The 135304-nt window shown below is 38.2% G+C and overlaps 2 protein-coding genes across 15 annotated transcripts; both read right to left on the bottom strand.

Annotated features, from left to right (window-relative positions):
- Positions 1–35393: 35393 nt before the first annotated feature.
- On the bottom strand, positions 35394–60642 carry camsap1a (calmodulin regulated spectrin-associated protein 1a). 14 transcript variants are annotated; one of them, XM_030148935.1, is made up of 21 exons: positions 60259–60642; positions 59550–59734; positions 52594–52856; positions 49169–49330; positions 49007–49087; positions 47971–48003; positions 47416–47475; positions 46280–46421; positions 45983–46122; positions 45785–45881; positions 45556–45682; positions 44953–45032; positions 44372–44456; positions 41978–44267; positions 40949–41085; positions 40652–40860; positions 39565–39627; positions 38365–38452; positions 38156–38289; positions 37919–38037; positions 35394–37065 (listed from the first exon to the last, which is right to left on the bottom strand). In XM_030148935.1, exons 2-21 carry the CDS (start codon positions 59731–59733, stop codon positions 36775–36777), a joined length of 4785 nt encoding a protein of 1594 aa, XP_030004795.1. In that variant the 5' UTR covers position 59734; positions 60259–60642; the 3' UTR covers positions 35394–36774. The 14 variants fall into 14 exon arrangements, with proteins under 14 accessions (XP_030004795.1, XP_030004796.1, XP_030004799.1 ...); XM_030148936.1 differs by having other exon boundaries at positions 38156–38277; XM_030148939.1 differs by lacking the exon at positions 39565–39627.
- A 9415-nt stretch (positions 60643–70057) lies between these two features.
- notch1a (notch receptor 1a) lies at positions 70058–101020 on the bottom strand. Its single transcript, XM_030149527.1, has 34 exons — positions 100722–101020; positions 99299–99380; positions 91418–91680; positions 90968–91306; positions 89225–89347; positions 88087–88320; positions 87838–87993; positions 87197–87382; positions 86913–87026; positions 86192–86305; positions 85858–86091; positions 85644–85754; positions 83924–84116; positions 83691–83836; positions 83463–83576; positions 82748–82867; positions 82498–82650; positions 82159–82387; positions 81849–82050; positions 81579–81732; positions 80693–80877; positions 80344–80476; positions 79989–80246; positions 79018–79130; positions 78334–78905; positions 77787–78227; positions 77530–77675; positions 76474–76684; positions 76274–76358; positions 75460–75622; positions 74286–74584; positions 74023–74170; positions 73806–73903; positions 70058–72567 (listed from the first exon to the last, which is right to left on the bottom strand). Exons 1-34 carry the CDS (start codon positions 100777–100779, stop codon positions 71332–71334), a joined length of 7413 nt encoding a protein of 2470 aa, XP_030005387.1. The 5' UTR covers positions 100780–101020; the 3' UTR covers positions 70058–71331.
- Positions 101021–135304: the final 34284 nt, after the last annotated feature.

Below are 135304 nucleotides of genomic sequence, written 5' to 3'. Positions count from 1 at the left end.
TTTTTTTTTCCAACTTTATTAATCAAATTCTGGCATTACATTCACAAGATTTCCATAGAGAAATACTGTTTTCCATACTGCGCATTTACAGCAAATTTGTATAGAACATTATATATATTAAAAAACAAAATAACTAAAAAAAAGTCAGGTCTAATCAGAGATCAGTACATTCCGATTGTCATAAACAATCATGGCTTGTTTGGTTTTGACAGTTCCTTATCTCATTCATATAAACAAAGAACAGTGGGTGGCTCTTCATGAACCTGCATCTGTAGATACTGTTTGACAATAGTAAGTAAGGTGTGATACATCATTTCCAGTCATTTGTTTTGCATTATAACCCCATATTTAATGCGTTTGTATTCCAGCTTTGGCGATTCAGTGTCCTTTTCAGATATCAAATTTATTTAGGTAGCGCCAAATCATAACAAAATTTATCTCATGGCATTTTACATATAGAGCCAGTCGAAACCAGACTCTAAGCCAATTTACAGAAACCAACAGAATCCTCCAGGAACAAACCTTTGTGACTGGTGACAGTGGAAGGAAAAACTTCCTTTAACAGCAGAAACCTGGAGCAGACCCAGACTCCTGGAGGATGGACGTCTGTCAGGACCAGTTGGGGTTAAAGATAGAGGGTAAAGGAGGCACAAAGAGAGACAGAAAGGGGGAGAAAGGGGGGGACACATGGATGCCACTGATGCGCAGATAACTGAACTTGAACTGTCAAAAAGTAGGTCAGCTGATGTTAGTATAATTACCAGTAACCAGAGTAAATGTCCATGACTGATAATACTACTACTGCTAGGACAAGTATTAACAGTGGATATATGACTACTACAACAGTTAGTGTAAATAGTAGCAGCCTCTATCACCTATGGAACTATATAATAAACCCTATCACAACTATATGGATCAGTGGGTGATGACGATGAAGGCAGGAGAGGGGCAGGACCACAGCAGCAGGTCTAGAGTTTGTCCATGGTAAACCCGCGATGATTCTTGGAAAATCTGAGAGGCGATAAAGCACAGAGACTCCGGGGAAGAAGTCAAGTTAGTAACGTATTTGCTGCACTGTAATAAATAATTCTGTGGTTATTTAGATTTTAATTAATGTATCTGGTAAAATATATTCAGTACAATTGTGTCTTTGGTTTTGTGGCAATTAATTAAATTTCGAATAAATATGTTTGAAATAAAATCTACTCATTTTAGTTAAATAAAACATCAGCATTCTGTTTATTTAATTTCAAACAGAATACTGAGTGAAATCAAATCAATGTAATCAGGGAGTTTTTAATTGAAAAGCCCTTCCTGCCAAACTGCTTTTCTTAATGAAGCAGGCTATCATCACATGACATTTGAAAAGAGTCCAGAATGCCCACCTTCTTCCCCATTGCTCATCTTGCACAGTTTGTGGTTGGCTAAAGTAAGGAAACATTTTGTTTTCACTGGGCTAGTACACTCTAAAAAATAACTCATGGCCTTAGTAAATATCACAATACTATCTTAATAAAATCTGTGAAAATCACTTAAGTTCTTATTTGAGTTGGACGCACCAAAATAAATGCTTAAAAATCCAACAGTTAATTTTGTCTTATATTTACATCTATTATTTACGTTCATTTCACAAAAAGAAATAAGTATTTGAGTAACAAATTATATTTAAGATATCCACTTATACCCATCAGTTTTAAGAACTTTATTACTCATTCTAACTCAATAGTCTTCATCTCCAACAATAACTTAAAAAAAGGGAGTAAGTTACATTACATAGAACATCATGATGTGAGCCACTGGCATATTATGGCATGTTTGCTGCATTGCATTGTGGGTATTGGGGATGTTGCTTGTTTATGTGTTGTTTTTCTGTGCAGAGGTTCAGCAGGGTTGTGGTGTTGGTGTGAATTTAGTGTTAATATGTGTATGGTAATGTTTATTGGCCTTTTTGTGATTGTTTTGTATTTTTGTTGAGTTGCACCATGAGTGAAAGCCATAGGCTGAAATATGCCTTAACAGTTCATCTACAATTGTTAAAAATTCAATCAGTGAATGTAATTGATTTCACAGCTGTCAAATTTACTCAATAAATGTAAGTGTAAATATATTTCTATCATCAAACTGAGTAGAGCATAATTAAATTTCTTAGAGTGCAGTCATTCCTAAGATAAAAGAATGTTTAGACCTAATTACTTGCTTTGAATTCAAATTAATGCACTGATCAATGTATACGATTATTGCTCAATTATACATCATTGAAATGTAAAATTAAAGAAATTTTTATTAGAACTATTTACACATCAAGAAGTTTATCTTTTTCGTATTAAATCAATATTTTTGTTTAGTTTTTAATTAATCCCATTTTGTTTAGCATTCGGATCTACTCATTAAGTGGATAACTATTAAGGGCTTCATTTAATTAACATTTATTCAATACCAAACAGAGTGAAATTTAATTAATAATATTGCTTGCAATGTGTTGCCTTAATTTTATTGAGTAGATAGGGGGCATCTTTTTTTACACTGTGGGGCGTAAATACAAGAGAAAGAATAGGAGAGAAAAGGAGGAGCAGAGAAGAGCTCAGTGTATCCTGATGAGTCTCCCAGCAGTCTAAGCCTATAGCAGCAGAACGAAGAGCAGTCTGAGCTGCCCTAACTATAGGATTCATCAAAAAGGAATATTTTTAACCTACTCTTAAGCATAGAGATGGTGTCTGCTTCCCAGACCAAGGCAGTGAGGTGGTTCCACAATAGTGGAGCTTGATAGCTGAAGGCTCTAGCTCCTGTCCTACTTCTGGAGATCCTAGGAACCCCCAGTGTACCTGCATGTTGACAGTGTAGTGCTCTAGATTAGGGGTCCCCAACCCCCAGTCCCATTTGGAAAGAAAAAAAAAAAATGTGGCTAATAATAAAGCAATTTTTTCCATTAGTATTGCGGAGATTTTATTTTGAAAACGACAGTTTCCACCCTCACCTCACAACCGCTCTTGACTCTGGTGCACCATTTCATGAAGCAGTTGTAACAAGCTAAAGAAATGAGCCAAAAACAAAATTCACTGGAGAACTTTTTTGGGAAGAAACAAGGAAACGATAGGGTTGCAGAAGGGTGACTGCCTGCAAACAGAAAGCTGCATTTAGAAGGTAATATCAGGATTCCTGCCTAAGTTACAGGTTCATCGCAAAAGGTGACAAAAGCACCTCAATCCATGTTTGAGACAACTTCAAACCTCTGTGCATTCTGGATTCAAGTCAAAGCAGAATATGCAGATATCGCCACAAAAGCTCTGAAAGTCCCTCTCCCGTTTCCAACCTCATATCTTTGTGGGGCTGGGTTTTCTGTGATGACAGTTACCAAAACAAGAATCCAGAGAAAACTGAATATACTTGGACTGTGTGTCTCCATCAGCTCCAGATAGGACTGTCTAGTTGCAGGGAAACAAGTCCAGGGTTCCGACTGATTCTGCAATAGGGTGAGTTGATATTCTACTGTAGAATCATTGGAATTGCCTGATATACAGTGAAAGTGTTTCAGATCACATGCTCTGAACTGACAATGGTTTTTGTTATTGGAACCCCTGCACCTCTACCCGGTCCGCGGAAAATTTTCATGCATGAAACCGATCCGTAGTACAAAATAGGTTGGGGACCACTGCTCTAGATGGATTGGATGGAACTAAGAGCTCTTTCAGATCAGTAGGTGGTAGAAGGTTAAAACCTGCTGAACCACTGACACTTTCAAAATAGACAGATGTGATACGTGAAGTCTACATTATGGAGAATATCACTTTCTTTGAGACTTTTTTTTAAAAATTTGAGAAATACTGGAAAAAACTAGAAATGGTTCCTGAATCAGAGTTGATAGTAAATGCATGTTTACATTCCTTTTTCCAGCTGTTTGCTGTATAATTTGAATCTGGTGAACTGTCAAGATGGACCCATTTTTTCATGTTTTAGTCAATCTGTTCTGCTGTATTATTGTATCTAAAATGAAAAAATGTCCAACAAATAGAATTTAAAAAAAAAAAAAAAAAAATAGAAATGGTGAGAGGTTGTCACTTGATGAGTTCAGTACAGTGGTCCTGAAGGGCAAACCACAAATTACAAACAAGAAAAAGGTCCTACTGCATTAGTATGACCTGCATCACATTAATAACCTCCGCCAAGGAGGTTATGTTTTTGCCAGGGTTTGTTTGTTTGTCTGTCCGTTAGTGTGCAACATAACTAAAAAAAGTTATGGACAGATTTTGATGAAATTTTCAGGGTTTGTTGGAAATGGGATAAGGAAGAAATGATTAAATTTTGGGGGTGATCGGGGGTGGGGGGGCCCACGGGGGGGCCCATTTCCAACAAACCCTGAAAATTTCATCAAAATCTGTCCATAACTTTTTGAGTTATGTTGCACACTAACGGACAGACAGACAGACAGACAGACAGACAAACAAACAAACAAACCCTGGCAAAAACATAACCTCCTTGGTGTGGGGGGGCCCACGGGGGGGGGGGCCCACTGATCAGCCTTGGTGGAGGTCTGCGCTCTCCGAGTGCTTCTAGTTCCTGATTATTTCTTCAGTGATAGCCATATTTAAATATAAACTTATGGTTTTCCCACCTGTCAGACAATCCAATCAGCATCCAGATCCTGGTCATGGCAGGTACCTAACTTTTCCAGTAGGACCTTTTTCTTGTTTGTGTGATTTTCTTTTTCTTGTGTTTTTTTTTTTCCTTCTCTCTTTTGGCCTTTCTTATTTTTGTTTGCTTTGTGATTCTCGTTGTGGTTTGCCCTTCAGGGCCACTGTAGTTCAGGGTGTGGCGGCACGAAAAACAAACTGTTACAACTCAACATTTTTTCATCCAATCAGCACCAAACTTAAGACAAAATAAGATAAGACCATATTTATCCCACCGTGGGGAAATTTCACAGTTAACAGCAGCAACAAACAATTGCAGATAAAAAAAGACAGACTCTGTGGTACAACAGCTGCACAGTGGCGGAGAAAAAAAAAAGCACTGTGGAGCATGTCTGTGGCTGCTGTCTTTCCTGCATTGAGGACCTTTACATCATCATGTGCAAGAAAAAAGCCCAAAGCATCATGGACAATACCACCCACCCTGCACATAGACTTTTCACATTTCTCCCATCAGACAGGAGGCTGCAGCACATTCAAGCACGGATTCAAGCACAAATATCAGTAATATAATGAGAGATAAATACATATATAATTAGTAGATCAACTTCACCTGTCGACCCATGAATCCACTGTCAAACTAAATTCAGATCCTGAATTCCAACCAGTTTCCATATTGATAATTTTGCTTTAAATGCTCAGTGACTGAAGGCTGATTGATATTGTTCTAAAGCTGCAGCGGTAACATCCAGTATCATGTTCATGCATTATAAATATAACAATACAACCAAGAAAACCAAACAAAAAAAAACAAAAAACACACAATCACAGTTTTCCACTTTATTTTTGGACGTTACTATGGCAGAATGCCAGTACAGTTTGATTCTAAAGCAAAACCATGTTCAAACTGTAAATAAAACCTTCCATTACTGTCACATTCTTTAAAAAAAAAAAAAAAATGCATCAAACACCAACATGTTTATATCACTGCAGATAACCATTACATGAGTAACATGTCATTTACCTGCTTCTATAATTAACATACATAAATTCATTTAGTCAAATTATAAATATTTCATGGATTTTTTTTGCCAAATTTTCACAGTGAAATACTGAGCTTATTCGTTTGGCCTGTGGTCACTTTTTAATCATTTTAGTTAACCCTGTAACTTGTGACATGTCTGTGGTGATTGTCCTGAACGTATGATTCATTTTAAATATTCATAATTCAACCGTTTGCTCAATAGTTAAAAATTTCCAAACGAGCTGATAGAGTAGACCTTGTTCTTTCCATAGACATCTGAGCATGCTCACTTCACCCCCCACCGCCTGTAGAATGGGGGGGGGGGGGGGGGTAAAATACAGCACAGTGAGTGAGACTCCAAACATGATGGGAACGTTCCTCAATAAACACCATGAGTGAATTGCATTTAGTCCCAGATCATTAGACTCTCCACCCAAATTCACAGCCTCTGGCCCATCGTTTCTCTCCATGAATCCATAATCAAAACTGAGTTCTTAAATTCAGCTCCTTCAATGTAACATGTTCCTTAAAGTATGCAAACAATAGCTTCAATTCGTACTGGGCCACCCATTCCCAAACATCATGCCTCACAACTGAGAAGTTATCAGTTGTGTGAAAATATAGGATGTCCCAAAAAAAAAAAAAAAAAAAAAAAAAAAGACATTTGAGATGTCCATACTGGACTGACAACATGGTCAGGAGAAATGATACTAAATAGGATTTATTTTGGACAAAATGTTTTATTTTACAAATCTCAAACAAAAAATTCTGGGGGATGGTAATTTTATAATGTTCCAAAGTTATTACAAATGTTCAGTGTGTGCGCCACTTGTGACGCAGAACACGTCAAGTCTGTAGTGGAGTTCCTGCCACACTCGCTGCAGCATGTCCTGTGTAACATTCTCCAGAGCCTCAGTGATTCTCCTCTTGAGTTCCTCGACACATGGGGGAAGTGGTGGGATTCACGCTGCGGATTCACTTTTGACTGAGTTTGGGCATACTTCAGTGCACAGATCGCCTTTTCTGTTGCAGTAAACGGCATGTCTATTCTTGAAAGCAGAACAATAAAAATGATTACACTTTGAGCAAAAAGGGCAAACAAATTGTAAAAAAAAAAATAAGGTGATGAAAGAATTTCAAATTTTTTGGGACACCCTGTATATCAGTGAATTAATAAGCATGAACTCTTCACACAAAAAAACATAAGAGATTACAAGCCATTTCTTGACAGCGAGCACTGTGGGTGTCTTTAGTGTGCAACACTATTTTGGGAGAATCTTTGGAGAATTCTGTTTGAAAGTCATTTTTTTTCAACTAAACAAAACCTGCAGCAGTACCTTGCACTGAAAGATTCCAGACCAAACAAGCTATGTAAGCCTAAATTTTGATAATTTGTATTAGGGCTGTGCAATTAATCGAAATTCAATTACGATTTCGATTATTACACACAACGATTACAAAAATTATGTAATCGAGAAAAAACGATTATTAATTTTGAGTTGTTTTAATTCACGCGCACGCAAGCTACCATGAGCTGCTCTGCCCCGCCCCCCTCTAAGCTACAGCTGCCAGCTAGCCGGCAGGTCCACCCCAAGAGGAAAGTTGTACCTAGCGGTCTGGAAAAATGGCAGGAGAATCACAGCAGAAGTGCTTGGTAAACAAAAAAGGCAAGTCAAATTCAATTGTATGGAATCACTTTGGGTTTGATGAAGAAGACGAAGAGCAAAAACACATCATGTGCAAAAAGTGTTTCGTAGTTGTGTCCGCACCGACCGGTGACACAACAAACCTTTTTAACCATCTAAAGTTTAACCACCGCCACCTTTATCATAATCTTTATCTTATGAAAAACTAAAACGCATAAAAACAACTTCGTCCGCAATGCAATCTTCAGTCTCCGAATCTCTTTACGCTGCAACTCCCGTATTAACTTAACCCTAACCCGTATAACCCTAACGTGCGTATTCTACAGGGTGTCCCATAAGTCTCCATACATAGGAAAAATAAACGTTTCTTGACATAAACCATTTTTATTTATATAATATGCTCTATATGACTGCCATTTTGTCGGGAACACATTTCAATGCGTGTCCTCCACTGCTGAAGAACTATAAAGAAGAAACATAAAGAAATACATGTTAGAACAATATGTATTATGTCTCCTATGTATGGAGACATATGGGACACCCTGTAGATGGCTCATGTATACAGAAGGCCTGAACTGAAACCTCACGGCACGCCACTGAATTTACTATGTTTCATACTACATTTAACATACTTGAATTTATAATTTGCACTTTACGTGACTTTTTTTTTTTATTGCTACAGTTCTATGGCAAGTCTATAGCAGTTTAATTACAGTGCACTCTTTGTTTACAAAAGGAAACATACTTGAATTTACAGTACACTTATTTGATTTCAAAGATTTTTTTGTTTCGTACAAAAGTGAAAATACTTTGTTTTAGTGGTTAAAAGCTTTATTTATGTTTAAAGAGTATATTTTACATTGTTTTGCAAGAAAAAAATAAACAACTTTAAGGTTAACAAATAATCGTTTTTAATAATCGTGATTTCAATTATTGCTAAAATAACTGTGATTATTTTTTTTTCTATAATCGAGCAGCCCTAATTTGTATTCTGAATTAAGAACTGTAAAAGGATTCTCAAACTCAACAAATCATGTTTCAACTTTCTTGCACATTTCAGTTTCTCTTTCATTACTAAATACATGCTTAATGACAGTTTCTTTAGCATGCTGCTGAATATCTTCAACAATCTCCTCCACTGAATTCACTACACTTTGGCCTACACCTGCTGCCATTAGGTCAGAAATTACAGCTGCACAACTATTTACACAGTCTGCTGAAGATAATACCAAATCAGCCTCTTAATTTTCAGGCACCACATCAACATCAGCACCATTACTTGTTGCCAAGAATACTGACTAGGTGAAAAGTCACCTTCTGCTGAACCAAATGTTGTAAATGGTTGTTTGCAGAAAAGTGAAAAACTTGGTCTGGGAGGAACTGTACGATGTACCAAAGACATAATCGGCCTTAAAGAGTTCATCAAATAGCTCCCACCAACCCTGTCACCTTACATGGAAGTGCATACTTGTCAGTCACAATGAAGAAGGTTTGAATGCTGCTTCTTGTCGGTCCCTGATCCAGAAAGTAAGGCTGCCTGCTTCGGGTGATGTTGTCTAGATGCTGCTGCACACTGGCTCCAGCCTACAAGAACACATTCAACAGCAGGATTTAGTGACCATCTTATGACTGCAGATCAGATCACTTCACTGTGCATTGAAAAGCAGGTGATGGAAAGAAAATTTTAAACAACTTTCCAACATACCTTTAGGAATTTTATGAGGTTATTGATAGCTTGAGATGTAGACATCTTTCCTGGTCTCTTCCGTCCTTGTGCAGATGGGGGGTAGCAAATGTAGTGGCAGCAAAATAGCAGACATGTCACTGTCCCAGCCTACAGACAAACACATCTGATTAACATTATGCCATAAATACACTGAACTGGCACCATTACCAATATAACCAACAATGAGGATTAAAACAGTCATACCATTCTCAACTTCAGCTGCAGACTCAGCATCGTACATTAACTCCAAGAGCTCTGTGGTGGCTTTCCTTGACAACTTTTGTTTTAAAAACTGGCGGGCTACCTCTCCAAGAATTTGTTGGCAGTGACCACACCAAACAGAAGTCTGAAGTCTTGTTCTATCTGTAATTCAAAAACAGTACATAGAAAGGAGTGATGAGTGACACTGCATGCCGCATGGAGGATTTCAGTGATTTAACAAATGAAGATGTCTTACCAGTCCTTGTGTGTCCAGAAACCATGGGAACACTGAGAAGATATCTGCTGTATTCGTTTCATCCTTGACCATTGAATGATGATTAATGAAGGTAGCTTTCATCTTCTAACGGATAGTCTCTTCATCAGCAGAATGTCTCAAAACAAATAGCTGCGTCCGCATCCTCATCTGATAACACCGTCAGCAGTGAGGGGTCTGGACTGACCATGGCCTGGCCCACCAATTAAAGAAGAAACACAATTTGTTGACTTCTGCCTACATTTTTTTTTTTCCATACAAATGCAGAACAGAAACTGACTAACCCATGTGGTCAATTTCACAGGAAACACTGCACATGCAATCACTTAATTTATGCAAAAAAAGTTAAATCTTATATGTAGTCAGTATTGTCAGTAGTGTAGTCTGTGCATGGATGAGTTAAAGTGATGGATGTGCAATTAAAGATATAGGTGAACAAACTAACAGGTGGTGCTGGTACAGTGAGGCTGTGAGCGAGAGCGCTGACTTCTGCCACACCCACAACCAGGAAGGGCAGGAAGAGCCCAAGCCACCTGACTGGTCACCTGTAAGGAGGAGGAAGTGGAGTGAGAGAACAGGTAAGAGAAAACCAGGAGTAAACCCAACACTGGGGTTGTCACACCCACTTTCTTAAGATGGTAGACCGGATGGGTTTGCCATACGAGTAAGTACACCAACCCCAGTCTAAACAATCTACAACAACATTACATCTGTCACATTATGTACAGTGAAATGCGCTGACACTTACCCAAACTATTTCCTAGTCCTCCGTAACCTGGTGCCAAGGGAAGCATATTTAAGGGAACTGGAGAACAGCAGGAAGGAGGGGGACAGCAACAACAGCACTATTGAGACAGAAGAGATGGAAAAGAAAAAAAAAAAAAAAAAAAAAAAAGAGCAAACACTTGGCGATAGACTGACTCCTGGAGGATGGTCATCTGCCTTGACCAGTTCGAGTTAAAGAGAAAAGGTTAAAGGAAGAGAAAGAGGCTATGTTCAGATGCAGGCAAATGTGGACCGATTTATTTTGTTCATATGTGACCTGTATCCGATCCATTAAAGACAGTTTGAACAGCACTAATCCAATTTTTTAAAATCTGACCCAGGCCACTTTCATATGTGGTCCTAAATCTGATCAATATCAGATATTTTGCTGTGTGACTTTAGTCTGAATGGCCAGGTTGCATTTTACTGACCTTGACATCATAGGGTTACACAACTCAACTTGTTGAAAGAAGCAAAAAAAAAAAAAAAAAAAACCCAAAAAAACTGAACAAAAAAATAAATAAATAAATAAAAACCCTCCCCAAAAAAAAAAAAAAAAAAAAAAAAAAAAAATTAAAAAAAAAAAAAAAAAAAAAATCACCCAACCCAGTGAGTAGAAGCTACGCTGCTATTTGAATAGGAGCATTGGAAATGTCTGAAATAATGGACTTTGAAAAAACATAAAATTTCATGCCTTGAACAGGTATATCAAGGCTGCACAATTTCTGGAGGTTACACCTAAACCCAGAAAACATACTGGGGATGAAACAAAGTAAACAGTTAGGGAGTAGAGGTACACAACTGGTGGGTCCAATAAGGCCGCCAAGAGCCGGTACAAGTAATATGAAGAACTGGAAACAAGAGAATACAGATTCACGTAAACTGTATTTTGGGACAATAAAAGGAGAAGCAGTGGAAGTTTGGAGGAAACTGGCTAAACAGACTGGGAAAGAGCATTAGAGGTGGAAGACAGTGGAGCAAAAGAGAAAAACATTATAGAATGCCGATCTGGAGGAAATTTATGGTGGTATAAAACCGACATACAGGTAGTGGACATAGTGGTATATGTAGTGGTAGACAGTGGTACATGTAGTGCTAGACAAAGTGGTAGACACAGTGGTACATGTAGTGCTAGACACAGTGGTACATGCAGTGCTAGACAAAGTGGTACATGTAGTGGTAGACAAAGTGGTAGACAAAGTGGTACATGTAGTGGTAGACAAAGTGGTACATGTAGAGGTAGACATAGTGCTAGACAAAGTGGTAGACAAAGTGGTACATGTAGTGGTAGACAAAGTGCTAGACAGTGGTAGACGTAGTGGTAGACGTAGTGGTAGACATAGTGGTAGACATAGTGGTAGACGTAGTGGTAGACATAGTGGTAGACGTAGTGGTAGACATAGTGGTAGACGTAGTGGTAGACAGTGATACACGTAGTGGTAGACAGTGATACACGTAGTGGTAGACAGTGATACACGTAGTGGTAGACAGTGATACACGTAGTGGTAGACAGTGATACACGTAGTGGTAGACAGTGATACACGTAGTGGTAGACAGTGATACACGTAGTGGTAGACAGTGATACACGTAGTGGTAGACAGTGATACACGTAGTGGTAGACAGTGATACACGTAGTGGTAGACAGTGATACACGTAGTGGTAGCCAAAGTGGTACACGTAGTGGTAGATAAAGTGGTACATGTAGTGCTAGACATAGTGGTAGACAAAGTGGTACATGTAGTGGTAGACAAAGTGGTAGACGTAGTGGTAGACATAGTGGTAGACGTAGTGGTACACGTAGTGGTAGACGTAGTGGTAGACATAGTGGTAGACAGTGATACACGTAGTGGTAGACATTGATACACGTAGTGGTAGACATTGATACACGTAGTGGTAGACAGTGATACACGTAGTGGTAGACAGTGATACACGTAGTAGTGATACACGTAGTGGTAGACAGTGATACACGTAGTGGTAGACAGTGATACACGTAGTGGTAGACAGTGATACACGTAGTGGTAGACAGTGATACACGTAGTGGTAGACAGTGATACACGTAGTGGTAGACAGTGATACACGTAGTGGTAGACAGTGATACACGTAGTGCTACACATAGTGGTAGACAAAGTGGTACATGTAGTGGTAGACAAAGTGGTAGACGTAGTGGTAGACGTAGTGGTAGACATAGTGGTAGACGTAGTGGTAGACAGTGATACACGTAGTGGTAGACATTGATACACGTAGTGGTAGACAGTGATACACGTAGTGGTAGACATTGATACACGTAGTGGTAGACAGTGATACACGTAGTGGTAGACAGTGATACACGTAGTGGTAGACAGTGATACACGTAGTGGTAGACAGTGATACACGTAGTGGTAGACAGTGATACACGTAGTGGTAGACATTGATACACGTAGTGGTAGACAGTGATACACGTAGTGGTAGACAGTGATACACGTAGTGGTAGACAGTGATACACGTAGTGGTAGACAGTGATACACGTAGTGGTAGCCAAAGTGGTACACGTAGTGGTAGATAAAGTGGTACATGTAGTGCTAGACATAGTGGTAGCCAAAGTGGTACATGTAGTGCTAGACATAGTGGTAGCCAAAGTGGTACATGTAGTGCTAGACATAGTGGTAGCCAAAGTGGTACATGTAGTGCTAGACATAGTGGTAGACAAAGTGGTACATGTAGTGGTAGACAAAGTGGTACATGTAGTGGTAGACAGTGGTAGACAAAGTGGTACATGTAGCAGTAGACAAATTGCTAGACAGTGGTACACGTAGTGGTAGACACAGTGATACACGTAGTGGTAGACACAGTGATACACGTAGTGGTAGACACAGTGATACACGTAGTGGTAGACAAAGTGATACACGTAGTGGTAGACAAAGTGATACACGTAGTGGTAGACAAAGTGATACACGTAGTGGTAGACACAGTGATACACGTAGTGGTAGACACAGTGATACACGTAGTGGTAGACACAGTGATACACGTAGTGGTAGACACAGTGATACACGTAGTGGTAGACACAGTGATACACGTAGTGGTAGACAAAGTGGTACACGTAGTGGTAGACAGTGCTAGACAAAGTGTTACATGTAGTGGTAGTGGTAGACAAAGTGGTACATGTAGTGGTAGACAAAGTGGTACATGTAGTGGTAGACAAAGTGGTACATGTAGTGGTAGACAAAGTGCTAGACAGTGGTAGACAGTGATACACGTAGTGGTAGACGTAGTGGTAGACAGTGATACACGTAGTGGTAGACGTAGTGGTAGACAGTGATACACGTAGTGGTAGACGTAGTGGTAGACAGTGATACACGTAGTGGTAGACGTAGTGGTAGACAGTGATACACGTAGTGGTAGACGTAGTGGTAGACAGTGATACACGTAGTGGTAGACATAGTGGTAGACAGTGATACACGTAGTGGTAGACATAGTGGTAGACAGTGATACACGTAGTGGTAGACAGTGGTAGACAAAGTGATACACGTAGTGGTAGACAGTGATACACGTAGTGGTAGACATAGTGGTAGACAGTGATGCACGTAGTGGTAGACATAGTGGTAGACAGTGATGCACGTAGTGGTAGACATAGTGGTAGACAGTGATACACGTAGTGGTAGACGTAGTGGTAGACAGTGATACACGTAGTGGTAGACGTAGTGGTAAACAGTGATACACGTAGTGGTAGACGTAGTGGTAGACAGTGATACACATAGTGGTAGACAGTGATACACGTAGTGGTAGACAGTGATACACGTAGTGGTAGACAGTGATACACGTAGTGGTAGACATAGTGGTAGACAGTGATACACGTAGTGGTAGACATAGTGGCAGACAGTGATACATGTAGTGGTAAACAGTGATACATGTAGTGGTAGCCAAAGTAGTACACGTAGTGGTAGATAAAGTGGTACATGTAGTGGTAGACAGTGCTAGACAAAGTGGTACATGTAGTGCTAGACATAGTGGTAGACAAAGTGGTACATGTAGTGCTAGACAAAGTGGTACACGTAGTGGTAGACAAAGTGATACACGTAGTGGTAGACAGTGCTAGACAAAGTGGTACATGTAGTGCTAGACAAAGTGGTACACGTAGTGGTAGACAGTGCTAGACAAAGTGGTACATGTAGTGCTAGACAAAGTGGTACATGTAGTGCTAGACAAAGTGGTACATGTAGTGCTAGACAAAGTGGTAGACAGTGCTAGACAAAGTGGTACACGTAGTGGTAGACAGTGCTAGACAAAGTGGTAGACAAAGTGCTAGACAAAGTGGTAGACAAAGTGATACACGTAGTGGTAGACAAAGTGATACACGTAGTGGTAGACAGTGATACACGTAGTGGTAGACAGTGATACACGTAGTGGTAGACAGTGATACACGTAGTGGTAGACAAAGTGGCACACGTCGTGGTAGACAGTGCTAGACAAAGTGGCACACGTCGTGGTAGACAGTGCTAGACAAAGTGGCACACGTCGTGGTAGACAAAGTGGCACATGTAGTGGTAGACATAGTGGTACATGTAGTGGTAGACGTAGTGGTAGACAGTGATACACGTAGTGGCAGACAGTGATACACGTAGTGGTAGACATAGTGGTAGACAGTGATACACGTAGTGGTAGACATAGTGGTAGACAGTGATACACGTAGTGGCAGACAGTGATACACGTAGTGGTAGACAGTGATACACGTCGTGGTAGACAGTGATACACGTCGTGGTAGACAGTGATACACGTCGTGGTAGACAGTGATACACGTCGTGGTAGACAGTGCTAGACAAAGTGGTAGACAGTGCTAGACAAAGTGGTACACGTCGTGGTAGACAAAGTGGTACACGTAGTGGTAGACAGTGATACACGTCGTGGTAGACAGTGATGCACGTCGTGGTAGACAGTGATGCACGTCGTGGTAGACAGTGATGCACGTCGTGGTAGACAGTGATACACGTCGTGGTAGACAAAGTGATACACGTCGTGGTAGACAAAGTGATACACGTAGTGGTAGACATAGTGGTAGACAAAGTGATACACGTAGTGGTAGACATAGTGGTAGACAAAGTGATACACGTAGTGGTAGACATAGTGGTAGACAAAGTGATACACGTAGTGGTAGACAAAGTGGTACACGTAGTGGTAGACAGTGATACACGTAGTGGTAGACATAGTGGTAGACAAAGTGATACACGTAGTGGTAGACATAGTGGTAGACAAAGTGATACACGTAGTGGTAGACATAGTGGTAGACAAAGTGGTATATGTAGTGCTAGACAAAGTGGTAGACAAAGTGGTACACGTAGTGGTAGACAGTGATACACGTAGTGGTAGACAGTGATACACATAGTGGTAGACAGTGATACACATAGTGGTAGACAAAGTGGTACACGTCGTGGTAGACAGTGCTAGACAAAGTGGCACACGTTGTGGTAGACAAAGTGGTACATGTAGTGGTAGATAGTGGTACATGTAGTGACAGACATAGTGGTAGACAGTGATACACGTAGTGGTAGACGTAGTGGTAGACAAAGTGATACACGTAGTGGTAGACATAGTGGTAGACAAAGTGATACACGTAGTGGTAGACATAGTGGCAGACAAAGGGATACACGTAGTGGTAGACATAGTGGCAGACAGTGATACATGTAGTGGTAGACAGTGATACATGTAGTGGTAGCCAAAGTGGTACACGTAGTGGTAGATAAAGTGGTACATGTAGTGCTAGACATAGTGCTAGACAAAGTGGTACACGTAGTGCTAGACATAGTGCTAGACAAAGTGGTACACGTAGTGGTAGACAGTGCTAGACAAAGTGGTACACGTAGTGGTAGACAGTGCTAGACAAAGTGGTACACGTAGTGGTAGACAAAGTGGTACACGTATGTGCTAGACAAAGTGGTACACGTATGTGCTAGACAAAGTGGTACACGTATGTGCTAGACAAAGTGGTACACGTAGTGGTAGACAGTGCTAGACAAAGTGGTACACGTAGTGGTAGACAGTGCTAGACAAAGTGGTACACGTAGTGGTAGACAGTGCTAGACGTAGTGGTAGACAGTGCTAGACAAAGTGGTACATGTAGTGCTAGACAAAGTGGTACATGTAGTGCTAGACAAAGTGGTACATGTAGTGCTAGACAAAGTGGTACATGTAGTGCTAGACAGTGCTAGACAAAGTGGTAGACAAAGTGGTAGACAAAGTGGTACATGTTGTGCTAGACAAAGTGCTAGACAAAGTGGTACGTGTAGTGCTAGAGAAAGTGGTAGACAGTGGTACACGTAGTGGTAGACAGTGGTAGACACAGTGACACACGTAGTGGTAGACAGTGATACACGTAGTGGTAGACAAAGTGGTACACATAGTGGTAGACAAAGTGGTACACATAGTGGTAGACAAAGTGGTACACATAGTGGTAGACAAAGTGGTACACATAGTGGTAGACAGAGTGGTACACATAGTGGTAGACAGAGTGGTACACGTCGTGGTAGACAGTGCTAGACAAAGTGGTACATGTAATGGATACACTGGTTACAGGTAGTGGACACCACGGTAGACATAGTGGTATAGGTCGTGGTGGTAGAGGTGGTGATGGTTGTTATGGCCCAAGATTCTAACATTTGCCAGAGGACACTAAAAGGATTTCAAGTTCTTCATTTTTAGTTGTTGGTTTTACTTTAATTAAATCCCTCCCATCCCCAAAAACAAAGAAACAACTAAAGTTTCAGAGAAAAGGACCAAGGTGAGCCGGCCAACTTAACAAAAGGGAGGTATGTGGGCCAGGCCAACCCTGTACAGGGTCGTAGGAGCTGACCACATACCGCTACCCCTACAGAACACAACAAGCAACTAAATCCTAAGAAAGAAAAAAGCCGAAAACATGACATCCGGACCCACCTGGTCAAACAAAAAGCAAAGGCTAACCAAAAAGAGCTAAGGAGCACCCAACATGACTCATTCCAGGAAGCAGCAGCGCAAAACCTGATACGCACATCCTGTGGTAGTGGTAGTGGATTAAGTGTTTAATATAAAAACGAACATGCTAGCTTTATGCTTTAAAGGAAAATAACTGGGGAAAAGTGGGATGAGATGCGTCCCAGGAGGAGAAGTGGGAAAAACATTTCTTTCTGTAAATAGTGTGTGCCTGCATGGTCACGTATTACGTCAGGACCTCTTTTGCATATGTGGGTCACTTCAGGGTCGCATTCAGTTCATACTGAAAACTGATAGAAGTCACATTTAATGTGCAATATGAATGAGCACACGACAATTAAAAAAAAAAAAAAAAAAAAAAAAGATTTCACCAAAGAATCTGAATTGATTTAAGACCTGCAGTCTGAACATAGCCAGAGAGAGAGACATTGATGCACAGCAAAATGAACTACAGAGTGTATTTAAAAAAAAAAAAAAAAAAAAAAAAAAAAGACACTATACATTTTGAAAAATTACCCCTAGTTTCACATTTGGTAGTTTTTGGAATTTTCTTTTATGGATGTCAGTAGGTAGGGGATTGGTGGATATTTGTCCAAATTTACAGACCAATAGATTAATGAGAGAAAAACAGCTGTACAATTAAGAACAGCATCATATAGAAGAATAAAAAAGCAAAATGACAAATACAATAGATTAAAAAGACATAAAAACAGCTGTACAATTAAAAACAGTGTTGTACAGAAGAATAAAAAAGTAAATTGACTAAAACACAATGGATTAAAAAAAACAACAGCTGTACAATTAAAAACAGCGTCATATAGAAGAATAAAAAGCAAAATGACAAATATAATAGATTAAAAAGACATCAAAACAGCTGTACAATTAAAAACTATTGTACAGAAGAACAAAAAAGTAAACTGACTAAAACAATGGATTAAAAAGACATAAAAACAGCTGTACAATTAAAAACAGTGTTGTACAGAAGAATAAAAAAGTAAATTGACTAAAACACAATGGATTAAAAAGACATAAAACAGCTGTACAATTAAAAACAGTGTTGTACAGAAGAACAAAGTAAATTGACTAAAACAATGGATTAAAAAGACATAAAAACAGCTGTACAATTAAAAACAGCGTCATATAAAAGAATAAAAAAGCAAAATGACATACAATAGATTAAAAAGACAAAAACAGCTGTACAATTAAAAACTGTTGTACAGAAGACTAAAAAAAAAAACAAAATATAGACTAATACAGATTTTAAAAAAACAGCTGTACAATTAAAAACAGTGTCATACAGAATAATAAAGCAAAATGACTAATACAATAGATTAAAATGACAAAAACAGCTGTACAACCCAAAACAGTGAAATAAAAATACCAAGTAAACAAAAAGAATTGCAACAAGGATCCAAAATCACCACGGGCATCATCACCATTGTGGCAGCACCGAGACAGACCCAAAACACCCAAAGTGCATGCACACACCACTACAACCAAGTTCCATACCAAAAAAAAGTTGGTGAAATAAATTGACACTAAAATAAGTTAATAAAATAACCAAATTAAAAAAAAAAAAAAATTAATTAAAAAAAATAGACACGCTCCTGGGTTTAAACCCAGGTAGGGTGGGAAGAGCCCAAGCCACCTGTCAGGAGGAGGAAAAAAGCGCGAGAGAGACATTGGGGGAGGGGGGAGAAATCGATGCGCAGCAAACTGAACAACAGGGTGTATTCAAAAAAATAAATAAATTAAAAGAAAAAAAGAAAAAAAAAAGAACTATATATTTTGAAAAATTACCCCCAGTTCCACATTTGATAATTTTTGGAGTTTTCTTTTGTGGACGTCAGTAGGTAGGGGATTGGTGGATATTTGTCCAAATTTACAGACCCAAGTTTCCATGCATGAGTGAGCAGGGGCAAGCTGTGCAATCCAAGTTAAAACTGGTTTACAGTAGTGGTGAGATTTAAATCCAATCCAAGGTCATGGGATGGGCCAATGGGCATCCATCTTGTTTTCCTCAAAATTGCCAGGTTATAACATTCAACTCATTTAGGCCTGAAAATGTCACACAGTTAACCCTAAACCTAACCCTAACCTGTCCTGTCCTCAGTGACATTTTCAGGCCTAAACAAGTTGAATTAACATTGAGAGGCAGGAACAGCTGCCAAGGGGAAAGAAATGAAACCAACATGGTGGTCAAAGTGTTAATGCTGTAACCTGGCACTTTGGTGGAAAACAAGATGGGTGCCCATAGGCCCCTCCCATGACCTTTGATTGGATTTAAATCCCACCACTACGTCACACAAACCAGTTTCAACTCTGATTGCGCAATTTGTCCCTGTTCACTCATGCATGAAAACCTAGGTCTGTAAATTTGGACAAATATCCACCAATCCCCTACCTACTGATGTCCATGAAATAAAATTCCAAAAGTTATCAAATGTGTAACTGGGGTAATTTTTAAAAATGTATAGTTTTTTTATACACCCTGTAGAACTGTTCAAAACTAACAGCTGGTGCAAATATAATTACTTTTTATGCATTTGGCAGATGCTTTTTTCCAAAGCAACTAACAAGGGAAAAAACAATATAAAAGAATACAATACAAGAATAAATTAGACAGAAAAACAGCTGTACAATTTAAAAACAGTGTCATACAGAATAAAAAAGCAAAATGATAGACTAAAATACATGAATAGATTAAAAATTCATAAAAACATCCGTACAATTAAAAACAGTGTTTGTACAGAAGAATAAAAAAATAAAAATAAAAATGATAGACTAAAATACATGAAGAGATTAAAAAGACATAAAAACAGTTGTACAATTAAAAACAGTGTCATACAAAATTAAAAAAAAACCACAATGATTGACTAATACAATAGATTAAAAAGACAAAAACAACTGTACGATCAAAAACAGTGTCGTATAGAAGAACAAAAAAAGCAAGATGACTAATAAAGAAATAAAGTACTGAGCACTTCATAAAAACTCGACAAACTGTCCATATTTACCAAACCCACCCCAGAACCTGGTCAGACAGTGCTGTTAGACCCACATTAAGGCAGACAGAGCCCCTGAGTGTCCCCCCTCAACTACCCAACCCAAAATCTAACTGAACTGAACCCTAGTCTTCACGTGGTTCTGCGGTGGGTCGATTAAGCAGGAAACCAGCGGGACGTGAAGCACCTTGCAAAACAAACTGCTCCACAGGCCCCACGGACTGCCCCCGAGATGGTTACCACTGCAACCAACACTAGCCGCTCCCCACGACACCACAAAACAAAAAAAAACAAAAAAAAAAGGTGACAAACCCAAAGGAGTAGGTTTCTAAACCTGACTGGAGAACACCCAGACAATGTGAGTCTGAACAGTAATTCACTGACCTTCCCATGGTGACAAACAAAACACAATTCAAACTAAATAAACCAACTTGGGACAGAGCCCCCATTTTGTCAAGACCTGCCCATAGAGCCTTGACAAAAACAAATGGGAGGATGTTGTAAAAAAAAAACTGAATTAGTTAATAGTGCTTGAATCGGGTTAATACCAACTGATGAAGTAAATCTTGTATGTAGTTTGTATTATCAGTGGCGTAGTGTGTGCATGGATGAGTGAAAGTGATGGATGTTTCAACTCCCACCCTCAAACCCCACACCCCTCCAATCAACCACACCCACCCGCATAAACACACCCACCTACGCACCCCTGCGAGATGTGATAACATGAAAATTCCACACCACAGCCCCCACAACAAAAATTACCACCACTGTGGCATCGCCAAGACAGACCCAAAACACCCCAAGTGCAAACGCACACACACACACCACTCCAACCAAGTTCCATAAAAAAAGTCAATAAAGTAAATGAATACACTGAAATAAGTTAACAAAATAATAAAATTAAATAAATAAAAAAAAAGAAACTTCAGAATTTAAATAAATAAAACAAACATGCTCCTGGGTTTGAATCCAGGTAGAGCAAGAAGAGCCCAAGCCACCTGTCAGGAGGACAAAAAGAGCGAGTGAGAGACACAGAAAAAATAAAAAATTAAAAAATTAAAAAAAAATTTAAAAAAAAGGAGACATTGGGGGAGTGAGGAGAAATAAGGGGAGACATCAATGTGCAGCAAACTGAACTACAGGATGTAGTATAAAAAACAAAAAACCTATACATTTTGAAAAATTACCCCCAGTTCCACATTTGATAATTTTTGGAATTTTCTTTTCTGGATACCAGTCGGTAGGTTGACTGGTGGATATTTGTCCAAATTTACAGACCCAGGTTTTCATGTATGAGTGAACAGGGGCAAACTGCGCAATCCAAGTTAAAACTGGTTTGCATGAAGTAGCGGTGAGATTTAAATCCAATCCAAGGTCATGGGAGGGGCCAATGGGCATCCATCTTGTTTTCCTTAAAATTGCCAGGTTACAACATTAACACTTTGGCCACCATGTCAACTTTCAACTCGTTTAGGCCTGAAAATGTCACTGAGAGTTAACCCTAAACCTAACCCTAACCCTAACCTGGCCTGTCCTCACTGATATTTTCAGGCCTAAACAATTTGAATTAACATTGAAAGGCAGGAACAGCTGCCAAGGGGAAAGAAATGAAACTGACATGGTGGTCAAAGTGTTAATGCTGTAACCTGGCACTTTGGTGGAAAACAAGATGGATGCCCATTGGCCCCTCCCATGTCCTTGGATTGGATTTAAATCCCACCACTACTACGCACAAACCAGTTTCAACTCAGATTGCGCAATTTGCCCCCGTCCACTCATGCATGAAAACCTGGGTCTGCAAATTTGGACAAATATCCACCAATCCCCTACCTACTGATGTCCATGACATAAAATTCCAAAAATTATCAAGTGTGTAACTGGGGGTAATTTTTCAAAATGTAAAGTTTTTGTTTTTTTTTTTTATACACCCTGTAAAACTGTTCAAAACTAACTGCTGGTGCTAATGTAATTACATTTACATTTTATGCATCTGGCAGACGATTTTTCCAAAGCGATTTACAAGAGAAAAAAAAATAATATGAAAGAATAAAATACAAGAATAAATTAAAGACAGAAAAACAGCTGTACAATTTATAAACGGTGTCGTACAAGAGAGAAAAAGCAAAATGATAGGCTAAAATACATGAATAGATTAAAAAAGACAAACAGTTGTATAATTAAAAACAGTGACATACAAAATAAAATTAAGAAAGCACAGCGATACACTAATACAATAGATTAAAAAGACGAACTGTACAATCAAAAACAGTGTCGTAAAGACGACTTAAAAAAAGCAAGATGACTAATAAAGAAATAAAGTTCTGAGCACTTCATAAAAACTCAACAAACTGTCCATATTTACCAAACCCGCCCCAGAACCAGGTCAGACAGTGCTGTTAGACCCACATTAAGGCAGACAGAGCCCCCGAGTGTCCCCCCTCAACTACCCAACCCAAAATCTAACTGAACTGAACCTTAGTCTTCACGTGGTTCTGCGGTGGGTCGATTAAGCAGGAAACCAGTGGGAAGTGAAGCACCTTGCAAAGCAAACTACTCCACAGACCCCACGGACTGCCCCCGAGATGGTTACCACGGCAACCAACACTAGCCGCTCCCCACGACACCACAAAACAAAAAAAGGTGACAAACCCAAAGGGGTAGGTCTCTAAACCTGACTGGAGAACACCCAGACAATGTGAGTCTGAACAGTATTTCACCGACCTTCCAATGGTGACAAACAAAACACGATTCAAACTAAATAAATCAACTTGGGACAGAGCCCCCATTTTGTCAAGACCGGCTCATAGAGCCTTGACAAAAACAAACGGGAGGATGTCGTAAAAAAATTAAATGTATTAGTTAATAGTGCTTGAATCGGGTTAATACCAAATAATTAAGTAAATACCATATGTAGTTTGTATTATCAGTAGTGTAGTGTGTGCATGGATGAGTGAAAGTGATGGATGTTTCAACTCCCACCCTCAAACCCCACACCCCCTCCACCTCCCATCACCCACACCCATAAAGCCATCCACACACCCCCACATAAACACACCCACCTATGCACCCCTGCAAGATGTGATGACATGAAAATTCCATGCTACAGCACCCACAACCAAAATCACCATGGCCATCACCACCACTGTGGCATCTGTGGAGACAGACCCAAAACACCCAAAGTGCACTCACACACACACACACACACACACACACACACCACTCCAACCAAGTTCCATACAAAAAAAAAAAAAAGGTCAATAAAATAAATGAATACACTAAAATAAGTTCACAAAATAATAAAATTAAATAAATAAAAAGACACACCAAAATTAAATAAAAGTAAATTAAAAAACAAACCAAACACGCTCCTCGGTTTAAATCCAGGTAGGGCGGGAAGAGCCAAGCCACCTGTCAGGAGGACAAAAAGAGAGAACGAGCAACAGAAAAAGAAATACATTTTGAAAAATTACCCCCAGTTCCACATTTGATAATTTTTGGAGTTTTCTTTTCTGGACACCAGTAGGTAGGGGATTGGTGGATATTTGTCCAAATTTACAGACCCAGGTTTTCATGTATGAGTGAACAGGGGCAAACTGCGCAATCCAAGTTAAAACTGGTTTGCATGAAGTAGCGGTGAGATTTAAACCCAATCCAAGGTCATGGGAGGGGCCAATGGGCATCGATCTAGTTTTCCTCAAAATTGCCAGGTTACAGCATTAACACTTTGGCCACCATGTCAAAATTCAACTCATTTAGGCCTGAAAATGTCACTGAGAGTTAACCCTAAACCTAACCCTAATCCTAACCTGTCCTGTCCTCACTGATATTTTCAGGCCTAAACAACTTGAATTAACATTGAAAGGCAGGAACAGCTGCCAAGGGTAAAGAAATGAAACTGACATGGTGGTCAAAGTGTAAACACTGTAACCTGGCACTCTGGTGTAAAACAAGATGGATGCCCATTGGCCCCTCCCATGACCTTGGATTGGATTTAAATCCCACCACTACTTTGCACAAACCAGTTTTAACTCAGATTGCGCAATTTGCCCCTGTTCACTTATGCATGAAAACCTGGGTCTGCAAATTTGGACAAATATCCACCAATCCCCAACCTACTGATGTCCACGAAATAAAATTCCAAAAATCATCAAATGTGTAACTGGGGGTAATTTTTCAAAATGTATAGTTTTTTATACACCCTGTAGAACTGTTCAAAAGAAACAGCTGGTGCCAATATAATTACATTTATATTTTATCCATTTGGCAGACGATTTTTCCCAAAGCAACTTACAAGGGAAAAAACAATATGAAAGAATAAAATACAAGAAATTAAAGACAGAAAAACAGCTGTACAATTTAAGAACGGTGTCGTACAAGAAAAAAAAAAGCAAAATTATAAGATAAAATACAAAAAGAGATTAGAAAAAGACAAATAGCTGTACAATTAAAAAACAGCTGTACAATTAAACAGCGTCATACAGAATAAAAAAGCAAAATGATACACTAAAATACAATAGATTAAGACAAAAACACCTGTACAGTGTTGTACAGAAGAATAAAAAAGCAAACTGATAGACTAAAATACATGAGTAGATTAAAAAAGACAAACAGTTGTATAATTAAAAACAGTGACATACAAAATAAATAAAAAAAAAAAAGAAAAGCACAGTGATAGACCAATACAATAGATTAAAAAGACGAACTGTACAAACAAAGACAGTGTCGTAAAGACGACTTAAAAAAAGCAAGATGACTAATAAAGATATAAAGTGCTGAGCACTTCATAAAAACTCGGCAAACTGTCCATATTTACCAAACCCACCCCAGAACCTGGTCAGACAGTGCTGTTAGACCCACATTAAGGCAGACAGAGCCCCTGAGTGTCCCCCCTCAACTACCCAACCCAAAATCTAACTGAACTGAACCCTAGTCTTCACGTGGTTCTGCGGTGGGTCGATTAAGCAGGAAACCAGTGGGAAGTGAAGCACCTTGCAAAGCAAACTACTCCACAGACCCCACGGACTGCCCCCGAGATGGTTACCACGGCAACCAACACTAGCCGCTCCCCACGACACCACAAAACAAAAAAAAGGTGACAAACCCAAAGGGGTAGGTCTCTAAACCTGACTGGAGAACACCCAGACAATGTGAGTCTGAACAGTAATTTACTGACCTTCCCATGGTGACAAACAAAACATGAAACTAAAACCAACTTGGGACAGAGCCCCCATTTTGTCAAGACCGGCCCATAGAGCCTTGACAAAAACAAACGGGAGGATGTCGTAAAAAAAATTAAAAATAAAAAAAAAATTTGACTTTATTAGTTAATAGTGCTTGAATCAGGTTAATACCAAATAATGAAGTAAATCCTATATGTACTTTGTATTATCAGTAGTGTGTGCATGGATGAGTGAAAGTGAAGGATGTTTCAACTCCCACCCTCAAACCCCACACCCCCTCCACCTCCAATCACCCACACCCATCCACCCGCATAAACACACCCACCTACGCACCCCTGTGAGATGTGATGACATGAAAATTCCACGCCACAGCACCCACAACCAAAATCACCACGGCCATCACCACCACTGTGGCATTGCCGAGACAGACCCAAAACACCCAACGTGCGCGCGCACACACACACCACTGCAACCAAGTTTTATTTTAAAAAAAACAAAAAAACTAAGAGTCAATATAAATCAATACACTAAAATAAGTTAACAAAATAATAAAATTAAATAAATAAAAAAGACACCAAAATTAAATAAAAAAAAAATTTAAATAAAACAAACATGCTCCTGGGTTTCAATCCAGGTAGGGCAGGAAGAGCCCAAGCCAACTGTCAGGAGGGGACGAAAAAAAAATAAAAATCGGACGGACGGACGGACGGACGGACGGACGGACAGACAGACAGACAGACAGACAGACAGACAGACAGACAGACAGACAGACAGACAGACAGACAGACAGACAGACAGACAGACAGACAGACAGACAGACAGACAGACAGACAGACAGACAGACAGACAGACAGACAGACAGACAGACAGACAGACAGACAGACAGACAGCAGACAGACAGACAGACAGACAGACAGACAGACAGACAGACAGACAGACAGACAGACAGACAGACAGACAGACAGACAGACAGACAGACAGACAGACAGACAGACAGACAGACAGACAGACAGACAGACAGACAGACAGACAGACAGACAGACAGACAGACAGACAGACAGACAGACAGACAGACAGACAGACAGACAGACAGACAGACAGACAGACAGACAGACAGACAGACAGACAGACAGACAGACAGACAGACAGACAGACAGACAGACAGACAGACAGACAGACAGACAGACAGAGAAATAAACATTTGATACTTTTTGGAATTTTCTTTTGTGGATGTCAGTAGGTAGGGGATTGGTGGATATTTGTCCAAATTTATAGACCCAGGTTTTCATGTATGAGTTAGCAGGGGTAAACTGCACAATCCAAGTTAAAAACTGGTTTGCATGAAGTAGCGGTGGGATTTAAATCCAATCAAAGGTCATGGGAGGGGTCAATGGGCATCCATCTTGTTTTCCACAAAATTGCCAGGTTACAACATTAACACTTTGGCCACCATGTCAACACTCAACTCGTTTAAGCCTGAAAATGTCAGAGTTAACCCTAAACCTAACCCTAACCTGACCTGTCCTCACTGATATTTTCAGGCCTAAACTTGAATTAACATTGAAAGGCAGGAACAGCTGCCAAGGGTAAAGAAATGAAACTGACATGGTGGTCAAAGTATTAATGCTGTAACCTGGCACTTTGGTGGAAAACAAGATGGGTGCCCATTTGCTCCTCCCATGACCTTGGATTGGATTTAAATCCCACTGCTACTTTGCACAAACCAGTTTATTAAAAAAAAAAAAAAACACTACAAGAATAAATTAAAGACAGAAAAACAGCTGTACAATTTAAAAAAAAGTATCATACAGAAGAACAAAAAGCAGCAAAATGATAGACTAAAATACAAGGGGAGAGAGAGAGATATTACACATCATTTATATTAAAAACCGGAGTAAATATAAAGTACAGAACATCACAGGATATTTACATCAGAGAAGGAAACCAGTCAGGGTTTTAAATATGTTTAATGGATTTAATACAAAAATACAATTTTCAATTTAATACAAAAAAGGAAAAAGACAAAGATTTGAAGTCATCAAGATACATGAGATTATGTTTAAAGTTTATAGAATGAATTCATGTTTAAAGTGTGATAGTGACCCTGGGATTTGTTCACGTTTTGAGGTTTCAGTTTGTATTTCCCGTTCGCTTTTAGTTCAGTATCTATTTAGTTACATGTTCGAAGTTATTTATGAAAGTCTAATCAGTTACAAAGAGTCGATATATTACAAACTAGAATAAGCATGTGTGTGAGTGTGTAGATAAATACAAAGGTCATTTTATCAAACTACAAAGGTAGGTCATTTATTAAACTACAAAAGGTGTAACTCCGCAAAGTCACACCCAACGGAGGACAAACAGTCCTGTCACCGACGACCAAAACCATCAATCTAGAGTCGCACAGGGAACTACATCCAGACCCAATCACAGAAACCAACGCAAATATGCCAAGGAATAACTTCAAGCCACACCACTTTGATTGAACAAACAACTGACAAACCAAGAGTTCAACTCCAATGAAACCCATCCAAACATCCTAACGGTCTTATGAATGTGAACATGTGTAAATGTCATGGCACAGCAGCCAACAAACCAGCAGAAGAAATTTTAAAAATAAAATAAATAAACACCCACCTGTTGTCGTTCACCTGAAAAAAAGAAATATCTTGGGTATGACTGATAAAATGGGCTCTGTTTATTTTTATTGTGTACTACTGTTAGGAAATGGACAGTTTGTAATGTGTACTAGTGTCATGAAATGGACAATTTTTAACATGTACAAGAATCTCAACTCAAAACTCAGAATCACCTTATCACAACCAATGAAAGAGTTGAAACGCCACAACACAAAACTTAACATAACGTAACTCCTCCCGTCCATGAGACAACAAGATTGATGATTTTGGTTCGTTAAGTTACACTGAGGAACGATATACAGCCCGAGTATCAAGTCCCACTAGGATCCAACAAACTGGCAAACCAAGAATTCAACTCCAATCAAACCCATCCAAACCAGTCATATGGACTAAATGCTGGAAAAACCAGTATACACACACACACACACACACACACACACACACACACACACACACACACACACAAGACCAACTCCATATGCACTGACAATCTGATCATCATAACCATCTTATGAATGTGCACATGTAAATGTGTCGATGTGATGGCACAGCGGCCAAAGAAAACTGCATCGGAAATAATAAACATGAATAAAGGGCATCGAATAACAGCGAATACACGTAAAAACAGCCATGTAAATGTGTTTGCATATGTTGACCAACTCCATATGCACAAACAATCAGAGCATCATAAGCATTTTATGGATGAACATGCAAAGGCGTAGATGTTATGGCATGGCGGCCAAAAAAAAAAAAAAAAAAAAAAAGGCATCGAAAATGATAAACATGAATAAAAGGGCGTCCATTAATAGCGAATACACATGTCAAAATATCCATGTAAATGTGTTTGTGTGCAGTTGAATATGAAGCTCAGTTTAACTAACAATACAAGGTGCAACTCCACAAATCTGAACCAGTACAATCAGTAAACTCCACCAATACAACCAGAGTCAACAAAAACTGACAAACCAAGAATTAAGCCACAGTCATATAGACTAAATGATGGAAACCAGTAAATATACTAGACCAACTCATCTAAGAACAAACTGAGCTTCATAAACATGTTAAAAATGTGAACGTGTAGATGTCATGGCACGGCAGCCAGTAAACCAGCAGAGGAAAGAATGAAAATGAAAAAAAGCAAGTAAACAAGTGTATATATGTAAATGTATGTGCGCAGATGAATATGAAGCTCATTTTAACACACAAGACAAGAAATCTGAACCAATACAACAGTCGCTATACCACAAGACAGTCTTGTTATTGATGACCAAAACCATCAATATTAAGTCACAATATCCAATCCCAAATCACAGAAATAGATTTAAATATGAAAGACTTCACACAAAACTAATTCAACCAGACAAACCAAGAGTTAAAATAATGAAACCACCATCATATTGATGAAATGATGGAAACCCAGTAAATATACTACACCAACTCATCTAAGAACAAACTGAACATCCTAGCCATCGTATGAATATGAACATGCGTAGATGGCATGGCAGCCAAAAAGAGAAGAAATTATAAAAATACCACATACCCATTTACCTGAAAAAAGAAATCTCAGATTATACTGTCATACAATAGACAGTTTGTTTTTGGTGTGTAATACCGTCATGAAATGGACAGTTTATTTTTGATGCGTACTACTGTTATGAAACAGTTTATTTTTGATGTATAATACTGTCATGAAATAGACAATTTATTTTTGATGCGTACAACTTATATGAAATAGTTTATTTTTTTTATGTGCATTTACTAGACCAACTGTCTGAACATCTTAAGAATGTGAACATGTGTAGATGTCATGGCACAATGGCCAGTAAACCGGGAAGAGAAATAATAAAAACACCACCCACCTGTTGTTGTCTACCTGAAAAAAAGATGAATTCAGTATACAAATACATGAAAAACCATCAATGTAAAAGCGTTAGTATGTGCAGCTGAATATGAGCCAATTTAAACACAAAGTATAAGGTGTAACTCCAAAAACTTCAACCAAATGGGCTAAAACATAGAAACCCAGTAAATATACTAGACCAATTCATCCAAGAACAATCTGAGCTTCATAAACATCTTATGAATGTGAACATGTGTGGATGTCATGGCATGGCGGCCAATAAACCAGCAAAAGAAATAATGTAAACAGCGCATACCTGTTGTTGTTTACCTGAAAGAAAGAGCTGTGTGTGAGTGTGTGTTGCTCATTTCAAAAGATAGAAAAATCACCACCAGTGTAAGAGTTGAAATGCCACCACACAGAATTTAGCACAGCAACAAATTGTCCTGCCATTGACAACCAAAACCATCCATATCACCATCACACTGGGAGCCAATTTCCAGTCACAATCACAGACAGACTCCATCAGTACCATCTGATTCTAACAAAACTGACAAACCAAGAATTAGACTTTCTACATCAAATGGAATTAAACATGGAAACCCAGTAAATATACTAGACCACCTCATCTAAGAACAAATTCTGCATTATAAAACCAGCAGAATAAACGGGCATCAATTAACAGCAAATACACATGTAAAAATCAGCCACGTAAATGTGTTTGCGTGTACTAGACTAACTCCATATGCACAGACAATCTGAGCATCATAAGCATCTTATGAATGTGAACATGTGAATGTGTAGATGTGATGGTGCAGTGGCCAAAAAGCATAGGACATAATAAATATGACTAAAGAGCATTGAATAAGAGCGAATGCACATGTAAAATCAGCCATGTAAATGTTGGTGTATACTAGACCAACTCCATATGCACAAACAAGCTGATCATCATAAGCATCTTATGAATGAACATGTGAAGGCGTAGATGTTATGGCATGGCGGCCAAAAAAAAAAAAAAAAAAAAAGCATCGAACATGAATAAAGAGCATCGAATAAAAGCGAATACACTTGTCAAAGCGTCCATGTAAATGTGTTTGTGTGCAGTTAAATATGAAGCTCAGTTTAACTAACAATACAAGGAGCAACTCCACAAATCTGACCCAATACAGTCAGTAAACTGCACCAATACAACCAGATTCAACAAAAACTGACAAACCAAGAATTAAACCACAGTCATACGGACTAAATGATGGAAACCCAGTAAATATACTAGACCAACTCCTCTAAAAAACTGAGCTTCATGTATGAATGTGTACATGTCATGGCGGCCAAAACACCAGCGGAGGAAATAAAAAAAAAAAAAGCTCCACTTACCCGTCGTTGTTTATCTGAAAAAAAGAAACATGAACTTCCTAAGACTCTCCTCAAATCACTAGAGCTGAAACTCCAACACCAACAACGACTTAAATACTCCTGACTCATAAAAATCAGCATTATGCCGACGCATGCGCATGGGCCCAGTGTGGAGACCCGGAGCGCGAGCCCACCACCCCAACCACCACCTCAATCAGCCCAAACCAGCTCCTTACTATGCGACGACTGCTGCGTTTTGACCGCGAAGGGTTCAACGTCGTCTCCCTGTCAAAATGGAGTCAGTTTAAAACACTTTATCCACATATTAATGTCGATTAAAACGCTATACAAGTGTTTCATTCATTACCTTTCCATCCGCGGCTCGTGCCTCCTCCTCTGTGGTTCCTCGTGCAGGTTGGAGTTCGGTTTGTTCGGTCAAACTCGGACCTTTATTTTTGTTTGTTTGTTTGTTTGTTTGTTTTTAAATGCATAGTAACTCTAGTCGTAAGCGTACTCTAGTGCCGACTCCCCGTGTCTATTTTCCGCACATCACGTTCATGTAGCAAGCATAAACCAACCTTTAGGGTTTTCGTCTTTTTCTGCTTCTTCTTGTGTTTTCCGGCAGAGTATCGTTTTTAAAAACAAACCGAACTCTTCTCTGAAGCGTCTCCTCTTCATAAAAGTCAACAAATAGGCGTACAAACGTTGATGAGCGGTTGACTTCACCTGCTCTCCCTTGCTAATGGTTCCGGCTTTTTAAAGGGTGTTGATTAGTGTCACCTGTGCAAATGACGTCAGTAGGATGCGCACGCATATGAAGACGTAAAGTAAATGATGATTTCAAAATTCAAGGATGTGGAAAACTCCTGTGTTTTTTGTGGACATACTGATGAAATTTTAAACAATTTGTTTTTGGAATGTAATATCACAAAACAGTTTTGGTCTAACCTTTGTTCTCATATCTTCACCCAAGTTAACATGTCATACTGTTTTTCTCTGAAAGATGTTACATGTTATTATGAAAATAAGGACAAATGTCTCCAATATTTAGTTAATTTTTTTTATTTTATTGGGTAAATATTTTATTCATAAACAAAAATTCTCAGCCTCCAAACCAACCTTTCCTCATTTTTTAATTGAATTTAATTCACTTCACAAATCATTAACCCTTGTTAATAATAATAATTTAAAAAAGACATTCCTTGATAGTTATAATAAGTTATTTAATGTTTCCTCTGACAGTTGATGAAATTTTAGATGAGAAATTATTTATGTATGTAGGTATGTATGTATGTATGTATTTATTTATTATTTATTTTTTGTATATGAATTATTGAAAATGTATTTCATGCATATATTGATTTTATGATTGTATTTTGTTTTTACATCTGTATTCTCTTGTATTGTATGTATGGTGTTATATGCTAAATGTTTGACAAAGTTTGTATATTAATATTTAAATAAAGTTTAAAAAAAAAAAAAAAAAGTAAAGTAAATGATAAAAAAAAATTTCCTTGGACTTCTTCTGCTCTTGCTCTTTTGAAGAAAAGAGAATAAGATTTTTTTTTTAAATAAATAAATAAAGCTGCAAGCAGCATTGGGCGGGACCTCGCACTGGGCGATCCGCCTCCCGTGCGTTCCGCCTCCCATGCGTTCCACTTCCCATACATTCCGCCTCCCGTTACTTCTGCGTCCCGTACGTTCTGCCTCCCGTGTGTTCTGCCTCCCAGACGTTCCACCTCCCATGAGTTCCGCCTCCCGTGGCCGTCGACACCTACGTTCCACTCACACCTCTCCATCCCAACACCAGCCCCCTCCCTTTTGCATCCATCCTTCTTTCATCCCTACAGAACGCTTGCGCCCCTCTGCTGAAACCATCACCTTTTAATGAGGCTTTTATTTTGAAAAGCCAACTGTGTGTGTATGCAAGTGTGTGTGTGACAGACCGAATCCGTTTGAGTGACTTGAAATTGTACAAACAGGTGAGCATAAAACTCATGCTTTACCATTTTTAATAAGGCTTTGATTTTGTAAAACTTTATTGTGTGTGCGTGTGTGTACCGTTCACATTTTTATCATGCCCTCAGTTTTTCATATATATATATATATATATATACACACACATATTATATATACATATATATATGTGTTTGTGTATATATATATATATATATATATATATATATATACACACACACACATATGTATATGTGTGTGTGTATATATGTGTGTATATATATATATATATATAAAATCAGAATCAGAATTGCTCTTTATTGTCATTTGACAGTACAAAGTACATCAAACGAAATTGGGTTTGATGATTAGGGACATCGGGCCGCTGCTCCTAGTACAGAGTACAACTAGAGCGCTGCCACAAAACCCTTTCTTCGAAAATTGCATTAAAGAACAGAAGATAATGCAAAGCACAAATATAAAGACATCATACAGATTACACACAGTACACGTGGACACATGCTGGAATTTTTTCATGGATTTGAAGGGAATCGGGGGACAGTGTGAATAATTAGACCGAGTGCAGACGTCAAGTGGGGGGTTGGGGGGGATGGGGGAATGGGAGATGCATGAGCTTTTCTGGAATGTATGTGCGTAGATATATATATATATATATATATATATATATATATATATATATATATATATATATATATATATATACATATGTATATCATTGCGTCCTCCTATATTTTTTGTAGTGCTCGTTGTAAGGAACGTTTTGGCATTGGTTTCATGTCTCTTGGACATTCCTGCTGGCCGCTAAGGTGGTTTCCATGTTTTTTGACATAGGTGGCGCTAGAGAGCCCATTTTGGCACCAACAGGGTTAAATATTTCATTTTTATAAAATTTTTCACCAGACCTGACATACATGCCAAATTTGGTGAGTTTTGGAGCATGTTTAGGGGGTCAAAATCCAGTTCAAAGTGGTGGCGGAAAAATAATAATAATAATAATAAAAAACAAATGAAGAACAATAGGGGCCTTGCCTTCTGGCAAGTCCCTCGGCTCGGTCCCTAAATAGACAAAAGTATTGGGACATGTTGAATTCAGGCGTTTCTTTTCTAACAGGGGTCTGGGATACAGAACAACAATGACAGATGTCATATAATATAGATTTATATTGTGATAAAATGTAGTTTACCACCACCAGAGTGAGAATGTGTGAGCGAATGAATAATGGATCAATAATGTAAAGTGCTTTGGGTGCCTTGGAAAGCACAATTGAAATCTAAACCATTATTATTATTATTATTATTATTATTATTATTATTATTATTATTAAATATTGCATTGCTTAGTTTGGTTTAAATTGTTCCAAAATGCCTTAGAGGTTGTTTTTTTTTACTTAATTGCTCTCAACATTGATTTTTTTTTTCCATTTATTTCAACTAACCATCTACTTTCTTCACATTTCACTTAGGAAGGAAAATGTCCTATTAAATATTAAGGAAATATTGATGCTTATAAACTATATCATGTCTACAGCTGTAAGATCTCCTGTTCATGTTGATTTAACATATAAACATTCATATTAATAATCAGTATGATATTTATCACAAAATTGTATTTTTCTGTATTTAATTCACTAATCATGTGGATGTTCATAAAAGCTCAGATTAAAGTTGAGGGTTATTGAATCAAAGACCGAGAAAACTGCATAAAGAGTGACTTTTTCTGTAAAATCTGTGTTTAACTGAATATAAACCAAGCATTTCCATTCACTGCCATTGATCCAACTCCCTGGGTTTCACTGGTAAATCAGTGTTGTAGAAGATGATGGTGTTTCCATGGTAACTACAGAGCCTCTGAACATCCAAGTGAGTCATATCTGATGACCATGAAAAGATGACAAACTGCATTTTACACCAATTATTTACATGTACTGATATAATTAGAGGATTAACAGAACTTAAACATTTACGTCAGTAGATGGTTTTAGTTGGTGGTGGATGTTTGGGTCTTTATGGGTTAAATTACAAAAAAACATGAATTCTTCCACAATATTCTAGTTTTTTTTTTGATGCATCTGTGCTTGTTTTGAGGATGGTGGGTATGATCATGTGTACATGTAAACCTGACAAATGTTAAAAAAAAAAAAGAGCTGAGAAATAGACCAAGATAGAATTACACGAGTAATAAGATACAAAATCAGAAAATGTACCTACTGGAATTTTATTATATCTCTTCAAAATAAATAAACATACAATAAAACACAGTGAAATTATAACGTAACATCTCTGAAAGCCTGTAACAGAATAAACCTCAAAATAGTGCCAGCTTTTTTTGTTTTTTAGTAAACATAAAGTGTACATTATGTACAAAAGATACTACTCAAAAATGTACAAAACGCAGCAAAGAAATAATCAAGTATTGTGCCTTTTCGTCCCATCTTAAACCAGCTGCTGATAGTCGGATGTTCCAGGATAATGACTAGTGGAGGCAGGCGGCTTGTTGAGCGCCACCGGCTACATTAAAATGTGTCTCAGCAGAAACCGGGGAGAAGTTAATGAGCAGCAAACAACCCAGCGGCATAGCTTTGTTTGTTTGGATTCAGCGAGATGAGCCGGTTACGGGTATTGGAGGGCTCATCCATGCTGTGGAATATAAAGTTAATATGATATAATGCACTAATGATAAGGTAGAATGTACACTAAAGCGCTTCCTGTCAGGGGTAAATACTTGTACAATTTCCCCTACTGTAACGACAACATCATTTTAAGTCTCACCTTTCACCATGACAACAGCCAACACCTGTCGAATGAAACGACAAAAAAAAAAAAAAATCAGTTTTGTTGCTTTGCTGTGTTGCATGTGTTAAGTTTTAAAGCATATATGAGAGTAAACACATTCAGAGCAGGATGTACACAGTGATGCACACAGCTCTCCCTTTCCCTAATACAAACACACACTTCCCCAAACACACTAAATATAAAGCAATACAGGAGGACGTACTGTCCATTCATGGTCCAGTCATTTAACACCAGTTTGTTCAAAGCCCCTCTTTATAAAAAGCACTGACCAGCGCTAGCAACTGGTGCTGTTTGTGGAGCCTGGCTAATCACAGCAGTAGGGAATTTTTTTTTTTTTTTTGCCGAGCTGTAATAGCAAACAATTTTAGTCAATATAAACAGAATATTCACCACTGCCTGACTGTAGTAGCACTTGTTCACAGTAGTAGGTTTACTACTGCAATTAGGTTCAGTGATAAACTCTTTGCTACATAAAAATCAGTCCTTCGTCGATAGTGCGTAAATATTGTAGGACGAACCTACAAAACTGAAACACAGAAGTGTGACATGCAGAGTAAAACACAAACAAAACAAAAAATTAAAAAAATAAACATTGGAGTGCATTCAGTGGGCAGGCGGGTAATAATTCTGCCGCACACTGACTTCTCTATTAATGGCGCCACCAGCAGATTACTGGAAGTCACATGATCACAAGTAGATCAAGCATCTCCAACGTCATTGGGTCCTGCCCAACATTATTACACAGAACACAAACTGTAATAAACGTCTGGTTTTCTTCTCGTCCTCTTCACTTCCTCCGTGCGCTGCCGGGCCTCTTGACCTGCCACAGGTGATTGTGGATGGTCAGGGCGTCCACGCTGACAGACACAGACTTGGCGGGGATGGCGGTGAACTGCTTGCGGTCCGAGCTGTACTTGTAGAGCTTGTCGATCATCTTTCGGTTGATGGTACGCGGCCCCGTGCCTGTGAACTTGATTATTTCCTCGGTGTCCGGCGAGTAGGAGTAAATGGCACGGAACTGGCATCCACCGTCACGGAACAGGATGATCAGGTGGTTGGACTCGCACTTTTCCAGCTCCTATAATGAGTGAAACGTGTGTTTTAATGAACGGAAACAATGTGGCCTCGTGCACAAATGTGATGAGAAAAAACATCTACTCCGTTTATTCACACGTCAATTCAGTAAATGTATTTAACCCATAAAGACCCAGAGCTACTTTTGTGTCAGTTCCCAAATGAGATTTTCACTATATTTCACCTTTCTTAAGTGATTTATCACCATTTATTATAATATTATCCACTGTATTTTGCATTTTATCAATATAAGTCTAGTATTTTTTTATTTTAATTCACTGATGATGGAGATGTTCATAAAAGCTCAGATTAAAGTTGAGGGTTATTGTATCAAAAAGATCCAGTGCTTCTTCTGCGTCAGTTCCCAAATTAATTTTTCTATTTAATCATTCTTAATTAATTTATCGGCCATTTATTATAATATTATCCTCTGTATTTTGTGTTTTTTTCAGTATGTCATGTATTTTCCTATATGATGTAGATGTTCATAAAGTCATGTTTTATTATATCAGAAACAGACAAAACTGCAGAAAAAGTGGCTTTTCAGTAAAATCTATCATTAACTGAATATACACCAAGCATTTCCATCCACTCTCTTTGATCCAACTCCATGGGTTTTACTGGTGACTCAATGTTGTAGAAGATGACGGTGTTTCCATGGTAACTACGGAGCCTCTGAACATCCAAATGGGTCATATCTGATGACCATGAGAAGATGACAAACTACTTTTTATACCAATTATTTACATGTATCGATAGAATTAGTGGATCAACAGGTATTAAACAGTTTAGATCAGTAGATGGTTTTGGTCGGTGATGGATGTTTGGGTCTTTATGGGTTAAAATATTGTACTGACCTCTAGTACCACATTCTTCTGGGTTTCATTAACTTTGCCAGCTAAGCAGCAGTGAGCGATGGCGTTGATGATGATTGGCTTGTTAGACTTGGAACTCGGCTCCTTGAATAGTTTAGGACCTGTTATGAAAGACATCAAAAATTTAAAGATGGTGCATTCAGTGTTAAAAGCAAAGAGCAAAGTCAGGGTGAGAGTCTTCGTCTTTGTCAGGTCTACTATCTACGTTTTTTCGCTCACCGTTGTACTCGGCTGAAGTGATGGAGGAGGCTATGGAGCCGTTCTCCCAGTCCCGGTCCATGTTCCTGCTGGACGCCCTGCTCAGTACAGGGAACGACTCCATGGAGCACACAGATCCAGCCCTGGAACATGCACTGGTAATGAACCAAAGGACTGGATGAATACAAAGACAAGGACAGATCCAAGCGCGTATGTGGAGGAGGTCTTACCGCTGTGACTCGGCTTCTCCTGAGATGACGCTGTCCGCCTCTGTGGCCAACGAGAGCGTGGACCCTCGATGACTGCTGCTCAGATCAGCTAAAGGTCGGAAAAACAAATACCAGTTAGTTAAATCAAACAAAGCTGAAATGATTTTTTGGACATTTTACACCATTTCTACCCAGACTGACACAGTAACGTTGAATCTAATACTGCCACCGTTTCACTGAGACCAGAGACAACGTCCATGTGATTTAAAACTTCTAAGTGTCTCACAAATCCAGACCTATGTCCACACTTAATTTCAGCATTGGAGAAATGTCTGGCTGATAGGGCTGTGTATTGGCAAGAATCTGGCAATACGATGCAAATCCCAATACTAGGATCACGATACGATATATCACGATATATCATAATACTGTTAAAAAGGCAAATTTTTGGTTTGTTTCTTTTTTTAAAAAATGATTTTAAATGAAATGATCGAAGAATGAATTGAAGAATTGAATTACACCAGAAATATGCACAAATACTAAACACATTTTTATTTGATCACAACGGGATCTAATGCTATAACACAAAATTTTCCTTTGTTAAAACTTAAATTATGTTTTACAGACATTACAGTTTCTCCTGATCCTGATGTTAGTTATCCTAGTTCATAACTACATTATTTTTGGGCAATCCCAACAAAGGAACTAACATTATTTCATAAGCGTGTTAAATAATAAATAAAATATAAACAAAAAAGAGAAACAAAAACGAACCTCCGCAATATCTGCATTTGAATAAATACCTAAAAATATTGATACAGTACTTTTTAATATCGCTACAGTACTGTGAAATGAAATATCGCGATATATTGCAGAAACTATATTTTCTTTCACCCCTACTGGCTGAACCTGTTAAATAAGAGGTGATAACGCCACTGCAAAGAGTACTGGGAGGGAACTTGTTTTGGGAAAAAAAAAAATCAAGAAGCCTTGTCTTGTTACATAATCTAAGTCTTTATCAAAACTTGCCATTTGTCGTATAGTTGCAAACTCTGAGGGTGGTATTGTTTCACATTGCAAGAGATACTTTGAAAAATGATCAAATGCAGATGTGCAGAATGCTGTCTTAAGTAGACCCAGTTATGGCCTAGTCCCTAACATGGAGCAGTTTTCTATGATGTGTCTGACATCACATCATGCAGAGCAGGTTAGAAGTTTCACCTCCCCTGCCGTTTGCTGCTTGGCCCTGGGCTTTGATCAGCATGGACACCTTCAGAGAATGACCTGCACAACACACATGCGCACAACTAAACATACAAAACATGTACACAGGTGTCTGCCACTAAAAATACATGCACACATTAGGGATGTAACGATATGAAAATTTCATATCACGGTTATTGTGACCAAAACTATCATGGTTATCATTATTATCGCGGTATTGTTGAAATTGTGCTCAAAATGTTCAAAAAGTACTTATATACACACACACTGAAATAATTTAATAAAGTTGTATTTTGAAAAAAATAAAAAATGAAAAAATAACATAACAGCACAATTTACTTTGTTGGCAGAAACATTCAAATATTACCATGTAAACATCAAACATACAAATGTGCATTAAAGATGACACCTTATGGCCATTGTTTGACCATTTTCCATATCAAGTTTGAGTTGTTTTAGTTTCTTTTTCATAGACAGATAGATAGAATGGGGGTCTCTCTCTCTCTTTCTCTTTCAAAGTGCGGTAATCAAACACGGTTATCATGATGATTAGAATTTAAACGGTAAAACTAACCACTGGGAATTTTACCATGGTTTATTATTATACCGATAATCGTTACATCCCTTGTCACAACTATGCAGAATACAATGCAGACATAGTACTACATGCACTCCTTTTAAATTCTTTCATGCTTGGACATTGCTTTAACTCTATATTAAATCTGTTCCACAGTCTCACCCTGCTGACTGAAACACAAAAACCCTTCCTAGTCGTGCATATTAAGTGAATTTTAAAGTTAATTTTCCCCCTTAAATTAGACAGACAGACAGACAGACAGACAGATAGATAGATAGAACGGAGGTCTCTCTCTCTCTCTCTCTTTCTCTTTCAAAGTGCGGTAATCAAACACAGTTATCATGATAATTACAATTTAAACGGTTATACTAACCACTGGGAATTTTACCGCGGTTTATCATTATACTGGTAATCGTTACATCCCTAGCACACATATTAGAAAATACAACAACACAACAACAATGAAAAGACAACATGGAGTACCAGATGGAGGCAGTGTTGTCTTACGTGTGGTCGACCCTTTGGACAGACTGTTGGACTCCTCTCTGTGCAGAGACTTGGGCCTGTTCCTGCGTGATTTCGTCCTGGGGCGTGGCCTGACCAGACCCTGCTCTTCCATCAGTGCTTGTTGCTTTCTTCGCAGGTACTCCTGCTTGATGAGCTCCCGTCTCGCCTTCTCCTCCTCCTTACGGACACGTTCCTCCTCTGCCTTGCGCCTTTGTGAGAGTTAAGACAGAAAGGTTTTCAGACTCCAGACAGTTTCTCATCCTTCTACACTGGGTATGTGAGTGTGTAAAACCGTACCTAGCCTCATCTCGTTTTAGCTCGCTCTCAGCTTCCTGCTGCTGTTTGCGTAGTCTCGCCTCTTCAGCTTTACGCTGCTGTTTGAGGAGGAACGCAGCTCGACGCTTCGCCATTTCATCCTCTGCTTTCTCGTCGTCCTACGAAATACCAAAGAATGATCACGTGTACAGCCAGACACCTGTGGTATTATGTAGCAATGTGCATTTACAGAAGTATTGCATTTAAATCTAATTTGACAGACAGTTTTTTTAGAAGAGCTACATTTCTCTTACATTTAGACTTGTTATTTTTAAAATAAAAAAACATGATAATAAGTGTATATAATAGAATGCTAAAATCCTAATCTACCCAGTTACGTGAACACTATCTTAAATTGACTCCACACTGATTAACTACAAAATTAAAATAATCTTACAGTATATCTGTGTCAGTGAAACTAAACTTTGAAATGTGCCATTCTGCAATAACAGTAACATTCTGAATTCAAGACTTTTACTTCTGATAAAGCATTTGTTCTCTCTGGTATGTCTGTTTCTACTTAAACTTCAACTTTCAACTTTATTTATCCTCAGAAAAGGAACTTCAGTGTGCTGCAGGGGTCATAGACACATGAACACATACACAAACACACATACACAGAAACAGCACCACCAGATACCGCCACAATAAAATTACACAGTACAGGACAACACACGATGGAGCTACTCCCTTCCCAACACAAATGACAAAGGTCCAGTAGGGCAGTACATGGGTTAATTGCCATAATGGCCATGAGCATTAAAAAATATATAAATAATTACATAATAAAAATTTGTAGATATCTGCCAAGTGGATTCAGATTCCTAATAGCCACAGGAATAAAGGAATCCCTAGCACGTCCAGTTCTCAATTGAGGAAGCCTAAAACGGCGGCCAGAGGGAAGCAAATTAAGCTAAGTAAAGGATCTGAAATTTGCAGCATCCTTCAGTTTTACGTCATAAACCATGTTAAATGTAAGACCACATACAAAGTAGAAATCCCTAAATTTACCTTAAAGAAGAAGCCCAACACATTCTTCTGCTCGCCCTCCGCTGTGTCTGTAGTGTCTGCACTGCCGTCCTCTGCTGGCTCCTTAAGCTCTGATAGGTCCACTTCAATCAGCTGACTCTTGATCCTTGTAGTCTCCTCTCCACCGGCGGCCTCTTTCCCTGAGCTAGTAACTTTGTTCTCATCCGGTCCTGCAGCCTCTGATGGAAATACGTGGCTGATGGAGATGACTGGTGTTTGAGGCTTGGCTGGGCTGGTGTCCTCTCTGGTGCTGCGTTGGTTCACATCATCACGGATTCTGAAGGTGCTATTTCTCATGATGCTTCTCTCGGTCCTACAGCTCTCAGCGCCTCCTTCTGTGTCTGCAGAAGCGCTGTCACTGCCGCCGAGGACTTCAATACTGGACGTGATGCTTGCGCTCTTACTGTTCTGTTTGTTCTGTTTCCGGTCCGAGGCTTTGCGTTGGCTGGAGCTGAGCTTCGGTGGACGGCGGGCCGGGGTGGAGTTGCTGCCGCTGATGTCTACGAAGTGAACAACTGCGTAAGATTTGGAGTCTGAGGTAGAGGATGTTGTCGGTGTTGTGCTGGAGCCTGATCCTCCAGATTCTGGAGGTGAGACCACATTCTGCTTAATCAGAAGGTCTTGTTGTAAGGAGAGCTGCATCATCTGCTGCTGAATTGAACTAATAGCTTCATTGAGGAGCTCTATAGAACGGGAACACTCAGTCAGGTCAGGTTCAGCTCCAGCATCCTGGGACCTGTTGTCTCTGGTTGTCTGTCCTCTTCCTGTTTGTCTTTCCCTAGCCTGGATCTTCAAAGCTTCCAGACATGAGTCATCCTTACACAACTGTGGTTTTACTTTGCTCTTATCGGCAGCTGATCCTTCTGAAGAATCTTGGGGACTTTTCAGTGGCAAGGGAAGTGTGTCACTCTTCCCTCCCCCTTTTTTGACGATGTTTAAGAATGCAGCTTTCCCTAGTTTCAGCCGCTGCCGTGCTGACAAAGTCTCCATCTTCTTCTTCTGAAACTCAATCGCACGTCTTTGCTCTTCCAGCTGCATGTGAAGCTGCAGCAGCTCTGAAGGCACTACTGGGGAACTCGACATCATATTTTTCCCCGAAACAGAACTTGGCTCTTTCCCTAACCAGCAGGATTCACTCCTCAGTTGCCAGGGAGGGCAGGGGGCTGTCTCCGAGCCATCTGGTGTGGTCTTTTGTGAGCTGCTGGTACTTGAAAAACCATCACGGAGGCCAAGTTTGAGCAGCTTTCTTTCTGCGAAGCTGGTCATCTTGACACTGGTGCTGCCTGAGGCGCTGCAGCTGCTCGCCCAGGATACGGTACTGAGGCAGGGACTGGAGCGCCCGCTGACATCCTCCTTATCGTCCCGCTCACTCACCTTCATGTCCTCTCTCAGTTTGGCGGACTCACCTTCCCCCTCTCCAAATTCAGTGACCCCACCGTCCCTTAAGCACTTTCCCCTGACCCTCTTTATCATGTCTTTAGCTAGCTCCATCTGATCTTCCTCCTCCTCATCTTCCTCAAGGTCTGCAATGTCGGAGTCAGAGTCTAGCCCCACCTCCTGTGAAGAGAAAGGACTGTGGTGGTTTGTCTCGCCTGAGGAATGAAGAAAAAAGCCATGTGTGTTCACAGCTGCTGACCCCTCTATCGGCGGCCTCAGGGAGCTAGTGACTGACTCTATGGGGGTAAAGGTATTTTTGTTTGATTCAGCCACATGTGTTTTCCTCTGCATGGTGCTAGGGGCACTGGTTTTCCTTGCTGCGAATCCTACTCGAGAGTGACTTTCACCGCTCTCCTCCTCCTTGTTCAGGTTGATGCTCTTCTCTTTGGCTGGTTTAGGGATGGCTGGCATTAGAGGCTCCAGATAGTAGCTGTCAGCCTGGTGGTCCGTAGAAAACGGGCCTGTGTCAAGGCGGGGAGAGCAACGTGTACTAGCAACCCTAGAGGTGGCGGCAGCATTCTGGACATCCAACTCATCCTGCTCTATGTCGCCTCCAAGTCGACGGCGAGAAAATGCAGAAGGATGGATCACAGCGACCAGCTCCTCCTCCTCTCTTTCTTCCTCCTCGTCCTCAATACGGATGTGACCGAGCAGGCTGTGGCCGCTCAGTCTGTGCTGAGGCAGGTGAGGGCCCGCCCCCAGCATGTGCTTCGGAGTTATGCTCAAGATGTTGGAGGCTAAACTGTCTTTGCTGATGGAGCGAGCAAGGCTGATGCTGTCTGCATCCTCCTCCAGGGGATAATGTAAAGCATAAGGTACTGGTTGGGATAAAGGTCTGGGTTGGACAAAGAAGATTGTGTATAAGGTTAGAAAACTAATTATCTAAAAAAGGAAGAAATGTCTGGGAAAGTTCTAGGTGCTGCTAATAAACGTCCTTACCTTTGCCTCCTCTCTGGCCATGCGTGTACTGGACCCTGATGCTGCCCATCCACACGTGTCACAGAGCTGGGCCTATTTCTCAGTTCTGTGAACAGAAAACAGTGTCCATCTTAGACACAATACAATCTTACTGTTAACTGATGACTCACTTAACAACCTAACCTTTAAATGGACAGCCATATAATCAATGTAAGACTAAAAAAGTACAAGAATACAGGAAAGTTAGTATTGTAAAAGTTGAAAAAGTAAACATTCTACTAAAGCCAGACTAAGACAGACCCACACGATTGCAAGTAGTTCATTATTTACTTACTATTTAAGAGTGTTAAGGTGGAAGCTAAAACAAAAATAATGTATTTGTGTCTCTCTGTTCTCTAATTTCAGGACTGATTGTAAATATGGTTAGAATCACGTTTATTGCCATGTAAATAAACAGGGTTCACATTACTAGGAATTTGCTTCAGTGGTTTGGTGCATACATAGAACATTAAGTAAGAGGCATGCAGTAAAAAAGTTAAAAAGTTATGTAACAATTGGGAAGTTTTGTGGCCAAGCAAAGATCATAACTGTTCATCCATTACCTGAAGTGTCCTGTTCAGCCACTCTCTGCTGTTTCTGTCTCAGTTGCAGTAAAGATGGACTCGATGAGCCTGGTTTAGAACTGTAAGAAAAAGACAGACGTGTGAGTTTTGAACTTCATCTGATTTCAGTTTAGCTACTGAAGCACTACAATATTATTAATTAGTAAAATTTCTGCTAATGCAATAACTTGAAATTTGCAGTTAGACCTTTACCATTATTCCATGATGTCTGAGTGCACTGATTGTGATATCTTTACATCTCTATGATATAAATTCCTTAAAGCTTCAATTGTTTATATTTTTTAAAACCGCTGGGCAAAAAATCCACAATAATATTTGAGCATTATATAATTCAAGTGCTATTAGAGAACACAAGACTTCTGCTCCCATTAGCTCTGTTTTCAGGCTTTAGGAAATATAGCCTGTGACAAAGAGACTTTTGTTTATTTTTTAAACTATGAATTGATAAATATGGCATATTTTAGATAAAGAAATTTGTGTGTTGCTAGAATTAGAAGAACAGATTAGACACGTAGATTAAGTACATTAATCATTAAATCAAGAACTGGAAAAAAGCAGTGTTTGGTGTTACTGAATCAGTACCTGAGATCTGGGCTCTTAGGTGGGGTCAGGGTTTCTGCAGAGCTTGATGAAGTCAGGAAGCTACGTTTGGTGGCGTTTGAGATGGGTACGTGGGATCGAGAACTCTTAGGCTGCAGCAACAACCTCACTACGGAAATAACAGGAACAGATCAAAACAATTAAAAGAAATCCTCTTTACCAGTGTTTAATGAAATGAAAACCTGCGATTAAAAGTAGTAAAATGCTCTACCATCTCTGATTTCCTGAAGGTCCCTGGGCTGAACAAAGTCTGGCTTCACAATCTCAAACCACCAGAAGAGCTCAGCAATGAAGACCATCACATTACTCTGTAAACAAACAAAAAATGTCGAAGGGGGAAGAGAAGCATATGAGAAAGAACTCAAGCAGATATTTCCTAAAAAAAACAAGAAAATGTTTTTTGGCTCACTTTCAGCACTGGTGGAGAATACAGCATGTCTTCAGACTGCAGGTAGAAGCATTTGTTCAAATATTCATCAGAAAACTCCTGCAGAAGCTGGATGTTGTATATACTGTCGGCTATGGAGGGGACCTCCTTCAGACAAATATCTGAACAACACAAGACCACAACAGTCAGTACTGTGTACTGTCACCATCTGGTGGTAAAACAAGACCATTTGAATGCATCGTAATATAAACTTTGGTATCACACTGGTTTATGGTAATGAAAAAAGACACTAATAGCATTCTTCAATGCATTTAGTACCTTCTAGTCGAATGACCTCTGGGCAGTAAAAGTGGATCACAGCCAGCAGTGCAGCACCGTCACACACATCCTTCAAAAGGTCATCCAAGAGGGGGAAGTGCTGAAGATTCCGACCTGACAGGTGATCTCTACGGTAACGGACCTATGCAGCAAGAGAGGAACAACTTTTAAAAAATATGCAAACGTATATTTAATAACAACACAATCTCATGCTCACTTGTCACACATAAACATGCTATTAATTGTATATAATATTCCATATTATTCTGACCTGTCATGAAGTGCATTACATGTGAAAATATACTTAAATAGGTGATCATACCATCACTCATAAGTGGAGGTAAAAGTGTGATTTCTTTCACAGACATTAAATACACCAATATGAATGAGAGGTGTAGATGGTAAATGATAGAAAAGATGGAAACAGATTGAGGATGAGGGTGAAACAGGGCTGTGTGATATGACATATGTATCATGTGATGATAGAAAAAGCTCAATTGTCTTCCTGTACTATTATTTTTGATTTGTGACTCAATCAAACTTTCAGCAATATTGTTGGACACTTATATTCTTCTCCATATGCAGGTAGGAGATGTGCATGACGGAGCTTTTAGCCTAAGAGAGGGCCCACTTCTGTAGCATGGATACAGGGTATGAAAAGTCTGACAGACAAGAAAGCTGGTCCCCAACAAAGAATGAAAAACTATTAGCTTCTTTTAGTACCTATGCTATGATGATATCAACCAGTATGGAGAGTTTACAGATGACAGCCATGGAAGTACAGTTGAGTACTTGAAAACCGTATTCCTTTTTAGGTCTCTGTTCATTTGGTTTGTTACTATACCTGCACAGTATCATCTATGCACCTTGGCCTATTTCATGTGCTAACATTTTATATTTCATTACATGTTTAATTGAAAATAAAAGTTTAAAAAAAAATACACACAATATAGAAAATATGTCAAGTTTGTGAGTCTAGATATAATTGGAAATTGTTCTTTCCATGTTGTAGTCTATTTACTCAATAAATTTACAGAACATGTCTTCTAACATGATATATATTGTTACATATATCAGATATATCACACAGCCACAGTGTGAAATAAAGAATAAGGGTTGAATGGTGAGTACATTACCACACGAGAGAACTCCACAGGCTCCAATAAGCAATGGGCCAGTGCATGCAATATATCTGGCTGGTGAAGGGAGAAAGAAATGATTGGGATCAAGTTAATGATGAACTCAGATAGGCAATATGTGTTTGAGCAGATGGGAGCCATGCACACACTGGGCTGCAGAATATGCAGATGTTTTAGAGGCGCCTGGTAGTTCACTCTAGCTTTGCTGGGTTTAACAGAAAGCAGAAGCAAAGGGTTTGACAGTGTGGCAGGTTTTAGAGGAAATAGGTGGTGAAGAGAGAGAGACTGGGTTGTATGCAAATGAAAAAGGAAGGTGTTGTTTCTTTCTTTTGCCACTAATAGGCACTGTTTCATCCTGAAGGTAAAAGTCCCTGTACTGAAGCACCGCTGCATTCGCTATAAAATGTATTTCAGTTCAGATTCTAGTTTTTTTATTTTCATCTTATCTCAAGGTGCTTTTCTTCTGTGCTGTCCTATCTGGCCACAATAGACACACACTCAAAGAGACATATACACAGTGGCACAGCAGATTGCTCTACTGGTTAAACTTACAGGTACAAGCTTCCAGTACCATTTGGAGGGAGACTAGTGTCCAAGAGGCAGAAGGGAAGGAATGTTTGGGGAGACATAAACAGGGAGAGCAGCAGACAGGTCAAGGGTCATATACAGAGACAAGGAATCAGATTACCCCATGTTATCATGGCACATCTGATTTTAAAGACAACTACAAGGACACTGTGAGAGACCATACCTCCACCAAGGCCCCACAATCCACAAATTCAACCAAATCCCATGTGAAAATGAAACCCCTTTATCTACAGTAGTTCTGCTTTAAAATATACTGGTTTCCTCCTTAGACTATGTACGACCCTTCCACCAAGTTTGATGAAAACTGATTAAGATGTTGATTAATTCTGCTGACAGGTGAACTAAAAACTAAGAAACCAACAGTAACACAGGATTAATCTCCTTGGCGGAGGTAACTACAGAGGAGTTAGACTAAGTGAGAATACAGAGAAGAAGCGAAGTAAGGGGACACTTAAGCCACAGACAAAAAAAAGACAGAAAAGCCACAGACTTTTTAGGTATATTGTAATTAATCATGCATGTGTGGGATATTATTCCACTACACACTGGATACAACTGTCCCAAAAATGGCTTTTTCTTATTGACTGACAGGAATTAGGAATCTTGTGTCCACATTTGAACTTTTAGCTAATTATCAACAAAACACGAAGAGCTTGACAAACGTAACAGCTGTGTTTTTCTTATCTAGCTCTCACAAACAAAGCGAATGAGCTCATTTCTCAAAAAGGCTAAGTATAGCTTTAATCACGTGAATTTGGATATTTGGGTAATCTGAGATGCTCATCAGGTCACACAGAAAACAAGATCCACTAATGAAACTTCAATACAGTAGACAATATACAAAGGCGGCAACATGACTAAAGAATTGACCGTCTTTACTAAAGAAAGACAGTATTCAACAGAGAGAACACTTTTTTCAGAAATGCTGACAGAAAAAGATGAATGAGGCAACTCAAGATGGAGGATGGAATCAACAAAGCAGCGCCCAACAGCACATTACCTTCTGGTGACTGGGTGACTCCAGCAGATGCTGCTTCATTTTCAGCTCTTTCTCTGTGATTTCCCTCATCTTCATGTTCACCTGAAGCCACAAAAAGAGTGAGAGAGCGCAAGTGAGGGTAGAGGAAAAAAGAACAAACAAAAACACAAGTAGAGGTCTAACCTTATTGATCCAAAAGACCATGGCATCTTCCAGGTCAAAAGGCAGCTCCTTGGAGGCACTGAAGTTCGAAAAGCGCTTGACACTGGACACCACCTTCTCAATGCTGAGCATCTCCACTGTGTAGGCCATCATCAGGGCATCAATAAGGTGGATGTGGGAGCTCTGGAGATGGACAACAAATGGAGCAAAACAAGGACAATTAATGAGACATAAAGAGATATTAATGGGGTCATATTCTGCTAAACCTATTTTTATTAGTCTTTGGTACATTTCTTTGTGTATCAGTTCAACAAGTTTGAATTTGAACCCTCCAGGTGCTGCAAAGCTGTCTGTTTATTCATTCCGGCAAAAATCGAGTGGATTTCTACACCCCGTTGTAATTCCTTCTTACTTTGTTACGTTTTACATCTAGTTACGTCACAACATTTGCACATATAAGGTCAAGACTTCCAATGACCACTTCTCAGAGTACGACATAATTGTTTGTCAGCAGCAGCAGTTGTAGTCCATACCGAAAATATTTCCTACCGTCGAGCCAATTACCAAAAATGTTCAGTTGTTGGTTGTATTAACGAACACAAGTAGCTGAACGGGACAGAAAGCACGGTCAACAACCTGGAGGGCGTGGGGCGTGAAGTGGCTCATTTGCATTTAAAGAGGCAGCGCTCAAAACGACCTTTCTCGTGTCATTAAGTCAGAAATAGGGTTGAAGATGGACCTGTGGAGTTTAATTAATGAAGAATTCAGACCCATGCACAGCATTTACAGTTTATGTAGACCACAGGGAAATGTTTTAAAATGCGTAATTCCATTTAAAAAAGCAAAATATGAGTGCTTTAAAAGAACATGTTTTAGTCTCTGTCATCTTATGTTACCTCTGTGTTAAAAAGTGCTTCTGATATACTTTATAACCATAAAGTAAGACTGACCTGTTTGCAAAATGTACAAAATGTCTGAATTTAAATAAAGTGTATTTTATTCTAAGGACAAAGAGATTTTGGACTCATCCTCTGCCCTCCCTTAGTTACCATGGAAACAAGCAGTGGTATAAAAGCAAAATCTTCACCTATTCATGACAGGGTGGCAAGGGTCCATTATGACTCATATTGTTATTATTTTAGAGCTCTTACAGTGTTTGTTTTGAAAAGGCCAGGGGTATTGGAGAGCTATAAAAAATGAAGAGTGTGTGCTTTGCTGCAAGGCAGGGATAAACACAGTAACATGTAACTGCAGAAAAAAATCAATTAATGGATGTCATGTCCCAGAATCTGTTCTATCTGAAGACTGACTCTGATAGTCTTAATGGACTCCAAAATTCATCTCTATGACTTAAAGGTCAAACTTGTACACTCATACAGCAGCACAGTCATAAAAACCACAGAGTTATCTACTCATTTGTTGTGTTTTGTATTATCACCCCCGTGGGACAGGACTATTGCAAAGATGGAGGTGATATACATTAAAAAATGCTCAACCTTCGGGTCACTTGTGCTTCATAAATATTTTAGTTAGACTTATTGCAAAACCTGAAAAACAGTCACATACCACTAATGCATTATTTATTCATCATTTACACTTAAGGCTCACAATTGGCTCTTAAAAGCAGAGTCACATCAGCTTACTTCCAGATGGCAAGTGTGGGTCCTCAGTTCACTGGGCTACACTGCAGCTAATGTACCCTAATTTATTAAGAAATATACATGGCACGTACTCATTTGACCTGTCAGACACTCAACGTTGCAGTCATTAGTCTGATCATGTGATTTTAAGCCAAGAAGGAAAAAAGGAAAGAAAGAAAAACACAGGAAAATGGCTAATGAATAAATAATAATTTTCATCTAACAAATTATTTTAAAACTGACTGTGAGAACATGACCAGACATCGTACACTAGCAACACTGTGGACTGAGGTGCTGAATACTAACAAGATCTTTGATCTTGACACGTTCACAAAGACAAAGCTCGCTAATAATAACTATAGGGATAATCCAGTATAGCATGTTAGTATACGGCCACAATTAGCATTCTCACATTTACTAGTCGACTTAAACGAGTACAGCTAAGGTGAGGTGAATGAATTTAGTTTTAAAGCTACTACGTGAAAACAGAAGAGCAAAAAAATCCATAGCACCTATTTTAAGATTTGTATACAGTATATAGGCAGCAATATTATTTGTCCAGGGTTTGAACAAGGTTACAGCCAATGTTTTGTGAAAGACTTCGGTAAACTGGTGGGGTTTCACATAATTTTGGACAATTATTTTGCCAACTCTGAGTACAAAAAGGGACTGAAAAGTCATTTAGTTTTGATGTTCTCCACAGTGACAATACTGATGTGGTGTCCTGAATGACTAAACCTTATAATAGTTTGGAAAACCTGTCAGTGTGAGGTCTATTTTTACATGTAGTACACAAAATATACACTGCACATATATGACCTGGCTATTTCCAACCTAAGTTATTTGAATTTTTTTATTCGTATAAACCTTTTTTTTTTTTAACTTAACAATGCCTTTCCCAAACTTAGGATTGTGACCTAAAATAAGTAATGAAATCTTTTTCTTTGGATGGCCAATTGACAGGGTGGTGTAATGTAGCTCAACTACTGCCCTTAAAGGGGCAAATTTGCCAAAATATTTGCACTTTAAGCTACTTTATACCTCTACTCTGCTACGTTTGATAGGGTAATATCTTTACTTCACTACATATATTTGATGCCTAATTACTCAAAACTTTTTATATAAATTTTGGGAACTTAGATATATCTGTCCAGGAGCTCTGCAAATATACTCTGTCCTAACAAGTATTACAGACAGGGTTTCTGCAGGTATCAGCTAATCTAATTTAATGCTTTTTAATGCCCTTTTTAATGCCACTTCAGACAAAATTAATGCCCATGCCCAACTGCAGATACAGTATACACACCGGTTTATCTTCCACAGGCTTTAACCAGGTTCTGAATAGTTCCTCCTCCAACCACTTCTGCTGGAACTTGCATTTTCCCATTTTTCCGACATTTGCTAATATTCCCTTCGGTGACTTTGTGCACCAGCCATAAACAATAGGCAATTTAAGCGTTCCACCTGTCAATCATCACACTATACTTCCATTCAAAATGATTAAATGTTTATATAATCAAAATAAATGTGAATAACAATGTTTTTTTGCATAAAGTGTGTTTAATATTTTAATGCCTCTGGACGTCGAATTTAATGCTTTTTAATGCCATTTAAGGGCTTAATTTTTGCAAAATCTAGACTTTTAATGGTTTTTAATGACCTGCAGAAACCTTGTACAGATGATATGTGAATGATAATGCAATGATAATGAAAATGAAATCGAATGTTATTTATATAGAGTCAAATTGTAGTAAAACTTATCTCATGACACTTTACACTCAACCAGGCCAGAACTACTCTACCCACCATCTTGATGGGAGCTGAGCTGAGGTCCAGATCAGACACAGGTGAGTTGTCAGTCTCCAGGACATAGATTCCCTTCCTAGACAGAGCCTGAATGACCGACAGGTGACTTTGGAGTGAGGCTGCGTGTTCGGCGTGAAGGATCAAGCCGCACACCCTGCAGTAGAGCTCTGCAGACAGCAGCAGGCGAATGATGGGTGGCTTGATGTGTTCCTGCTCGTACTGGTCTGTGTAGAAAGGGTCTCGCAGATCTGCAGGGATGTGATCTGGAAAGAAAGGTCAGACAGAGGGGCGTTTTGTCAGTGATTAGCAAAAATGGTGTTTTGTAATGTAAGTTTCATATTGGACAATTCATCCACACTGGCATTTAATGTCTGCACGCTAAGGCACGTTTTCACCAATGCCTCACTGTTACATAACAGAGAAGCTTCTAGGACTGTGACTGTCAAGGTATTAGACTGTCTAAGAAGAAACCAGCACAACAGGAAAGCACTGTCACAAAGTCAGTGGTTGAACAGCATGCCAGGTAGCATCTCTGAATGCTGATAGGTGAGCCAGAAGCTTTAAGCCAATGAGCTGAAAGGACTTAAGCTGATGGTATCTTCCCAGCTAGCCTTGTGTTTTCCTACTCACAGACACCGACATGAGACAGCTATTTTTATATGCATTGGGCATGTTAATCCAGGGTTAAGGCCTGAAGCACTTACAAAATATAGCTTCAGGTGCTCTCAGTTTATGTTCAGGCAGAAGGAAATCAGTGACAGTGTTGACTTATTTGTACTGAACGGTCTAAAGGCTATGCATGGGATGAGACTGAAGAGGAAATAGGAACAAAAAACGTTCAGGGTTAATTCTCAAATAGATATGATTAAACAGCAAAAAAACTCCTGCTTTTAAGAGGGGTCTGTCTTGATGTTTGGTTTCATTTCCTAATCATTAGTTGAGTAAACCGGTATTTGATGGCAATTTGTCTACAGTGTTGGGGAGAACTGAGATTCATCTAAATAAACACACACTTCATTTCTTATGCTGATACTTCAGCTACATTATCATTAGCATTGTGATCAACGGATTTGAAGTACATTTTCCTATTCTTTGTGTAGTTCAAAACTGAAAAAAATAAAATAAAATAAAACATCTACAGACCATGGGCCACAAAAGGAAAGCTATTTTGTTGTTGTTGTATTTTACTACTGCTTCTCCACTGTCATTGAACTCTTCTTGTCCAATCCCACCTTCTTTTCTTGACCCCAGACTAACAGACTGCAGTAACTACTCATATAACTTTTGTGTAGTGCATGTGATGAAGAGTACTAACATCATCACTGCAGCTCTCTCCACTCAGTCTTTGAGTACTTAGAAAAGCACTATATAAAACCGATGTATTATTATTATTATTATTATTATTATTATTATTATTATTATTATTATTATTATTATTATTCAGTCCAAATCAAGAAGTAAATAGTTATACAGATGAACCTGAGGTCATTTCATGTCATTATGAAAAGTGAAGCCACCTTTCCAAATGTCCACGTTGAGACACCAAGTAGATAAGTCACGTGACGTCCAGGTCACATTTGGCAGAATCTGAACAGTGATCAGTAATTTCAACTGCCAATCATGTGTTTAACCCTCCTACCTGTATGAAAGTGCCTGTGATAATTAAAAAACCTACGTCACAGAGTAGATTTTCTTCAGCCTGAAAAAAATAGGGAGATAGTAGCTGCAGAAGTCTACTGTCATCTCAGTCCACTTCAATTACAATATGATGAAAGGGAGTTATGGACTTTTTGCTGAAAACTATCAAGCACACGCAAGCAAACCTACTTGACAAATTTGAAACTTTGCATATAACTCAACTGAGTCATATTTTTTCTGCAATGCCAGTCTTTAACATAGATTTGGTTAATCAAACTACTTTTCTTTGCTGTAGTTCTTCCTGAACCAAGTATTTGGTAGTTTTCATGCTCTGACAGAAGTTTCCCCATCATTTTGTTTGCGCTCTATCTGATCTTTTCTGTCTGTTGTTCTTTCCATAATAAACTAGCTTGTAAACATTTACAAAGTATCTAAAGATTCCATCATAATTCATTATAAAATTTCAAAATATCATTAAAAATGTGAGGACCAAGCTCTAAAAGGCCGGCACACCTAGATCAGTATTCTTCCACCCTGCTGGCATCAAAGCAGAGATACCAATAGCATCTTCTCTCATTCTGTTTCCCATTACAGACCATGCTGACAGTGAGGAACAGATAAAATGAGACATCCATCAGTGGGAAAACACAACCATGCACACAGATTTAAGTGGCTGCTCATTGTGAAGAGCTCAGCTGCGTCTTTCAGTATAGACTGCTAACTTGGCACTGTCCACCGACAGCATGTGTCTCACTCTCTTCTGGGGTGCAGAGCTACCATATGGACATGAATTCCCCCCATATCATATGAAAACAGTACATTATACACCTCTACATGTCTGCCTTTATCTGCTGCATTTGGTTATCTCTCTAAAATCTTCCAAGTCTTCCTTCAGCCTCTTGTGTCTTTAGCCTGTCTCCTCCTCAGCCTCAGCTGTCCCCGGATGCCCCCCTCATCCTCCCTGGTTACCGTAGAGATGGTGATGGGGAATGCCAGCATTGGCAGGAGGTGGGGGCTGGGACCCTGTCCTATTCACTCACAAGGGCTGCTCATTGGATAGTTTTATGGCCCCCTTCATCAGGGGAATTGTGTATGTGTGAGTAGCAGGAAGAACTGAAGGGGAAAAGCACAAACTCCTCTATAATCATGGCTGGTAACACTCATAATATATTTATTATCCACCTGAACCAACTGCTAAAGCCCACCCTGGTGTGTGGGTGTGGGTGGGTGGGTGGATGTGGGTGTGTATATGTGTGGGTGGGTGGGAGAAAGCCTTTGTTCTTGTTTTTTAGACAGAATGTTAGATTGATCTGCAGGAGCCTTGCTGACAGTCAGTGCTCTGCAGTGGAAAGACACAACCAGCCTCCTCAATAAATGGTCTTAATGGAGACTACTGCAGAAGATAATGTGTTGGCAAAACATTGCTTTTAAGCCAGTGCACCCTGCAGACACAATGTCTGAACCTGCTACTAAAAATATGTTACAGTGGTTGAGAGTCAACCATTCTGAAATCATTTTATTTGAATGAAGCTCATACTTTTGACATGTGGCCTTATATATCCACAGACAATTAAAAGACATGTTTCCATCACGTAACAACACCATTTTGAGGACGTATATACTAAGATAAATGCTTGCATCACTTTTAAGTTTTACCTTTAAATTAATACTCAACTGCAATTCTATTAAAACCATTTAGAAAAGGATTCAGGTTTCCTCAGAGGCCATTAATGAAACTCTCATGGTTTTCTCTAAACAAACAGACTGTGTTGAAAAAAGAAACAAGCCTTCAGCTCCAATCCCATTAAACACTTACACATGTGACTCACTGTGCTGACTTTCACACTGCACAGACAGACAACACAGCCCTCCCAGTACAACTGTGGAGCTGATGTACACTCTAATCTTATAAGAAGGGTGATTTCCTTCTTCTGACCTCTGCACTCAGTGACCACCACAAACCATGGATTATAATGAAGGAAGCAAATAAAACTTGATGCACCAATCAAAATCTAATATTACTGTGAAATAAGATGTTTTCCAGACATATTAGTGGATAAACAGAAGCATTAAAATAGTCAAAAAGCTTTTTCACAGTGTTTCATTGAAAAAAAAAAAAAAACCTGAAATGTTAAAATACTTCAGTTCTTTTTTTTTTTGTTATATTCAGTATTGAAAGGGTAGCACTGGGTTTAAGAACCAGTCAATAAAGGACTAGAAACCAATAACTCAAATCAAACAGTCAAGGGTCAATCAATAGCTGGTCCATTTGAAATGGGAGGACACTGCATCCCAAACATGTATAACTCTCAGAGCCTGTAGCATTAAACCAGGTCAAAAGTGATAACTCTCATCACCAGCTGACTGCAGGACTGCCAGGGGCTGTATGACAGAAAGGACTGCATAGCTATTTGTTTAGTCTCTGCACACGAGGATTTGTTAGGTAATATAAAAACATTTTGAACTGCTATCATCACATTACATGCTCTGTAATGTTTTGCATGGAGTCATCAATACTCCTTTTATTTGCCTTTTCTGTATTGACTCAGGAGATTAAGTATGGCAAAATAGATAACTATCAGTGTCTATGTGTGAGTCCCATAGATGTACGCTTGATAAAAGGACTCCTGACTAACGGAGGCACACTGACGTCAGGAGCAGCCAATCAGATTAAGCTCAATAAGAGGAAAAGGTGATGGTTTGGTGTTATTATGTGCATTTGATCTCTGCAGTAGAATAGTACAGTTTTGGATAACATAGAGGAAGAGTTTTAAAGCTGCAGAGGGTGGCAATCAAGGGAAAAAACAACATGAAAAATGAAAATTCACATGTCCCTTTGACCTGATGCCCTATAGAAATGTGAAACCAAAATATGGTTATGCGAGCTGCCATGTTGCTTCTTCATACATTAGAGTCACTGCAGACAGAATCTTAATACTTTTGATCCCAGCACCTCTGTAAAAATACCGGTTATTGGACATCTGCACGATTAAAATCAACATGTCTTCTTCTGTGATCAGGTAGATTTTCTACAGCCTGTAAACAGATTCAAGAGGAGTTGCAGAAGTCTAGTTTCCTCTCCTCTGTAGGCTGAAGAGTATTTTTGCCCATTGATACCAAAGAAGTATTACATACTGAAGCCTTAAGCAGTAAAACAGAAGTCTAGAAATAACTGTTTTGTTTTTTGTTTTTTTTAAATGTATGCATGTATTTATTTTTGTGCTTTGTTTATCAATTTTAAGCCTGCATGCACAATTCAATGAAACACAATACCTCGCAATACTAGGGCAAAAAAAATCCCAGCATCTACTTACATTTTACAAATATGCTTAAAATTTAGTAAGCGTGTTTGACAATATAACCTCCTTTGTGCAATTTATTAAAACTGATTAGGTCTAAAGAGCAAGTTAATCGTATGCTAGCAATTACACTTCTGAATGTCAGATTTTGTCACTTTAAAAAGGTATACATTTATTTATTTTAAAGACTCACATTTTGGGGCAGAATAATGTATTTAGTGTTCATTTTTAACCAATAGTGCTTTTTTAAAGCTGTCAGTGGGAAAATGTAGGTGATTACTGTGATAATTAACGGTCTTCAACTCTTAGGAATAAGAAAACTTTTAACATGAACAACTAACTCAAAGCAACTCTTAATATGAAACTGTAAAGAATCTAGGTGTGGTAAGGTGCAATGTTCATTTTGACCTATTTTTTTCCTTCAAAGTCAGTAATTCCAATTAGGAAGCTTGATATTTACCATCAGCCACTACTGGAGCCAAGTTCTGTTGATACCAATAACTTGTAAATCATCCTATCAGAACCCAATTCATTGTCCAGACTGATTATACTGTCTGCCTCTAGTTAATTTGTATTCAGTTCACCCTGGCCTACAGATGCTGATCTCATCTAACACTGAAGGACTTAAATCCAACTTGAAAAAAGTTTAGGGGTTGTTCCTGCCACAAAGTCAATTTACTGAGTCATCCACTGCAACACAGAAGATAGCACTGCAGGGAAGGAAACACTCAAACTACGCCTGGCTCATAAAGCAGATATGATGACAAAGATTTTTTTCTCCCTTTACTGAATGACTCTGCTTCTCCCTCATAAACACCCCATTGTCCCACTGCTTATAAACACACTAGGACTGGTAGTCTTTCTTGAAAGACACAGCTGACCCCTTGGTAACACTCAGAAAGCAGAAAGCAGTCAGAGAGTGACACAAAAACCCACATTCGAGGAGTCATTTCCAGACATTTACTTACAGGCAACCAAATGTAGAGCAATCACTCTTAATTTTCAACAAGACATCATCAGAGCTGGCAAAGCTAGTGACCTGCATGTAAAAGACTGATCATGACACGTCAGCCTCAGTCTTCAGAAACACCACTGTCTGCACTGCAGTTATACTTTTGTGGTATATATATCCTTTTCCCCGTATGGTTGCTAAATTCTTGAGGGAGACAATGTTTGATAACACAACAGAGTAACTTTTAAGCCTGTCAATGTAAAAAGAGAGGTTGTCAATGGTCTTAGGGGAATAAATTTGCCCTCTTTCAGACACAACATCATAATGGATAATGTAAGTATTAGTAAAACAACCATACAGAGAGCAATTATTTTTTGGATTTTAATCTGCAGAATACACTGATCAAAAGTTGGGTTCTTGGTCAGAAAACTGTAAAACATCTCCAGCAAAGACTCCTCAGGTTACAACTTTGAATGTCTGGTTTTGTCTTAATAATAATCATTTCATTCACGCTGACAAACAAAACAAAACCACAATGTCATCACAGAGCCAGGAAATCTATACAATCACTGACTACACCCCTACAACGGATTAGACTATTTAAGTTTATATTGTGTAACTAATGTATATGTGATCAGAATTTGTAGCATAGACTGCACCGCCTAACAGTTGCATTACACACTGTATACTGTCTACTGTTCCAAGCCTGACAAATAAAAGCTGCTGCAAAAAGTTGGAAAAACAACTCAGGTTTCCCATAATCATTTAGCCGAAAGAAATAAGATATTTTACAATAGAGTTCATCCCTTTCATCCATGATGACAAAATGAAGCTCATTTTCAGTTTCACCTAGCTCATATAACAAAGAAAGTGAAAAGAATGAAACGGCATAAGGCTACAGCAAGTACAAAAGCTTTTTTTTTTTTTTTTTCAAAGAGTACATATTTTCTGATCAGTGAGGTGCATACATAAAAGGCTGTTGAAGCCAGGTGTAAATTCAAGAAACATAATAAACTACCCAAGAAAAATACATAATTTTAAGTGTAACAAAACAGAGAAAACCTTACCTATGCCATAAGCTTTGGCAAACAACCAGCGCAGATTTGCGGCTATTTTGGCTCTTGCAGAGTCGTAGAGCTCCAGGGGCACAACCTGGACCTCCATGCCCCCTCCATCACCTCCACCGGCATCCCCCGGTTGGCCTGCTCCCCTCCAGGTGCTGTCCCTGCCAGCATTCACCTCCACATCCATCCTGCACGGAGAGACTGGCACATTATTGCGGGCACATAGCATGACATCATCGGTGTAAAGAACAACAACCGGGGCCTGTTCACTGACAGCAGACAACACACCCACCTGCTCCGGTGATGAAATCAAACACCACACACAGACTCACCTTGTCCAACCTGCTGTCACTCACTAATGATGCGCCATTACTGACCTGCGCAATATTATCATAAATCACTGGCATATTGTTTGGAAAAAGCTAAATAAATATGTAAATATATGTACTAGACATTTGAGCTTCTATTGTGGTCATTACTAGCACTTGTTGGTTTAATGTCAGGCAGAATGTGACGCCTATTGTGCTGTTTTTTTCTTTTCTTTTTCTTTTCTTTTTAGCTCGGACAGTCCAGGTTGACCACTGACCTAACATTAACCTAGTAGCATTAGGTAAACTGGAAAAACGGTAGCTAGCTATAACACACACATACACACACACATACATACAAGCTAACTCCATATTGACCACGACAAAACATAACAATGAGTCACCTCTAAATGCGCGGTGGATCCCGTCCCCGGCTTTGTCAGATGGATGGTTTGTTAAAACGCCAACATTGCTGGCCTGGCTTCAGCTAACGGTGGAATAACGGTGGCAGACTCCTCCCCGCCCAGCAACACAAATCTCCGGCCTGTCAGGATAAAGCTGCGGCTCGCCGCTGATTTCCCGTAATCCAATAATAAAAAATGTGACTGGCAACCATCCGGAAGACTGTTTTCGAGGGAATTATGGGTGTGGAAAAGCTGGGCGTTCAATTATGATCGCTGCCATCGCCTCCAGCGGGAACACACCGGGCCGGGCAGCTCTTGTTATCGGAGCCTGTCTCTATGGGGACGGCTCTGCTCTGCACTTCATTCAGACCCGGTGGGATGCGCGTGCTCACCGGAAGGGGGCGCTGTGGGCGGGCTTTGTGTCCCACTGGAGCAGCAGACAGTGGTGGATTAAAGGGACACTCAAAATACATGACACGTGGACTTCACACAACAAACACATTTTTTTTAAAAAAACCTAAAGGCAGCAACTGTTGTGGCGAATTCTGCTCTCTGCCAAAAACTGTATCCCATCATGTAGTTTTTGGCAGTATTTTGATAGATAGATAGATAGATAGATAGATAGATAGATAGATAGATAGATAGATAGATAGATAGATAGATAGATAGATAGATAGATAGATAGATAGATAGGTAGGTAGGTAGGTAGATCAATAAATAGATAGATAGATAGATAGATAGATAGATAGATAGATAGATAGATAGATAGATAGATAGATAGATAGATAGATAGATAGATAGATAGATAGATAGATAGATAGATAGATAGATAGATAGATAGATAGATAGATAGATGGACGGACGGACGGACGGACGGACGGACGGACGGACGGACAGACAGACAGACAGACAGACAGACAGACAGACAGACAGATAGATAGATAGATAGATAGATAGATAGATAGATAGATAGATAGATAGATAGATAGATAGATAGATAGATAGGTAGGTAGGTAGGTAGATCAATAAATAGATAGATAGATAGATAGATAGATAGATAGATAGATAGATAGATAGATAGATAGATAGATAGATAGATAGATAGATAGATAGATAGATAGATAGATAGATAGATAGATAGATAGATAGATGGACGGACGGACGGACGGACGGACGGACAGACAGACAGACAGACAGATAGATAGATAGATAGATAGATAGATAGATAGATAGATAGATAGAAAGTCTTACAACTTTTTAGTGCCATTTTGGCTTCATGTGTCTTTTATGTCATTTAAATCGTTATTTTTTTTTTATGTCTTTTTCATATTTTATTTCTTGTTGTGTCATTACATCGTACCAGTAATACCAATAATATCATCTTAATTATGTGACCGTGTTTGTCATTTCCATAACCACCCATACAAATGGTTGGTAACAGTTAGGGATGTAACGATATGAAAATTTCATATCACAGTTATTGTGACCAAAATGATCATGGTTATCATTATTATTGCGCTATTGTTGAAATTGTGCTCAAAGTGTTCAAAAACTACTTATACACATGCTGAAATAATTTAATAAAGTTGTATTTTGAAAAAAACAAACAAATAAAATAACAGCACAATGTACTTTGTTGGCAGAAACATTCAAATATTACCATGTAAACATCAAACATACAAATGTGCATTAAAGATGACACCTTATGGCCATTGTTTGACCATTTTCCATATCAAGTTTGAGTTGTTTTAGTTTCTTTTTCAGAGATAGATAGATAGATAGATAGATAGATAGATAGATAGATAGATAGATAGATAGATAGATAGATAGATAGATAGATAGATAGATAGATAGATGGATGGATGGATGGATGGATGGATGGATGGATGGATGGATAGATAGATAGATAGATAGATAGATAGATAGATAGATAGATAGATAGATAGATAGATAGATAGATAGATAGATAGATAGATAGATAGATAGATAGATAGATAGATAGATAGATAGATAGATAGATAGATAGATAGATAGATAGATAGATAGATAGAATGGAGGTCTCTCTCTCTCTCTCTCTCTCTCTCTCTCTCTCTCTCTCTCTGAGTTTTCAAAGTACGGTAATCAAACACGGTTATCATGATAATGAAAATTTAAATGTCAATACTAACCACTGGGAATTTTACCGTGGTTTATCATTATACTGGTAATCGTTACATCCCTAGCCACAACTATGCAGAATAAAATACAGACATAGTACTACATGCACTTAAATATCATTTTCATCATACTGAGCATTACATTATTATTAATAATGATAATAATAATAATAATAATAATAATAATAATAATAATAATAATAATAATACATTTTATTTGTGTAGTGCTTTTCATGGAACTCAGAGACACTTTACATAAAGCAGATAACAACAGAAACCAAACACATTAACAACAGGTAAAAGCAAGTGCAAAAGGCAGGCATATGAATATGAAACAGTTAAACATTAAAAGCAATCTTAAATAAGTGAGTTTTTAAAAGGGATTTGAAGGTGTTGAGGTCAGAGCAGTGTCAGATGGTAGGTGGGAGGGAGTTCCAGAGGGTTGGGGCAGTAATAGTAAAAGTTCTGTCCCCCGATGTACTTAGCACCATATAGTTTATTTTTGCACATTACAATGAATTTTTTTTTAATGAATTTTTTGTTGTTATTATTATAATTATAACCTTTATTTAACCAGGAAAAAAAAGCTCATTGAGATTAATAATCTCTTTTTCAAGAGTGTCTTGGCCAAGACAGCAGCAGCAGAAGTTACACAAATGGAAATCCCAGCCATGCATCCATGCTAATATACATAATAAACACAATGAAAGTCAGTACTAAAAACAAACTTAAACCTGATAAGAACATACATATAAAACATCACCATTATTTTAAAAGGTACTAAAAGTATAACAACAATGTTCCTTAAAAGTGTCTCTTAATTGAACCCAATTCAGTCAATTAGAAAAACATCTACACCCACATTTGTCCTTTTGCCATTGATTTAAAATCACTTTGAATGCATTAAAAGAGACCAATTCCTTCAGTTTAATGTCATTCCAGGCAGTGGGAGCAGAATATTTAAAAGCTTTCTTTCCCAGCTGTTCTGACTTTTGGAACCCGTAAAGTTAACAGGTCCTGGGACTGGAGACTCTAATAATTCAAGTCCTATTCTTGAAATGATTGCGACAATGTGATTGATCCTTTATCGATAAAGTGTAACTGAGACTCAACTGTACTCAGCTGAAACTGTAATCACTGCACCTAGTCAAAGTTGACTACTAATGTGTTGAAATAGGAATAAAAGAGGGAGGAGGAATGTGTGTGAAAACATTCCAACTTTATGGGCAACAGTGTATATGGGATCGTGTGAACAGAGAAAAGGAAAAAAAGACCATAAAAGCCTCCGGGACTTTCTGGAGGTGTGTAATAAAACACAGTTATTTAAGAAAACATCCGGACGGACAACACAAGAGAGTTGAAGATTTACTGAATCCAAATGGTCCTGTGTGTGTGTGTGTGTGTGTGTGTGTGTGTGTGTTTCAAAAGTGTGCACATATTTCCTGCATGTTTTGTGTTAGAAATAGACACACCCCCACTACAAACCTGTAATAACAACAAAGCTAAAGGCCGCCTAAGACTTTTGCATACAATTATATGTCTAATCTGTTATATATATAGTACAAGGAAATATTTAATGAAAGTACTAAAGTACTAAAGCCTACTGCTAATCAATTAGAATACAAATGAATCCATTTCCTTTATCTGCTGTTCAATTGACTGTTTGTTTTCATACCCAATTAATTCTGTAAAGCCCTGTGAGGCAACCTTGTTATGATATTGGGCTCTAAAAATACAATTGAACTGAATTGAAATCACCAAATATTGGCTCCATATTAACTAACTTTAACCCTTTCATGCATAGTGGTCACTCCAGTGGACAGTTATTCTCCAGCTGTTCTCTTGTACAGGGTGGGGAAGCAAAATTTACAATATTTTGAGGCAGGGATTGAAAGACAGTGTATGACCAATTAGTTTATTGAAAGTCATGAGAATTTATTTGCCACAAGAAAATGTACATAATAGAAAATGTTTTTCTTCAATGTGTCCTCCTTCTTTCTCAATAACTGCCTTCACACGCTTCCTGAAACTTGCGCAAGTGTTCCTCAAATATTGGGGTGACAACTTCTCCCATTCTTCTTTAATAGTATCTTCCAGACTTTCTGGTAATAGTTTTGCTCATAGTCATTCTCTTCTTTACATTATAAACAGTCTTTATGGACACTCCAACTATTTTGAAACCTCCTTTGGTGTGACGAGTGCATTCAGCAAATCACACACTCTTTGACGTTTGCTTTCCTGATTACTCATATGGGCAAAAGTTTCTGAAAAGGTATGGATAATAGTGTTAGGTATGATTATGACATCAATATAGGTTTGGTTTCAAAACAATTGACGTAGTGCCTGCTGAGAAAAAACAACTAAATGTTCATTGTAAATTTTGCTACCCCACCCTGTATATTAGTGGATTTTGTTGTTTTAGTTCCATATCAGCCAACACAGTGGACACTTATGCAACACCCCATACATTACAATTCATACCATTACCGTTCCTGTTCTTGCTAAACCTGATCTGCAATAACATATTTGAGTCTGAATCAATTGCTAATTGTTATTAGACTGTAATTTACATTTCTTTTAAAACAAAAAGTTTTTTTTTTTTGTTTTTGTTGCATATTATCTGATTGAGTAATAACTAGTATTATTGTATGTTAAAATGTGAGGAAGCATCAGATTCACAGCATTACAAATGATTTTATTTCATAGTTTTCACACAGTATGTCAGTAAATACATGTTTCTTTGCTTCAAACATTAAATGCATGGTGTCCAGCTGGGGGGACATTTTTGCAACCCCATGAAAAATAGTTTCATAAAGAAATTTCAATCGCATTGTTTTTTTTTCATGCCTAAAGAGGAATAAAAACATTCAGGAAAAAAATCTTTATTTCGGCAATCATAATTCATGCATGAAAGGGTTAATATCAAAATACTCATACACACTATCATTAGAGATAAAACCAGAGTAACGATCTATTATAACAATATTAGACTTTGAAATGATTCATTTTACTTAATTCATGGCCTGCCTCTTTTGATCCTAAAAACTACATCAAATAATACTTGTAATATTTGTAATCAGTAGAATGACAAACCTTCACAGGTTGGCATGGGAGGATAGAATATGGGAGTCCACATACATATATTGTATTAATGGATTTAATAAAAATCCACAAAAATACTCAATACAGTATCCAGCTGATTTTACTGCGGAACAGGAACAAGACCGGTGTTAAGAAAAAAAAAAAAAAAAAAAAAGCAAATCTGTGCAGTTCTTTAAAAAGTACAAGTTTTAATAGCTAAATAAAAAAAATTAAAAAAAAACATAAGTTGAAGTTCTGCATTGTAAAATAATGCAATCAAATTTAAGATATGGAGGAGTAGAAGAATAAAACACTTTTAAATCACTTTCGGCTGCAGGGATCCTGTAGATCCACCCCTGCATGGAATACTGTATACTTTTGAATTTCTATTTTCACATGCATGAAAGATATTTGTTTCATATATGTCATTATTAAAAGTCATGCCAATACATAGATACAGAAGGACAAAAGTAAACTGAAAACAAACATACAAGTGTCAAGAATTTAGTGTGACCTCCCTTTGCACTTAACACATCATAAACTGTTCTGTTCAGACAATAGGAGATTTATTTCTACTGTTTCCAAAAGGTTTCTTTCAACATTTGTCAAACCTTTCTTATTGCTCAGCTTACTTTTTGTTTTTTTTTGGGAATAGAGATCACGCTATCCACAGTTCTGATTTTTGTCTGTGATTAATTACTTAATATATATTTCCTGTTTTTCCTGTTGCATCTTAATTTAACAATTGAGAACTCCACACACACACCCATTACCCATGCTGCACTTTGTTTTGTTTCATCATTATGAATACTCCTTTAAGTCTAGCTTGATTTTTTCTTGTTTTTCACACTTAAGCTAACATCCTCCTGTCACACACAATATCATATTATCATATATCATATCCAAACACCTTATGTAGTTAGAATACACCTACTTTTCAAACCACCATAGATCACTTAAATACTGTTTTAGTTTATATCACTGTGCCCTGAAATGTGTAAATACAGTCAGAAGTCTTTATTTACAGTATTGTACAGGAAGATTTTTTTAGAGGAAGTTCTATAGCAGTTTTTTTTTGGAGTATATATGCTAACCTTAATGCCAACCTGGTTACTAACCCACCTGTTTTGGTCTGTCTGCTTTTTGTCTTCTTGAGCTGTACGCAAAACTGTTGAATACTTGAATTTCCCTCTGGATTAATAAAGTATCTATCTATCTATCTATCTATCTATCTATCTATCTATCTATCTATCTATCTATCTATCTATCTATCTATCTATCTATCTATCTATCTATCTATCTATCTATCTATCTATCTATCTATCTATCTATCTATCTATCTATCTATCTATCTATCTATCTATCTATCTATCTATCTATCGTTCTATCATTCTATCGTTCTATCTATTGTTCTATCGTTCTATCGTTCTATCTATCGTTCTATCTATCGTTCTATCTATCGTTCTATCTATCGTTCTATCGTTCTATCTATCGTTCTATCGTTCTATCTATCGTTCTGTCGTTCTATCTATCTATCTATCTATCTATCTATCTATCTATCTATCTATCTATCTATCTATCTATCTATCTATCTATCTATCTATCTATCGTTCTATCATTCTATCTATCGTTCTATCGTTCTATCTATCGTTCTATCGTTCTATCGTTCTATCTATCTATCTATCTATCTATTGTTGTATCGTTCTATCGTTCTATCTATTGTTGTATCTATCGTTCTATCGTTCTATCTATTGTTCTATCTATCGTTCTATCTATCGTTCTATCTATCGTTCTATTGTTCTATCTATCGTTCTATCTATCATTCTATCGTTCTATCGTTCTGTCGTTCTATCTATCTATCTATCTATCTATCTATCTATCTATCTATCTATCTATCTATCTATCTATCTATCTATCTATCTATCTATCGTTCTATTGTTCTATCGTTCTATCGTTCTATCTATCCATCGTTTTATCTATCTATCTATCTATCTATCTATCTATCTATCTATCTATCTATCTATCTATCTATCTATCTATCTATCTATCTATCGTTCTATCTATCTTTCTATCTATCGTTCTATCTATCGTTCTATCGTTCTATCTATCGTTCTATCTATCGTTCTATCTATCTATCTATCTATCTATCTATCTATCTATCTATCTATCTATCTATCTATCTATCTATCTATCTATCTATCTATCTATCTATCTATCTATCTATCTATCTATCTATCTATCTATCTATCTATCTATCTATCTATCTATCTATCGTTCTATCTATCTATCGTTCTATCTATTGTTCTATCTATCATTCTATCTATCCATCGTTTTATCTATCTATCTATCTATCTATCTATCTATCTATCTATCTATCTATCTATCTATCTATCTATCTATCTATCTATCTATCTATCTATCTATCTATTACATCACTGCTTTTACAGTATTATCCTTTTTTTCTTTCTCTCTTCTTGTGCATGAGTCTGACTAGAATTATTGGAAGGAATTTTCCAACCTGTCGTCAGGCATTCAGTGATGATGTTTAGAGCCAATGCCAATCTAATTAAATGGACAGACTGTCTACATCTGTGTTCCTAAATGTAGGGTCAGGACCCCAAATGGGTCACGAAGCTGTTTTTATTGGTACACTTACAACAATAATAAGATATGTTACTTAATTTTTCATTAATTTCCTTTCAATAAAGCAGTTTAAGATTGTCAATGTCAAACAAAGCCATGTGAACCAAAGATAAGTGGCTACATTTGTAGAAGAGTCAAATAATATAACAAAATGCACCAACAGCAAAAAAAAAAAAAAAAGTAGAGGATGTTAAAATAACTGGTACGATGTAATGACACAACAAGAAATAAAATATGAAAAAGACATTAAAAATAAATAAATAAATAAAAGATTTAAAAGACATAAAAGACACATGAAGCCAAAATGGCACTAAAAAGAAACTTTCAGCCATTCCTTTGAAGTAAACTGATCATTTGTGATGCATTTTTGTAAATTTGGGTTCTGGGAGGAGGTGCCAAATGTTTCTTTGATAAACGGAGCTGGAAAAAATGTATGAACAGATGGTTGAGATGATGAAACAGTATAAACAGCCTGCCACTACTCATTTTGAAATATCAGTATTCACACTTTTGTTAAAAGTGAAACATTTGGCAGACAATTTAAACTGGTTACCTTGAAGTTCTCATGTTCATTGTGGATCGAATTATAGACACTAGATGGCGTCCAATACCTGTTCCTGAGAGGATGTAGTGAATCCACAACTCCCTGTATCTGCCTTTACCAAATTTAGGGTCCAGAGTCCAAAGAAGTCACTGGGCTGATTTTAATAGATTACCATTTGTCAGAAAAAAGTAAATGACAACAATACAAAATGTAAATTATTTTTCTTATTTAACCCTTTCATGCACAGTGGTCACTCCAGTGGACAGCTTTTCTACAGCTGTTCTCTTGTATATTCATGGGTTTTGTTGTTCTTTTCATTGTTTTTTTTGTTGTTGTTTTTTTTAACACATATCTTTACTAAAGTTTTAAGACACTACATATCTTTCCTGACATTAATTGATAACATTATGTAGATCTCTCCTAAGCATAAACCCCCAGAATCACAAGCCCTCTCCGTAGTTTTCACACAATTTATCAGTAAATACATGTTTCTGTGCGTAAAAAAATTAAACGTGTGGTGTCCAGCTGAGTGCACACTTTTACAGCTTCATGAAAAATAGGTTCATAAGAATTATTTTTTTATTATTATTATTTTTTGTGTGTGTTTTTTTTTTTTAATTTATTTAAATAATTTTTATTTTTTTATTTATTTTTCAGAAGAAAATTTTCAATCGCATCGTTTTTTTCATGCCTAAAGAGGAATAAAATCACTCAGGAACAAATTTTGATTAAGGTTCTCATAATTCGTGCACGAAAGGGTTAAAATAGACGAATAGTGTCCCCTGGATGAGTTATACAAATGAAACAGGAAGAAAATGATAGAGCAAGACAAAAATGGCACAAGAACAAAGACAAAATTAACATAAAAACACAACACATGACAAAAAATGTGCGAAGAATTATTTTAAGATTTGACAAAAATAACATAAAAGATGCTACATAATGAAAAGTAATGCTTGTAAAGTAAAAAAAAAAAAAAAAAAAAAAAAAAAAAAAAGACATAAGATAAAACTTGGATTTAACTGGAAGTAAACTGAGGAAATTTAGATGAGGTGTTTTATCAATCAATCAATCAAATTTTATGTATATAGCATCAAATCATAACAGAAGTTATCTCATGACAGTTTACACATAGAGCTGGTCGAAACTATACTGTCAAGCCAATTTACAGAAACCCAACAGAATCCTTCAGGTGCAAACACTTGTGACTGGTGACAGTGGTGAGGAAAAACTGCGTTTTAACAAACAGAAACCTGACTCCTGGAGGAGGGTCATCTGCCTTGACCAGTTGGGGTTATATACTGTACTGTTTATGTACTGTCAGTCATATATTAGTTCTGAAAAACCTAATAAAAAGGACAGAGGAAGACAAATGAAAGCTTAACAGTATCATTTATTGAATCAAGACAATTTTTACAAAACATTTTTAATCAGGAAATACTTCTTTGCAAACTACAACTTTGCATGAACATTGATTTTGAATTACATCTCTTCTTAAAATCATCTTTATCTCTGGATTAGTTTATAAAACATGACATTTAGACACCTTAAAATACACTCTTCACAAAGTGCAGGCGATGTCATTAAACACACAAAGGTCCCCGTTTCTTTTGCAAACATTCTCCACCTTGAAGATATTTTTTTTTAAAACAAGAAATCTCACAAATACATTGCTTTTCTTAGGAAAAACAAAAAAAAATCACACTGGCACTATTTTAAGCTGTGGCAAATGTAACATGTCATAACTCTACAACAGGTCTGCGATTTAACACACAACAGGTTAAACATGGTAACCATAATTAGTGATTTGAGATACAATATGAAACCATATCATAAATGATCACAAATCATTTAATCAGCACTGGCCCAGACCATTATTCGACAACAATAGGCTCAGGTAGATTTAGACACACATTTTTATAAAAGCATCTCTCGACTGATAAGGGATATTTACTGATAGTGTGCACTGTTTTGTGTTTTCAGGTCCCAGGTTTCCAACGTCAATCACTGTTTTACATTTCTGCGGGAGAGTACAGCGTAGCAAGCAACATGATGTAAGGTGATACTTGAAAATTATACTGAGATTTGATCATCATCTAACACAGACTCAGTGATAAGACTTGGTGAAATGAAGTTCAGTAACAAAACCTGTCTCATTTAAAAAGACAAAGGAGGTTAAAATATAATTAATTAATACTGAAATAATTCCAAAATATTCTATAAAAGTTGAAAAATTCTTTGTACAACATAATGCAAAGGCAAAAAAATTTACTTGTGAAGACTGATGGTCAAAAAATAAAATAAATCCAGTGAATAGCAACACAAGACACAAATAAATAGCAAGTGTACACATCTAGGAGGCTTTTTCTCTGATAAACACTCCCTTTAAAACTGCTTCTAATCTTTCCATACACAACAAATCAAAAAATAAAAAATAAAAAACATAAATATAAAAGCATCTTCTTTATATTTCAGATCAAAAAAGCACATAAATAAATACAAAATACTAAAACTGTTTTTATCGTTAGTATAAAAACTGATAACAAAAAAGAGCGTTGTGTGACAGGTTCATCACTCTCTTTCTGTATGGAGTTTGTATATATATATATTTTTTTAAATCACTAAGAGTCCTGTCCAGTTTACAAGTCTCTACTTAAACTGGTCTGGGATCAGATTCATCTGTGAGTGGATACTTGTAGGTGGGCTGGAGATGCCCTCCGACCAATCAGACATGTTGGAATGTGGGGAGGAGCTGGACCACTGATCGGGGGATCCGGGGGAGGGAGTTAGAAACGGGTGGTCGGGCACCTGCAGCTGGTGGTTAGGTGTGTTGTCCATGGGGCCGGAATAGCTGTGCTGGGAGGGAGGGGTGAGAAACTGGGTGCCGAGGATTTGCGTCTCCTGGGGCATCACTGTGTGGATGGGCATCGAGCGACCTGAGCTGTTGTTCTGCTGCATGTCAGAACCACTCAGCTCCACGCTGGGGAAGCTCTGGTTGAGCGGCTGTCCGGCTGTGGTGGAGTTGGAGTTCTGGTGCTGGAGCCGCGAGTGCGCCTGCTGCATCATGTGCGCAGACGAACCCAGGTGGCTGCTCTGGAGACCTTGGTAACCCATCATCTGAGACAGAGTGGCAGTGCTGACACCATGCAGAGCACCCAACATGCTGTGGGAGATGGGTGGGCCCTGGGCGAAGCTTCCCTGCTGGCCTACACCTGGGTGCATCCTGGAGACCCAGTCACACTGGCCTCCTCTGCTGCCCCCTATGGATGTAGAGCCCTGACTACTGGGGCTGGACACGGGCAGGTGGGAGAGACGTGGTGGGTTAGGGTCAAAAGACATGCTCATTTGACCGATATGGGAGTCTCCATTGCCCTGAAGGTGATTGAGTGACATGGGTGGGGACTGCTGGAAAGGTGATGTCATCGGAGGGGAAGCCACATCAGATAGGTAGCCATGAGGGGACTCGAGGGAGTCAACCGGGGACAGGACTGCTGACGTGTCCAACAAGTTGCCCTTCCCATCCAGTGACTTTTTCTTTTTAACCTTGTTATCTTTGTTTCCATCTTTACCTCCCTTACCGGAGCTAAGTTTACGAACCTTCTTGACAGAAAGTGCTGGCTTAAGGTTGCTTAGATAGTCATTGGGGGAGCAGAGAGGTGGGGAGAGGCTGGAGTTACTCAATGGGGCGTTGTGGAGCCCAGGACTCCTAACCACATTGTACTCATCCAGCAGGCGCACGATGTCGTGGTGCATGCGCTCATGTGCAATGTCTCTGGGCAGCTGATCGAGATGGTCGGTGATCTCGCGATTGGCGAAATGCTCCAGCAGGACCTTGGCTGTTTCAAAGCTTCCTTCACGGGCCGCAAGGAACAATGGCGTCTCTTCCTAAAAGTACAGAAACATGCACTGTTACTAGGGATGTAACGATTACTGGTATAATGATAAACTGTGGTAAAATTCCCAGTAGTTAGTATTACCGTTGAAATTCTAATTATCATGATAACTGTGTTTGATTACCGCACTTTGAAAACTCAGAGAGAGAGAGAGAGAGAGAGAGAGAGAGAGAGAGAGAGAGAGAGAGAGAGAGAGAGAGAGAGAGACCTCTGTTCTATCTATCTATCTACAAGCTGCAGCTACGCCTTGAAAACATATCTTTATGACAGTTGCCATTTTTATACTGCAGCTCACTTCCCCATGTGCAAATTTCCTTCAAAATGACTTCTCTCCTGTTTTGCAAAGACACTGTTGCTGCATCCAGACACTTTACAATGTAATTTCACTCTATTTCACTGCTATTTAACAAGGAACAGAAGCCATACTCAGGACATTGCACTACCCACTTTGCTTAAAAAGATTTAACATTATAGTCGTTACTGTCTCCTGTATTTTTTTTCCCTCCAAACTTTTTTTTATTGAATTTTTATATTGTAACAATCATAACTGTACAATTGAATGTACAGAAAATATAACAACACAGTCTGTCTATCTATCTATCTGTCTATCTATCTATCTATCTATCTATCTCTCTCTCTCTCTCTCTCTCTCTCTCTCTCTCTCTCTCTCTGAAAAATAAACTAAAACAACTCAAACTTGATATGGAAAATGGTCAAACAATGGCCATAAGGTGTCATCTTTAATGCACATTTGTAAGTTTGATGTTTACATGGTAATATTTGAATATTACTGCCAACAAAGTACATTGTGCTGTTATTTTATTTGTTTGTTTTTTGTATTTTTTTGTATTTTTTTTTTTTTTAAATACAACTTTATTTTAATATATTTCAGTGTGTGTATAAGTAGTTTTTGAACATTTTGAGCACAATTTCAACAATAGCGCAATAATAATGATAACCATGATTATTTTGGTCACAATAACTGTGATATGAAATTTTCATATTGTTACATCCCTGACTGTTACCAACCATTTATATGGGTGGTTATGGAAATGACAAACACGGTCACATAATTAAGCTGATATTATTATTAAACTAATTGTATTTTTTCAAATTATTGTCTGGAATTAAAAACTGGAGCAGAATTTCAATTGTAGGTATGTATCTCTATTTTGTTGTTTCTTTGACCTCTCAAGTATAAATAATTGTTGAATAAATGAATTCACATACTTTGTTATCTTGCATGTCTTTGTTGGCACCATTTTTTAGCAACACCAGAGCAGCCTCCACGTTGTTTACAGCTGCAGCCCAGTGAAGAGCAGATTTACCTGTGGAGAAAGGGAAAAGAAATTACAGGAGGCGGATTACATAACAACCAAACTCAGTCCAAGAAACATTTTGGACTTTGCGGATCCCAGGGATAATCATTTGATAAAATAATAGTTACCAGAATCATCAGTGGCATTGGCATCAGCGTGGCAGTTGATTAGCTCATCGACCATGCCTTCAACCGCCAAACGGGCAGCCAGAATCAGCGGAGTTGTTCCATCATGCATGCGGGCGTCGAGATCAGTGGCACGGTTGCGAATTAAAATCTGAAGGAACATAGTCTTGTTTAGTACAATACTTTAAATCTGCTTGGCAAACTTCATTATGAAGATTCCTGCAAAATTGTGCAAAAAAAAAAAAAAATAGTAAAAACATGTTTACCTGGAAGACTCCCTGTGCATCTGCAGCCACAGCAGCATGAAGTGGAGTGCGGCCCATGTTGTCCTGAACGTTAGCATCAGCGCTGGACTCCAGGAGGCGTTTGGCAGCATCCGAGCGGGCGTACCGAGCAGCCAAGTGGAGTGCAGTCTCACCTGTACGGTCAGTCTGGTTGTGGAGGTTGGCACCCTGGTAAATGAAGTCAGAGATGATTTCTGCTGAAGGATCCTCTTCTTCTTCACTGATACCGGTCTCGAGTCCTCCACCACTGCAGGAAGCGATCATCAGTGGAGTGAAACCATCTGAAAGAGGAAGGAGAGGAATGAGAGGAATGAGAGGAGTGAGTTACCAGTGATAGTGTTTGTGGCAGGTTACATCATCAGCAGATTATATCGATACCTACTGATCAGGGGACTCATTTTCTTTCAGGGGCTGCATACAGTCTAATTTGATCTCAAGTGGGCTGGACCAGTCAAATAATAGTATGATAGCCAATAAATAATGACAGCTCAACTTGAAAAAACTGAAATTTATTAAGAAAAATAAGTGCAATTTTAACAATATTATGTCTCAACTTATCATTTATACATGTGCATTACAGATTGGATCTACAAAGGCACAAAACATTTATTTACCATTATATATAAAAATTGCACTTAATTGTCTTTAGGCATTTCAGGTTGTTCATATTTGTTCAGGTTATTCACATTTCATTGTTTTATTTTTTATTGGACTGTCTTCTCTGTAGCACTTTGAGATTCTGCTGAATGAAAAGTGCTTCATAAATGTAATTATTTATTATTATTGATATTATCATTATTATTATTGATATTATCATTATTATCATTGTTAAACTATAGTTTGTAAATGTAAATATTTCTATAATTTCATGTTATTTTTTCACATTGACTCAAGAAGAAAATCTGAAGTCATTATTCATAAATATTATGTTGTTATTTTACATGAGATCACAATTAGCCTGTGTGTGGAAACTGAATTAAAATGAGCTCGGCACCCTTGACTGTTAATATCTTCAATGTAATTTTTGCACCTCGCAAATTCATCCCGCAAGCTGGATTAGAACCTTTGACGGGCCGGTTTTGACCCACGGAACACATGTTTGACACCCCTGCTATAGGTTATAAACTTTGTGATATAAAATAATGCTTGCACACACCTGGTCCTCTGACATTGACATCCATACAGTCATTCTCTATCTCTCCCTGAGGAGGAGTTGGAGCGATGGATGCGATACGTAGGTCAGCTGCATCCAGATGCTGCTGAGTCCATTTCCTGTGGTCTGTATGATCACTCAAGTCCAGCATGGCCTGCTCCTCAAACTGAAAGACACAGTCATTACACCATCAGCACACATGAGTAGGGCTGTGTATTGACAAGAATTTGGCAATACGATACAAATCACAATACTAGGGTCACGATACGATACATCGCAATGGCAATTTTTTGTTTATTTCTTTTTTTAAATTATTATTTCCTTGAAAATTTGATTTACACCAGAAATCTACACAAATACTAAACACATTTTCATTTGATCAGAACAGGATCCAATGCTATGTCACAAAATGTTCCTGTGTTCAAACTTAAATTCTGTTTTACAGACATTACAGTTTAAGATCCTGTTCAAATGTTCATATTTTATTAGTTCAGAACTAACATCAGAACAGCATTTTTTTGCAATCCCAACAAAGGAACTAACATTATTTAATAAAAGAGTGTTTAATAAGAATAAAGAAAATATAAACAATGAAGAAAATCAAAAAACAAAAATGAACCTCCACAATATCTGCATTTGAAAAAATACCTAAAAATATCGATACAGTACTTTTTAATACCGATACAGTATCGTGAAATGAAATATTACAATATATTGCACAACCGATATTTTCTTACACCCCTGCACGTGAGAATGGTTGAGAACAGCACAGTATATTGCATTACACTCCTAAAAAAAATTAAAATCCTCATCTTACCCTGAAACGCCTGCAGTCTGGATCCTCATCACCCCATTCATTTTGATTGTCATCCATAAGGTTAATGTCAGAGTTTTTCATAGGCCTGTTGAAAAGCGCCAGATTAGTTACAAGGCACCACATACACAACACAGTGCAATGCACACCACGAAACTTTAAACCGTCACCACTTTTATGCTGTAGTCTAAAGGCTGACTTACTTTAAGCCAACAGAATCCTCTCCAACCGGCTCCCTGCGTTTCTTTTTGGGTTCAGACACTTTGAATCCTTCGGGGAACCAAAGTTGGCCATGCTCACGTCGCCGTTTACGGGACACCAGGACACCAAGGCAGACGAAACCAAGAGCAGCCAGGCCCAGAAACACAACATACATGGGGTAGAGCTCCGAGCTGGGGGGACTGGGTCTCACACCTGAAACGACAGAGCAAGGTTATTATAGTTAAACTACGACCAAAACTACAGATGGCAGTAAAAAAAATAATAATTATGATAGTTAACTATACCAGACAATCCAAGCTAAAGGCCATACTTTCTTTCATCCTACTATTTTTGGTTTCTGTAGATGAAAGTTTTACTCATAATATCTGGAAAAAAACCTCGTTAACCAGCTGGAACACCACCCCAGTGGATATCAGGGAGAGCCCCACATATGCTGCTTTCAAAAGCCAGATTAAAGTATGGCTAAGAAACAACCAAACATGTGAACACTAGATCTTAAAAGAGATATCTGAATGTTTATTTTAATCTCTGACACGTAGGCATAAATGTCATTTTGTACTGTAACGTAAGGTATTGTACTGTATTGTCCTTTAAGTAGTAATGTTTATTTTAGTTCCTGACATGTACTATATTGTAGTGTATTGAACTGTACTGTTTTGCAATGTATTGCACTGTCTTGCTCTGTGCTGCACTTATTACACTGTATTGTTTTGTTTTGTTTTGTATTGCACGGATCTCTGCTATTTATTAAGTAGGGACTGCAGATGAAAATTAGCATTGGCGCTAACTCTGGCATATTTCTCTGTTTATACTGTATAAATGTGTTCATTAATGTGCACTGTCCCTCCTAAATAAAGATAAATACATACATACAATTCCTCAAAATGAAAATAAAACTACAGTTATGCACACATAAAACCATCTGAGAGTAAACTGAAAGGCAAAAAGAAAAAAACACTCATGAAAATTTCAAAGCTGCAATATCTTCGTCACTGAAATTCTAAAAATAATGGAGAGTCTAGATGTAAATTACATACTTGTAACAGCTTCAATATAGGGGACATTGAGATTCCCACTGGAGGCCAGCGCACCAAGGAATGCAGCTACATCAGTGGCACTCTGGAAGCATTCGGTCGACTGCTGATAACACTGACGGTTGTCAATCTCCAGGTACACTACAGAGCTACAAGAAGAGACGGGTTGCAAATATTAACACTCACATCATTAACCTAAGTAAGGCAGATATGTTCCTTAAATAACAATAGATTAGGATGTTTGTGTGAGTCGCACATACCCTTTGACTTGCAAAGGGTCCAGCTCTCTACGTATTCGTGGGCTGACCACAGAAGACACACTCTCCGTCACTTGATTCAGAACGTTAGCTGGCACTGAGGCCCACTCAGACCAGCCGTCTGTGGAGCGCTTCAGTACGTTGTGTTTAACCAGATCCTGTTCGTTACCATAATAAGGGAAGATCATCGGTTCTCCTTTGGCATCACGACGGAAGACCACATTAGTGTGGAGAACACTGCTGAGTTCTCTGAGGAAGGCTGAGGAGCGATTTTTAAGCTGTTCTGGGGGAATGTGGACCACCAGAACCAAGTGACCGTCGGCGAGTTTCTCCGGCATGTTGTTGGCACAGTCCAGACCGTCCCATTCACATTCTGCATTGTTGCAACCCTGATCACAGTGACCATCTGCATAGTGGTCTTTACAGTACTGGTCATACAGAGGGCTAGAGGAAAGGAAAAGGACTTTGTTAGGATTCAGATTTTTGAAAGAACTACCAAAATGCATTTCTTCTGTACACAATTCTATAATTATCTGTTCTCCAAACTTACTTGCATTGTCCTTCCTGTCCTTGGCAGTCAAAGCCGTCATAAAGACACCCTGGGCTGTTGCATTGACCATCACACTTCCCATCATTGAAGTAGCGCCAGCATTGCAAAGCCGCAGAGCAATTTTGCCAAGGATCATCAAAGTTGAGTGAGCAGTCTCCTCCGTCCCATCCGCAGGCGTGGTTGTTGCACAGCGAGTCGCAGATGTGGTTCCCTGCCCACTCGTCACACTGAGGAATCTCACAGCTCACCTCCACTTCCGGAGGAGGGGTAATGTCGCGGCCAAATCCTCCGGTGAAGGAGTAGTCCAGGATGTGACATAGCAGGCCGTTGAAATTACTGGGGCAGCTGCAGTGGAAGAAAGGTGCGTCTGAGGTGATCTGGCAAGTTCCACCATTGTAGCAGGGGTTGGAGATGCAGAGGCTGTCAGTGGGAGTCTGGCATTCAGGCCCAGTGAAGGCTGCCGGACACAAGCAGCGTGGGCCTAAATGACCGGACACACAGGTTCCTCCGTTCCTGCAGTTCAGACTCCCGCAAGAGCGAGAATCATACTCGCAAGATGATCCAGTGAAACCCTGGTGGGACAGAAAATGTACAGCGGTTATGATTTTGCAGTGCAATTTATGAAAAATAATGACAGGTATTTAAAAAAGTAGTAGTGTGAAGAGAGAACACAGATATACTTACAGGTGGGCATTTGCAGATGAAACCATGTGGTGTGTTACTTGCTACAGCACATGTCCCTCCGTTTCTGCAGGGTCGTCCTTTACATCCATCAAACACCTTATCACATCTCTGACCTGCAGCACACAAGCAGAACACATGTTGAGAATACAAGGTGCATCCTGTGACCATTTAAACACTACATCCTTGACACTCTTAACCATATGTAGGGATGTAACGATTATCGGTATAACGATAAACCGTGGTAAAATTACAGACGATTAGTTTAAATTCAAATTATCATGATAACCGTGTTTGATTACCGCACTTTTAGGGAAAAAAAAACCTATGTAAGGATCTGCTTTTATGTCAAATATTTGAGTATAGTTTTTATTTATTACAATTTTGATTTTATGTACCTAATATTTGGAACCAATATTCATTTTTAAAGTCCTTGGAAAGATGTTTGTGTTATTTATGCAATAAAGTATATACATTTTTCAAATCACATTTTATATTTTTGGGGGTTTTCTGGCCTTTTATGTTTTTATAGTAGGTTAAAGTGGAAAAAAAAAATAATAGCCAGATGATATAGATGAAGTTGCGCTGAAAAAAGATCCCAAACATGGGTATAGCAAACATTTCTTTATATAGCATATAAAGGCAAAATCAAAAGTACAGAAAAATGGCCAAAATAGGCTCAGACGCCTAAAGGTTAATATTTGAATGTTTCTGCCAACAGAAAGTACATTGTGCCTATTATTTTATTTTATTCTATGTTATTTTATTATTTTTTTATTTTATTTATTTATTTATTTTCAAAATACAACTTGGTTAAATTATTTCAATGTGCATATAAGTACGTTTTGAACATTTTAAGCACAATTTCAATAATATCGCGATAATAATGATAATCGTGATCATTTTGGTCACAATATGATATGAAATTTTCATATCGTTACATCCCTAACCGTATGTTAGATGCTTGTCTATACCTGTGTATCCAGTGCGGCATTCACATCGGTAGCTGTTGGTGAGCTGGATGCAGTTATATGACCCTCTGGGATCACAGGGGTCTGACAAACACTCATTGACATCTCCTTCACAGCGTTCGCCAACGTAGCCCGGGGGGCACATGCACTGATAGCCTCCAATGCGGTCCACACATTTGCCATTGTTGAAACATTTAGGCTCATTGGTCAATGGGTCAGTGGAGGGGTTACAGTCGTCCAAATTAATCTCACAGTGGACACCTACGGAAAACACAAAAGTTAGTTTAGTTTCTTTAGCAAAATATACTGTTTTTGTGATGATCTGTTTGTAAATGTGTCAAGCAGATACTGTACATACCTTGAGTTCCCCTAGGACAGGAGCATTTGTATGTGTTGATGAGGTCGATGCAGGTACCTCCATTCTGACAGGGCTGGGATTGGCATTCATTGATCTCTTTTGAGCAGTTTACACCATGGTAACCAGGGAGACACTAGGAGAAAATAATAATGATAATAATAAGTTACATTTATAAAGCACTTTTCATTCAGTAGTGCTAGAAAAGGACATAAATAACTGTAAAATCCACACTGAAATACATATTATTCTCATCAAGACTCATTAGTTGAGTCTGTGGGCTCAGAGAATTCACATTATCAATTACTTCTGACACCTGGTAGAAAATACAGTCACTTTGTATATCCCATACCTCACAGCTGTAGCCTCCTAGATAATCAGTGCATGTGGCTCCGTTCTGGCAGGGGTTGGGTGAGCACTCGTCCACTTGTTCCTGGCAGTAACTCCCAGTGTAGCCTGCCTGGCAGCGGCAGTAGTGTGTGTTCCCAGCATCCAGACACTGGCCTGAGTTCCGGCACAGTTGAGCCACCTCCACACCTGACATTAAGGATAGTGAAGAACTTAGAGTACATATTTCACAGGACTTATACCAGTGTTTTTCAACCTTGGGGTCGGGACCCCACGTGGGGTCACCTGGAATTCAAATGGGGTCGCCTGAAATTTCTAGTAATTGATAAAAATGAAAAAAAAAAACAAAAAAAAAACTTACTATTAAAAAATATGTGGTGAGTTGAGAGAGACAATCACAATACATAAAAGACATGACAAACTCTGAAGCTGAAACTGCAGCACTGTCGTTCTGTTTATCTGTCAAATGTTCATTGTGGTCGGTTTCAGATGCTGCAGCTCTTTCATAATTCATAGTTTCAGTTCTTGTTTGTTCAGCATTAATTGTCAGCCTTGTAAATCACAGCTGGACTGACTGTACATATCCTGACCAAGAAAAATAAAATTCTCCCTTTGTGCAGTAATCTACACCTGGCTTTTCTGCCTCTGTCCATAATACTATACATTATATAGACTAAAGGTTGTCTAAAATTAATGTTTATTTGCAACATAGTAAAGCAAACTATTACATGATCAAAAACAAATAAATTTTAGCAAAAAAAAAAGTATCTGTTTTGAATGTCTGGGGTCGCCAGAAATTTGTGTTGTTAAAATGGGGTCATGAGCCAAAAAAAGTTGGGAACCACTGCCTTGTACATAACAAACTACGTAGCTTTTGACTGGAAATCTACCTTGCTGTTTGGCGGCAACTTCACAAGACACACTCGGAATGTCACAGTAGAGGCCAGTCCATCCAGTCTGACACTGGCAGGTGTATGAGGCTCCTTGCTGCCAGCACGAGCCTCCATTTTTACATGGGGAGGAGTCACACCAGCGCACGAGATTCTAACAAGAAAACAGAAGAATATTAACTATGCATACGATAAAGAAGTAAAGCAAATGCATGCAACCAACACATCACAGTTTTTATTACAACTTTAAAAAACATGTTTTTTGTTCACCTGACAGTTGACTCCAGTGTAACCATGAGGGCAGGTGCACTTGTACGTCCCATAACTATCAAGGCAAGTGCCTCCATTCAAGCACGGTTTGGAGTCACACTCATTGATATCATACTGACAGTAGCTTCCGGTAAATCCAGGTAAACACAAGCAGGTAAAGGCATTGATTCCATCCACACAGGTGCCACCGTTGAAGCAAGAGCTAAAGAAAACAGAACATTTAAAAAATATTAAGTACTGTTATAATGTCTCTGGGTAATCATTAAGGAGAGTTTAACACAAATAACATTTTGACAGGGTGAGTCTGTACCTGTCAGTGCAGTCATTGGTGTTGATCTCACAGTTGATGCCACTGAAGCCGGGTGGGCAGGTGCAGGTATAGCTGTTGACACAATCTGTACAGTTGGCCCCGTTCTTACAGGGGTTACTCTCACACTCATTTATGTCTTGTTCACACCGGCCACCACGGAAACCAGGCAGACAGGTGCATGTGAAAGAGTTGATGCCATCACGGCACAGACCACCATTACTGCAGGGATCTGAAAGGCAAAAAAAGTAGAAATAAGATGAGAGAAGGAACCACAGGTTTCTAGTAATGTTTAAAAACACTGAAACCATGAGAACTTTCAAAACCACAGTGTTTCCTTACTTGGTTTACAGTCATCAATATCAGTTTCACACTTCTGGCCGGTGTAACCTGGCTGGCATTTGCACTGGTAACCACCCATGGTGTTATGGCACAGAGCACCATTGCGGCATGGGCTCTTCACACACTCGTTGATGTCAATCTCACATGTTTGACCTACATTGAAAGAGATGTGGTCAGTTTATACAGTGGATGGATGCTTATATTGATGGACAGTACTTGATAGATTAAACAGTGTCACATAGATGGTTACCTTGCCATCCTTCAGGGCAGATGCAGGAAAAGCTTTGGTAGTCTTCAGCCTCCTTACAAACTCCACCATTTTTGCAGGGTCTAGGGCTGCAGGGAGCCAGCAGGATCTCACAGTTATCACCTGGTGGTGGCGAGAGAGGAGAGAACGTCAGTGTTTAGCTTACATGCTAAGAGTGTCATATATTTTTACAAAAAGTTCCAAAATAAAAATATTACTCCCCAATGCTGTAAAACCAATAAAAAAAAATAAAGAGTGACGTCAGTTTTTCAATCCTAGTTTCCGCCCTACTTCCTTATCCATTTCCATGACGACTTGGCCAAACAGGAAGGCCCTTCCTGTTTCCTGCTATTGTGTGATCACAGACAGGAAACAGGACGTGGCGGAAGTGGGAATAAGGCTTGGAGCAGGCTCCAGCTCTCCTGCTTATATTAGCGACTATGGTATGTTATTCCAAAACACACACATACACACTGTTGTTATCCCTGCAAACAGAAAGGCTACTCTTTCCACACAGCGATGCCAAATACAGACAGTGCCATTAGCGGGCATTGGGCGATGTTTTCTAAAACAACACAGGATAGTTCATGATAAGACTTCTGTGTAGACACCAGAAGGCTTTGCTTTTTAGCTGCACAAACAGCAGAGTCAGCAGCTGCCCAGGAATAGGCCTACCCCCAAAACAATAATAAAACAATAAAGTAGCTACGCATCATACCAGTGTAGGGCAGCAAACAGTTGCACTTGTATCCAGCCACATCATCAATGCAGGTGCCTTGGTTGAGGCATGGGTTGGAGGCACACTCGTTGATGTTAGTTTGGCAGTTAGGTCCTACAGTGGTGGAATTAGGAAACACACCAGTGTTAGAAATGAATGAACTTAAGTCACACCCACTCTCAATGAGCAAAAGGAAATAAAAGAGAGGTTACAAAGAAGATAACTGACCAGTGAACCCTGCTCTGCATGTGCAGTGGTATCCGCTGGTCATGTCCTTGCAGGTTCCACCATTCATGCATGGGTTGGACTCGCACTCATTGTTATTGATGTCACAGTTTGGACCACTCCATCCAGAGTCACAGGTACATTTGTAGCTTTAATGCAAACAAAATCTTAGGTCAGTTTTTAAATATACCTTTTTAAAATTAATTTTCCGTCTTTGTTTTGTCTTGAACATTTACCCATTGATGAGATCCTGACACCGGCCGTGGATGCAGGGGTTGCTACCACATTCATCCACCTGCGACAAACAGGTGGCATCGTTGTAGCCTTCTGGGCAGAGGCAAGTGAAGCTGTTTATGCCATCAATACACGTGCCACCATTGTGACACGGATTGATGGCACAGTCGTCAATGTTGATGTTACACATTGCTCCTGTAGAAAAATGAGTCAGGAATTCAGTTTAATTGATCTTATAATATAAAGGAGTGCATTTATAAGTCACTGTGCCTCACAAGTTCTTAAAGTGCTCTACAATGTGTTACTCAGTCACTGATTCACACACAAGTAGAAGAGCTGACACTGGGCAGATTTCCATCCAAACTTATCACGAATTTCACAATCATGTTTTACTCCAGGACAGAATGAAATAGTAACTGTAAGAGCCCCCCAGCGCTGTCACAGACTTTGATAAATATATGTGGTGTAATGTTGACAAACATATAATGTGATTTTGAAAAATGCGGAGTAAAAATATCTTCACTGGCCATTATTAGGGGCCCACAGCTGGACCCTTTACTCTCTGGTGTGGCATCCTTTGAGTCTTTATGTGCTGCTAGCTGAGGTGCACTTTGTTGCTCTTGGACAATAGGCAGAGCTAACACTAAAGACTCCCTCAGCGTTCAGTCGACAGAGGCTTTAGCAGCTCCAATGTGTGCCTAGCCTGGCGGCCCCTGGAGGCCCTTTTGGTTCTCCTCTATTGATTGAATGGGGGCCTGTTGAATAGGCAGAAGGAGGGTTTCAGCTGGATCTGAGAGGGGGAGGTGAAGCCAGGAGAGGAGGTGTGTGCATGTATGGGTGGGGGGGTTGTAGCTGCTCACCCTTTTCACACACTCTTCCCCCCACCCCCCATCCAGGGAGAACTAACCTCACCCAGGGCTGTTTACAGGGACAGAAGGCCAGACCCATTTCACACACCGCCGAGTAACAATTAAACCCCCCTCTGATCCCCTAGCCAGCTCCCTCCTCTGCTCTTCATCAATCAGGAGGGGAGGGGCCCAACTGCCTGATCTTCATTTACAATAGTCCTCTGTCCCTCTGTGTCTCAGTCCCGCCATGCCCTCCACACTCACCCCATCAGCACAAAAAGATGGTGGGGAGGAGGAGGGATGCACAGCAGCATGCACACACACACTTATTCCTTCCTGCTCCCTCTTAGCATAATGACACTGCCACTACCGGTCAGAACCGGCTCTACTGGGCCATTAAGGGGAGGGAAAAAAGAGTGGACCACTTACAATATATTTGATCAAACTTTACCACCTTCAGTTTATACTTTGTATTGTTACAGGTAGACATGTGTCAGTAAAATAAGTGAAGTGAAACCAATTCAATCTGATATATGAGTAGGATTTGTCGCACAAATAAACATCAGATATGTGATTAAAGGGCAGACTCTTTTCCTTTTAAAGTATCACCTTACAGACTCTTTCCAGGCTCCACGTCACAAGTCTTTTCAAATGGCAAACAAAGTTAGCGCTTTGTGTGCATGTTTTTGTGTGTATCAGGTTGGGGACTGTGTTCCTTTCTGTTTCCGCCCCCCCTCACCTCCGCCCAATCCCACACAGGCCATCTGACACTATTGTTCTACAGGAGTGGACCCGCCAGCCACCTGTCTTACCTGCCCCTCCCTATTCTCTGGGGACCATCCCCTTGCACCTGTAAACTCCACCCAGCACTCACCTGTGTAGCCTGGCTCGCATGCACACTCATAGCCGTTGATTTTGTCAATGCACCTTCCGTAGTCACAGGGCTTGCTCTTGCAGTCATCAAGGTTCACCTCACAATTGAAACCTGTAGAGTGGGATATCAAAAAGTTTAAGAAACAAGTAAAATTCACATTTATCCTCTACAAGCCCATTTAAACCTTTAAAATAACTTCAGTCAGAGGACTGACCTGCAGTTCCTTTGGGACAGGAACAGATGTACGTGTTCTCTCTGTCCTGGCAGGTTCCACCATTCTTGCATGGTTGGCTTAGACACTCATTGATGTTGGTCTCACACAGGCGGCCAGTGTAGCCAGGACGGCAGTAGCATGTGAAGGAGGCCAGTCCATCTTTACAGGTGCCATAGTGGCAGGGATCAGAGTAGCACTCGTTTATGTCTATCTCACAGTGCTGCCCTGTATAGCCTGAACAAGAAGACAGAAAATATTAAACACTTGCAGAGTAAGTAAGAAGCAGAGGAAAAGAAGAAGACAAAAATCTGGAAGTATTGACTCTTTAGTGTACCTTCTGCACATTCACACGTGTATTTGTTGGGACCATCAGTGCATTTAGCTCCATTTTTGCAGGGTGTACTGGCACACTCATCAATGTCCACTTGACACAGATTACCAGAAAAACCTGGAGAATTAAACAAAACATTTAAAACACCTCCCAAACATATGTAAAGTCTTTCAAATCTTTCAAATAAATCATGCCTGCAGTGTGCAAAGGAATGTGAAAAATGGAGGGCAGAAAAACTAATTTGCATCTGAAGTAGTGGTCTGAGGTACACTGACTAACGAACCATTCCACTAAACTCCCCCACTGCACACCCCCCCCTCCCTTCTTCTGCTCTAACTGTGCACGAAAATCTTTCTTTCAAACCAAGCACAATAGGCTTCGGCTTACTGGCCATAAACCAATCCCTGCCCCCAGTTTTGGCGCTTTAAGCACTAACACAAACCCTCATGCCCGCCAAATATGTTAATGGTCTTGCAACCTAATCTGTTATGTCCTATTCATCTAACCTTAAATGGCACTATTAGAAGTAGTGAATCATTGACGTTCAGTCTGTGAACCGGAGAATGTTATGCTCAATGACAATAAGTTAATGATCCACTTATATAGCCTCTTCTCTGCTGCCCAATGCCTGACCAAAAAGTGGTTAGAAGAGGCACAAAGGGTGAAACGACAACTATTTCTGTCATTATTTTATCACCTCTCCCCTTTCTGAAGGTTTTCTCACCTTTGGGGCACTCGCAGTGAAAGGAGTTGATCTTGTCAACACACTTGCCATTGTTGAGACAAGGCTGGCTGGCACACTCATCTGTGTTGATGTGGCAGAACACACCTTCATATCCTAAAATTAGACAGGAGCGCAAGATAAAACAGTTATTAATAAATTAATACTTCTCATCTAGCACTGGTCACCACCCTGACAGGTTAAAGAGTTTAAACAAAAGCCTAGAGAACAGATTGATGCCTGTAACTTTACCCCTTGAACCTTTAAATAGAGGCGAAAGTTCTTACCTGGCATACAGATGCAATGGAAACCTCCAATCTGATCCAGGCAGGTGGCATCATTATGACAAGGATTAGACATACACTCATTGACATCCATCTCACAACGAGGTCCTTCATATCCCTGGAGACATTTACACTGGAAAGACCCTTTGGTGTTGAGGCAGCGGCCACCATGTTCGCAAGGATTGGCCCCTAAAATAATAATAATAATAATAATAATGGATTAGATTTACATAGCGCTTTTCTATGAACGCATACTCAAAGTGTGTACAGAGGATCCATTATTCATTCACTCTCACATTCTCCCTCTGGTGGTGGTAAACTACATTTGTAGCCACAGCTGCCCTGGGGCAGACTGACGGAAGTGTGGCTGCCAATTCACATCTACGGCCCCTCCAACCACCACCGAACATTCATACACCAGTGTGAGTAGCAACACTGTGGAGGCAAGGAGGGTGAAGTGTCTTGCCCAAGGACACAACAGCACATGGACAGAGCAGGATTCAAATCGCCATCCCTTCGGTTAATGGACGACCTGCTGAGCCATGACTGCCCCTAAAACATTCAAAGTGCACAATACATCACAAATTAGCTGTAACATACCCAGGAGAACAGCAGGTTTTCAAACAGAAGGTTTCTTGACTTACCGAGGGAGCACTCATCAATGTCCAAGTTGCAGGCTGATCCAGTGTAACCTGGGGGACAGGTACAGATAGCCTTGCCATTGACTGGGTTGGTGTCACAGTTGGATCCCTTTTGACACGGGTTGCTGATGCAGGCGTCGTCAAGGTGGCACAGCAAACCTGCGAACATGACAACAACAGGTGTTTGTCGAATTATATCACTGCATTGAACTGCATTGCGCAATATGTATAGTATGTCTCACTTAATCGTACCTGTGCGTCCATGTGGACACTCGCAGAAGAATGAGGCGACACGGTCATGGCAGGTAGCACCATGATAACAAGCCGCACTGGCGCAGTCATCGATGTTCTCGCTGCAGTCATCTCCCGTCCAGCCGTTGACACAGACGCAGTGATAGCTACCATGAGTGTCATGGCAGGTCCCACCATTCTGACAAGCATTGGGCATCAGTTCACATTCGTCCACATTTTCTGTGCAGTATTGACCTAAAAGGAGCAGAAGTACTGTGTGAGTACAGGTTTCATACACTTTAGAACAGGGGTGTCAGACTCATTTTTGTTCAGGAGCCACATTCAGCTAAATTTGATCTGAAATGGGCTGCACCAGTAAAATAATAACATAATAATATATAAATAATGCAACTCCCAAATTTTCTCTATGTTTTATTGTGAAAAAAGTAAAATTAAACTATGAAAAGGTTTGCATCTCCAAACTATCCTTTCAAACAATGTGAATAACATGAACAAACTGAAAAAATTAGTGTAATTTTAACCATATTATGCTTCAGTTTATCATTTCAGCATGTTCATTATAACTTACAGATAACAGCGGGTCTACAAATACACAAAACATTTAATAACAGACAGAATGTTGTTAAAATTGTACCTACTTCTCATAAAACATTTCAGGCTATTCATATTTGTTCAGGTTATTTACATTTTTTGTGAAATTGTACTTTGTAAATGCAAATATTTTCATGTATTTACACTAAAACCAAGAAAAATTTGGAGTTGTCGTTATTCATATGTTATTCTGATAGTATTTTACTGGTCTAAAATTACTAAAATTATACTTTGTTTTAGTGTAAATACATAAAAATATATTACAAAGAGAGAAATTTTGAGTTGTGAGTATTTATAGATTATTATGATAATATTTTACTGGTCTGACCCACTTGAGATTGAATTAGTCTGAATGTGGAACCTGAACTAAAAGGATTGTTAATATCTTAGTGTAATTTTTGCATTTCACAACTTCATCCCAAGGGTCGGACCGGACCCTTTTGCGGGCCGGATTTGGCCCCTGGGCCGCATGTTTGACACCTGTGCTTTAGAAGATGTTTAGAAGATGGGGCATAAATAAGGAGTGAACTGTGCAAATCAGCTTTACCTGTGTAATGAGGTGGGCACTGGCAATTATAGGTGTTCACTCCATCCACACACGCACCGCCATTCTGACAGTTATGGCCCGGGCAGTCGTCGATGTTATGTTCACAGTGCGGACCTGTGAAGCCTGATGAAGAGGAAAAGAACAATTAAAAAGACAATAAGGGAAAAAGCGGAGAGCAACAAAGGCATAGAAAAATTTGGCAATATTTTCCTTTAGTTAATGATCAGATTCTCCCTTCCCTTTTCTTATCGCAGTGCACTTAAACTAAAGATAAGCTCTCCATGTCCTCGTGGCAGATTGTTTTAATGCTCTGTGGATGACAGTGCAGCTTGTCCCATCTCCAAACATCAAAGGCTGGCGTGGGTGTTTTACAGTCACAATAGTCTGATTAACTATCAGGCAGACTCTGCAGGTGCCTGTGCAGCTTCGCTATCTAGCTGCATTCCAACACGGACACCCATGTGAGTTGCACAGCATGGGTTAAACTTTAACACAAAACACCACAATGTCCCTCATTCATCTGCATATCCAAACAGTTCTGCACTGGTCTCACACCATCAGTTTGCAATTGAGGTAAAATGTTGTTTGTTTTCCAGAAACAATCTGAAATGCATATGTGTTTACTGAGTACAGTATTCTTTGATGGTTTGGAAGAAAAACGTTTCTCCACAGCTGCAGTAACCACAATTATCCAACATTAACTTAAATTTCACGTAACACCACAGTGGTTTTGGGTGCTAACACAAGATGGCAAACAGACCGGTCGCACTTTGCTGAAAAACAACATTTTTGTGTGTGTGAGACCTCATGAATAGGGTGTGGTTGCATATACATTGATGTGTATGTATGTATCCCCGGTGTGGAGGAGGTTCACTGGTGATTATCAGAAGGAAACGTCTGTGTGACTGCATCCTGCCAGTGGAGGCTGGCAGAGACATGGGGGGAGGGGGGCATACTAAAAGATGCTTATACTACCCGGTTAGATTTTACAACAACAGACAGCATTGTAGGTCAACTGATGTAATCGGAAAACAAAAGTGCCCGTTTTGGTTACTACACTGGTCCTGCACAACCCCATATGTCAATAAAAAGTCAATAGCTATTGTTCTGCATGTGTAATTAGTGTTAAAAATGTATGTTTGCAAGGTTAGAATAGTTTTGGATTTTTCATTATAGTTTAGTTTTATTTAGCTTTGACTTTTTTTTCTCTAATTCAGTTAGTTTTAATTTGTTTTTAGAGCAGGTTTGCTAGTTTTTATTAGTTTTCATTTTTCTCTAAATGCTTAGTTTTAGTTTAGTTTTAGTATTAATTTTAGTTTTGTTGTATCTTTTATCTTCTTCATCGTCATATTCAAATAAATCCCGTACAGGACTCTGCTTTCTCCCAACTTTAGTCTCCATGTTGTCAGGTAGAGTGGGGACGAGAAACCGACGATAAATGACAAGTGATGGACCGTGAAGTACCCAGTGGCACCGCAAGCTAAAATTGCCAGAGTGAAATAAATCGCTTTTGTATCAATCCAACATTGACAAAGACAAAAACGAAGGGAATTTTATCCATAATTTTTTATACGTTTTAATGAGTTTTGTAAACACACAATACAGTTTCAGTTAGTTATGGTTTTTTTCCTTTAAATTATAGTTTTTATTTATTTCAGTTAACGAAAATGTTTTTTTTCAATTCTAGTTTTCGCCATTTCGTTAGTTTTCGTCAACGATAATAACCTTGTGTGTTTGTAATACCTGGTAGGCAGCTACAGTCGTAGGTGGTGTCTCCCTTCTGAACACAAGTGCCTCCATTTTGGCATGGTGACGGACTGCATGGCATGTAGGGGATCTCACAGTGCTGGCCAGTGTATTCTTGAGGGCAGCGGCAGTGGTATGAGCCAACCTCATTTACACAAACACCACCGTTACGACAGGGAGAGGGAGTCTGAGCGCATTCGTTGACGTCCTGTTTGCAGGTCTGACCGTGGAAGGCTGGCGGGCAGGTGCAGATGAAAGTGGATTCATAGGCTGAGCACTGGCCACCATTGGCACATGGATTTGAAGCACAGGGGTTGGCTGTATCGCAGTTTTTACCTTGAAAAAAAATTCATCAAGAGAAGGTCAATCAATATGGTTCACGGTGAGATAAAGGAAAGTAGAAAGAACCAGGACGACAAAGCGACAAAGAGGATTTTAGCTCCATACCTGACCATCCAGGTGGGCAGCGGCAACGGTACGCACTCAGGGTCATGAGCTCGCATGTTCCACCGTTGCGACAGGGGGAGCTCATGCAAGCGTGGTTGGTTGGCGTCAGGCACAGGCGGTCAGTGAACCCCAAGCGGCACACACAACGGAAGTCAAACGTGTTGCCATGGGAAACAGGCCGACAGTCGCCTCCGTTCCGGCAAGGTGAAGGGCTGCACGGGCTTGGGTACTGGCACCTGTTACCTACGTAATCTCTGGGACACCTGAAAACAGACAGGAAAGGGGGGGGGGGTAATGATCAGTAAACATTTCACTCTTTAAATCAAGGTAAGGGAACAATTAGCTGAAAAAAGGGGAATAAGTAGAGGGGGGGTGGTTACAGCAGAGGGGTAGCAGACTTAGTTTCCCGCCTAGTAAAGTCCCACTGCAGCGAGACGGGGAGAGTATGTTGTTCTAGTGTGTCCCTCTGGATTAGACTCCCTATGAACCTTAAAAACACATTCTGCTAGGACAACAGACGCCACCAAACAGTCTAGCCATATTCGCCTGTTCCCATCTACCTTTGGCCCTCACGCTGTCCACACATATCCAAAATGGCCCTCGAGATCAAGGGAGACAGTGCCGCCTCTGGATGTTTCATATGAAGCGCTGCATTCAGGCCCTAAGCCCCCCTGATTGCTCCCCTTCAATCCAGACTATCACCGTGGAAAGACGCTGCTACAGTCACACAGCTCTTACTACCTCATGACAAGGAACTCCGACAGACTTTGAGGGCTAAAGCTGACAAAGAGGGGAATGTTTGTGCCGATTTCAGAGCCGGAAAGTGCTCTTTTGGATCACTTTACGTCGGTCGATGCATACTTGTACATACTCCTGTCATGTTCAAAATGAGCAGAAATGTTTATATTTGAATTGGGGGCTTGTGTGAGTGTTTATGTGTAAGGGAGGGCATCTGTTGGCCTCCTAGAATCTCCACAGGGAGCAGGTGCGCATGTTAATGAAGGCAGCTGTTGGACAGGACTCCTCCTCCCCTCCTCCTCCACCCCCCTCCTCTTTTCTCCTCTTCATCCTCCCCTTATCCCTCATCCCTCCCTCCCCTCTGTCCCCTTGTCAGATGGGGGTGCTGACAAGCCAACCTCTTCTCCTGGGACATAAAGGACCCATGTGAAGTCAGCTGTTGCAACTTCTGTCTCTTCTGCACACACCCCCCCTCCCAACACCACCACCACTCTCTGTTCCACAATCACATTTCTTCCTAATTCCTCCCTTCCTTACCTGTTCCTCTTTTTGACTCAACATTGACGTCTCTCCCTTCTTCCATGTCAACCCACATTCTGCTCCTCACAGCTCTTGTTTTTCCTCCCTTGTGGACTTTTTACAGCTCCCAGCAGTTTGCTTTTTACAGCGTTTCCCTTATGTCACACAGGACTGCTGAAAACTCCTTTGTTGACTTAGTTAGGTGAGACCAATCAGGGAGTTTTTAACAGTCCCATGTGCCCCACAGGGAGCCCAGACAGTGGCAATTGGCAGAAGATTGTAAAAGCATTTGGGCTAGCTTTGAAGTTTTCCCTGCTGCTCATTTCACTTCAGCATGAAAACCTACAGTGGGGGAATTTACTGTTTTGGTCTAAAATCCTACCTGGGTTTTTTCGCTGTGTATAGTGAAGCACACATGCCATAAATAATGCGCATGTGTGTGCGCTCATGTGTGTGTGAGTCAACCCTGGCTAACTAACTGTAATAGATCCCCTTTGTCCTGAAGTCAGAGCAGTCTGAGATAAAGATCCACCCACATGCTGAAAGGCAGAGCAGCACACACCACGGCAACAGGTCTCTCCCGGCGATGCAATGTCCCCTCAGGCCAGAGCAGATGCTTCCCCGACCTCTGACCCCCAAACACTTTTGTGACTGTGGGACAGCCTTTTTGCCTCCTCTTCCCCTCTCTTCTCTCTCCCCTGCTGGGCCTGATCTACCATCTGCCACTCTGGGGGTGACTTTATCATCCGACACAAAACCAGTCCCACTGTGTGATGGAAATGCCACCGCTGTGGAAAAAGTTATGTAAATGACTGAGGGCAAGTGTACAGTAATTGTGTTTATGTGAGTGTGGCTTTTATTACTCTCGGTGTCTCCTTTCATCGTGTTTATGAAGGCATTACAGGATCATCTCTTCTCTCCCTTCACACTCCCCTACTCCCCCCTTTCACTATTAAATTGCTCTTTGTTTTTGTCCTTTTCGTTTTCGCTCATTTTGTCCAGTTAGCTGATGTTCCCCTTCCTTGTGTCTAATCATTAGCCAAGGTCTGACCCCTGGGGCTCCACATCTGTTCGGATAATCTGTAAGATCACGAACAGAACAGTGTAGGAAATGAGAGATGTGGTGGACTGCTGAGGCTCTGGACTCGCACTTAATCAGACACACTGCATTTACAACAGAAGTGGCAGAGACTGGTTGCTTCTACAAATAAAAAACTATTTAGAAAACAGCTAATGAACTAACATACTGTTTCTACAAAATAGCTAATGAACAAATATACTGTTTCTACTTTGTCAAAGGAGTGAGTCACATTGGCTAAGACTGAGTACCCAGTGTCTCTAATCAATGTCATATTCATGCACGAAACACCAAACAATACAGTCATTACTTCATCGTCATAGCTTCGGGGGTTAAATAGCTTTATTTGATTTCATTCGAGGCATTTTGTTTTGAATCGGTCTGTCCTTGCAGCTTTATTTGTCTGATCATTGTACAGCACTTTGGAAAGCTATATTATTTTACTCATCTTAACTGTACCAAACAAATAAACAGGAATTGATTCCCCTTATTACTGGAAATGATACACTCACCTATTGGTACCAGTGTCAGATTCATTTCATCAGCTGTAGTGGGAGACATTCCCCCTCTCAGACAAACCAGGAAGAACACCTGCCTGCCACTTGACTTGTTTTGATGGTTATCAGTGACAACACATCTGCCACCTTTATAGCCTGAAGTCCATTACTCGGGTTACCATTAATTGGGTGGAAACATAATATACAACATCATTCTGTTAGGATGTGAATAGTCTCTATTAGTCACCTTCCTTTTTCCACTAGTGGGTCTCTTTATAAAAACTGCAACAGGGAGTCACTACAGATAATGAGAGAAACGATCTGCCCTAACTGATAACCTTTCCGATAACAGCTATATGAAAACATGTACAAACCATTAATCATCTAACCCATTTAAACCCATTTACCCTTTACATACCACATGCAAAACTCTGTTTCTACATTTGACAGCTTGCCCTCATGCATGGGAACTTTCAGCACCCACTACAACAAAATAGCATCTTATCTTTGTACCCTGACAACTCAGCTTTGATCACTCCACTCTGAGGATCTCCAGACACACAGGATCTCAATCACTGCCTGGTCATAATGTATATAAGTGTAAAAACCACAGTGATGATGAATGCCAGTTACGCATGAAAAGTTTTCTAATGTAAACAAATCCGTTTTAAAACTGGCACCTGCAAGTCATTTCCACCAGTCAGTAGGTTTCACGAAACACAATTATTTATCCATTTCACACAGTGCTTTTGAAAAACTGGGGGAAAAAATTAGGTCTGAGCTTGGGGCCTTCTCCCAAAAGGCCTTCCTAACTCATTCACTGCTATATTACAGGGGCCCTGGCATTTTGGGAATGGGCCCGACCAGGGGAGTGGCTGCCTTAGAGCTTAAACCCCAATAAAAGCCCAACACCAGCAGGCACACTTGACCAAGTAATGCACTTATATGTTCCTGATTCACTTAAGCCAACATGGAGCTGAGCTTTAACAGAGACCTGCTGGTAATCCTATAGGAGGACAAATGAAGAGCAGCATTCCTTGAGGCAGAGCAGGGCATCTTTTTAGTGATCCTGCACTCCCTCTAGACTAGTCTTTACAGGCGAGACATTTTATCATCAATATGCAATACTGGACAGCTCTGTGTAAGGTCGCAGAGGTCTGATCGCACCAGCCACTATAGACTTTCAGTCAATTTTCTGTCAAGTCTATTTCTGTGTAACTTCTTGTAGCATTTCAGACATGTACCGAGACAGTTGAGATGTTTTTTTCTGAGTTTATTATTAACATCACCTCAGACCAAAACAGTGTCTATTTCAGCAAAGCGGCATTGACAGTCAGGGCAGTCATGCAGTCATGCAAAGGGGAGAGGGCAGCAACCTTTTCAACTCCCCCATGCCCTCATTACTGTCTCACAAATGGAATCTAAATTTGACTCGCACGTTGCTGTGCCCTTACATGTTTTTTAAGCTGCCTACATAACGAGATGACTTGAGCTCCATGGGAAACAGGAAGCCCCAGACCTGCAGATAACCTCTTACTTCACAGAATCATGACAGAGTGCTTCCCCATTACGGCGGCTTGTCGTTGTTTCGATGTGTCTGGTACCACAACAATTAAATGCCTCAAAGCCTACACAAAATCTGATTTCCCCAACACTGACCTGTGTTGTAAAAGTAATTATTCTGATTGAGCAAATATGTCTGAAAAACCTCAAAAAGAGCTCAAGTACCTTAACATCTTCAATACAAACACATACATTTAAATTACTTGTGTAAGTTTGAGGCTATTTTTTACAACCCGGAAGGATGGATAGAAATCCTGTCGGCAGGAAGGGGCAAAAACATATATCAATTTTGTCTGAACACAGACATAATCCCATGTAAACCCATCCATAAGACATCTGATTACCATAGTTTACACCAAGCCTAACCTTGTTCTCTATGCCAACATGTGATTTCACTCTCTGTTCTCATACTCGTGGGAACCGTGCTGAAAGAGGATTTAAAACGATCTACTACTTCAAATCTGTGCCACCGTATGTGATTGCACTGTAGTGAAAAACCACAATGCCCTGTATGTCATCTTTAAGAGCAGTGCATATATGTGGGCTTAATTCCTTTTACCTCTGCACTTCCATTTACTGTTGTGTGATGGGAAATGCAAATCAGACCTGTAGTCTCAATTTGGGGCATGGCCTTTTACTCATCACAGTACCAGCTTCTGTATTACTCTAAAATAGCAGTTTCCCTTGAGGACTTTCCAGCTCCGTCACCACTGCTTTTGTAGGGGTTGTTACAACACAAATTCTCACCGAGGTAAAAAAAATAAAATAAAAAATAAATAAAAATTTTATATATATATATATATATATATATATATATATATATAAAATCAACAGCACATTTTACAGCAGCAAAAGTCGGAGGTAAAACTTTATGCTTATAACTGGGAATACTTCCATTTGTGCAGAAGTAATAGCTAAAAACATCCGTCCTATAGTTTTTACAGTTAGTTTGAACTTCAAACATGTATTTACTGACTAATTAATTCTTAATTGGAGTTTGTGTAAACATTCAGCTCAACAGTTTTTAAGACTTTAAAAGTAACATGCATAATGTGTTTTTTCCTGCTCCAAACTACAGTTATTATTTGAGATTTTATGGTAGTTTTATTCTACCCTATTTACCTTATATATATTTGATCTTTCTCACGCTACAAAACCGAGACCGGGGTAACTATATTTCATTTTATCATGTACCGTTGATCGAGTGACAATAAAGCTGAGTTTGAGTCTGAGTCTTAAAAATTCACTGTCGTTCCACCTCCAGTCAATAGTCAGATCATTAAGGAATGTCCCCATCCTACTGACACCAATACAGATACAGACGCTACACTCTGACCCTGGAAACGCAGATGATGCTGTGACTAATGGCTGCTTGGCTTGACTAGGATGAATGATTAATGAGAGGAAAAGCTGAGGAAAAAAAGAGAGAGAGAGAGAGTGTGGGTGGCTGAAGTGATGCTCTTATCCTGTCTGTTTTTAATTGGACGGAGCAGAGATGGAGACCACAATAACAGCTTTGTAGAGGAGGCTAGAGGGACGTTTCTGTGACTGAGTATATGCACACGTGCAGGGGTCTGAGTGGGGGTGGGGGGGTTGGAAAAGGCTGGGGAGTGCAGATTAGATATTGTGAATTGGTGGCCCTGGGCTAGTGACTCTTCAATAGCACCCCCTTTTCTCTACAGACTAGAAGAGCGCCTGCCATGACCGCATGCCCTGAGGGTAGAACAGGCCACCTTTGAGCCTCTTGTCACATGAGCAGCAGGGGTGTGTATTGGCAAGAATCTGGCGATATGATGCAGATCACAATACTAGGATCATGATATATCATGATATTGTTAAAAAGGCAATTTTTTTTGTTTGTTTCTTCTTTTAAAATGATTATTTCCTGGAAGAATTGAATTACACTAGAAATATGCACAAATACTAAACACATTTTTATTTGATCACAGCAGGATCTAATGCTATATCACAGAATTTTCCTGTGTTCAAACTTAAATTATGTTTTACAGACATAACAGTTTAAGATCCTGCTCAAATGTTTATATTCTATTAGTTCATAACATTATTTTTGTCCGATCCCAAACAAAGGAACAAACATCTGGCTCTCTCAGACAGTAAAAAGTGCTTTTAGGAGGCTTCAAATAACCATTATTTAATAAAACAGTGTTAAATAATAATAAATAAGATATAAACAATAAAGAAAACCAAAAACCAAAAATGAACCTCTGTCATACCTGCATTTGAATAAATACCCAAAAAATATCGATACAGTACTTTTTAATATTGATACGGTATTGTGAAATAAAATATCGTGATATATTGCAGAACTGATATCTTCTAACACCCCTAATGAGCAGCATCTAACAGTTTAAAGAAACATAATGATGGTCTCATTTCCAAAAACTTTGTCAGTTTCGAAGTTTTGTCCTCAAGAAAACTCTTTGTAAAAACACTGTTATGATTTTGCACAAAAACATATGAGATGAAATCACCAATAATACACATGTAGGTCACTTAAAGGGAATATGTCAGCACGTTAACATACTCAAACTATTAACGACAACCTAACAACAGCCTAAACAATAACCCCAATCTGCCTGTCCCAGTCTGTTCCCACTTGTTTGCCTTTAAATTTCTGCACTTAATTCCAATTAATCTCACTCTCTCGACGTCCAATCCAATTACATTTCACAGCCATCTGGCTTTCTAATGGAGATCACAAACGGGCAAGGTGTGGGGGTGGAGTGGAGGAGACAAGCCTTTTTGGGTGGGGGGGTAGTGGTGGTGGTGGTTGAGGGTTAGAAGGGGGTTGGTGGGGGTTATGGCAAGGGTCTGGTGTGTGTTGTGGTGATTGGGGTGGCTGTGGCATGATGGGAAGCCCCACTCAGATTAGTCACACAGCATTATTCTGACTACAGGACAATGGGTGACGGGCGGCGGGCGAGCCCCAGCTGTCGCCCATGAAAGAGCAGAAAAACAAGATTTAGGACTGGACGCGTCCTCTCACTTTGCTTGTGAAGGGGTCTTGCATTCATTAATGATGGTGATGGTGAGAGGGGGGTGGGCTTTTGTCCAGCCACCCTTCTCTCAACCTCTTCACTACCCTGGAACTGGACTTTCTTTTTTCCCCTACTTTTGGTCTTCTTTTAACTCTTTTCTATCAAAGGAATGTGTGCAGCCTCCCAGAGTATACTCCAGCTCCTAGAGGGGTACGAGAGGAAAACAGCAGCCCAGAGAGGAACCTCAAGGGCCCCCGGTTGCTGGGCACAGGGCCCGCTCAAAAGCTGGAATGAAAATGGGGGGATATGTGGCCCCTTTTCTTCTTCACCCAAAAGCACCTCTAAGCATTGATACTTCCCCAGCGTTGCACTATGAAAAATATGTACAAACTCCAAAAACACCACAATAAACACATAAGGGGATGCTGAGGCTTTGGTGAAATCTGCAGCAACATCTGTGGCATCACATGTTGCTGATTTGACTTACTTGCACTCTCCATTTCCATTTGAGGTGGCTTCACATCTTCCTCCGTTTAGACATGTTTCAGTGGGTAGGGAGCATTTCAGACCTGCGGAACACATGACAAGTTATTGGAAGTCAACAGTAAAGTCAAGTTTTGCATTCTGTTGGGTTTCTGTAAATTGGCTTAGAGTCTGGTTTTGACCAACTCTATATATAAAGTGTCATGAGGTAACTTTTTGGTTGTGATCTGGTGCTATATAAATTCAATTTGATTGATAAAAAAAGTGATTTGATTGGTTTTCCCCTGTAAGTCACTTTGGAAAAAAGCGTCTGCCAAATGCATAAACATAAACATGTTTCCTGGTGGGATTAAGTTCACCATAGATTAAATTATTCATCAGTGTTATTTACTGTATGTCTTTCTTCAGTGGAATGTATTTGAATTCATACACGCGTTTCCTGATATTTAATTGATTTGTTACACAAAGTGTCCGTGGGGGATACTGTGGGGGTAACACACTGTCAGGGACACCGGTGAGGAGGTCAGAGCGCGTGGGTGCGTGGCTTTTTGGGATAAGGAGGAGGGGGGGTGAGTATTGGGGGGGGGGGGGCACGCTTTTTTGCGGGGAAAGCGCGCAGCAGCTGCGGGGCTCAGATGTGGAACAAAAGAAATCAGAGTCCAGCACGAGCCATAAAACACTCTCCTCGGGCATTGTTTACCGGCAGACGGAGACAACAGCAGCTCCTCCACCCTCCACCCACCCCCCACTCGCAACACTCTCCCACACCACGCAGACAAAAGGTGCCCCCCCTCCACACAACCACCCCCTTCTCGCGTCCCAAGCACACGCATCAACTTCTTCTTCTTCTATTCTGTTATTTTAAACCCATTTTCAGCACATTTGAAGTTGATCATTCCTGGAAGGAGAGATTTTAAGTAAAAAAAAAAAAAAAGTCAGGCTGCAAGAAAAATGTATAAATATAATGAGTCTAACTGTGCATTTAGGTCATAACTGTTGCATTGCATTTGATTTTAAGGTCAATTACACAATGAATGCAATAAAAAACACACAGTTAACTTGTGTAAGAAGAGGGAAAAACTTTTTAAAGGCGCACACTTGCGGAGTCAGGAGAGCGACGCACCGCAGCTGCACTTGTGGTGAAGTCCTCCCCATGACCTGGCAACAGCTACTGCCAATAAGTGCACAAATGTCTGAAGAGAACGGAACAAAAATCACTAATGTGTCAGAGTGAACCTAAAGGGCTGTTAACAGAAGCCAAGCACTGACTAAAAAATACAAACTAAAAGTGTTGTGTGTTCACTGACTGGTTGGAAGTGTGTGTGTAAATGTTTGGCTCTTCTTTGTGCGCCTCAGCCACACTGCGCGCTCTGATTCCCCCACAAGCAACAAACTACAATGAGATCTTTTATTTCAGACATTATTACCTTGTGAGATGACGATCGCTGAAATCAGAAATGTTAGTTTCACAAAGAAACGATACATTCCTCCTCTTCAACTTCACAAACGTCGTGAACTCCCACGTAGGGTTCGCATAGATCCACAGTTTGGTTGTATACTCCAGATAGAGCGGCTTGGGGGGGGGGGGGGTAAAAAAAATAAATAATAAATATATCCTCTGGAAAGGAAGGTGGGAAAAAGAGAAAATCCAGCACAGATGAGAAGTCACTCCGAGAGGACTCACTTCATAGATGTTAACCTGGTGCCTTCCGAGTTCTCAATGAAATCTAGATGCAACGCGTAAAGTTCCTCCCACTTTCCTTCCTGCCCCCCCTTCTCCTCAGGCCAAATGAAAAGCTGCCTCTCTCTCAATACTGGAGGAAACACCCCCCCCCCCCCCCACACACACACACACACACACACACAGAGGATCAGTAGTAAAACTATTATCATCAGCCTGTGGTGAAGAGCCACTAAATCTGTTTACATCTGTTCACTTCAGAGGAAATGCACTTCACATGTTCACATGGGCGTAGAATTAGGGCTGTAAGAAAATATCAGTTCTGGAATATATCGCGATATTTTATTTCACAATACTGTAGTGGTATTAAAAAGTACTGTATCAATATTTTTAGGTATTTATTCCAATGTAGATATTGTGGAAGTTCATTTCTGTTTTTTGGTTTTTCTTTTTCTCTCTTACTTCAACTCTTACTTTAACCCTTTCATGCATAGGTCACTCCACCAGACAGTTCTTCTCCAGTTGTTCTCTTGTATATTAACCCATAAAGACCCTAAAGTCCACCACAAGGTTATTATCGTTAACGAAAACGAACGAAATGACGAAAACTAAAATTGAAAAAACATTTTCGTTAACTGAAATAAATAAAAACTCTTAATTAAAAGAAAAAAACGATAACTAACTGAAACTGTATTGTGAGCTTACAAAACTAACTAAAACGTATAAAAATTATGGATACAATTCCCTTCGTTTTCGTCTTTGTCAATGTCGGATTGATATGAAATTAATTTATTTCGCTCCAGCAGTTTGAGCTGGTGACACCATACGACACTTCACAGTCTGTCATGTCTGGTCACTGGTGGTTTCCAGTCGTCTTCTGGTCCCCACTCTACCTGGAACATACAAACTAAAGCTGGGACAAAGGAGCACAGTCCTGTCTGGGGTTTACTGTAGTGATACATGGGTCGGGTTTTTTTTTTTTTTTTTTTTTGGCGTACCGTGTGTGTGCGCGTGAGTGACAGACAGAGCAGAGCTAAAGGACAGAGTCAAACAGGACTAGCATCCAGGTTAAAACTGGAGAGTTTATCACCATGAAAAGGCCTTCCAAGCCCTGAACTGCACAGTTTAGAAGAGGAGAAAAGAGGAGGATGAAAACTAATCCAATTACAGAGGTATGGAACCTGTTAGAATGTTAAAAAACGTTTGATGGTACTAGCAACAGCTAGCTGAACTGAACTGAAGCAAAGTTGGCTAATAATGGAACTGGAGATGATTAAGAGATGAGAGATCTGCTAAGGTGTGGTTTACTGATGAGGAACTGGGTTATATATGTTTATAAGTGGTTTGTATATGTTTCCGTCTGCTTTAACTGCTGGTTAGCTGGTTTATAATAGGTTCCTATCTGGTTTAACTGCTGGTTAGCTGGTTTATATAGGTTTCCGTCTGCTTTAACTGCTGGTTAGCTGGTTTATAATAGGTTCCTATCTGGTTTAACTGCTGGTTAGCTGGTTTATATATGTTTCTATCTGCTTTAACTGCTGGTTAGATGGTTTATAATATGTTCCTATCTGCTTTAACTGCTGGTTAGCTGGTTTATATATGTTTCTATCTGCTTTAACTGCTGGTTAGCTGGTTTATAATATGTTCCTATCTGCTTTAACTGCTGGTTAGCTGGTTTATATATGTTTCTGTCTGCTTTAACTGCTGGTTAGCTGGTTTATAATATGTTCCTATCTGCTTTAACTGCTGGTTAGCTGGTTTATATATGTTTCTGTCTGCTTTAACTGCTGGTTAGCTGGTTTATATATGTTTCTATCTGCTTTAACTGCTGGTTAGCTGGTTTATATATGTTTCTATCTGCTTTAACTGCTGGTTAGCTGGTTTATATATGTTTCTATCTGCTTTAACTGCTGGCTGCTTTGTGCATCTCCTGTCATGCTTTGCACATCTTCGCATTGTTTCACGTAAGTGACGTTGTGTATGGATTGCACCCCACCTCAACCTGCTATAGGGAATTTATACATTGTACGGTACATTGTGTCTCTGCTCAGTCCATGAGCCGCCCTAACCCGACCCCCAAATAAAGTGTCCAGGGTAACCCATATCCACGCCTCACTAATTTCTTTGAATAGGATGATGAGGAAGATAAAATATATGAAATAACTAAAACTAATACTAAAACTAAACTAAACTAAACTAAAACTACGCATTCAGAAAAAAACGATAACTAATAAAAACTAACAAACCTGCTCTAAAAACTAATTAAAACTAACTGAATAAGAGAAAAAAAAGTCAAAACTAATTAAAACTAAACTATAATTAAAAATCCAAAACTATTATAACCTTGGTCCACCAGCAACCAAAAGCATCTACTGATTTAAAATATTTAATAACTATTGATAATATAGTTATAATCTTATCGATACATGTAAATAATTGGTGTAAAATGCAGTTTGTCATCTTTTCCTGGTCATCAGATATGACCCATTTGGACGTTCAGAGGCTCCATAGCAAACCATGGATACACCGTCATCTTCTACAACATTGATTCACCAGTAAAACCCATGGAGTTGGATCAATGACAGTGGATGGAAACACTCAGTTTATGTTCAGCTATTGATATATTTTAGTGAAAAAGTCAGCTTTTCTTAAGTTTTCTTTGTTTAGATGTAAATATCTTTGAATTTACTCAAAGTTTTAATGAACATTACATTAAATAGACGAAATAAAATAGAGAAAAATACATGATTTACAGTGAAAAATGCAAAATGCAGAGGATAATATCATAATAAATGGAGATAAATCACTTAAACAGAGAGAAAAATTCATTTGCGAACTGACACAAAAGTAGCAATGAGTCTTTATGGGTTAATGGGTTTTGTTGTTTTAGTTCCATATCAGCCAACACAGTGAACACACTGATGCACCATCCCATACACTGTAATTCAGACCATTATTGTAACTTTGCTGTTCTTGATAAACCTGATATTCACTACCATGTATGAGTGTAAATCAGTTGTTATTTGTTAGACAAGAAGTTTTTGTTTATTATTATCTCCATGAAGTGAGTAATTACTAGCATTAGAATATGTTAAAATGTGAGAAGACATCAGATTAGCAGCATGAAAAATGTTTTTATTTCATTGTTTTCATATCACTTTCTGATATTGGGTTTTAAACATGTTTCTTTACTTCAAAAATTAAATGCATGAATATTTTTGTAACTCCATAGAAAAAAAAAAACTTGATCGCATTGTTTTTTTCATGCCTAAGGAGGAATAAAACACATTGAAGAAAAAATCTTGACTAAGGTTCTCACAATTCGTGCATGAAAGGGTTAATATGTATGCGTTTCTATTTTTTTTTTGTTTTATGTGTTGTTTTCTTACTTGCTGTTTTTAATCACCTTTTACATGTTTCTTTTATGTTTTAAATGTGTTTCTTTTTATTTCAATGTCCTGTATGAAGCACCTTGAAATGCCTTGTTGCTGAAATGTGCTATACAAATAAACTTGCCTTGCCTTTTGTTTATATTTTATTTATTACTATTTAACACTCTTTTATTAAATAATGTTAGTTCCTTTGTTGGGATTGCACAAAAATAATGTTCTGATGTTAGTTGTGAACTAATAGAATATGAACATTGGAACAGGATCTTAAACTGTAATGTCTGTAAAACAGAATTTAAGTTTGAACACAGGAACATTTTGTGATATAGCATTAGATCCTGTTCTGATTAAATAAGAATGTGTTTGGTATTTTTGCATATTTTTGGTGTAATTCAATTCTTCAAGGAAATAATTGTTTAAAAGAAAAAACAAACAAAAAAAAAGCCATTTTAACAGTATCATGATATATCGTGATATATTGTATCGTGATCATAGTATTGTGATTTTTATCGTATTGCCAGATTCTTGCCAATACACACCCCTAGTTAGAATAGAATAGAATAGAATAGAATAGAATAGCCTTTACTGTCATTGTATGTTCAATAAAATTAGGACTGCTTCTCCAGCCACTGCAAAAAATTTGAGCAAAAAGCCAGTACATCAGAAAAAACGAATAGAGCAAATAAACAATAACAAAAAACTAAAAAGTAAAATAAAAACAGAATATAAAATTTAACAAAAGTAAATATGTGTATAGTCTGTATATTTTTTTATTACTATTTTTATTCTTATTTTATATTTGTTTTTTTTGCACTATACACTTTTTTTTCTTGCACTTTATTCTGCCTTGACCGTTGAATTTCCCCCATTGTGGGATCATTAAAGTGTAATTGAATCTAATCTAATCTAATCTAATCTAATCTAATCTAATCTAATCTAATCTAATCTAATTTTATATAAGAATAGAACTAAAAGTAGAATAAAATAAAATAAAATAGACATGAAATTGACATAAAATATGAATAGACACAATATTTACAATATGAACAGTGTGTATATCTAAGGTTGTAATATAAAGTTTTGTACACCAGCATGTTTATTTTATTCTTAGAATTATGGTCAGCTTGTATCTATGATCACTTCCTGATATTAAACTTAAAGTTCTTGAAATTAGTTCAAGACTGACTTATTTATGTTGGGATAGTCCAGCGATCATCTATTTTCTCATATAATACTAATGAAAGATAACAGTACTTCAGTTGAAAATTTTATCATCTGAAATTAGTATATTAAATTATATCTGCCGCTTGTAATTTATGATCATTACTTTCAAGTCTTAAACCGAAATTATTTTGATTTAAAAAATTATTTTGTATCGGTAATCTACTGTACTGATGTGACAAGTATAATCCAATGTGTTTTCTCCTAAGGAATTATGATTAACTTGTCATTTTTTACCAGTTCTTAGGAGTTAAATGACCAAATAGCGAGTAAAGTTATTAAAATGACCTCAAAGTTGACATGCTATAAAATTTACTTGTACATTAATAATAATAATCTATTATCTGTAACCAAATATATTGTTGCTAAAGTCATTCAGAGACAGCAAAAGTACCCATATTCTTTCACCAAGTGGAAGTAAAAATATTTACTTAACCCATAAAGACACAGTGCTACTTTTATGATAGTTTCCAAGTGATTTTTTTCTCTATATTTAACATTTCTGAAGTGATTTGTCATCATTTATTATAAAATAATCCCCCGTTTTGCATTTTTCCAGTGAAAATCTGGTATTTTCCAAAATTTCATGTACTGATTATATAGATGTTCATATAAGCTCTGATTAAAGTTGAAAGTTATTATATAAAAAAAAAAACAAAACAAAAAAAAAAAAACAGGCAAAACTGAAGGAAAAGTAACTTTTACAGTAAAATATCTAATTAACTGAACATAAACCAAGTGTCTCCATCCACCCTTATTCATAAAACTCCATGGGTTTTACTGGTGAATCAATATTGTAGAAGATGACTGTGTTTCCATGGTAACTACGAAGCCTCTGAACATCCAAATGGGTCATATCTGATGACCATGAAAAGATGACAAACTGTATTTTACACCAATTATTTACATGTGTTGATAGGATTAATGGATCAACAGTTATTAAACATTTTAGATCAGTAGATGGTTTTGGTCGCTGGTGGTTATGGGTTAAAACATAACCTAGTGTTATAAAATTAGAAGTTACCTACGGATTCAACTTTTTCACTCAAGTAGAAATAGAAAAGGACTAGTTCTGACATTTCCTCAAAGAATATAAGATAAAAGTATTGCTACAAGTTTTGATTCTGTGCTAAGCTAAATGATCTGTACAATGTTACATCCAGCTTTTTTTTTGGGTTTGATGTTAGCAAAGTGTGATATAACCTAGCATAAGAAAGTCATGAATATGGATTAAAAACAAATTGACCAGCCTGTTTTAGAAATGTAAGGAGTAGAAAGTACAGCTGTTTGTGTTAGATGTAGGGAGCAGAGGTCAAAAGTCTTGACAAAAAATATTCAAGTGAAGTAGGTAGCTACAGATAATGGAAATATCTAAAGTGGTTTACAGTCAGTATTCAACCTTCCTTACTTTGCTTGCTTTTAATATTTAAAGTACTTTTTCACATAGAGAATTTTACTTTTTTTTTTTTTTTTTTTTTTTTTTTTTACATTGTTTGTCTGTTTGAACGTTACACTTATAAAAGGTAATCTACAACACTGGAGTTGAAAATATCGAACATTTACACCATTGCATTTGTTTTATTATCTGGAATTATGATTACATTGTACTGTATGAATCAGTTTTGATACTCCAGCTGGAAATTTTGTCTTTGTTTCAGGATATTAGATCATTTTTTCCAAGGAATAATGATCAGCATGTAATTGATTGGTTTTAACTCACTAATTCAGTTGTTAAAATGAACTCAGTGTGGACCTTTTACAATTTTAGATCTATTAAAAGCCATTCTGCACAACTACGATAGCTATATTTCTCTGATAATCCTTTTTTTTTTCTCTATGCTTATTTTTACTGCAACTGTATCTACTTCCACCTTCCCTGTCATTAGAGAAGTACAATTTTATACTACATGCAATGATAAATGTACAAATGTGCTATTTTATAGTATTTTGTTCTGCAAAACGGGCAGTATTCAGAAGTGCAACTGATCTGATCTGATCTGATCATCCCAGTCTTCCTCTGTCTGTCTATTTGGAATTTGCATCTCTAAACCACAAAATGTTTGGTTCATGACATAAAAAACACTTTTTCGGTTCCTGCTCCAGTTTCATTCTCACATCACACTGCTGATCTTTGTTCCCTTGATGCTTTTAACACATGACTGCTATAATGTTTTCCACAGGTATTTTACCTCATATGTCAGTTACAAAATCCATAACTGCACCGACCCTGAGATGTGCATCCCAGATTTCTATCACTCCCTACTTTTTTTTTTTCCTTCTCTTGAGGCAAGTGAAACTGTCAGGGAGGAGCTGCGCAGTTTCAGCACCCCAGGGCAAAGATTATTTTATTACGAAGCCCACGCACATGCTGGTCCGTATGTTGGTGTGACTGCCAAATGGACCCATGCCAAAAGGGGCTAGGTCTCTCGAGGTGCATGGAGTGTGGGAAACACTGGAAGCACCGAGGAAAAAAAGAGGGAGTGTGAGCAATCAGCCATTAATTTATTGCATAACAGAAAAACAAACTAGAGTTGTCGAGGGGAAACTGTTGGACACTTCAATCAGAAAATGTGCACGGGCATGCAGCGTTATAGGGAACCACCTGATGCACCGTGAGAAACGTTAGATCTGTCAGGCACACGCTGGGCTTAACTCACAGCGTACTGTTAACACATGTCCTCCTAGGGGCTTACTACACATAGTAAGGTGTGGTTTAGGCTTTAAATCTGAATGTGCCGATTTTTCGCTAGTATTGGCTGAGCTTTTTTTTTTTTTTTTTTTTTTTTTTATCTGTCACGAAATCTGAGCTTCTGCTTTTGCTTGCAAGGCTTTCTCTCACTTGCTTATTTGTTTGGGGAAAATTTAAGGCCATGAGAAAATGATCTGTCACGGATTCACAAGGTTGGAGAGAGGGGAAAGACTCAAAGCTAGGAAAACAAACTCTATCAAAGCTTAATATAGAAACAAAACTCAGGAGGTTGACACAAAGTGCAAGAAAACAGAAGAATTTCAGACGAAGATTAAATATATAATGCGAGTGCACTCTTTTGAGTTTGAACCCTGGCCACTTAGACCTGCACAGATTATTGCAAATCTCTCAAGTCTTACTCCCTTCCTTCCTTCCCTAAAGGATGGAGAGAGGTCAGAGGTTATGATAAAAAGTAGCCCCCCTTGACAAGTAGTACATGATGTCATCTTACTATCAAACCTCAAAGTCTGACTGAAGTCAGAGCTGGACTGTTATTCTTGGTTCACACCCAAACAGTTGCACTGAAGTCCAAGACAAAAAAAGCACAATGACACACAGACTATAAGTAGACAGCGAACAGAAATAAATGCATATATGTGGCTTCTAACAGAACCAGTAATAACACATGGCTTCCTTCACATAGGTCAAAACATATACAGATGAATAAAGAGCATTGAAATATCTATAATATGCATTTTATTTGTGTTATTTAAGTAGCTGGGATAGGCTCCAAGCGACCCCTGTGACCCTGGTGAGGATAAAGAGGGTTCAGAAAATGAATGAATGAATGCATTTTATTCAATACTTAACAGAGATAAATTCAATGTTTTTATGCATACACAATGAAATAAGACATTAGTTACTTTAACCCTTTCATGCACAAATTATGAGAACCTTAATCAAGATTTTTTTCCCTGAGTGTTTTCATTTCTCTTTAAACATGAAAAAAAAAAACAATGTGATTGAAAAATTTCTTATAAAAAAAAAATAAATAAATAAATAGATAAAATAAATAAAAAGTAAAAATAAAATAAATAAAATATAATAATAATAATAATAATAATAATAATAATAATAATAATAATCAGCTGGACACCATGCGTTTAATTTTTGAAGCAAAGAAACATGTATTTACTGATGGGGGGGCTTGTGATTCTGGGGGTTTATGCTCTGGGGAGATCTACACAAGGTTACCAATTCATGTCAGGAAAGATATGTAGTGTCTTAAAACTTTAATAAAGATATGTGTAAAAAAGACAAACAAACAAACAAATAAAAAACAACAAAATCCATGAATATACAAGAGAACAGCTGTAGAATAGCTGTCCACTGTAGTGACCAGTATGCATGAAAGGGTTAAATAATGATTTAAAAAAAAAAAAAAAATCAATAAATAAATTAAGATATTTACTTAACCCATAAAAACCCAGTGCTACTTTTGTGGTAGTTCCCAAATGAAATTTTTGTCTATATTTAACATTTCTTAAGTGATTTGTCCCCATTTATTATAAAATAATCCCCCATATATTTGCATTTTTACAGTGAAAATCAGGTGTTTTCCAGTATTTCATTATACTGATCATATAGATGTTCAGAAAAGCTCAGATTAAAGTTGAGGGTTATTATTTTAAAAAACAGACAAAATTGAATAAAAAGTGACATTTTCAGCAACATGTATCATTAACTGAACAAAAATCAAGTGTCTCCATCCACTGTCATTGATCCAACTCCATGGGTTTTACTGGTGAATCAATACTGCAGAAGATGATAGTGTTTCCATGGTAACTATGAAGCCTCTGAACGTCCAAATGGGTCGTATCTGATGATCATGAAAAGATGACACACTGCATTTTCCACCAATTATTTGTATATATTAATAGGATTAGTTGTATTAAACATTTTAGATCAGTAGATGGTTTTGGTTGCTAGTGGATATTTGGGTCTTTATGAGTTAAAACTTAACCTACTGTTATAAAATTAGAAGCTACTTACGGATTCAACTTCTTCACAGAAGTAGAAATAGAAGTAGAAAGTTCTGACATCTCCTCATAGAGTATAAGTAAAAATATTGCTGCATGCTTTGATTCTGTGATAAAAAAAAGTAATATTATTTAATAGATTTGAAGACATAAAATGGCAATCAAAATGTACTGAATTGAATATAACCTTATTAATAACACAAAAGAAGTGGATGTCAGTGTGTTAAATAACTGTCAAAACTGAAAATTGAAAATGGAATTCACAGATTACAATATGCTGAATGACAATTGGGGAAGTTATGCCAAATGATTTCAAAGAACTATTAAGCACTCAGGTTTTAAACTTCATTTAAAAAAAGCAAGAAAATATATATTTAAAAAAAAACAAAAACAACTGAAATCCAAATGAGTATGTGTCTTTGCTGTTTTATTAGTAAAGTCAACTCAGTATGCTATTATAACTGAATCATTAAAGACTTAATTCAGGTTTAATTCAACCTGGCTTTTGTTGAAACTAACCTCACCCTATTTATTAGGTGTTGCATTTAGTTACTGATTCAACAGAGTTTCTGTGTTTGCAGAAACTGACTATATCAATTTTATTTGATATGAATATTAGATTATTTATGTCACTAAACTGTAATTTAACCAGTCATCATGTTGTTTTGTTTGCGTTTCTGAAAAAATAATCATATTCACCACTTACTGAATGTTTCCAAAATTAAGAATTTCTGCTTAATGACTTCAAAGTACATTGCAGTAACAATTCTTTATCATTCTAATTTTTAAAGAAAAGTTTGAGTAAATCAGTCAGTTGCTGATATGTTTTAACATTATCACAGGGCTGTCAAAGTCATTTTAGTTCAGTTCCACATTCAGCTAAATTTGATCTGAAGTGGGCCGGACCAGTAAAATAATAACATAATAATACAGAAATAATGTCAACTCCAAACTTTTCTATATGTTTTAGAGTGAAAACAGTAAATTTACATCATGAAAAGGTTTACATCTACAAACTATCCTTTCAAAAGATGTGAATAACATGAACAAACTGAAAAAATAAGTGTAATTTTAACAATATTAAGCCTCAGTTTATCATTTACACATGTATATTATAACTTACAGATCACAGTGGATCTACAAACACACAGAACATTTAGTAGCAGGCAGAATCTTATTAAAATTGTACTTACTTCTCTTAAGACATTTCAGGTTGTTCATATTTATTCGGGTTATTCACATTTTTTGCGAAATTATACTTTGTAAATATTAATATTTTCATGTATTTACACTAAAACAAAGAAAAATGTGGAGTTGTCATTATTTATATGTTATTAAGATAGTATTTTACTGGCAGTGGCGGCGCCAGGATTTTAAAAGTAGGGGGGCAACTGGAGGGCAAAGAAAATGTTGGGGGGGCAGACAAAAATTTTAGCGCATATCAGCTGATATATATATATATATATATATATATATATATATATATATATATATATATATATATATATATATATGTATATATATGTGTGTGTGTATATATATATATATATATATATATATATATATATATATATATATATGTATGTATATGTATATATATATATATATATATATATATATATATAGCCTATCCGTGACACTTCATATAGAGGGCAATTTCAGGTAAAATCAGGTAATACTTAATGTATTCAAGGTATTTGTTAAAGCAGAAATTTAAACTGAGTGATAAAACAGACCTGAACAGTTGACAAAACCATTTGTAATTAATAGTTGGGTTCAAAACATAAAAAACTAGTCCTTATGCTAATCGTGCTAATTCTTTACTTTACATTTCTTATGTAGAAGAAAGATGAATGCAATACAAGCGGAGGTATTAATCCATTCCAGAACTGAAGGCACACATATCATTATGAACCTAGAACTATATTATTCATAAGAAACAACCTCTGCATGTTAGACCTACTCTTCAGTCTCTTCTGCACTTATAATATGCAGTGTATTTTAAAGGCATTGACGGATTTTTCATATTTCTTCGTTGCCCGAATTTTCCCAAACATTTGCCCAAATCTGGGGGGGGGCAACTGGGGGGGCAAAGGTTGTGACTGGGGGGGTATTTGCCCCCCATGCCCCCCCTTGGTGCTACCACTGTTTACTGGTCCTGCCCACTTGAGATTGAATTGGTCTGAATGTGGAACCTGAACTAAAAGAATTGTTAATGTCTTAGTGTAATTTTTGCATTTCACAAATCCATCCCAAGGGCCAGACTGGACCCTTTGGTGGGCCAGATTTGGTCCCCGGGCCACATGTTTGACACCTGTGCATTATCAGACTTTGTAAAATATGTACTAAAACTGACACTTTTTAAGAAGTGCAGCGTATCTATTTCTAACTCCACAGAACCTGCCCTTCAGCTTTACTTGCAGAGAAGAAAAGGCTTTGTGTGTAATCTTCAGCGGCTGAAGGTACTTCACACCTTTGTCTGTGCTAATCTGATGGCCCCGTATTTACTAAAGGGCTCCGACTGAATTGGCTGTTGTTTGTAGGAAAACATCAGCTATCTCGTGTTTATTTGAAGATGAGCGATTGGAAAAGCACATCGCTCCATCAGGAGGAACAGTGACCCTCCTGCCTCTGTTTGTTTTCGTCTCTGGGGTAAAGACTCCTGGATCAAGAGAACAGAGGTCCTCAGGTGTCTCAATTATCACCCTGCTCTGCTAGTCTTCACATTCAGTTTTTAGACCGGCTTCTCTTACGTGCGTAAATCTTGTTAATGTCAAACATGCCCAGACAATCACTAATGAGCACGGAGTAAAACAGATCAAGGACTTTGCCACATGTGCATCACATCTAAACCCCTCAGCCCATGAAGACAGATAATCATCAGTATGAGATCGGTGTATGAACCCTGCACTTATCACTCAGAATGACAATGAGTAGACATGTGCTAATATTTAGGCTTGATAACCCTGCACTTTACTATTCCAACAATATTGTGCAATCTGGAATTGGTTTACACACAGTGACATTAATGGAGGTTACACATGAAATGAAGTTTAGGAATGAAGTAAACTTTTTTTTTTTATTACACCTTTATTTAACCCTTTCATGCATAGTGGTCACTACAGTGGACAGTTATTCTCCAGGTGTTCTCTTGTATATTCACGGATTTAGTTGTTTTAGTTTCATATCAACGAACACAGTGGACACTTGCATCATCTCATAAACTGCAATTCATACCATTACAGTAAGTTTGCTGTTCTTGATTGGTTCTTGAGTGGAAATCAATTGTTAATGGTTATTTGTTGCATATTATCTCCATGAACTGAGTAATAACTAGTATTAGAATATGTTAAAAATGTGAGAAAACATCAGATTAGCTGCATTAAACATGATTTCATTTCACCGTTTTCATATCTCTTTATGATATTGGGTTTTAAATACATGTTTCTTTGCTTCAAGAATAAAATTCATGGTGTAGCTGAGTGGACATTTTTGTAAATCTATGAAAAACCTCTAATCTATGAAGAACCTCAATCTCACTGTTTTTTTTTCCATGCTTAAGGAGGAATAAAACACTCTAAAAAAAAAAAAAAAAAAAAAAAAAAAATCAACTAAGGTTCTCATAATTCATGCATGAAAGGGTTAACCAGATAAAATCCCATTAAGATCAAGATCTCTTTTACAAGGGTGACCTGGCCAACAGGTCAGCAGCAAGGTTATAATAGTTTTGGATTTTTCATCATGGTTTACTTTTATTTAATTTTGACTTTTTTTCCCCCAATTCAGTTAGTTTTAATTACATTTAGAGCAGGTTTGCTAGTTTTTATTAGTTTTTGTTTTTTTTCTAAATGCTTAGTTTTAGTTTAGTTTTAGTTTTTTAAATATTTTTTCTCTTCTTCGCCGTCATATTCACATAAATCCCATACAGGACTCTGCTGCTTTAGTCCCCATGTTTCCAGGTACAGTTCGGACCAGAAGACGACTCTAAACCATGTGATGGACCGTGAAGTGTCGTATGGTGCCAGTAGCTAAAATTGGAGTGAAACTGGATGGAGTGAAATAAATCAATTTCGTATCCAACCGCCATTGACAAAAACAAAAACAAAAGGAACTTTAGCCATAATTTTTATATGTTTTAGTTACTTTTATAAGTACACAAAACAGTTTCAGTTAGGTATCATTTTTTTTCTTTTAATTATAGTCTATTTATTTCAGTTAACAAAAATGTTTTTTCAATTCTCGTTTTCGTCATTTCGTTAGTTTTTATTAACGATAATAACCTTGGTCAGCACACGCCAAGAAAGAAAACAGATTTTACAGACTGGTTGTAACAATACATTAAAACAAACAGTAATAATATTGTAATGACAGAAAAGTGAGACAGTTTTTTTTTAAAAGGTGCAGTTAATAAAGTGCAAAAGTTTAGTTGAGGTCACAGCAATTTAAAAACACAAGTCTGCTGTCTTATCCGTAAGATGGAGCGAAAAGCTTGAAATGACATGAGTTCTGGCATTTTCTATAACGCACTTTTTCTCATTGGCTTTTAATCAATGAGTGAGATGTTTCTTTTTTATATTTCTTATGCTGTTTTAATCAGATTTTAATTTGTCTTATATATTGTTGTTCTTAGCCCGCTTTGCATCCTGTGTAATCACTGTTTTTACTCACTTATTTACTTATTTAATTCCTTGTTTTATGATTCATGTACGGCACTTTGGCCAGCTGTAAAGTTCTTAAAGTGCTTTATAAATAAAGATGCTATGCTATGCTATGCTGTGCTATGCTATGCTATTCTATGGTATTCTATGCTATGTTATGCTAGGCTATGGTATGGTATGGTATGGTATGGTATGCTATTCTATGGTATGCTATTCTATGCTATGCTATGCTATGGTATGGTATGGTATGCTATGCTATGCTATGGTATGGTATGATATGATATGATACGATATGCTATGCTAGGCTATGCTAGGCTATACTATTCTATGGTATGCTATGCTATGCTATTCTATGGTATGGTATGATATGATATGGTATGCTATGCTATTCTTTGCTATGCTATGTTATGCTATGCTATGCTATGGTATGCTATGCTATTCTATGGTATGGTATGGTATGCTATGGTATTCTATGCTATGCTATGTTATGCTATGCTATGCTATTCTATGATGTGGTATGCTATGCTATGCTATGCTATTCTATGATATGGTATGCTATGCTATTCTATGGCATGGTATGGTATTCTATGCTATGCTATGCTATGCTATGGTATGCTATGCTATTCTATGATATGGTATGCTATGCTATGGTATGCTATGCTATTCTATGATATGGTATGCTATGCTATGCTATTCTATGGCATGGTATGGTATGGTATGGTATACAGTAGTATTCTATGCTATGCTATGCTATGCTATGCTATGGTATTTTCAGTTCCACCTGAAGTGTGTACCAGGCAAAGTGGGTGGCAAAGCTAAAAGCTGGCTTTCCCAGTAAAGCTGTGTCAACATATTTTGGGTAAGAGAAATGACCAAAAAAAAAAGCAAACACACACTCATGTTTAGTGTCTTCAAGTTCTCCAAATAGTAGTGAATAGAAGCCAAGTAAAGTACACATTGTCCTTATACTTGTACACCTTGTGCAATCAAAATATTCCCTTGGAGATGTTGTTGCTTAACCAGCAGCTGCCTGTTAAATTTTCCCTTTCGATCATGATTTGGAAATCGGTTTCCTCCGACGTCATGGTCAAATGCCTACCAAAGGTTTATAATACAACAGGCTGTTTTGGGTTGTTTTCTGTTTTGAGCTATAATCTAATCTTGAATATGTGTAGTAAGTGTTTGTTTGTTTTTCGGGGCAGCAGGATGCAGGAAAGGCTCATGCAGGGCACACGCGAACACATGCAAATGCTGTCATACACAACAAAACACACTTTTTTGGGGGGTCGTTCGCACACCTGTCCAGTGCAAGGTGAGAACAGTGCAGGAAATGGGCTTCAATTCACAACTTTGTGACAGAAAGGACAACTGGGGAATCCCACCCCCAACACACACACACACTCATGGTCCTCACACTATACGTGACATGGCATTTACTAAGCTAACCATCACCTTAACTCAGGAGGCTCAAACATGCGGCCCAGGAGCCAAATGCAGCCCGCCAAAGGTTCCAATCCGGCCTGTGTGACCAATTAGCAAAGTGTAAAAATTCCACAGTCAAGGCTGTCAAATTTATTTTAGCTCAGGTTCCACATACAGACCAATATTATCTGAAGTAAAATAGTAGCATAATAACCTACAGAATGGAATGACTCCATATTTTCTTCTCGGTTTGATGTAAAAAAAAAAAAAAATCTTACATTACTCCTATAAATAATGACAACTTCAAATTTTTGTCTTTGTTTTAGTGCAAAAAATAACATTAAATTATGAAAATATTTACATTTACAAGCTATCCTGAAACAATAAAACACGAATAACCTGAACAAATATGAACAACCTGAAATGTCTAAAGAAAATTGAACACAATTTTGACAATTTTCTGCCTGTTACTAAGTGTTTAGTGTCTTTGTAGATCCGATCCATAATGTACACACATGTAGAAATGATAAGTTGAGGCAGAATATTGTTAAAACTGCACTTATTTTTCTTATGAAATTTCAGTTTTTTCAGGTTATTCACATCTTTTTTGTTTGGATAGTTTAGAAAAGTAAGTATTTTCATAATTAATTGTGTTTTTTTTTTTTTTTTTTGCACTAAAACAAAGACAACTAGAAAAGCACTCGTAGAGCGCAGACCTCTGCCAAGGCAGATCAGTGCCCCCCCCCCATCACCACCAAAATGTAATCATTTGTTCCTTGTGCTAGTATCAGCATTTCCTGAAATTTTCATCCAAATCCGTCCATAACTTTTTGAGTTATCTTGCACACAGACAGACGGACAGACAGACAAACCAACGCCGGCAACAGTTTGGAGTTGTCATTATTTACAGGTTATTATGTTATTATTTTACTGGTCCGGCCCACTGGAGATCAGATCAGGCTGAATGTGACCCCTGAAAGAAAATAAGTTTGAGACCCCTGCCTTAACTGAAGTAAAATCCAAAAATATTTCTACTTTCACCCTAAACATTCATGGTTTACATTGGGTAGATCTGACTTTTTCTGACTCATGTCTCCATAACATACTGTAAATTACACTCGTCTACGCACACAGACAAAGATGTATCAGTAAAAGAACACCAATTATATTTGATGCCCCACAAAACAGACGTTCAAGGCCTTAGAAAAAGAACATTGGCTGTTTTTGGCTGAAGCAGTGCAGTAGGCCAGGCAGTTGGCCTTTACAGACCCACTGATCCGAACCATAATAGCTGCACGAACCGGTCAGGGTTGCACAGTTGGACGTCTGTATTCTGCTCTGTTGCTCACTAGAAGCCATAGCCATTCCTGTCTGTCTGTGTGTCTGTGTGTCTGTCCACTCAGCCTTTCATATCCACCTCCCAATCCTGATCCAAGGTCTCTCTCTAGCCAGTGTCTATGCGCCTGTCTCCGCTGCCAGCCAAATACTGCTTCAGAACAAAGATACTCGTTATGCTGCTGAACCCTCCAGCCCCCCCCCCCCCCCCCCCCTCTCCAAAACCCATCACACCAAATCCTGCTCCCAATACCAAGAGTAAACTTTGTAACTGGGTCCCAATAGTGTCCTTCAGCCTCAAAAATAGCACAGAGGAGGAGAGGGAGGGAAAGAGGCCAAAACCTGAAACAACAGAAAAATGTGAAAATGTTGCGTTTGTATTTATTTTGTTCTACAATCAGAACTGAACTGGGAGACAAGGCTTTTACTTTTTCTGATCCCACTGCCTGGAACAACCTACAGATGGAGATAAAACTGACGTGCCTGGTCTACATTCAAATTCATTCTAAATGAATAAGAAAAGGATAAATCTGGATGTAGTTGTTTTTCTAATTGATTGAATCGGGTTCTGCTTTGAGATGCTTTTAAGGAACATTGTTGTTATACTTTTAGTACCTTTTAACCCATAAAGACCCAAACATCCATCGTCTACCAAAACCATCTACTGATCTGAACTGTTTAGTACCTGTTGATCCACCAATCCCATCAATTCATGTAAATAATTTGTCTGAAATTCAGTTTGTCATCTTTTCATGGTCATCAGATATGACCCATTTAGACATTCAGAGGCTTCATAGTTACCGTGGAAACACTATCATCTTCTACAATATTGATTCACCAGCAAAACCCATGGAGTTGGATCAATGACAGTGGATGAAGACACTTGGTTTATGTTCAGTTAATTACATATTTTACTGTAAAAGTCACTTTTTATTCAGTTTTGCCTGTTTTTTTTATATAATAACCTTCAATTTTAATCATAGCTTATATGAACATCTACAGGGGTTGGACAAAATAATGGAAACACCTTAAAAAATCAACAAAACATAATTTAATATGGTGTAGGTCCGCCTTTCGCGGCAATTACAGCCTCAATTCTCCGAGGCATTGATTCATACAACTTGTGAATTGTTTCCAAAGGAATTTTAAGCCATTCTTCAGTTAGAATACCCTCCAACTCTTTTAGAGACGATGGCGGTGGAAATCGACGTCTTACTTGAATCTCTAAAACTGACCATAAATGCTCAATAATGTTGAGGTCTGGGGACTGTGCCGGCCATACGAGATGCTCAACTTCATTAGAATGTTCCTCATGCCATTCTTTAACAATTCTAGTTGTATGGATTGGGGCATTATCATCTTGAGGTGAAGGTGTTTCCATTATTTTGTCCAACCCCTGTATATGATCAATACATAAAATATTAGAAAATATCAGATTTTCACTGGAAAAATGCAAAACATGGGGGATTATTTTATAATACATGATGACAAATCACTTAAGAAATGTTAAATATGGAGAAAAAAATCATTTGGGAACTATCACAAAAGTAGCACTGGGTCTTTATGGGTTAAGTAAATATCTTTACTTCCACTTGGTGAAAGAATATGGGTACTTTTGCTTTCTCTGAATGACTTCAGCAACAATATATTTGGTTAGAGATAATAGATTATTGTTATTAATGTACTATCATCAATAAATGTAAATAACTGGTGTAAATGCAGTTTGTCACCTTTTCATGGTCATCAGATATGACCCATTTGGACGTTCAGAGGTTCTGTAGTGAACGTGGAAACACCGTCATCTTCTACAACATTGATTCACCAGTAAAACCCATGGAGTCTGATAAATGACAGTGGATGGAGACACTTGTTTTATGCTCAATTAATTATATATTTAGCTGAAAGTGTCACTTTTTCTACAGTTTTCTCTGTTTTTGATAATATAACCTTTAGAATTTAGTCTGAGTTTGTATGAACATCTACATGATCAGTGAAATAAACATGAAAAAATGCCAGATTTTATTGAAGAAACACAAAATAAAGGGGATAATATTACAAAAAACAGTGATAAATCACTTAAGAAAGGGTAAATATAGAGAAAAATGTGTTTGCCAACTGCCACAAATGTAGCACTGGGTCTTTGTGGGTTAAATTATTGATGGTGCTTTCTATGTATGTTCTTAGTTTAGTGATTTATGTATTGTTTCAGGAGTGAGTTTTACAATATGTTTTATGTATATTTTAGCGTGGATGTATGGATGAAATCTCTACTGTCTGTAACTTTTGCTGCTGCTTTCTTAGCCAGGACACTCTTGCAAAAAAAATTTTTTAGTCTCAACAAGTTTCTTCCTGGTTCAATAAAGCTGAAATAAATTTTTAAAAATAATAATGACTTGCTCACACACTGATAGTCATGTGCAGAGAGGTAAACTGAAGTCTGCACCAAGGACTCAAAGGCCAGACATAGCCAGAAAACTCTGTGGGTTAGCAGGTACTCAGATCTTTTACATAAACACAGCAAAACTGCAGAACCGTCAGAATATACACATGGAAGTAAAAAAAAAATAGTATCAGCATTACAATATCCTTTAAGCACCAGAATTAAATGTGCAGAATAGCAGTTCTCTTTAATGTTGTAACTGGTCAGGGTGGGGCTCATGCAAGCGTGAAAGCAAGTGTTAAGTACTGTTAAGTCCTGCATTTGAGACATTCTGAAGGAAAACTTCAAAAGTCTTAACATCAAACACAGAGGAACAAAACATGAGCCAAATTTTATGTCACTGGATTTTAATTCCAGATGCATTAATGTGCTCATTATTAATGTTGCACCTGATAATAGAGCACCCTAACTTATAGTAGTACACTATTGAATGAAATGGGTGTGAAAGTGACAAGTGAATTAAGTAAATTAACCCTTTCATGCATAGTGGTCACTACAGTGGATGGCTGTTCAAAGGGGTTCTCTTGTATATTCATTGGTTTTGTTGTTTTAGTTCCATATCAGCCAACACAGTAGACGCTTATGCACCATCCCATACACTGCAATTCATACCATTACTGTAACTTTGCTGTTCTAGATAAACCTGATTTTCAGTAACATGTTTGAGTGCAAAAAAAAAATGCAAATTGTTATTAGATTGTAATTAACTCTTTCCCCGCCATTGACGAGATATTCCGTCAATTGCTTCCCAACGCTTCCCCGCCAATGACGAGATTTTCCGTCAATCCGTGTTTTCACTGTTATACTGTAGTTGGAGGTGTTGTGGATCATGTGAATTACTTTCCTTAGTCCAAAAACAAACAATTAAGCAGCTTTTTCGGAAAAATGACGGGCCGGGTTTAACGTTTTTGCACTGGAGTCTCCGTATCCCATGGCAACGCATCCAGCGGCAGTCACTGAATGAGGAAGTGCAGACTGTGCAGGAACCGCGCGCAGTTTCAAAAGCCTTAAAGATGATTATGGAGACAGAGTCTGACAATTCAATATATGATGGAGCTACAGAAGAACCATTTAGAGACAGGAACGGAGAAACAGAAGGTGAGGGAGACGAAGACAGAACACGGGAAACAAGGAGCGGCTCAGGTCCGACACGGAGGTGCGGGTGGGGGGGGGGCACAGAGCGACACGGAGAAAATGACAGACAGGAGGAAGAGAAAAGAGACATTTGTAGTGGACATTCAAGGAGAAGACAGACATACAGACATGGGACAAGACAAAAGAAAGCTCGTCTGCATCTGTTAGAGTGAGTTCAGATTCAGACTGAGGACACAGAACATATTCAGCTGTAGAATGTCAGCAGGACACAGGGAAGACACTGTTGGATTTGGCTTTTGTATGAAATAAATAAATACATATATTCATACAGAGATAAATAACTAGATGTCCATATAATTATTTACAGATCAAACACAGCAGCTGGTCCAACAGGAGGACCTGGTGCAGCCAAAGGCCAGAAATCTACAGTATTTAGTGCATTTGTTTCTTTTTTTCTTGAAAATGAGGAATATTGAGGTGTTTATATCCAAAAGCTAAACTACTATGTGTTAGACTTATAACTGATGTATGTAAATGTGCAAAGTTTAGAAGGAACCTGGTGCTTTACAAGATGTTCGGTCTAAAGTTTGGTGTGGATTCCACTAACATTTTGTGGAATGATGGGATATCTTAGAGCAGTTTGTTACTATTATTGCTGTTATTATTATTTTATTTTGTGATTTTGAAGACAGTGTTACTGTTGGTAAATAAGAAAGAGTCAAAAATGTAAATAGGAAATCAGTTTTCTCTTGAAAATCAATATCTTTGAAAAAAATGCAATTTTCTCAGCTTTTTGCTCAAAATTCAGTTTTTTCCTGAAAATGACCAATATTCAAATGTTTATATCTCACGAACGAATAAAGATAGAATAAAATAGTTTTTTGTGTTTAAAAGTTGAAGTTCTGTTCTTTCTTTTGATGTATTCAGTGTTCACATACTCCTAACACAACATTTTCAGTGAGCCTCCAAAGATTAGTGAAAATGACCAAAACGGCTGGCGCTGGCTACCAACTCACTGGAAAATGCTCTGGCGGGGAAAGAGTTAACACAAATTTTTTTTTTTGCATTTTTAAACAAAAAGTTGTGTTTTTGTATATTATTTCCATGAAGTAAGTAATAACTAGTATTAGAGTGTGTCAAAATGCGAGAAAAATTCAGATTAGCAGCATTAAAAATATTTAATTTAAGAGTTTTCACACAGTATATCAGTAAATACATGTTTTATTGCTTCTAAAATTAAACACATGGTGTCCAGCTGAGCGGACATTTTTGTAACTCCATGAAAATTAGGTTGATAAAAAAAATCAATCGCATATTGTTTTTTTTTTAATGCCTAAAGAGGAATAAAAACACTCAGGAAAAAAATCTTGATTAAGGTTCTCATAAATCATGCATGAAAGGGTTAATACATATACAAATTCATTACAAAAACTTTATATATGGCAAAAAAAAGCAATAAAAATTGTTCATAATGTTGGTTTTCATGAACACACAAATCCACTATTTTTATAATCTAAAACTTTAAAACTCTTTGACCTTGTGGAGTTCAAAACTATTCAAATAATGTATAAAGCAAAGAATAACTTACTGCCGGGCAATATTCAAGAAGTGTTTAATGAAAGCGAGGGAGTCTGTGTTTTACGGGGAAAATTGAATTTAAAGATTCATAAAGTACGCACTAGGTTAAAAGTTTCTGTATCACCATCTGTGGAGTAAAACTGTGGAACAAATTATGTGTGGACATACAACAAATATCAAACATAATTCAGTTTAAAAAAAGATATAAAGAACTGATTCTTGAGAGGTCCAGTATTTAATAACAACAATGAGGCCTGTGTGTTTATGGATACTGTTGTATTGATAAATCTGCTGTAATTATTGAAGAAAACTGTTGGATTGTTGAGTCTGTTTGTATGACTGGACTGCCATGAACATATTGTTGTGTATAATTCAATTACTGCATTATGTATTTGTTGTGGTTTGATGCTAAAATTAGGAAAAATGTATTGTTTGATTGTTGTATTAAGTTAGTGATAAAGGTGTAAAAGCACTGAGGGGTTGGATTAAATAAGTTTATACTTCTTCCTACTTCTTTTGCAAAATTCAGACTTGTATGTGGTTGAAGATAGATTCTGTTCATTTAAATGTGATTTTGTTTTTATCTTAATCTGCTTCATTTTGTTTTATTTTGTTTCTTTGCATGTTCGAAATAAATAAATAAGTTCCTTGTAATAGATATAGTGAAGTGAATGTACAATACTTACCAACATAATGTGGTAAATTAGAAGAAAATGGAATTCTAAAGTAATGTATAAGTATAGTTTTGTTTTGTTTTTTTACTAAGTACACAGTAACTTAGTAAGAACACAAACTACCTGGAACTAAGCGTGTGTGTGTGTGTGTGTGTGTGTGTGTCTGCACATGCACAGTACGTGTGAGAATGTACACAAAGACTGAGAATATTCACTATGAGAGGAGATATTTGTTCAGCCGGAGAATTTACTGATGAGATTAAGCACTGGAGCTGTGGTTAGGGGTTTTTTGTGGTGTGGAATGTAAACAAGAAGCAAGCAGTGAGAAAGCCCTCAGTCAGGAGAAGATCTAACACCCCCATCCACACTAACACCACCATCACCATCACCCTCCACCACCATCACCATAGCCACAGTACGGTGTCATGTGACTTATGTTACTTGTTTCAATGAGTCCTGTATCGAACTGTGAGAATAAATAATGTTGTCTGGAAATACTAACAACACTACGGTAACTATAGTAACAAATAAAATGGCGGTGTGTAATGAATGTCTGCTAATGACACAGCTGGACTGTGTTATCAGCCATGACAACGTTTTGAGAGCGGTCTAACTTTTCCCTGTCGTCCGATTCAGAGCTGGTGTTCCTCTCACGCTTCAGAAGCTGTGGCAATGAGTAATGATATTTCTTTTTCATCCACATTGTTGATTTTGCCACTAATGGACACTAATGGATGCCTGTGTGCTTTCTCCTCGGTCTCTTTAAGTGCAGGCCGAAGTTTGAGATAGAAAAAAGTGTCATGAATGCCAACACCCGTACAGGTTAAACTGTAAGACTGGACTTTGTATTTACTAAAATGCTTTAATTACAGTGTACTTAAATGATTTCAGTTTTATTCCTTTACTATAAAATGTTAAGCATATTCTACTAATTTGCAGACATAGTCGAAAGTACGAAAAAGTTTAAGTTGAATGGATTTAAATCACTCAGTTTTAGTCATGACCACACCTTTTTATCTGTGCATTGCATTGTGGGTATTGGGCATGTTGTTGACAATGTGTTCTTTTTCTGTGCAGGGGTTCAGCGGGGTTGGGCTGTTAGTGTTAATTTGGACTTAATGTGTGTATGGGAATGTTTATTGGCCTTTTTGTGTTTGTTTTTGTATTTTTGGAGCATGTAGCTTGCACCATGAGTCAGAGCCACAGGCCCAACAATGGCTTTACTTTTTATCTTTGATTAATCTTGCCTGGTCTAAATCTTTATACCATGCCAATTCAAAAGGCTTTGCTGTACTGGCTTACTATATTGAGTCGTGATGGGACTTTTATCTCTTTGTAGGGAGCTGTTCAGTCAGGAGCTGTTCACTGAAAAGAACTGTTCAAAAGATTGGCTCTTTTATGTTTTTTGCAATATTTTGACACACCAATGTTTTAATGACTAAATAGGCTACATGTGATGATTAACATTACATTTTAAAGGTGTTTAATTGGCGTGGCAGTAAATATTATCTTACCGTAAAAAAGAATAGTTAGTTAAAATGTGTGGGCTAAATACATGACATGAGAGGTGACATTAGGCAAATGCTGGAATTTGACAAAAAAAACATCTTCAAATGGCGGTGCAAATTATTTGTTGACCCAGACTTGAAAGACATATATTTTTTGCAAATATTGCAAGTTGCATGCCCATCTTTCCTTTCTGAAAAGTGTATCCAAATACTACTCCTTTTTCTTTGGCTCATTACTCACAGGTGGTCACTCACTCACTCAAATGTTTCGACCAGTCTTCCAGCTCCGCCTCCTCCAGTATGCTCACCTCACGCTTCAAACTATTGTTTTTTTTGCCAACTTCTTGCCATGAGACATGTGCAGTGTGCACTCACTTTTTTTTCTGCTCAAACATTCTCCTCCTGCCCAATGCCTCCCCAGTGATGCTAAATTGACAGGCAATTGGACACTGCCTCCTTAAAAAAAAAAAGAAAAAAAAAAGAATGGTTCTGTACAAAGAATCTGTTCCCATTGTTCATTTCAAAGAGCCGTTCAAAAGATTCGATTCGTTCAAGAAAGTCACATCACTAATATTGAGCTAACTACTGGCCTAATTTCCATCCACACTACAATGTATTAAGTTGAAAAACTGTACAAGGTAATTTATATTGCAAAGCATTTTAATTTAAATCAACTTGGAATTGAATACAATGAAATAATAATATTTAGTCTAATGATTGCACAAAGCAATTGACATTGCAACAAATTTTAAGTTAAATGAACTTGGCATTTAGTGTGTTGTACTTAAAATAGCAATTCCATTCAAATCAAGCATTAAAGTTTAATACACTCAAGTTTTCATTACTCATTACTTACATTTTTTAAGGCAACCAGTTTACTCAAATTTTTTAAGTAAACTCAACTTATCCAGTCTTACAGTGTACTTTAGTCTTATTTTATTTAGTCCTAATCCTATTTTCAGTTAAAACTACATTGTATGTATCCACATCATTGAAGAGGTCAAGGGACAAAACATAGACCAGACCCTGCCTGGCTCCTCGGTTTAGCTGCAGTGACGTCCAACAAGGATACAAACATTCACACAGGATGTAGATAAGCCTTCAGCTTAAATAAAATATCAACGCTACTTTATCTGGAGGTAAAGCTCACAGTTAATACACCTATAATGTCAGTAATAATCCCTCATCAGAGGTTGAGGAAACAGAAAAACAACAGTGCTGAAACACTCCATTATGATTAATAAGTAGGTGTGTAAGTAGAGTTGTAGGTACTGCATCCAAAGTTCAAACACATAGAGGCATTATCTGCAGAATGTGAACATTTGGATTTCACAGAATAAAATAGAATAGAATAGAATAGAATACAATACAATACAATACAATACAATACAATACAATACAATATGAACATGAAAACTTGCACATTATTTAGAATCAAACCACCTTTAGGTTGTGATTAATTTTCTTTTAATGCAGAGATCTAAATTAATGTATTTTACCAAAAACGAAAAAGCTAATTTATCTTTTTTCTTTCTTTTTTCTTTTTCTTTCTTTTTTAAATTTTATTTAATTTATATTTTTAACCATGTTGTTCCCATTGAGATGGGGGATTTCTTTTTCAAGGGACACCTGGCCAAGACGACAGCGCTACAGTCACATAATTACAGCTGACAATGTTAAAAGCATTTGTATACACAGAAAAAACATATTCAGCAAGAAAAGCACTCAGACAGTGCAGACTTCCGCCAAGACAGATCCTTCCCCAATCACCACCAAAATTTAATAATTTCTTCCTTGTGCCAGTATCAACATTTCCTGAAAATTTCATGAAAATCCGTCCATATTTTTTTTTAGTTATCTTGCTAACAAACAAACAAACAAACAAACAAACAAACAAACAAACAAACAAACAAACAAACAAACACACATTCAAACACACAAAGCAAAGTGATCACAATACCTCCTAGCTGAGGTAATCAGTCAAAACATTTACAACCCAACAGCCTTGCTTCTGAAGATACTTGGACTCAATAGATTGGTTTTGATACAAAATTTGGTTTGAATTATGTAAAAGATTAAAAAAACAAACAAACAAACAACAACAACAACAACAACAATACTTGTTTATGTGAACTGTCAGACTTCTTTACAAAAGTACAAAAATAGCACCCAAGGTACAGTAGTAGATATTTCTGAAAATATGTTAGATGATATAATCAGAGGGCGACACAGTGGTGCAGCGGATAGCACTCGTGGCACAGCAAGAAGGTCCTGGGTTCGATTCCAACACCCAGTGGGACCTTTCTATGTATAGACATGCACTGATAGGTTAATGGGTTAATCTAAATTGCCCATAGGTGTGAATGTGAGAATGATTGTTTGTCTCTATATGTCAGCCCTGAGATGAAGTGGAGACATGTCCAGGGTGAACCCAATAAGTAGCTGGGATAGGCTCCAGCGACCCCCATGACCCTGGTGAGGATAAAACGGGTTCAGAAAATGAATGAATGAATATAATCAGGCTATAACTTCGACATCTCTTTAATCGATGCTGCAAAATATAATTATCTGTAAAATGTTTGCATAGTCTATATTCCTGTAAGTGACCTAAAGATTGCAGTAGATAGTAAGTTTTTCTGGTTAATATACAGTTTAAAGAGCAGCTGGTAGTTAGCTCAAGTCAAGGTTATTATCGTTAACAAAAACTAATAAAATGACGCAAACTAGAATTGAAAAAACATTTTCGTTGACTGAAATAAATAAAAACTATAATTAAAAGAAAAAAACAACTAAAACTAACTGAAACTGTATTGTGTGCTTACAAAACTAAGTAAAACATATAAAAATTATGGATAAAATTCTCTCTGTTTTTGTCTTTGTCAATGTCAGATTGATATGAAAGCGATTTATTTCGCTCTAGGAATTTTAGCTAGTGGCACCATATGGTACTTCACGGTCCATCACTTCTCGTCATTGGTCGTTGATAGTCGTCTTCTCGTCCCCACTCTACCTTGAAAACATGGAGACTAAAGTTGGGAGAAAGCAGCAGAGTCCTGTACGGGGTTTATTTGAATACAACAGCGAAGAAGATAAAAGATACAACAAAACTATAACTAAACTAAAACTAAGCATTTAGAAAAAAAATTAAAACTAATAATAAATCTAGCAAACCTGCTCTAAAAACAAATTAAAACTAACTGAATTAGACAAAAAAAAGTCAAAACTAAATAAAACTAAACTATAATGAAAAATCCAAAAACTATTAGAACCTTGGCTCAAGTTAACCGATACTGCACCTACAAAACCATATGAGAGTCTGGTTTCGACCGGCTCGATATGTAAAGTGTCATTAGATAACTTTTGTTATGATTCGGAACTATATAAATAAAATTTGACTTTGATTTGAAGACAAGAACACCTCAACTTCCTGGTTGGTTTAACAGATTTACCAACATCTGCCAAACTCTAAGTTAAACGTTAGGCACCTCAGACCTCAACGAGTCTGTGTGTGGAGAGACTCAGTGTGAGAGAACAATGCATGGTCAAATGTTCCATGAAATTCACCGTGAAGCTGAACCCCGAGTGATAATCAGCAGCTCAGACTGAGAGAGTTCAAGAGGACTGCTGAACTAAAGAACTAGAAAAACACCAGAATATCATGTTTAGAAATAAAGACCCAGTGCTAGTTTTGTGGCAGTTCCCAAATGATTTTTTTTTCTCTCTATTTAACCTTTCCTTAGTGATTTGTCAGCATTTTTTATAATATTAACCTCTGTATTTTTCCAGTGAAAATCAGGTATTTTCCAATATTTTATTTTCTATGCACAAAAAAATACAAAAACCAACACACTCTCTTATAATTTTAAAATGCCTTTATTAATTATGGGATGTCTCAATGGACCTCATTGAGCCCCAAACGCGTTTCAGCCTGCTGGCCTTCATCAGGGGGACAAACACGTTGGGGCTCAGTGAGGTCCATTGAGACATACCATAATTAATAAAGGCATTTTGAAATTATAAGAGAGTGCCTTGATTTTTGTATTTTTTGTACATTGACAGTCCCTTCACCAAAGAACACCTCTTTAACTAATTTTTGTTATTGCTTGGGGCTCCATGAAGCATTCCTCTCTACCATTTGTTTAAGATTTAATTTCCTATTAGGGAAATTTTCAGGGGTGTCAAACTCATTTTCTTCTGGGGGCCACATTCAGCCCAATTTAATCTGAAGTGGGCCAGACCAGTAAAATACTAGCATGATAACCAATAAATAATGACAACTCCGAATTGTTTTAGTGCAAAAAATAACATTCATTTATGCCAATATTTACATTTGCAAACTATCCAAACAAAAAGGATGTGAATAATCTGAAAAAAAATGTCATTTGTTAAGAAATATAAGTACAATTTTATCAGTATTATGCCTCGACTTATCATTTATACATGTGCATTATAGATCAGATCTACAAAGGCACAAAACATTTAGTAACAGGCAGAATATTATTAAAATTTCACTTAATTTTCTTTAGAAATTTCAGATTGTTCATATGTGTTCAAATTATTCACATTTTATTGTTAAAGGATAGTTTGTTAATGTAAATATTTTCATAATTTAATGTTTTTTGCACTAAATCAAAGAGAAAAAAATGGTGTTGTCATTATTTATAGGTTATTATGATATTATTTTTGAGTTTCATGCCCTAACTTGCACTTTGCAGATCCATCCTGCTGGCCGGATTGAAGCCTTTGGTGGGCTGGTTTTGGCCCCCGGGCTGCATGTTTGACACCTGTGCTATATTGGATTTAGATATTCATGAAAACACAGAGTTAATTCAAAAGTTATAGCAAAACAGAAAAAAACTAAGGAAAAAGTGAGTTCTGCAGCAAATCTATCATTAACTGAACATAAGCCAAATGTCTCCATCCACTGTCACTGATCCAACTCCATGGGTTTTACTGGTGAATCAATGTTGTAGAGGATGATGGTGTTTCCATGGTAACTACGGAGCCTCTGAACATCCAAATGGGTCATATCTGATGACCATGAAAAGATGACTAACTGCATTTTACACCAATTATTTACATGTATTGATAGGATTAGTGGATCAACAGGTATTAAACAGTTTAGATCAGTAGATGCTTTTTGGTCCACGGGGGATGTTTGGGTCTTTATGGGTTAATCAAATTGAATCAAATCAACTTTATTTATAAAGCACTGTAAAAATAACACAGTTGGCCACAGTGCTGTACACAGATACAAAAACAAATAAAACACATAAAGGAACTAGAAGCACTCGGAGAGCGCAGACCTCCGCCAAGGCTGATCAGTGGCCGCCCCCGTGGGTCCCCCCACCCCTGATCACCACCAAAATTTAATCATTTCTTCCTTATCCCATTTCCAACAAACCCTGAAAATTTCATCCAAATCTGTCCATAACTTTTTGAGTTATGTTGCACACTAACGATCAGTGCCCCCCCACCCCACCCCCAATCACCCCCAAAATTTAATCATTTCTTCCTTATCCCATTTCCAACAAACCCTGAAAATTTCATCCAAATCTGTCCATAACTTTTTGAGTTATGTTGCACACTAACGATCAGTGCCTGCCCCCCCCCTGCCCCCCCCCCCCCCCCCCCCCCCCCCCGTGGGCCCCCCCACCCCCAATCATCCCCAAAATTTAATCATTTCTTCCTTATCCCATTTCCAACAAACCCTGAAAATTTCATCCAAATCTGTCCATAACTTTTTGAGTTATGTTGCACACTAACGGACAGACAAACAGACAGACAGACAAACAAACAAACAAACAAACAAACCCTGGCAAAAACATAACCTCCTTGGCGGAGGTAATTAATAAGAACAATAAAAGTAGCAAGTTTTAGCTAAATTTAGCAAGCAACCTTTTAAAACCTTTAGCTGTGTAAGCTTGTTTCTTCACATTGAGCTGGACTTTTATTCATGAAACACTCTGATGAAGGCCCTGTGACGAAACCTGTCAGCACGTGTCTTGTTGAATACGAGCCAAATAAATAACCGTCATGTGATTTGACTGAGTGTTTTTCATTTTTGGAACATTCAGTTTTGGGTTTAACATCCCTTTGAAGAAATATTATTGATGCACTCGCCTACTCCTCCAATATCAAATATCAAGAATTATAAACAGAGTTTGATGTGATTGATGAAACAATAGCGCCCAGTGAGTTTCCCATAACATTTTCTCAAATTATGGTTTCTTTATGTAAAACCATGTAAAAAAAAAAAAAAATAGGACCAATGGCCCTGTAGTTTACCAGCCAAATTAAAAGCTTTGGGAAATGTATCCAGATGCCATTTATTATCACCCAGTTCTGTGTATTTATTATATTACAGAAATAGCCCATGTTTTGGTCATATTCCAATCAGATCTGTAAAAAATTCAAATTCCAACGTGATATCATTGATGCTGATTTATTGGATCAATCCATTTCCTATCTCTTATAATAGGAAAATTTTTCAAAGTCGCACCAAATCCAGAATCAGATCCAGATTGAAATAATTTCCATACCGTGTGCTGACATCATCATACAGAAGCTGTATACCAAGTTTGAAGTCAATCAGAACTGGAGTTTCGGAGAAAAAGATGATTGAAATTTTTTCCCCATAAGAGCCCATGTTAAATTTTCCGTAAGTTCCTGGATCCAGAAGAAGATCCTGATCAGCATGTGGCCATTATGTTTTGGTCATCTCCCCATCAGGGCTGGACTGGAGAAATTTCAACTTGATATTATTTATATTTACTGAGTTATTACATCGATCCACTTCCTATCTCTTATAATGGGGAAATTTTTCAAGGTGGCACCAAATCCAGAATCAGATTCGGATCCAAATAATTTCACTAACTTTTGTTGACATCATCATAAAGAAGCTGTATACCAAGTTTGAAGTCAATCGGAATTGTAGTTTGAGAAGAAGATGATTGAAATTTTTGTAACGGATGACAGACGACAACCACAGACGATGGCAGACGCCGACGCCGGATGCCACATGACGACAATAGCTTACGGCCTGTCTGCCGGTAAGCTAATAAGCTAAAACTGAAGGAGTCCTGCCCTCTGAAAGGCTAGAGAACTTTTATTTTTGTGCTGTTCGTACTAACATCGCTTTACTGGGCAAAACACACCGTATACACTCAAAGAAATGGAAAACCCATGTAGTAATCCTTATGCAATGTAATTATGTTGAAAATATTTAATAAATTCATTTTTAGTGAAAAAACAAGAGAGTTACATTACATTTAAATAATAATACAAGTCTTGGGAATATTCAATACTGTTTAATACAATTTAGTCAACGCAGTCACTTAAAAAATGAAGTTTGGCATGTTTGCCGTAGTGCATTATGGGTAGTGGGTACTATGTTGTAAATGTGTTATTTTTATGCTCAAGAATTCAGCGGGGTTGTTGTGTTAGTACTAGTTTTGACTTAATATGTGTATGGCAATGCTTATTGGACTTTTTGTTTATTTTTTCTGTATTTTTGTAATTTGTAAAGTTGCACCCTGAGTGAGAGCCATTGGCAGAGCAATGGCTATCCTGTTGTGATTATATCAATTTGGATTTTTCTCCCTGTGACATTTTAAAACACAACATATGCTTCCATCTGACACTGAGGTAACTCTTGCAAACTTCCACCTACAGCACAATATTGATGTTGTGGCAATTAAATATAACAACGTATAGTAAATTCTGTGTGCTTAGTAAATTCAACATAACTGTATTTAATAAATTAAACATAACAATATTTAGTAAATTCAGTGTGTTTCGTAAGTTGAACATGATGATGTTTAGTAAATTTAACATAACGACATTTAGTAAATTCATCATGTTTATTAAATGCAATGAAATGATATCTAGTAAATTCAATGTGTTTAATTCATTCAATGTAATGATGTATACTAAATTAAACGTAACAATATTGAGTAAATTCAACATGTTTAATAAATTCAACTTAACTGTGTGATGTAGCACTTAATTAAGACGGTTTGCTGAAATTTAGTCATCTAGTATTTTTAAAATTTAAATAAAAAAGTTTTGTGGGACCGGTTGACGTTATCTTATTATTTAAATCAGGCATGTCCAAAGTCCGGCCCGGGGGCCAATCATGGCCCGCGGTCAGATTTTATACGGCCCACAGCTTCGGTTGTAGAATGTATTATTTATGGCCCGCTTGGACTGTTGAACCGAGTACATGAATCATAAAAGGTTCCAAATGCAGTTTCTCCTTCCACCTCATGGTGGCAGCACCACTCTAACTCTATCTGGCTCTGTGACCTCGCCGTGAACCCTTTTCGCTAATTTCTAACCATGGCGCCTGTAAATTAAAAAACTAAAGTTGACAGTGAGGGCCGCCGCTTCCAGGAGAGATGGGAATTACAATTTGTTTTCACTGAAAATCGAGGTGATTGTGTTTGCCAAATTTGTCTACAGACTGTTGCCTTGTTTAAGGAATTCAGTGTAAAGAGACACTAGCAGACAAAACATGCTAACGCATACGACAAGCTAGCAGGGAGTGAATGCTCCGAAAAAGTGAAGCAAATTCAAGCTGCTTTAAACTCAGAACAGTGACTGTTCATGTGAACCTGTGAGTTCAGTGAATTCACCACCAAGGCAGGCTACCAAGTTGCCAGGTTAGTTGCCTACAACTGCTGGTGTTGTGTACTTGTAGGTGTGACACAAATATTACTTTCTGAATGATTTTGTGAAAGACAAGAGTAAGGGTCATATGTTTTCATCTTAAACGTTAACAGACTTTGCATTACTGAGTAATATATGAGTAATGATTACTCATATAAGTCATGTTTAAAATGAATGTGGGGTTAAGATTTTTATCAACTTGTTGGACGTTTAAGATACTCCACACAGTTTGTTCTATGTTATCTGACTCCAGATGTGAAAGGAAGGCAGAAATTTTTTTTGTTTTGTTTTGTTTTAATTTGTTCACACCTGAGTGGCTTAGATTCGGTTACACTGCCATTTAAAAAAATGATATTGTGACAATGAAAATAAAATTATTGTAGAACAGCGCATTTATAAGTAATTTTTACTGTTTAAAAAATGTCCAAAGGGACCACTGGCCCCTGGAAATCTCCACATTATCAGATCTGGCCCACTTTAAAAAAAGTTTGGACACCCCTGATTTAAATCCAATGTTCTGTTTTTTTGAGTGTATGTAGCTGTTACTGAGTTTCATAAAGACTAATATATCTGTCAGTGAATTATTATTATCACGGACATGAGCGAAAACAAAACCCTGTTCACCTTTGACCCACAGGATAAAAATATAAGTCTACAGCTCCCCATCAATTCCTGTTGTCTAAAGCCTGAAGCTGATGAAACAGCTGGGTTAGCTTGTCCCATCATGTCCTACAGACTACGTATAATGATGTCTATCTTTATATGCAGTCCAAGGTTTGTCTTTAGGTTTAAAAGAGTTCTGTCCTATCTAGCATCATGTGAATGACGAAACTCCATGACTGCTCTGTTCATTTATACCTCCTGATATAGGACCGCTAATTTCATGCAGTATGATTGATTACTAAGACACTGACCTTGTGTATTGTAATTAGTAACTCAGGTATTTTTATTATGTCATTGAATAAATACAGGGTGTCCCAAAAAAAATGTATACACACTTTAAATAATTGTAAAGTAGGTGTTTATTAACCCTTTCATGCATGAATTATGAGAACCTTAGTTGGGGGGGGGGGGGGGGGGGTTGTTTGTTTTTGTTTTTTTGAGTGTCTTTATTCCTCCTTAGGCATGAAAACAACAATGAGATTGAGGTTTTTTTTCCCGTAGATTTACAAAAATGTCCACTCAGCTACACCATGAATTTTATTCTTGAAGCACAGAAACATGTATTTAAAACCCAATATCATAAAGTGATATGGAAACAGTGAAATGAAACCATGTTTTAATGCAGCTAATCTGATGTTTTCTCACATTTTAACATATTCTAATACTGGTTATTACTCACTTCATGGAGATAATATGCAAAAAAAAAATAACAATTAACAATTGATTTCCACTCAAGAACCAATCAAGAACAGCAAACTTACAATAATGGTATGAATTGCAGTTTATGAGATGATGCATAAGTGTCCACTGTGTTGGCTGATATGGAACTAAAACAACTAAACCCATGAATATACAAGAGAACAGCTGTAGAATAGCTGTCCACTGGAGTGACCACTATGCATGAAAGGATTAAAATTCATTTAATTTTCCAAATGTAATAGAATTTAC

The sequence above is a fragment of the Sphaeramia orbicularis genome, chromosome 12 (genome assembly GCF_902148855.1).
Source record: "Sphaeramia orbicularis chromosome 12, fSphaOr1.1, whole genome shotgun sequence".
NCBI classification, from domain to species: domain Eukaryota; kingdom Metazoa; phylum Chordata; class Actinopteri; order Kurtiformes; family Apogonidae; genus Sphaeramia; species Sphaeramia orbicularis.
The sequence above is the reverse complement of the archived record's forward strand: the minus strand, read 5'-3'. Positions and strand labels throughout refer to the sequence as shown.

Coding starts and splice junctions, on each gene's coding strand:
- camsap1a (XM_030148935.1), bottom strand. CDS start 59,733: ATGGATGTGGAGGTGAATGCTGGCAGGGACAGCACCTGGAGGGGAGCA. Junction 46,123..46,279: donor AGAGGTCATTCGACTAGAAG/GTACTAAATGCA, acceptor TGTGTTGTTCAG/ATATTTGTCTGAAGGAGGTC. Junction 41,086..41,977: donor TGTTGGGCTTCTTCTTTAAG/GTAAATTTAGGG, acceptor GGTATTTCGTAG/GACGACGAGAAAGCAGAGGA.
- notch1a (XM_030149527.1), bottom strand. CDS start 100,779: ATGTATCGTTTCTTTGTGAAACTAACATTTCTGATTTCAGCGATCGTC. Junction 83,837..83,923: donor TGTCAGGATCTCATCAATGG/GTAAATGTTCAA, acceptor TTTGCATTAAAG/CTACAAATGTACCTGTGACT. Junction 83,577..83,690: donor ATGCAGAGCAGGGTTCACTG/GTCAGTTATCTT, acceptor CCACCACTGTAG/GACCTAACTGCCAAACTAAC.